The sequence below is a fragment of the Dendrobates tinctorius genome, unplaced genomic scaffold (assembly GCF_039654945.1).
Source record: "Dendrobates tinctorius isolate UK_male_01 unplaced genomic scaffold, ASM3965494v1 ptg000120l, whole genome shotgun sequence".
Classification (NCBI taxonomy): Eukaryota; Metazoa; Chordata; class Amphibia; order Anura; family Dendrobatidae; genus Dendrobates; species Dendrobates tinctorius.
Window position 1 is genome coordinate 35,815,739 of NW_027361788.1, and position 143,241 is coordinate 35,958,979.

A 143,241-nucleotide genomic window follows, 5' to 3' on the forward strand; every position below is an offset into this window, starting at 1 on the left:
ACACACAATTGAATGATATCATTATATGATATCTCAAAAAAGGGGTGACAGATTCCCTTTAAAGGCAAGGTCTCCCTCAATGGACCTCTTATAATCCCTGAATCCGTTTCTTCATTTCCATCCATGGTCTCTGTTAAGCTAGAAACTCCAGCGATTTGTTTTGATTTGGATGAGAACTCATCAGTAAGTGTTCAATCAATCTGCAGCGCCCCCCATAGGGGATTTAAATCAATGCGCTGTCTGTAATGTATGGACGAGCCAAGTTCTTCAGACCAAGATCTTGTCCCAAATCTGGCTAGTAGATGGTAGTCCTGCAGGTTTACCTTTTTTTTTAAGAATTATTGAGTCATCAATGTTCTTTTTTTTTTTCCAAAACTGGAAAATCTTTATATACATTGAATCTGTTTAAACAGGACCTGTCGCTTTCCCTAAATATGTGTATTCTCACCTGGTGTAAATTCCACTATTATTCTAAATCCGGCATTAATTTTCTTTTGTTCCTGCGCCTCTCCATTCCTGAGATATGACCCCTCTTCCCTGTATATAAATCTTGTTTTTATAGCCAACTGGGCGTGTTCCTCAAGCACTGAGAAGAATGAAGACCACACCCACTTGAATAAAATTACATATTTATAAACGGAAGAAGGGGCCATAGCTCATGAATGGAGAGCAGCAGGGACAAAAGAAAAACATGCTAGATTCAGGAGAACAGCAGCATTTACATCAGATAAGGCATAACATATTTATGGGAAGTGACAAGTCCTCTTTCATTCTTGTTTTAATTTTTTAACCAATTGTTACTTTTTACCAGTTCCTCTACTGTATCTCCACGACAACACTTATTTTTAGGGAGTTATAGAGTGGATCCAAATTACCATCCATATCAAAGTTAAGATAATACACACTATTTTGAATAGTGATCATAGGTACATAATGATATTGTTTGGTGTAGAAGTGTTGTCATGGGGACATTATGAAAGAGAAGTTTCAGAATTTGATCATTGCCTTCAAGATGCATTCTATAGGGTGTTGTATGACAACTCAGATATATCTAAAATTTCCTTCTTTGCTTTTGTTTAAGTAATATGCCTGGATTTCATTGCAGTATATGTGTCTAAATAATTAACTTTACTCACCTGTAATGCTCCTTTATGGTAACGTCTGTGTACATTGTAATAAACATTGGTATTTATAATATCCTGTGTTTCATTTCATTTCTTGAGTTTCTTCCATGGTTCTAAATGTCATTACTATTACAGGGTACACAAAATTGTGACGCTAGTCACTAATCATGGACAAGCCGTGAGGCAGGGTAGTCAAACGTTCCTTTGTCAGATACGAGGAGAGCACATCGTAAACTAAAGGGGGAAAGACAAAGCCATAGTCAGGTCATGGTCCAAGGTCAGAATTCCAGGAAGACAGCGGATCAGAGCAAAGGGGCTAGGCAAACGGATTGACAGAACGAGGTCCAAGGTCAGGCAGCAATAAATCAACAGAGCACAGGAATACAAGAAACACAAACACCACCGAGCAAATGCTACAGTTGGCAGAGATCTGGGCCTGACAGCTTAGATAAGTAGCTGGGTAATCACTCAGAACAGGGAACATCTGAAGGAAGCTCAACACCTCCCATTCTATTCTCAGATTAGACAGCTCATCACGCCCCTGCACTAGATTGGACATCTGAGCTGTCAATCAAAATATCTGAAACACACTGAGCGAAGGAATCGTGATAAAAATGACGTACATTGTAGAACTTATAGTTACAGGAGCTTTTTTTCATTTTTGTAATAAATAATTCTAAATCCCATTTATAAATTGATTTAAGCGATACTATGCCATCAGTCTTTAATCACCACTAGGGGGAGCTTCGCAGTGTACTGCATACTGGTTATACATTGAACCCAATAATAATCCAGTATGCAGTAAGCTCCCTCTCGTGGGGTTGGTGGCATGAAACATTTTTTTTTTTTTTTTTACATAAAAGGTAACTAAAATAGCAAATGTGGTGCCAATATTCTAAGGGCCCCGCTTCACTTAGCGACGCACCAGCGATCCCGACAACGATACAACCTGGAAAGGATCGCTGCTGCGTCGCTAAATGGTCGCTAGTAAGCTGCCAAACAGGCAGATCTCTTCAGCGACGCAGCAATGATCCGGCGATCCATGTAACGACCTCGCCGGTCGTTGGTACCTTGTCACACAGCAGCTTTTCAAACGATTCCCGCCTGCGTCCCTGAGTTCTCTGTTGTGAACAAGGTCGCTCATCAGCGTCAAACACAGCAATGTGCGCTGGCCAGTGGGACACCGACGACGAAAAAATGGCCAAGGACATTCCAGCATGATCAGCGATATCCAGCGGGGGGGGTTGGTCGCCGCTGTGCGTCACAAGTAGCTAGATTGCTGGCGAGATCACTGTTGCATCACAGAATCGGTGACGCTTCAGCGATCTCGCTATGTGAGAAGGGGGCTTAAAAGGGGACAAATATGAGCCTGGAAATTATAGGACAGTAAATGTAACCCTCCTGTGCTGAGGTGAGGAGATGGGAGGCTGCTGAGGTGAGGAGATGGGAGGCTGCTGAGGAGATGGGAGGCTGCTGAGGTGTGGAGATGGGAGGCTGCTGAGGTGAGGAGATGGGAGGCTGCTGAGGTGAGGAGATGGGAGGCTGCTGAGGAGAGGGATGGGAGGCTGCTCGGAGAGGAGATGGGAGGCTGCTGAGGAGAGGAAATGGGAGGCTGCTGAGGTGAGATGGGAGGCTGCTGAGGAGAGGAGATGGGAGGCTGCTGAGGAGAGGAGATGGGAGGCTGCTGAGGTGAGGAGATGGGAGGCTGCTGAGGTGAGGAGATGGGAGGCTGCTGAGGAGAGGAGATGGGAGGCTGCTGAGGTGAGGAGATGGGAGGCTGCTGAGGAGAAGAGATGGGAGGCTGCTGAGGTGTGGAGATGGGAGGCTGCTGAGGAGATGGGAGGCTGCTGAGGTGAGGAGATGGGAGGCTGCTGAGGTGTGGAGATGGGAGGCTGCTGAGGTGTGGAGATGGGAGGCTGCTGAGGTGAGGAGATGGGAGGCTGCTGAGGTGAGGAGACGGGAGGCTGCTGAGGTGAGGAGACGGGAGGCTGCTGAGGTGAGGAGATAGGAGGCTGTTGAGGTGTGGAGATGGGAGGCTGCTGAGGTGTGGAGATGGGAGGCTGCTGAGGAGAGATGGGAGGCTGCTGAGGTGAGGAGATGGGAGGCTGCTGAGGTGAGGAGATGGGAGGCTGCTGAGGTGAGGAGATGGGAGGCTGTTGAGGAGAGGTGATGGGAGGCTGCTGAGGTGAGGAGAAGGGAGGCTGCTGAGGTGTGGAGATGGGAGGCTGCTGAGGTGTGGAGATGGGAGGCTGCTGAGGTGAGGAGATGGGAGGCTGCTGAGAGGAGATGGGAGGCTGCTGAGCTGTGGAGATGGGAGGCTGCTGACGTGTGGAGATGGGAGGCTGCTGAAACGACCAAAAAAATTCATTCCACTTTTTTCAATTTCACCGCACTTTGAATTTTTTTCCCATTTTCCAGTACGCTATTTGGTAAAGCCAATCATGTCATTCAAAAGTACAACTCGTCCTGCAAAAAACAAGCCCTCACACGGCCATATTGATGGAAAAATAAAAAGTGGGTATATATGACTGGGAAACATCTTTGTTTGGGAAATTGTTCTGCGCTCGCACTGCGGTGCATGGACTGGGCGCCGGTCTCCTGGCCTGCATCCTCATACATGCTGTGAGGTTGCTGAGTTCTAGTCAGGAGACCCGCGGCCCATCCATGTACTGCGGTCCGAGCGCAGATCGATGTCCACCGACAGCTTCATACATGTACAGAAAACAATACAATAATCTACAATCAGAAATACAGATTATAAAAAAAAGTCACAATCTGGTTTCAATTATTTTTAAAAAAAGTATGTGACTCATTTCCTTAAAGAAAAAGAAAAATCTACCTAAACAGAGTATTGGGTATTTTAACAAAAGATTAATAAGTTATAGTAGAGTAGAGCTCATCCAAAAGAGTCTACCTTGTTGTGGTGGCGGCTTAAAATTCTTTTGGACAGAACAAAAGCTGCTGGCTATATGTATGATCTGGGAAATGTTAATGTGTGATTGGTGAGGACGTGGTGCGGAAGTGGAGTTTTTCCAAGAGTGGGCAAGTGGGACTCTGGAAGATTTGAGGGGTGGAGGCACGGCTGGGGTGGAGCCTGGACGGAGTCTCAAGGGGGCCCAAAAATTTTTACAGTATGGGGCCCTGAAATTCCTAATGGCAGCCCTGCCTGTGGGTAAAATTCATGAAGGTTTTGTAAGCAATGCTAACCTAGTAAGTATCTCAATAAGAATAGCCTCATGACCCTGTATCAACATCAGTTTATGAGGGATTGGTCCTGTCAAACAAATCTTATCAGTTCTATGAGGAGGTAGTGGACCAGGGAAACATAGTGAATGTTTTCTATATTGACTAAGGTGCCACAAAAAAGACTGGTAAATAAAATGAGAATGGGACTAGGGTAAAATATGGGTAACTGTATAACAGGGTTAACAACTGGCTCAATGATAGGAAACAAAGGGTGGTTATTAGTGTTGCATACTTCCATTGGGTCGTAGTAAGCAGTGGGGTACTACAGGGGTCAGCATTGGGCCCTTTTCTTTTTAACATATTTATTAATGACCTTATAGGGGGCATACAGAGTAGAAGAGGATAATTTAATATTACAGAGGGATTTATGTAAGCTGGAAGCTTGGGCTGAGAAATAGCAATTGAAGTTTAATGTAGATTAATGTAAGGACAGGCTTTTGGGTAGTGGAAATAAAATGTATAATTATGTACTAAATTGTAAAACACTGGGTAAAACTGTCACTGAAAAAGAATTGGGTGTATGGATGGACGGCAAACTCAACTTTAGTGACCAATGCAAGGCAGCTGCTGCCAAAGCTGATAAAATAATGGGATGCATTAAAAGAGACAGAGGTGCTCAGGATGAGAACATAATTTTGTCTCTATACAGGTCACTAGTGCGGCCAGACTAAAGGTACTGTATGCAATTATGGTCTCAGGTGTAAAAGAAGGACATAGCTGAGCTGGAGCGGGTGCAGAGAAGAGAAATTGAAGTTACTAAGTGAATGACAATACCAAGACAGGTTATTACACTTGGGGTTATTCAGTTTGGAAAAACGAAAGCTTCGGGGCAATCCTATTACAATGTACAAATACAGTATATCAGGGGACAGTACAGAGATCTTTCTAAGGTATCAGGTTCACTGTATCTCTGTTTCTAAAGAAGATTTAACGCTTCAGACCAGAAAAACGGCATTCAGACTACTGTAATTGCATACGAAGAAATTATACCGTACAGAATGAACCCAGAAATAATGCACATCATTGAGATAAAACACCACACAAAAGCAGTTTTTAGGAAATCTCCAAATAGTAATTTATTTCAATTCATTGTCTCAGTGAGTCCTGAAATATCCTACAACAAATTAACGAGTGTGCATTTTTTTTATTGTTGTGAAACATGAATTTCTGCAGTAATGTTGAAATAAATATATTGCGTAGAAAGAGACTAACCAAGCAAGCAATGACCTAAGAGCAAGAAAAATAATCAAAATGCTTTTGTTGCCTACGCACAATGGAAGCAGCCACTTTGTGGAATCTATGAGAGTGCTGCCTGTCTAGTCTCCAGCACCCTAGAGAATTATTGAAAGTGCAGCCTATATAGTCTCCCTCAGCTTACAGAAATTTTGAGAGTGCAGTCTACCTAGTCTTCAGCACCCTAGGGAATTATTGAAAGTGCAGCCTATGTAGTTTCCATCAGCATAAAGAAATATTGAGAGTGCAGCCTAACAAGTCTGCAGTAATCTAGGAATTTATTGAGCGTGGAGCCTATCTAGTATCCAGCAAGCTAGGGAATAAATGAGAGTGCAGTCTATGTAATCTCCAACAACTTAGGCTGCACTCTCAATATTTCTCTATCTAGACTCCAGCAACCTAGGGAATAACTGAGAGTGCAGTCTATGTAGCCTCCAGCAACTTAGAGAAATATTTAGAGTGCAGCCTATCTAGACTCCAGCAAGCTAAGGAACCAGAGTACAGTCTATGTAGCTTCCAGCAACTTAGAGAAATATTTAGAGTGCAGCCTATCTAGACTCCAGCAAGCTAAGGAACCAGAGTACAGTCTATGTAGCTTCCAGCAACTTAGAGAAATATTGAGAGTGCCGCCTATCTATTCTCCAGCAAGCTAAGGAACCAGAGTGCAGTCTATGTAGTCTCCAGAAATTTAGTGAAATATTGAGAGGGCAGCCTAGCTAGTTTCCAGAAACCTAGGAATTTATTGAGGGTGGAGCCTATCTACGGTAGTTTCCGGAAACAGAGAAAATAATTGAAAGTGCAGCCTTTCTAGTCTTGAGCAATCCGAATGACTCACAGATAAATCAGCCTATTTTCTGGAAGCCGTAACTATCATAAAGAGCCCAACCTACGTATTCTCCAGTCTATTCACCATCAACCAGACAATCCATGGAGAAACATTCTATTTATCATCATGAAAGGGAAACATTGAAAGTGCAGCCTATCCTCCAGCAATCAAAGAAATCATAGAGATAACCCCTATCTATTCTTCAGCAACCAGAGGGCCAATTTTGGCACCAGTGTATTTATTTTCCAGCAACTAAAGGAAATATTGAAATTGCAGCCTATCAATTCTCCAGCACCCAAAGAAATCCTAGGGATAGCAGCCTATCTATTCTCTAGCAATAAAAGTTCCATTGAGAGAATAGCCTATCTAGACTCCTACAGCCAGGTCTATCACTATTCTCCAGCAGTTAGCCTATAAGTTTCCTGAGAACCATAGGAAGAAGACAAATGCAGAACTCCCTAGGATGCGGTGACGTCAGTGAGCCAATTGGGCCACATTGAGGCTGCATTTTTATGCAGAATACCTAAGTCCAAAAAATATCCACCTCCAACGTGCCGAGGCAACAGATAGAATTTATATGTCACAGAGCTTTTCATAAATCTTCCACAAATGATTTTTCTGCAAAGTAGAAAATGCACAATCTACGTTCCTGAGCAAACAGTGAGACTGCGAATAAGTCACACACCCTGAACACGACCTCCACTGACATGAATGAAAGATGCATGAAAGACCATATCAGTTCCATTGTCTCATATGACTGTAGCAGAATACGACCCATTGGAAGGCGTTGACCATGATACTGTGAAGTTCTTCGGCAGTCCGGTGAATTATACATGGGTCTATCATCAGCTCGTTTCATTTTCCAACATATTCAATGTTTCTGGTACGTGTCGGACTGGTAAATGTAAGTAATCAAAATGTTGATGTCCCGCTCATGGTACTTAGTCACTAGAGAATTGGGATCCATATTTTTACACTTGCATCAAGCCCTATGCCATATTTTTTAAAAAAATGTCCAGACCCCATTCAACCCGACTGGTATCCCAGAAAGACTGTCTGCTAAATATGTATTTATTTTCCTTTTTTATTTTTCAAAAAATACCCTAAAAGTTTCCATATTATTGCTAAGGATGCCACTCCTGTGACTTAGCTGCTAAAAACCAGGAAGCGTCAGTACAAAGATGCTCTGGGCTGCTCGGAAGAACGATACGTCAACGTGGGTTAGCAAATTACAATTATGACCAGTTTCAATGTGATGGACCTTGGTCTTCTTATGACAACTGAATTGGGGCATCATCCATGAGCTATATAACTCACGGAGAAATACAGATGGGGTATACCATACTTTACTGCAAAAGACCTAAGATCAGAATCCATTCCAACCTGTGTTGTGGAATTTTCATACTATTGAGTATCTTTGAGGAATAAAAGGACTCCAGAAAAGTTGCACAGAGACAAAAAACAAGATTTTTTTCAAGCAAAAACAGTATTTTCTTTTCCAGAATAATCCCCAAAAGCTGTTTTGAAAAGTTTGGAAGAGTTTTTTTTTAACCTAAGTGTTCTTTGCAGCCTTTTGATTGGATAGTGCCTAGTTTGGAAAGGTTTCCTTCATAATTTGTGTCAAGGAAGTGATGTGCATTCTTTTTTTTCCACTAGACAATTTTGAAAACCTATTCAGTAAAAAGACAAAAGCTAAAAAAAAGCTCCCATATGAACAGTGTAGTGGATTTCCCATACAAATGAATTGGAAGAATGTTCCAAGAGTTTTTGAAGCAGTTTTTGAGGAGAATTTAGGAGAGCATTCACAAACACACAAACAAAAAAACAAACAAACAAAAGTTGCCTCTCCATCCTTTCAACTTTTTTTTATGAATGATTATTATACCACCGCATAGAAAAAAAACCCTCCAAGTTTTAAAGGGTTAGGGCTTTCACTTCCTGGACAGTGACTGACCATCTCATCATATGATCATGCAAGGACAGATCCAAAAAAGAAGCTTGAATCCTGGAATACATGGATCTTCATGTTGTCCTCAGCTAACTATGTGAGACCATAAAGAATGGGCAGCTCAGATTTAATACTACTCATTTAAAAACTTTTTGAAAGTAAATTTCAAAAAGTGTGGTCTGAATGTAGACAACCTCTGTATATTCAGAAGTTCACGCTAGGGTTTTTTGGTTGGTTTGTATTACCCTCCAATTAAAAATCTTGCTAAAAGAACAACATCCATCTGAGGGCCACTGCTTTTTTGGCACAAAAATACAAAACTAATGTGCATTTTTTTTACGAAAATCAGATGATATCTCACAAACACAATGATTACAGTTGGTGCTAATCGATTTCTAGGATCCGGTTCACCGGCCCCGTCAGTAATCTGTGTACGATGGAAGGGAGCGCTGTCAAATTGCCTCCTACCTCACGGCATCCGCGGCTCTTCTTTTGATTAGCCTCCTGGCGTGACATCAACATTGCGGCGGGACCTACATGTGACATAACGCCGGGTCGACTTAATCAAAAGAAGAGCCAAGGATGGCGTCCGGTAATAGGCAGTTCGAAGGACACCCAGCCACAGACTACTAACATGGTCAACGACCAGGGTCCTGCAAATCGATTCACAAAAACTCTAAAGCTACGTTAAGGCTACGTTCCCATGATGAGGTTTTGGTGAATTTCTGATATTGCAGATTTTCTGCACCTATTAAGTAAATTAGGTTACTTGCGGTTTTTCAGTGCGGGGTTTTTTTTTACATATATTATTAAGAAAGCATGTGTGTTTTTTCCGCACCTAAAACTCAGGGTACCCATAAGAGAAATTGACGTGTTGTGGGTTTGAAAAGTGCACCACAGGTCAGTTTTGAGTTAAAAAAGCACAGAGGTCATGAGATTTCTATGAATCCCATTCACTTTGTTGGAACTGTGAGATGCTGCTTTTTGATGCAGCTTAAATACGCAGTGTCAAAAACGCACCAAAAGTTCATCGTGGGCACACCGCCTAATAATGATCCTATAAAATGTGGTTAATCCCTACCAAAAATGGGCATTTTCCTCAAACTAATGGAAGAATTTTCATTTATCACTTGGAGAGGTGCCTAAATCAAGCTAGTCTGATTGCTGGAGTATAACTGAAAAATCTGAAAAATTACACCAAGAAAGTCAGAGCAGTGGAGGCTTCCAGCTAGCCATGAAACTGCACTTGCAAGGGGCATAATTGTACTTTAGTGAAGGTCCTTCTGGGTAGATGGAAAGTTGCACCTAGGCCGCTCTTAGCCTGCATCAATTTCCCCCTGACGCGCGTCAGCCGGTCTGGACCTTGTGTACTAGGGCTGTCTTGTATTATGGATGAAGCAGGTAATTCTGCTCTATAGCGTGTCCTGAAGTGTAACTAGAGATTACCGTGCAGGAAGCGATGACTGACCTACAATGACACTGATTCCGAATAGGAGGGTAATTTATTAAATCTGCCATCGTTGGGTGACAACTTATATGCTTCATATTACAGCCCCATTTCAATTAGTCTACAATCTTTGTCACGTTTGATGGCTGCAACACTAAAATAAAAGGCCTCAAACTGTTTAACAGTTAAACTGTCCTTGTTGCGACCAATCACAGCGCAGCTTTCATTTCTCCAGTGCAGTTTAAAGCGTAAAAGTTGAGCTCTGATTGGATGCTATAGGCAACAGGGACCGGTTAGACAGTGTTGATAAATTTAGTACACTGTGTAAATGTCATGGTTTATTCAGAATGCTGGGCAGGCGGTGTAGGGGTTAATTGGTAGAGCCTCCTTCTGGGTCTGGGGAGGGTTTTTATAGCTTCAGGTGAGGACCCTCCCCTGTCGTTTATACTCCTAGTTTGAGTGTGCCCGACCCTGCTCCGTTTGTGCTCTCGCCTGTCCTGGTACGATTGTTTGGTGTATGAACTGGTTTGGCCTCGGTTTACGTCTCTTGGATTCTGATTTTATACTTGTGTGTCCATCTCGTGTATGACCCCTGGCTTTGTCCTGACCTCCCTGTGATCGCCCCTCTGGTACTTCTGTCTCCATCCCGTGTGTGACCCTCTGCTACGCCTGACTATTCTCTGACTCACGATTCTGTACCTCGTTTGCCCGGACTGTGTATGACCTCCGTTTTGCCCGACTCTGAGCCTTCTACCATCTTTGAAAGCAGGATGCTAAGACCCGCCCCCTTGCTGTCACATGACCGTAGGTCCTGTGCCTGCTTGCTAAAGCTTCAGCGTTCAGGTCCTGTGCATCTGTACTTTCCGGCTATTCCTGTCTCCGGGGCCCCTACAGTACGGGTGAGTCCCTGCTCAGCGGAGCCTGCATGACGGCGCTGACAGGAGCCTGATAGTAAACCTGTCTGATGCCTACAGCAACCAATCAGAGCGCAGCCTTTATTTCATATTCTCCGCTTTAAAAAAAAAATAAGAAAGCTGTGCTCTGACTGGTTGCTATGGGCTGAAACTGCCCTTTTTATTCGTGAACTGAGGCAACCTCAATAGAGGCCACTCATCTCTCCGCGCTTTGGAGCCCCCTCTGCAACATCAATATGGGCTAACAGAGCAAGTTTTCTTGGCAAGACATCCCCTTTAAATTCCATTTTCAGCAGTGGAGATAGTGATTTTTGGTGGCAGGGACTCTTTTTTTATCATTTATGTTATTAAATTGGCAGATAGCAATAGTGAATATTAACCATGAAGATGGGCGTCATTATTAGTGCAGGTATTAATATCTATCCACCGATAACTGGTTATACAGCATTTGGGACCACCCTTGCTAACAAACAGCACAGACAGTATTGCATCTTGTTATTGCACAAGCTGTTCTACAGCAGCTGAGGCCACTTTTTTTTTTGCCACGAACTTGAAAAATTTCAAGACTGCTATTTTAACTTAGTGTATACCACAGACTCACAATCACAGACTCGCACCATACACAGTTCATAAAAAAATAAGCCCGCTATCCCTCGAGGATTCTGACGCCACCAATATCCTTATTACGGCAAGGATTTTTTAATTAGGTATATACAGAAAGTTCCTTCCTAGAAATTCGGCATTCGATAAGTCACCGTATTAAAGGATTTATTTGCTGTATATGTCGATTTTGGCAGATATATAGCCAAGCACAGATTATAAAAACATCCTGATGTAGAAATATCCTGTAAGTTGAGTTACGCGTAAGGGCTTCAGAAAATGTTTGCACCCTCTTTAGTTGCAAATATCCTATACCACTGATGTATTATTTCCAACCTAGCAAAAGGTAGAGTCTTACACCTTACAAAAATGTTCTCCTTTTCCCCTGCCCATTGCATACAGTAAATAACCAATTACCATTTCCACAAATGCGCAAAAACCATCCGTGAAAAAATGTATTTAACATCAATTCCCTTTTCCACATGTACAAAAAAGTACGACACACGGCATGTCAACAATTCTAGAGAACAAAAGGTGTTTCATTGAGAAAAAAATACTAATTAACTGCGGCCTGAACCGTTACTTGTACTGCCATTTTTGAATTTTTTTTGTTTGCCTAGACGCATTTTATATATTTTTTTTTCTGGTCTGATGCATATAAATACATTCATGGTTAAAAAACACTTAGTTGATAATTCTCAATTGGTCACGAGATAGAAGCACGAACTGGGACGATGTTGCACTGTGCGCTGTTTTGGGGGATTTTTTGCACAATATTAACCACTAGAGGGAGACAAAGTTTTCCCCAAAATTTTTAAAGGTCCGATTTCAGGATAAAAAAATAGAATAAAAAATAGACGCCAGTGATGATGACGTAAAGAAAAGTGGAACTGAGCAAAGCCAGACATGCCATGGGCAGAAAAGGTGGCAGTGTCTCACCAGAAAATGGCCCAGACATGCCGAGGATAGAAGAAGTGGTGGTCTCACTCTAGGTAATGGCGCTGACATGCTGAGGACAAAAAAGCCAAAGTGTTACACCAAATAATGACCCAGACATGCTGAGAACAGAAGAGGCGGCGGTGTAACACTTGGAAATGGCGCGCTGCCCTCATACATCCGTGCTGATACTGCGGCTTCGAGAAAATGCCTCCCTCATGGCGGACAGACGGTTGGGATTGAGCACCTGCAAATTACTCAGATTAACCGGCAGTTCGATTTCTTCCTGGCTGATCGTCTTGTAGGTGATGCGGTCGCCTCCATTTCGGATCTCGTCCGGTGGGTGCAGGAGGAAAGCCGGCGGCTCATTGTGTGAGCAGCCCTGGCACACGCTCCTGCAGTGCTGATGCTTCTTGTAGGGGGAAGCATAGATGGACGGGCCATTGGCTAATACTACATTTCGGTTGCAATGTACCGGTGGGAAACGAGAATGGACAGCAAAATCTGGTTCTTCCTCATCCTCTTCCGAGTCCTCCTTCTTGCAACAGTAATACTGAGAAAATCAAGCACAAAATAATGAATAACTTTACTAAACATGAGAAAGATTCTCATTTATTAAAGCGTCGTCTCATTTAGGACAACTTCTTGCACAATGCGTCAACCTGGATAGCCGTGTCTCTAACATCACAAGACATGGATGTAAAATACTAACAACCTACAAGGACACCATGAAATAAATATAATTTACACAAAAGCTTAGTCACTTTACAGATATATAATGTTACTTATCGTGTACTGATCCTGAGTTACATCCTGTATTATACCCCAGAGCTGCACTCACTATTCTGCTGGTGCAGTCACTGTGTACATACATTACTGATCCTGAGTTACATCCTGTATTATATCCCAGAGCTGCACTCACTATTCTGCTGGTGCAGTCACTGTGTACATATATTACATTACTGATCCTGAGTTACATCCTGTATTATACTCCAGAGCTGCACTCACTATTCTGCTGGTGCAGTCACTGTGTACATACATTACTGATCCTGTACTGATCCTGAGTTACCTCCTGTATTATACCCCAGAGCTGCACTCACTATTCTGCTGGTGCAGTCACTGTGTACATACATTACATTACTGATCCTGAGTTATATCCTGTATTATACCCCAGAGCTGCACTCACTATTCTGCTGGTGCAGTCACTGTGTACATACATTACATTACTGATCCTGTACTGATCCTGAGTTGCATCATGTATTATACCCCAGAGCTGCACTCACTATTCTGCTGGTGCAATCACTGTATACATACATTACATTACTGATCCTGTACTGATCCTGAGTTACATCATGTATTATACTCCAGAGCTGCACTCACTATTCTGCTGGTGCAGTCACTGTGTACATACATTACTGATCCTGTACTGATCCTGAGTTACCTCCTGTATTATACCCCAGAGCTGCACTCACTATTCTGCTGGTGCAGTCACTGTGTACATACATTACATTACTGATCCTGAGTTACATCCTGTATTATACTCCAGAGCTGCACTCACTATTCTGCTGGTGCAGTCACTGTGTACATACATTACACTACTGATCCTGTACTGATCCTGAGTTGCATCATGTATTATACCCCAGAGCTGCACTCACTATTCTGCTGATGCAGTCACTGTGAACATACATTACATTACTGATCCTGTACTGATCCTGAGTTACATCCTGTATTATACCCCAGAGCTGCACTCACTATTCTGCTGGTGCAGTCACTGTGTACATACATTACATTACTGATCCTGTACTGTTCCTGACTTACATTCTGTATTATACTCCAGAGCTGCCCTCACTATTCTGCTGGTGCAGTCACTATGTACATACATTACATTACTGATCCTGTACTGATCCTGAGTTGCATCATGTATTATACCCCAGAGCTGCACTCACTATTCTGCTGATGCAGTCACTGTGAACATACATTACATTACTTATCCTATACTGTTCCTGACTTACATCCTGTATTACACTCCAGAGCTGCACTCGCTATTCTACTGGTGCAGTCACTGTGTACATATATTACTGATCCTGAGTTACATCCTGTATTATACTCCAGAGCTGCACTCACTATTCTGCTGGTGCAGTCACTGTGTACATACATTACATTACTTATCCTATACTGTTCCCGACTTACATCCTGTATTACACTTCAGAGCTGCACTCGCTATTCTACTGGTGCAGTCACTGTGTACATATATTACTGATCCTGAGTTACATCCTGTATTATACTCCAGAGCTGCACTCACTAATCTGCTGGTGCAGTCACTGTGTACATACATTACATTACTGATCCTGTACTGTTCCTGACTTACATCCTGTATTATACTCCAGAGCTGCACTCACTATTCTGCTGGTGCAGTCACTGTGTACATACATTACATTACTTAAACTGTACTGATCCCAAGTTACATCCAATATCATCTTACCTGTAGCCGGCAGTAACAGAGAACGGCAATAATACAGAGAAGGATAACAGTCGCTAATATTCCACCGGTGATGACCACAGTCCCGGCTGTCATTCGACCGTCTCTCCATTAACCACCTAAGGGATAGATAAGCATTGTGAGTAGATCAAATGACACAAGAACCCACAGTGTCCTGACATAGCACTGATATCATGGTGACATGATATTCTTAACCAGATTTTTGTAATATAGAAAGAGACATAGAAAAAAATGTAAACATGTTGAAAACAGAAACTTGAGGGATTTTTTATATAATAAGTTCTCTATAAAAACAGACAATGATACTCAAAAAAAAGATACTAAAATGAATGATATTGTGAAGAATATTGGAGAATATTGGATATAATTTTGTGTCAATCATTTGTATCCTATTTGGCAGGGGATTCTAAAACCCACTTTCCATTTGCAGCTGTACCAGGACACGTAGCTCTGGAGGGGGTCAAGTCTCAAAAGGTTGTGAGTGACAGATCTCACACCCTGAGACAGCTAAGCTCAGAACAAAAGGCTCGCTTGCAAAATAGATACCATGCTGTCTAACTGCTTTGTTGTGTCAGCTATGTTTTCTTAAGAAAAATAAGGACTTATTGTAATCCTGATCACACACCAGTTACCTTTTCGAGAGCTCTAGAATGGACCAAATGCCTTCCAGAGTTTTGATCCGTTCTAGCACCACAGGGTGGGAAAATACGTAGAATGGCTAGTAGGAGCCAGGTAGCACAGCTGTGTTTGGTCTCAACGTGTAGCAGGGGTCCGGCTGGATCCGATTGGGCCCAACCACCTCCCTAAGACCGTCCATTAAGGAGTTATGACCCATCTTAGGTTTTGGAGTTTAGCTGCTGGAGGGAAGGGGAGGGGACTTAGGTTGAGCCCAGAGGGCAGGAAGGGAGTGACCCAAAGGGGATAAAGGCTATTCTAAGGCCATGTGGGCTCTCTCTGTTATGCTCGCGGTTCACTTTGAAGGTGGGGAAAACGTCGAGTAACGTGCTGTGAAGGACCTAAGAACCAACTGGCAGCCCATGCCCCTTGCGTCCCAGCACACACACGGTCGAACATCAACACTGTTTGACATGATCCATCTGCTTACATTTTTTGTACTACAACTATTTGTATTTGCATATCTGACTATTGTAAATGTATAACCATTGTGTATATAGTGTATTGTCTAATGTGCCCTTAAGGCGATTAAATATATAATTTAACCTTGGGCTGCTCTTTTATCTCAAGCCACGAATCCACATGTCAGTTTCTTGTTTTAGGTTTCCATGTTACCAGGGATGGACTCTGGCCCAATATAATCCCATTAATGAACCAGACTTGTATCAAGGAGCTGGTGGCAATCCTACAGGTTTGGCAGGGTTCAGTTTCACTAGTGCAAGTGAAAGGGGCCTCCTAGCCTGTCAAGAGTTGTGGGAGAGTGTGGTGCCACATCAGTGAGTGCGTGGGCCACATCCTCTCTTCCCTCCATATCCCTCCCTAGACCCGTGTGAACAGAGGGCATCTGTGTAAAACTGTAGCAAGCTGACCTTACGTGTCCACAGTAGTTGCGAAGCATCACGTTGGTAAAAGTGGGGAGACCGCATTACGTGATCATTCTGACTTACTAGTGACATCAGGCGGGGTGTTGGGGTGCGAATTCATCATTATACTCAAAAAAAAGTTAAGTAAAATAAATGATTTCTCACATATTCAAAGACAATTCAGAAGTTTCTATTATGCCGAGCCGTATTACAAGCTAGAAATGACCTTTGTATGATTATGCATTTGTGTTCCATCTGACTTATAGATTAAGGAGATTAATAACCATTCTTTAATCAGTTTTATGCAAATGTAAGAATTTGTGACCAAGGATCAATCAAGAATATGATCCCACTGATTAATGGTCTCCAGTAGATGTGAAGTCATTCCTGTAGAACGTCTCACCCTGCCAGGAAAGACACCTGGGACAAACATGCTCATTCCACAAGGGAAGAGAAACAAGTGGAATGTCACAGGTATACCGTGACAGAGAGGGGCCAGAAGACAGCAGTGTAAGATTTCACGTACTTCTAAACTGGTTAGAAGCACCTCACCTTCATATTAAATAATAAGGGTTTTTCCTTGCTAGCAGTTCAAGTGTTAATATGTTCAGTTGAGAGCTTCTAAAGCTTCCCTGCTTTGATGGTCTTAGCTGTTCAGTTTTATCCACTTCCCTCTGCTATATATTGCCTCTAGCATTCAGGGATTGACAATGTTAGTTCATACTGCCTGGTTCTGGAGTTGGAGGAATTGGTTGTTTGAGGAGGCATGACTGTTGCTTGTAGATTTGTCTCTGTGCACATCCGTAACCTCTCCTATTTTGATTCTCCTTCCTTTACGTCCCGGTGTTCCACTCTGTTGTTCGTGAATGTATAGTTGGATGATTGGTATTTTCATTTATCCCTGTCCGTCTTCCCTTGTTTGGGTAGAGTAAACAGATCAGGACTGATATAGCAGCACAGCAAGGCAAGTGGCCCCGGCATATTCACCATCAGAAGTAATATGTAGAGCAGGGATAGACTAGGTCCCCCCTAGCTTGAGGGATAGGGAAGGAGCCCCTATCCTGCTAAGGAGCCATGACAAGAAGGACCTCCTAACATATTTATGGAAGCTGTCATTCCAGAGGAAAAAGACCCCACACGCAAAAAACTCCAATGTCATAGATGTAGATCAAGGATTACAGACTTCAAGAGGGTCTACAAACAATCCAATAAATTGGATTTCTGATTCTTGAATTCCCTCTTTCTGTCCATCCTTCCATCTATCGCTAACAAGTCATTATGCCTTGGATAGAGTGGAAAAAATGCATTGGATCAATTTTAATTGTAGGAATGACCCAAGATGATTGTGACTGTGACAGAGTCAGCTTACGCTGAGTCGTTTTCTTTAGAGTGGACACTCTGGGTCGTGGCACCCACCCACCTAGGGCGAGCTAACCCTGTGAGGAACCACCCCCTATACAGGGAGTGTCAGGGGCAAGACCAAGGGGGTGAGCCACCACAACTGCTGGAACCAGACGGCCGGCTCAGGTAGACACTAAGTACAAGTGTCTGACGACAAAGGACGTGCAGGAAACAAGACAAGACGTGAATTCAAGGTATCTTCATTAAGGCAAACTCAGGGTTACATCAGGTGCAAGATGTGATAACAGGGAAAACACAACAAGGTGCGTGCAAGGGCACGCCAAGGTCCATGGCATGGCACGTGCCAGGTGGCACGCCTAGGTACAAGCAAGGCTCGAAGGCATCGGACTCCGGACAGCTGGCAACGATCGACAGGATCAGGGCATCAGGCTGCGGACATCAGCTCCGGACATCAGGCCGCAGTCGTCAGGCTTACGATCTCTGGCAGCGATATGCAGGTTCCGGGCATCCGGCAGGCAAACCAGGGTTCAGGCAAGGAGGCCCGACAGATCTCCAGACATGGTGTGTGTTAGGGAACACGTCAAGGTCCAAGGCAAGGTTCCAGGCAGGGTGCAAGCTAAGGTGCATGTGTAGGGGACATGCCAGGTTCAAAGTTTAAAGTACAAAACACAGTGCGTGTGTAGGGGACACGCCAGGGTTAAAAGTACAAGACATGGTGCGTGTGTAGGGACATGCCAGGGATCAAGATGCAAGGCAAGGTCCGGCGCGTGCCGAGCGACACGCCTGGGTCAGGGTACAAGGCATAGTTCTGCGCGTGCAGAGGGGCACGCCAGGGTCAGGTTCAAGTCAGGGGCCTGTGCGTGCTAGGAGACACGCCAGGGTTCAGGCTAAGGCAAGGGCCTGTGTGTGCAAGAGGGCACAACAGAGTACAGGCTAGGGCCTGTGCATGCAAGAGGGCACGACAGGGTATAGGCTAGGGGCTGTGCGTGCTAGAGGACACGACAGGGTACATGGCAAGACCTGCGCGTACTTTTACAGAAGCACGGGGAGGTATGCCAAGGAGCAGGCTATGGCCTGCGCATGCTAAGAGGGCACGCAATGCACAGTGCAGAGACAGCGTGGGTGCAAGGAAGCACAGAGAGCACGGCTGAGGCACTGGCTAGCTGGTCAGACTGTGGCACAGACAGACGGGCAAGACTGAGGTGAACCCAGCTGAGGCATAACAGGGCGACACAGCTGTCACTGGCCGATGAACACGGCTGAGGCACAAGCAGGCGGGCACGGCTGAGGCACAAACAGGAGGCTAGGGAAGGCCAGGCGCATGCAATGGGCACACCAATAAACAAGGCAAGGCAAGAAACAAGGCAAGGCAAGTCTAGGCAAAGTACAGAATAAGGAGCGGAACATAGACAGAAGCACAGCGGGGTCAGAGAGAGTAAAGGGCTAGCAGTGGAGCATAGGCCAAAGCCCAGAGCCAAGTCAAGGGAGAACCATGAGACTAGCCAGGAAATGTGCTAGAGAGCACCATAGGACAGAGTCTAGCAGCAGAGCGTACGCTAGAGCCCAGAGCCGGGTACAGAGACATAGAGCTAGCAGCGGAGTGTAGGCCGAAGCCCAGAGCCGGGTCAAGGCAGAGCCTTGAGACTAGACACGAAACATAGGACGAACAACAAGGCAAGGAAGAGCTTAGGCGAGACAAAGCGAAACAGGCTAAGGCAGAGAACAGAGGAAGTACTACAAGTCCAAGAATAGCTAAGGCGAGACATAGCAAAACAGGCTAAGGCAGAGAACAGAGGAAGTACTACAAGTCTAAGAACAACAAGGACAAACACGGCACGAGAAACAACACAAGACATGGCACGGGACAAAAGGCAGAATACAAGCACAGAGCATGTGCAGAGAAGCACTACAGGGCAACGTGCAGGGGCACAGAATACAGGGAGCGACCGAGCAGACCAAGCAGCCATGCTGGGAAGCAACACGATACTCAGGCCCCGACCATAGGAAGGGGCGGTCTGATATAGGGCATTAGCACCTGCACTTCCGGGTCAGGACCAGGAGAGGACTTCCGTTTCAGATCCTCCAGGATCATAGAGAGGATCACATGGTCGAGTCCTCCAAGACCATAGAGAGGACCACATGATAGAGTCCTCCAGGACCATAGAGAGGAACATAGGAAAGGTCACATGGTCAGGGTCTCCAGGACCATAGGGAGGATCGCTGCAGGCAGAGTAGAGACGGATGGTCACATAGCAACGTCGTGTAGCCATGAGGTAAAGCACACATGCGCACTAGCAATGGCAGGCAGCCATGAGATGAGGCGCGCGTGCATACTGCTCCAGGCATCTTGCAGCACAACAGCCACAAGGTGCGTGTGCACACAATTCCAGGGATCCTGCAACATAAGACATAACGAGCATAATAGTTCGGTGCGCGTGCACACTACTCCAGGTGTCATGTGGCATACCAGACATGGCGGGCATGACAGTTCGCTGCGCGTGCACACTGCTCCAGGGGTCATGCGGCGTAACAGACATAGCGGACATGACAGTGACCTTGAAAGTGAAATGATATTCCTATACAAATTGGTAGACCGCGATGACATGACATCTCTTGGCTTTCTCAACTGGAATATCATAAGTTAGAGACTCCATTTCATCAAGATATCACTAGATACATTTCATATATGAAGGCAAAGAAAAGCGTTACTTTCATCAGTCTTGATGACTAAAATGAAAAGACAACTACCGAGCAGCTTAGCCACTCTCATAATTAAAAGGTCACACTCATAGAGTCCTCCAAGGTAGTATCCAATTACCTTGGTCTTCTGGACCAAGACTACAGGAATTACACCATATTTTTCGGATTATAAGACGCACTTTTTCCCCCAAAATTTTGGGGGGAAAATGGGGCTGCGTCTTATAATGCAGATATACCTTACCGGCCGTGGTGCAGCAGGGTCCCAGGGTCGCTGCTGGGATGAGGGGGTGTTCGGATGTGCAGTGCGCCGCTGTGGGTGTCTCCGATGCTGCGGCGGGTGTTTTCGGTGCTGCAGCATCTCTCGAGATCTTGACGCCAAGATCTCCATCTGCGCCCCCCGGCAACTATTTTCCCAGAGTCCACTGCATAGGAAACCATGGAACTGCAGGGGCTCTGGCCTTCCACAAAAAAACGGCAGTGTTCCCGCAGCACCGGACACACCCGCCGCAGCATTGGACAACACCGCACATCCGAATACCCCCTCATCCAAAATGCAGCCTGCAGCAACGCAACACTCTTGCCTCCTCCAGCAGCGACCCTTGGATCCCGCTTCACCGCAGCCACCACCCCGGGTAAGCAATAAGACACATGGATTAAAAGAAGCACCACCATTTTATTAAAAAGGTTTTTTCCTATTATTCTCCTCAAAATTTGGGGTGCGTCTTATAATCTGGAGCGTCTTATAATCCGCAAAATACAGTAACTGGCTATGTTCACAAGTTTCGCTTTTGCTGCATTTTTTTCTGCAGACAAAACCTAATCTCTTGGCAGCAAAAAAGATGCTTACAAAAAGCAGGTTTTGCTGTTTTTTTTTTTGCCATGTTTTCAGGATCCCAAAGTTCAGGTTTGCTTCCACCACAGAAGCATGAACACAGGTCAACAATGCAAGACATATGTGAAACCATAACCATTTTTGGAAAAAGGGCAATTTGATCAAATTATTTAGTGGAAAAAGATGTCTGAAAACATAGTGACTGTTCTAAACAAAAAAGTTAACATGAATTTATGAAGAAAAAAAAACACAATTACAAATGTAACAGTGGGGGGAGGTGAATTGGTCAGGAATAGTTTACCTAAGACATTGGTAGAGCATTGTTTGTAACCAACCTGTATCTGTAACAACCAAACAGGGCTGTCATATAAAAAGACGTTCAATCTTAGATAATCAAAATGTAATTTTTATTAATGAGTATATGTAAAACCAAGAAGAAGTGAAAATATTTTGTCCGCCACAGGCACTGTTCAACCTTGGTTGGCCAATGCTTACTTCTTACACATCACTAATTTAATTAAACTCTCAACTGCCATGCTAATGTGAGGAGACCATGACATTATAGTTTAAACTTGGGAAAATCACAAAAATAAATGGGTTTCACATCCTGCTGTACAAGCTTTTTTCACCAATCATGCAGCAAAACCTGATACCTGCGCTTTTATACTGCGTTTTTGCACTCACTCTATGGGTGAAAAAAACACTAAAAGAAGTGACATGCTGCAGTTTTAAAAAAATGCAGCAGTTTTACAAATCAGTCAGGAAAATAAACAACAATGTGTATGCAGGAGTTATCTGAAATCTCATAGACTTTGCTAGTACTGTAAAATGCAGCTTAAAATTTGAAAAAAAAGAAAAGAAAAAGAAATTGGAGCAAAACGCAATATGTGAGCATAGCCCAAAAGACATTAGCTGGCTAGTTTTTGACACCTACGGTTGTTAGGAGTTCTGTCCATCAATGTACCAGCCAAACTGGCTCACTAGACTGGCAGAGTATTCTCCAGTGGCCCTAAACTTTTCAACAAGGACCTTTGGAAGATCATTGTGCTGGAACAGCAGAAGATTACTACTTGAAGGTGAGAACAGAGCTAATCACTTGAATCTACTTCTTACGCGTTTACAAATAAGATGGTAGGTGCCACCATGGAGTAACCTCTTGTGGTGGGCCCAAGGAACCCCAGTTCGACACTGGAACAACTCATGAAATAATAGCGTGTACTGTGCTCCAACATGCATCCAAAGACTTCATAAGATAACTTCAGACTTATAGATAATTTCACTGAACTTTGTTACTTTGTTACTTACCTTCTATGACGGTTACTGATTGGGTGGATCAAGGAAATGCTGTAGATATAGTATATCTTGACTTCAGCAAAGCATTTGACAAAGTCTCTCATACAATCCTTATTGAAAAAATGACTAAGTATGGAATGGACAAGGCAACTGTTAGGTGGATTCATAACTGGCTTAGTGATCAGACCAAAGAGTGGTCGTAAATGGCTGCACATCCAGTTGGAAGAATGTCTCAAGTGGGGTACCACAGGGCTCTGTCCTGGGCCCTGTATTGTTCAATATCTTTATCAACGATTTAGATGAAGGAATTGAGGGTAAACTGATTAAATTTGCTGATGACACAAAGCTAGGAGGGATAGCTAATACTAGAGAAGAGAGAGAGAGGATTCAAAAAGATATAAATAAACTGGAGAAGTGGGCAGCAACTAACAGAATGGTTTTTAACAGGGAGAAATGCAAAGTACTACATCTGGGCAATAAAAATGAAAAGAGCATATATAGAATGGGAGGAATAGGGCTAAGTGACAGCACATGTGAAAAAGACTTGGGTATACTAATAGATCACAGACTGAATATGAGTCAACAGTGTGATGCAGCAGCAAAAAAGGCAAATGCAATTCTAGGATGTATTAACAGAAGCATACAGTCTAGATCACGTGAAGTCATTATTTCCCTCTACTCCTCTTTGGTCAGACCTCATCTGGAATATTGTGTCCAGTTTTGGGCACCACATTTTAAAAAAGACATCAACAAACTGGAGCAAGTTCAGAAAAGAGCGACCAGAATGGTGACTGGTCTGCAAACCCTGTCTTAGGCCTCTTTCACACTTCAGTTTTTTGCATCAGTTATAATCCGCCAAAAAGGCGGACAAGCGGATCCGTTCTCAACTGATGTGAACGGATGGCACAGGATCCGTTTTCAGACGGATCCTGAAAATGAAGAAATTTAAAGGAATCGCTGGCTGGGAAGAGGAGAGAGAGAGAGAGAGAGAGAGAGAGAGAGAGAGAGAGAGAGAATTTTTTTTTTTGTCCGGCACCCAGAAAGAAATTCGGGTTAAATCAGTGTTTGCAGGATCCGCCAGAGAAAAAAACGTTACAAGCTCCGTTTTGAAATTTTTGAGGATGGTGACGGACAGCAACTTTTGGCGGATCCTCACAAAAAACGGATGCAACGGACAGCAATCCGTCACAATCCGCCATTAATGCAAGTCAATGGGAAAAAAACGGATCCTCAAAAAAATTTTGAGGATCCGTTTTTTTTCAAAACCTGGCGGATTGTGACTGATTGTAAAAAACGGAAGTGTGAAAGAGGCCTTATGAGGAAAGGTTGCAGGATTTGGGAATGTTTAGTTTGCAAAAGAGAAGACTGAGAGGAGACTTAATAGCTGTCTACAGATACTTAAAGGGCTGTCACATTGTAGAAGGATCAACTTTATTCTCATTTGCACAAGGAAAGACTAGAAGCAATGGGATGAAACTGAATGGGAGGAGACACAGATTAGATATTAGAAAAAACTTTTTGACAGTTAGAGTGATCAATGAGTGGAACAGGCTGCCACGAGAAGTGGTGAGTTCTTCTTCAATGGAAGTCTTCAAACAGAGGCTGGACAGACATCTGACTGGGATGATTTAGCGAATCCTGCTTTGAGCAGGGGGTTGGACCAGATGGCCCAGGAGGTCCCTTCCAACTCTACGATTCTATGATTCTATGATTCTATACTTTAAAAATAAATGTAGCAAAAATTTGCAAACAAGTTTTTTTTAAAAAAAAATTATAAAGTATAAGAACTTGGCTAATTGAAAGGCAAATCCTTGCATAAAATATCTAATCTTAAGATTGTCTTAAGCTTAAAACAAGACATCATATCATCTGCCAGAAGAACAAGCCCCCGGGGGAGGTAACTGGATAATTCTCCTCCTGATGAATGCTTTCCTGAGCTTCTACTGGCTTCATCCATGCGTGATATATAGACCCTCCTGCGTCATGGTGGTCCAAACCTGTTTACTTCTCTCTTTAAGTCTCAGCTACTACCTGCCAGAGCTGCGTTCAGCTTGTAATATTGGCATAATGTGCGGAGGGAAAGACAAGATGAACCAAGCAGAACTTGGCAAACGTAAGGGAAGGTCCACATCTGCTATTATGGGAGTAGACAATGGTCCCTGTGTGCAGCCTGACGTCCGCAGACCATCTATAATTTCTGAACGCTATTTTTAATATCGGGTTTCTGTCTCTAAAATAAAAAATAAATGAGAGACTCCGGTTTTCAGCAGTTTTTTCAGCTTGGGGCAGTCAAGAAATGTGACTCACAGTCCACTGCAAGTAATTCTAAATAACTTCCAGATTGCAGGTAATTACAGAAAACCTCCCACGAGGGTAGAATGTCCTCTATCGTGTCCTAAGAGTCCCTCGAGTACCTCTCTCCACTATGCAACATCTCCGAACAGCTCATTTGTTCATGAAGGCTTGACTTTTTATTTATTGCTGATAATCTTGTGGGTCTAGTGGGTCTGTTACACACCTTGAAGAACCAAAAGATCTGGCTACACATCTTGAAGAAATAGTGGGTCATTACACATCTTGAAGGGCTAGTAAATTTTGTACACAACTTAAATAGATTGTGGATCTCTCATACACCTTGAAGGGATGAAGGGCCAGTCGGTTACATACCATTAAAGGATAATGGGTCTGTTACAAACATTGAAAAGCCAGTCGGTCAGTTACATACCTTGAATAGCCAATGAATCTATTACACAACTAGAAGGGACAGTGAGTCAGTTATAGTCCTTGAAGGGCCAATGGGTCTTTGGATCTGTTACAAATCTTGAAGGGCCAGTGTGTTTATTACACTCTGTGCCCGATTTGAGTGTTGGATTCTATAAAGCTGAGTGTTGGATTCTATAAAGCAGTCACAGGTGCAGCTTACGGACGAATATGGTGACACTTTCTCCTCTGCTGATCTTACTCCCATGTGGTCTTCTGCCACGGCCCTGCTGGTATGACTTGCTCTGACCATATGATCGTGCCAGTTTGCCAAGGCAACTGGTGATTGAAGATGACAGCGGACCTGGCCACCTATGTAAATAAGGAGCTGCCATGCAGTCCTTGAATTATTTCTATTGCGCTTTACTTCTGAATCTGGTTCCCATTTCCCCTTTGTTTCTGACTATACTCCTGCCAAATTCTTTGGATTGTCTACCCACTATCTGTTGTTCTAATCCTTGTTCTGAATTCTGGAATGTTCCTGGTCTATTCTTTGGTCTGTTGCATTTCTAAGCACCTCTCCGGTCACAATTCTTCACTCTTTCCAACTAAGCCACTGTGCCATCAGTGTCACTACCTCCAATTTGTGACTATCCCGGGAGCCATGTACTGAGATTCTTCATGAACCAAAGAAAATACCTCCTTGTAGGGTTTAAGGGTGGAAACAAGGGTATTAATTAAACACTTGGCAAAAAAAAAGAAGGTTAAAGCCCCTCATGTAACACGCTGGCACAACCGAGAAAAAGTCCTGGATGAATTAAACCTGGGCCACTTTGGAGCTGCAGTTGCTGAACTCGAAGTCGCGACTGTTGGAAAGTATGTCTCGGACTTTTCCCCACAGTTTATCAGCAAAGATCTTGCAGTTTGGAGAATCAACACCTACGTTATATATAAGGTAACCAAATTGGTCTCCTCAAAAGCATGGCGGTCCTGAGTGGTCACAGGTTGCAGGATCGGTTGTTAGGCAAATCATAGTTTTCATTGGAACATCCCAAAATTGTTAACTCTAAAAATGTATGCAGATCAAGAGTATGGCACAAAGTCTTATAGCTCTCATGGCATTGTTAAACCTTAAAGTCCCGTTACATTTAGCGATGCACCAGCTATCCTGACAACGATACGACCCGGTCAGGATCGCTGGTGTATCGCTAAGTGGTCGCTAGTGAGCTGCCAAACAGGCAGATCTCACCAGCGATGCAGCAGCGGTCGGTGGTCATCACTTACCTGTCACACGCAGCGAGGGTGACGTCTTCCGCCCACGTCCATGGAGTCTCTCGTCGGCGCCAGCAGGAAGCCGACGACGAGAAATGGACCATCCCGTTCTCGCGCGATCAGCGATATCCAGCGGGGAGCCGGGTCGGAGGTAAGTGTCACATGTAGTACGAGATCGCTAGCGATATCACTGTTGCATCACAAAATCAGTGACGCTTTAGCGATATCGCTAGCGATCTCGCTATGTGTGAAGGGGGCTTTAGACACTTTTACCATTTTAATCTTCGAATGATACTCAAAGCACTCAATGGGTGCGTGGTTCAAGAGGTATAAGATATACCAATCATGACCAGGCCCGGTACCTCAACAGCAATATAAATGCCCTGCTGTTCACCGGGACTCTGATCTGAAGATGCCGTACAAGTTAAATAGTTACATCATTGCCCTGAATATTGTAGATTTGGTCGTTCTCTCTTTCGAAAAGTACAATGACCCCAACCTCAGGACCAGCTATTTTAAATCATCTCCATCTTCAATCATGGCTTAAGGGAACTAAAAGTATTTTATGTATCAAGGACATAATCTGGAGATGACCTCGAGAAGGGATTTGAGCATGTTGTATGTCCAGCATGAGAAGACATGTAGTGACAACCAGGCAGCTGACTATGCAACATCTCCAAACAGCTCATCCTTCCCTGGAGCCCTGACTTTTTTATACTGCTGATAAACTCGTTTTGTCATATGCAGCAGTGAGAGGGTGACATATCCACCTACTGGGACCAGCTGGAGTGACCTAACATTGATACTACCAGTCAACCTAATGCAATGTGACAGAATTGCTGCAGGGAAGCCTGTTCCTGGTAATCTAAATGCTGTTGAAGCCTTTCTATGTTCCCCTGTGACATCATACCCCCTGTTCTGCACAACATTCTGGTTTAAAGAAGCTTCACCTCTATGCTTACTTTAAATTAAACAGAACACAAACTTAAATGATGCTAGAGAAGTAGCAAGAGAAAAGACGTCATGTAGCCACTGCCAAGCAGAAAATTCAGCAATATCGCCAAACAACTAATCCTTCCCTGGAACCATGACTTTTTATACTGCTGATGAACTTGTTTTGTGAAATGCAAAAGTGAGGGTGACATACCAGCTGGAGTAACCTAATATTGATACCACTCGTCAGCCTGATGAAAAGTAACTAGAGATGGGCGGACCCCTGGATGTTCGGGTCCAGCGGGTTTGGCTATTTAGTTACAAAAAGTTCGGGTTCGGGTACCAAAACAGTACCCAAATCCCATTCACTTGAATGGGGGGCCCGAACATCCAGTGTTTGCCACGCTGTCACGTACATGACAAGACTGCAAGCACCGGTTCTTATCGGCGGTAAAATCATCACAGCCGGTCAGACAGCCGCAATTCACATGCTGTAAAAAGATAGCATGAGCTCGCAGCTGTGATCGGAGGAATAAAGTTTATCTCTGGTCACTGGTGTCAGTTGATAGGACTACTGCTCCCATCAGCCGACCCCTGCTGCCGCTAATAACAGTGAGAGCAGGAGTGGCTGATGGGAGTATTCATCAGCTGGCACCTGCGTTGTAAATACATAAATAATAAAAAAAAAGAAAACAGTGTGGGTTCCCCTGTATGTTTGATAACCAGCCAGGCAAAACCCACAACTGGGAACTGCAACCCTTACCGGTCAGCTTCAGTAAGGCTGGTTATCAAGAATAGAGGGTTCCCCATGCCGTATTTTTTAATTATTTACGGTAAATAAATAATTTAAAAAAAAATGGAGTTGGGACCCCCATTTTTGGCAACCAGCCAAGCTAAAGCAGCAGACAGATCTAGTATTCTCAGGCTGCTAAGGGGCCATGGATATTGCCCCACCAGCCTAAAAATAGCCTGCAGCTTCCCAGAAAAGGCATATCTTCAGATGCGCCCATTCTGGCGCCTTGCCTGGCTCTTCCCACTTGCACTGTAGCGGTGGTAAGTGGGGTTCATATTTGTGGGGTTGTAGTCATCTTTGTATTGTCAGGTGACGGATTTGTAATGGAGAGGCGTCTATAAGACATCTATTCATTACTAATCCTATAGTTGTATTGTAAATAAACAACAGCCAGAATAAAGTCTTTTTTTTTTAAATGTGAGTGATGAATATTACCATCAGCCGCTCCTGCTCTTGCTGTTATTAGTGGCAGCAGGCGTCGCCTGATGGGAGTAGTAGTCTCATCAGCTGACGCCAGTGACTGCAGGTAAACTTTAGGCTGTGTGCACACGCTGCGGATTCTGCTGCGGATCCGCAGCGGATTTGGCCCTGCGGATCCACAGCAGTTTCTGCTGCGGTGTACAACAGTACCATTATTCCCTATGGGAATTAAAAACCGCTGTGCAGATGCTGCGGAATTTTCCAAGTGGATTTTGCTGCGGTTTCAAATCCGCAGAAAGAATTGCATGTCAATCCTTTTTGCGGATTCCGCAGCGGTTTACCATCTCCTCTATTGTGGAGATGATAAACCGCAGGACAAAACTGCAGGCCAATCCGCAGATAAACCGCAAGTATTTTGACCTGCGGATTTTGCAGAATCCGCAGCAGAATCCGCAGCGTGTGCACACAGCCTTATACCTCTGATCACAGTTGTGGGCTCATGCTGTCTTCTTACAGCTCGGAATCACGGCTGTCTGACCGGCGGGGATGATTTTACCACCAATCAGAAGCGGTGTTTGCTGCACTGTCATGTACATGACAGCATGACAAACACCCAGTGTTCTGGGGGCCGAACCCGAACAGTAACAGACTTCCTGGTGAACTCCGTGTTTCGGGTCTGTGCTTGAACAGTAGGTGTTCAGTACGGACGTCGATCTTTACTCTTCGGGTTCGCCCATCTCTAGGAGTGACAGCAGTGCTGTTAGAAAGCCTTCTACTCCTAACTGAAAAGCTGTAGGAGCTGTCTTTTTAGGCTCTCCCATGACATCATATCTCCTGTTCTGCACAATATCATTCTGGTGTAAAGAGGATAGATCTCTCCGCTTACTCTAAATTAACCGGGACACATGCTCCTATGGTGGAGCACCAGAGATGACATGTCATGTATCAACTACCAAGCAGATGACTCTGCAACTCCTCCGAAAATCTCACCCTTCACTGGAGCCTTGATGTCTTATACCGCTGATGAACTCATTTTTTCAGATGTAGCAGTGAGAGGGCGACATAGCTACCTGTCAACATCAGCTGGGACAAGCTAATATTGATACCACCCATCACCCTAATACAAAGTGACAGCATTGCTGTAAGGAAGCCTGTTTCCTGTGATCTATAAACTGTAGGAGCTTTTTTAGGCTTCCTTGTGACATGATAACCCCTGTTCTGCCCAATAATCATTCTGGTGGAAAGAGGCTATGTCTCTGCGCTTCCTCTAAATGACCCGGAACCCAGATGATGCTAGTAGAGTATGAGAAGTCATGTCATGTAGCAACTACATAGCAGTCAACCCTGCAACATCTCCAAACAGCTCATCCTTTCCCAGAGCCCTCACTTCTTATGCTGCTGATAAACTCATTTTACCAGATGCAGCTTTGGGAGGGCGACATATTCAACTGCTAGGATCAGTTGTGGTGACCTTATACTGATGCAACGATATCACCCATCATCCAAATGCAGAGTGACAGCGGCGCTGCGGGGAAGCTTGTTCCTAGTAATCCGAGTAAGAGGGGTTATAAGTGACAATAAAAAATGACAACACTTTCCAAAAACAGCTCCACTTCCGCCTATAGGTTGTGTCTGGCATTGCAGCTCAGCCATATTCACTTGAACATGATGAACTAAGGGGGTGTTTCTTTAAAAAAAAAAAAAAACAAAAGCCAAACCTTTTCTCTAATTTTGTACCCATTTTAAAGAGCTGGTGCATAGATGAATATGGCACATGTTTGATCAATTGTTCCTTTAAATTCTTCCTGCTGATAATACACTATGGAAATAAAAGAAAAAATATTCAAAATAAATGAATGATCTCATTTAATTTTTATTATGTCTTTCTAGTAATATCTGTCTCCGGCTCCAATGTAAATGTAATCAGCATTTAATTTGAATAATTGCCTTTTTCTGTGCAAAAAAACCCAAACAGATCACTGCTGCCCTCTGGTGTCCTAAAGTGACAATGCATGTCCACATTTGATGTGCTCAGCAGAGGTACCAACAGTCCTGCAGCTTTACTGCCTCTGTAAGTGCAGACCACGGAGCAGCCTGTGCTGGATCCCGTTAAGTGCTAGTGAGTGTAGCCAGGTTTGTTACTTATTAATATACCAAGCCACCAGTAAACTTTACACTTTGTCCAGACAACCCCTTTAAGTATAAAATGCTTCCATTACTCTGTACAAACGACACAAGGGAAACAGGGTTCATTTTTCATGGCCAAACCTGTAGCTGGTAAAATGCTACCTAACAATAATATTATTCACAGTGCCCCCATTACAGTAATATCACCCACAGTGCCCCATTACAGTAATATCACCCACAGTGCCTCCATTACAGTAATATCTGCCACAGTACCCCATTACAGTAATATCACCCACAGTGCCCCATTACAGTAATATAACCCACAGTGCCCCATTACAGTAATATCACCCACAGTGCCCCATTACAGTAATATCACCAACAGTGCCCCCATTACAGTAATATTTGCCACAGTGCCCCATTACAGTAATATCAGCCACAGTGCCCCATTACAGTAATATCACCCACAGTGCCCCATTACAGTAATATCTGCCACAGTACCCCATTACAGTAATATCAGCCACAGTGCTCCATTACAGTAATATCAGCCACAGTGCCCCATTACAGTAATATCAGCCACAGTGCCCCATTACAGTAATATCAGCCACAGTGCCCCATTACAGTAATATCACCCACAGTGCCCCCATTACAGTAATATCTGCCACAGTGCCCCATTACAGTAATATCAGCCACAGTGCCCCATTACAGTAATATCACCCACAGTGCCCCCATTACAGTAATATCAGCCACAGTGCCCCATTACAGTAATACCAGCCACAGTGCCCCCATTACAGTAATATTTGCCACAGTGCCCCATTACAGTAATATCAGCCACAGTGCCCCATTACAGTAATATCACCCACAGTGCCCCATTACAGTAATATCTGCCACAGTACCCCATTACAGTAATATCAGCCACAGTGCTCCATTACAGTAATATCAGCCACAGTGCCCCATTACAGTAATATCAGCCACAGTGCGCCATTACAGTAATATCAGCCACAGTGCCCCATTACAGTAATATCAGCCACAGTGCCCCATTACAGTAATATCACCCACAGTGCCCCCATTACAGTAATATTTGCCACAGTGCCCCATTACAGTAATATCAGCCACAGTGCCCCATTACAGTAATATCACCCACAGTGCCCCCATTACAGTAATATCAGCCACAGTGCCCCATTACAGTAATATCTGCCACAGTACCCCATTACAGTAATATCAGCCACAGTGCCCCATTACAGCAATATCAGCCACAGTGCCCCATTACAGTAATATCAGCCACAGTGCCCCATTACAGTAATATAACCCACAGTGCCCCATTACAGTAATATCAGCCACAGTGCCCCATTACAGTAATATCACCCACAGTGCCCCATTACAGTAATATCACCCACAGTGCCCCATTACAGTAATATCTGCCACAGTGCCCCATTACAGTAATATCAGCCACAGTGCCCCATTACAGTAATATAACCCACAGTGCCCCATTACAGTAATATCAGCCACAGTGCCCCATTACAGTAATATCTGCCACAGTGCCCCATTACAGTAATATCAGCCACAGTGCCCCATTACAGTAATATAACCCACAGTGCCCCATTACAGTAATATCAGCCACAGTGCCCCATTACAGTAATATCTGCCACAGTGCCCCATTACAGTAATATCACCCACAGTGCCCCATCACAGTAATACCAGCCACAGTGCCCCATTACAGTAGTATCTCCCACAGTGCCCCATTACAGTAATATCACCCACAATGCCCCATTACAGTAATATCAGCCACAGTGCCCCATTACAGTAGTATCACCCACAGTGCCCCATTGCAGTAATATCACCCACAGTGCCCCATTACAGTAATATCACCCACAGTGCCCCCATTACAGTAATATCTGCCACAGTGCCCCATTACAGTAATATCTGCCAAAGTGCCCCATTACAGTAATATCTGCCACAGTGCCCCATTACAGTAATATCAGCCACAGTGCCCCATTACAGTAATATCAGCCACAGTGCCCCATTACAGTAATATAACCCACAGTGCCCCATTACAGTAATATCACCCACAGTGCCCCATTACAGTAATATCACCCACAGTGCCCCATTACAGTAATATCTGCCACAGTGCCCCATTACAGTAATATCAGCCACAGTGCCCCATTACAGTAATATAACCCACAGTGCCCCATTACAGTAATATCAGCCACAGTGCCCCATTACAGTAATATCTGCCACAGTGGCCGATAACAGTAATATCACCCACTGTGCCCCATCACAGTAATACCAGCCACAGTGCCCCATTACAGTAGTATCACCCACAGTGCCCCATTACAGTAATATCACCCACAGTGCCCCATTACAGTAATATCACCCACAGTGCCCCATTACAGTAATATCAGCCACAGTGCCCCCATTACAGTAGTATCACCCACAGTGCCCCATTGCAGTAATATCACCCACAGTGCCCCATTACAGTAATATCACCCACAGTGCCCCATTACAGTAATATCTGCCACAGTGCCCATAACAGTAATATCAGCCACAGTGCCCCATGACAGTACTATCACCCACAGTGCCCCATTACAGTAATGTCAGCCACAGTGCCCCCATTACAGTAGTATCACCCACAGTGCCCCATTATAGTAATATCACCCACAGTGCCCCATTACAGTAATATCACCCACAGTGCCCCATTACAGTAATATCTGCCACAGTGCCCATAACAGTAATATCAGCCACAGTGCCCCATTACAGTAGTATCACCCACAGTGCCCCATTACAGTAATATCACCCACAGTGCCCCCATTACAGTAGTATCACCCACAGTGCCCCATTATAGTAATATCACCCACAGTGCCCCATTACAGTAATATCACCCACAGTGCCCCCATTACAGTAATATCACCCACAGTGCCCCATTATAGTAATATCACCCACAGTGCCCCATTACAGTAATACCAGCCACAGTGCCCCATTACAGTAATATCACCCACATTGCCCCATTACAGTAATACCAGCCACAGTGCCCCATTACAGTAATATCATCCACAGTGCTCCCATTACAGTAATATCACCCACAGTGCCCCATTACATTAGTATCATCCAGTGCCCCATTACAAAAATATCAGCCACAGTGCCCCCATTACAGTAATATCACCCACAGTGCCCCCCATTACAGTAATATCACCCACAGTACCCCCATTACAGTAATACCAGCCACAGTGCCCCATTACAGTAATACCAGCCACAGTTCCCCATTACAGTAATACCAGCCACAGTGCCCCCATTACAGTAATACCAGCCACAGTGCCCCATTACAGTAATATCATCCACAGTGCCCCCATTACAGTAATATCACCCACAGCGCCCATTACAGTAATATCACCTAAAGTGCCCCATTACAGTAATATCAGCCACAGTGCCCCCATTACAGTAATACCAGTCACAGTGCCCCATTACAGTAATACCAGCCACAGTGCCCCATTACAGTAATATCAGCCAGTGTCCCATTACAGTAATATCATCTACAGTACCCCAATACAATATCAGCCAAAGTGCCCCAATACAGTAAAACCAGTCACAGTGCGCCAATACAGACTCGCACGAGTCTCTCGCATCAACACCCGGTGCTACCGCCAGCACTCAGGACCGAAACTGCGGCTGAATAGAAATATATGCAGCCGCAGCTCCGGTCCGAGTGCCGGGTGTTGATGCGAGAGACTCGTGTGTGTTTCTCGCACCACACACGGTAGTGTGATACCGGCCTTACAGTAATATCAGCCACAGTGTCCACATGACAGTAATATCAGCCACAGTGCTTCCTGTTGTGAGTTCATTCTCTGGTTCACCAGTTGTGAGTTCTCCTTCCAGACTCCCTCTGGTGGTAACAGGAGGTAGTGAGGCTGATTTGATCGGTGGAGATCTGCCACCTGAGAATGAGGATGACGATTGGACCTCAGGAGTCTCAGATTGGATTTAAGACAGCCGACGCCCTATTCAGTTGCTGGTGATTCCTTCTGGCTTGTCAGCTCTTGGTTTTCAGCTCTGTTCCAGTCATCTAAAGCTAAGTTTTTCTGCTAATGTTCACACTTGATTTTGTTGGTCTATTCAGTTTTTTGTGTGGTCAGCCAGCCCCGGCTGGGGGCTGTGCTGAATTTCCACTCTTATTTATCAGTATTTTGCCAATTTGCTTTTTGTCCCTTACTAGTTTGGTCTCTTTTTGCTCTGTCTCAGAATATTTCAGAGTGCTGATATAGTGGGAGAAGTCTAGTGACTTCATGGTTAATTTTGCTATCAGAAGTGTAGGACATTATTTGTGTAGGGTTTTTTTTGCAGGTTGCAGACAGTGTCTTTCCTTTCCTTTCTAGTTAGTTTGGGCCCCATCGTTTGCTCAGCCTATTTTCCTGCCTGTGTTTGTGCCTTCATCTTGTTTCACCGTCAATACATGTGTGGGGGCTATCTATTCCTTTGAGGTCTGCTCTGGGGCAGTTAGTTTTCCCCTTTTCATCCTTCAGGCTTATTTAGTCCTCCGGCTGTGACGAAGAGTCTAGGAACATCGTAGGTACGCTCAACGGCTGCTGCTAGTTGTGTGGTAGGATCAGGGATCTGCAGTCTGCATAGTTACCAACCTCTCTGGTTTTCTGTGACTTAGCTTGTTTTGCTTTTTTCTCCTCGGTGACCCAATCATAACAGCTTCCATTACAGTAATATCATCCACAGTGCAAGACAGCGCTTACTGAGTGTGATGGGGGACACTCGCTTGGCCACGGGATTCAGTCACACAGGACCGATTTCTCCATTAAACAGTCCATGCAGTTTATTATCCACTGTAACATATAGTACATAATACACGACTTCCTTCCTTCATTAGACAGACACTACACACGCCAGTCCTCCTCTGACTAGTTCCCGGGGTGTCCATACGTCGTATCAATGTCTCTACTCGGACAGCATTACATGACATTAGTTCACAGTCTCTAATCATGCTGGACTTCACTTCATCTAGTTACCATGGGTGACCGCACAGTTCATAGAAACCCCTTTTATCTGGAGTTACCTTCCTAGAGCTCCTGCTCCACACACTGACCTCCTGTCAGTCCTGGTTCCCAGGGAAGCTACCGAACTGGGATCACCATCCTGTACAATGCCTTTCTCACCAGACCACATGACAGTTCCAGACCCTCATGGTAGATCCCTAATGCAGTGCCGTCACCGACTCTGCCAGTCCATGGTCTCACCCATTGCTCTTCAGGAAGTCCATCCCCTCCTGGGACCTTCCATCACATAGACCTTTCAAGACCTCAGAACACAGACCATTGAGTTCCATACACTCTGACCATGTGACCCAAACCATGGTCACACTATGTAGTTGTAGCCACCCCCACACGTGGGTGGTGTGTGTGTGGTTAGACAGTCACGCCCAGCTCTCCAAATAACCCTGTAAGCCCCCCTAGTAAATAAATGCAATAACTTGTGGAACTACAAGTCCCAGAGCAACAACATTTCGGGCTTACGGTGCAGACTTCCTCTGCAACACATACCTGCCATTTACAATAATGCTGGTCACTGTCTCACCATCACAGCAACGCCTCAATACGTTTCCTGAGGCGCACATACAGCCCCCCTAGATGTAACAGGGTTCACTGCCTCACAACAGTGACCCCATTACAGTAATATCATCCACAGTGCCTCATTATAGCAATATTAGCCACAGTTCCCCATTACAGTAATATCATCTACAGTGCCCCCATTACAATAATTCCAGCCACAGTGATCACATTACAGTAATATCAGCCACAGTGACCCATTACAGTAATTCCACCACAGAGCCCCCAATACAGTAATATCAGCCACAGTGCCCATTTGAGTATTATTGGCCACAATGCTCATATTAGAGTAATACTGGCAACAGTGCCCCCATAACTGTGATAGCTGCCGTAATCCCTGTATAACAATGCACTTACAGTGCCCCATTAAAGTAACAGCAGACACATTTGTCACAGCACCTCCATAACAAAAACAGCAGCCACAGTGCGTCGATAATGATCATAGCAACTGACTTAATTACAAATATAGCAGCTACAGAATCCCCATAGCAAAAACTAAAACAATGCCCCACTACAACAATAGCATCCTCATCAAAACGGTAGTAAATACTTGTGCCACAATTAAAAAAATAAAAACCACAATACTCCTATAAAAATATTACCAGCCCAAACAACTCAATACAGTAATAGTAACCACAGTACCCCCACAAGAATATAACAGTGCCTCTATCACGATAACAGCAGTCACAGTGCCACTATAATAATTACACTAGTCACAGTACCACCATAATAGTAACAGCAGTCATAGTGCCTCCACAATAGTAACACTAGTTACAGTGCCACCATAATAGTGACTGTAGTCACAGTGCCACCATAATAGTAACAGTAGTCACAGTGCCACCATAATAGTAACAGCAGTCATATTGCCTCCACAATAGTAACACTAGTCACAGTGCCACCATAATAGTGACTGTAGTCACAGTCCCACCATAATAGTGACTGTAGTCACAGTGCCACCATAATAGTAACAGCAGTCACAGTGCCACCATAATAGCTACAGCAGTCACAGTGCCACCATAATAGTAACAGCAGTCACAGTGCCACCATAATAGTAACAGTGGTCACAGTGCCAACATAACAGTAACAGTAGTCACAGTGCCACTATAATAGTAACAGCAGTCACAGTGCCACCATAATAGTAACAGCAGTCACAGTACCACCATAATAGTAACAGTAGTCACAGTACCACCATAATAGTAACAGTAGTCACAGTGCCACCATAATAGTAACAGTAGTCACAGTGCCACCATAATAGTAACAGCAGTCACAGTGCCACCATAATAGTAACAGTAGTCACAGTGCCACCATAATAGTAACTGTAGTCACAGTGTCACCATAATAGTAACAGCAGTTACAGTGCCACCATAATAGTAACAGTAGTCACAGTGCCACCATAATAGTAACAGCAGTCACAGTGCCACCATAATAGTTACAGCAGTCACAGTGCCACCATAATAGTAACAGCAGTCACAGTGCCACCATAATAGTAACAGCAGTCACAGTGCCACCATAATAGTAACAGCAGTCACAGTGCCACCATAATAGTAACAGCAGTCACAGTACCACCATAATAGTAACAGTAGTCACAGTACCACCATAATAGTAACAGTAGTCACAGTGCCACCATAATAGTAACAGTAGTCACAGTGCCACCATAATAGTAACTGTAGTCACAGTGTCACCATAATAGTAACAGCAGTTACAGTGCCACCATAATAGTAACAGTAGTCACAGTGCCACCATAATAGTAACAGCAGTCACAGTGCCACCATAATAGTTACAGCAGTCACAGTGCCACCATAATAGTAACAGCAGTCACAGTGCCACCATAATAGTAACAGCAGTCACAGTGCCACCATAATAGTAACAGCAGTCACAGTGCCACCATAATAGTAACAGCAGTCACAGTACCACCATAATAGTAACAGCAGTCACAGTACCACCATAATAGTAACAGTAGTCACAGTACCACCATAATAGTAACAGTAGTCACAGTGCCACCATAATAGTAACAGTAGTCACAGTGCCACCATAATAGTAACAGCAGTCACAGTACCACCATAATAGTAACAGTAGTCACAGTACCACCATAATAGTAACAGTAGTCACAGTGCCACCATAATAGTAACAGTAGTCACAGTGCCACCATAATAGTAACTGTAGTCACAGTGTCACCATAATAGTAACAGCAGTTACAGTGCCACCATAATAGTAACAGTAGTCACAGTGCCACCATAATAGTAACAGCAGTCACAGTGCCACCATAATAGTTACAGCAGTCACAGTGCCACCATAATAGTAACAGCAGTCACAGTGCCACCATAATAGTAACAGCAGTCACAGTGCCACCATAATAGTAACAGCAGTCACAGTGCCACCATAATAGTAACAGCAGTCACAGTACCACCATAATAGTAACAGTAGTCACAGTACCACCATAATAGTAACAGTAGTCACAGTGCCACCATAATAGTAACAGTAGTCACAGTGCCACCATAATAGTAACAGCAGTCACAGTGCCACCATAATAGTAACAGTAGTCACAGTGCCACCATAATAGTAACTGTAGTCACAGTGCCACCATAATAGTAACAGCAGTTACAGTGCCACCATAATAGTAACAGTAGTCACAGTGCCACCATAATAGTAACAGCAGTCACAGTGCCACCATAATAGTTACAGCAGTCACAGTGCCACCATAATAGTAACAGCAGTCACAGTGCCACCATAATAGTAACAGCAGTCACAGTGCCACCATAATAGTAACAGCAGTCACAGTGCCACCATAATAGTAACAGCAGTCACAGTGCCACCATAATAGTAACAGCAGTCACAGTGCCACCATAATAGTAACAGTAGTCACAGTGCCACCATAATAGTAACAGCAGTCACAGTGCCACCATAATAGTTACAGCAGTCACAGTGCCACCATAATAGTAACAGCAGTCACAGTGCCACCATAATAGTAACAGCAGTCACAGTGCCACCATAATAGTAACAGCAGTCACAGTGCCACCATAATAGTAACAGCAGTCACAGTGTCACCATAATAGTAACAGTAGTCACAGTGCCACCATAATAGTAACAGCAGTCACAGTGCCACCATAATAGTAACAGCAGTCACAGTGCCACCATAATATTAACAGTAGTCACAGTGCCACCATAATAGTAACAGCAGTCACAGTGCCACCATAATAGTAACAGTGGTCACAGTGCCAACATAATAGTAACAGCAGTCACAGTGCCACCATAATAGTAACAGCAGTCACAGTGCCACCATAATAGCTACAGCAGTCACAGTGCCACCATAATAGTAACAGCAGTCACAGTGCCACCATAATAGTAACAGTGGTCACAGTGCCAACATAACAGTAACAGTAGTCACAGTGCCACTATAATAGTAACAGCAGTCACAGTGCCACCATAATAGTAACAGCAGTCACAGTACCACCATAATAGTAACAGTAGTCACAGTACCACCATAATAGTAACAGTAGTCACAGTGCCACCATAATAGTAACAGTAGTCACAGTGCCACCATAATAGTAACAGCAGTCACAGTGCCACCATAATAGTAACAGTAGTCACAGTGCCACCATAATAGTAACTGTAGTCACAGTGTCACCATAATAGTAACAGCAGTTACAGTGCCACCATAATAGTAACAGTAGTCACAGTGCCACCATAATAGTAACAGCAGTCACAGTGCCACCATAATAGTTACAGCAGTCACAGTGCCACCATAATAGTAACAGCAGTCACAGTGCCACCATAATAGTAACAGCAGTCACAGTGCCACCATAATAGTAACAGCAGTCACAGTGCCACCATAATAGTAACAGCAGTCACAGTACCACCATAATAGTAACAGTAGTCACAGTACCACCATAATAGTAACAGTAGTCACAGTGCCACCATAATAGTAACAGTAGTCACAGTGCCACCATAATAGTAACTGTAGTCACAGTGTCACCATAATAGTAACAGCAGTTACAGTGCCACCATAATAGTAACAGTAGTCACAGTGCCACCATAATAGTAACAGCAGTCACAGTGCCACCATAATAGTTACAGCAGTCACAGTGCCACCATAATAGTAACAGCAGTCACAGTGCCACCATAATAGTAACAGCAGTCACAGTGCCACCATAATAGTAACAGCAGTCACAGTGCCACCATAATAGTAACAGCAGTCACAGTACCACCATAATAGTAACAGCAGTCACAGTACCACCATAATAGTAACAGTAGTCACAGTACCACCATAATAGTAACAGTAGTCACAGTGCCACCATAATAGTAACAGTAGTCACAGTGCCACCATAATAGTAACAGCAGTCACAGTACCACCATAATAGTAACAGTAGTCACAGTACCACCATAATAGTAACAGTAGTCACAGTGCCACCATAATAGTAACAGTAGTCACAGTGCCACCATAATAGTAACTGTAGTCACAGTGTCACCATAATAGTAACAGCAGTTACAGTGCCACCATAATAGTAACAGTAGTCACAGTGCCACCATAATAGTAACAGCAGTCACAGTGCCACCATAATAGTTACAGCAGTCACAGTGCCACCATAATAGTAACAGCAGTCACAGTGCCACCATAATAGTAACAGCAGTCACAGTGCCACCATAATAGTAACAGCAGTCACAGTGCCACCATAATAGTAACAGCAGTCACAGTACCACCATAATAGTAACAGTAGTCACAGTACCACCATAATAGTAACAGTAGTCACAGTGCCACCATAATAGTAACAGTAGTCACAGTGCCACCATAATAGTAACAGCAGTCACAGTGCCACCATAATAGTAACAGTAGTCACAGTGCCACCATAATAGTAACTGTAGTCACAGTGCCACCATAATAGTAACAGCAGTTACAGTGCCACCATAATAGTAACAGTAGTCACAGTGCCACCATAATAGTAACAGCAGTCACAGTGCCACCATAATAGTTACAGCAGTCACAGTGCCACCATAATAGTAACAGCAGTCACAGTGCCACCATAATAGTAACAGCAGTCACAGTGCCACCATAATAGTAACAGCAGTCACAGTGCCACCATAATAGTAACAGCAGTCACAGTGCCACCATAATAGTAACAGTAGTCACAGTGCCACCATAATAGTAACAGCAGTCACAGTGCCACCATAATAGTTACAGCAGTCACAGTGCCACCATAATAGTAACAGCAGTCACAGTGCCACCATAATAGTAACAGCAGTCACAGTGCCACCATAATAGTAACAGCAGTCACAGTGCCACCATAATAGTAACAGCAGTCACAGTGTCACCATAATAGTAACAGTAGTCACAGTGCCACCATAATAGTAACAGCAGTCACAGTGCCACCATAATAGTAACAGCAGTCACAGTGCCACCATAATATTAACAGTAGTCACAGTGCCACCATAATAGTAACAGTAGTCACAGTGCCACCATAATAGTAACAGTAGTCACAATGCCACAGTGTAACCAAGACACCAGTGTCACCATATTAATAACAATAGTCACAGTGCCTCCATAATAGTAACCGTAGCCACAGAGTCACCATTACAGTAATAATTACATATGGTCTGCAATCCCGAAGACGGCTCCATCCTATAGAGAGAACTGTGTTGTGTATGGCAGAACATTTGGAGAAGATGCAGCTGAATTCTTAATTCTTCCCCCTGGATCCTAAACAGTTTAAAAGCTTTATTACAAGCGGAGTGGGTTCCTGGGAGAGAACTTCACACCCTCCTCCCTGCGCCATCCTATAACCTGAGCACATCCTGGCTCCCGCTCGCCATAATCCACCATGCATCAGCGCGCAGTTTCTCCATTCTCTGCACTGTAATTCAATTCTAAGAGCCCATATATCAGCTCCCCTAGGCTACCTGCAATGCTAACGCTGCGCTGACCTGAAACACACACATCCATAGCATCTCTCCAACACTCGCTCCCACAGATTTCTTCATCACATCTGTAGGTACAGATAAATGACTTTACCTCAGCACTCTTCGACATCTGAATTATCAAAATCCTTCTACATGTGCCTTATTTTGTTAGATTGCATGGGGCGGGGCACTCCTCCTATATGTAGCATGTCTATGGATTACATGGAGGGACACATACAGTATTTTAAGGGCCTTTACTGCTACATATCACCTTTAGAGGGAAAAAAAAGAATCACGTAATGAAAACTCCCCTTATGTTAAATGGGTTGTCTATAAGGGTACATCCTAAACCAACCATTACCTTACAGTCGAGAAAACAGCACCACTCTCGTTGATAGTCTGTGAGTGGTATTACAACTTCACAAAAAGAGATAAGATAAAATGGCGATATTTTTTTTCGCACACAGCACCATTTGTTTTGCATGGTAATGCAGCTCAGTCCTAATCATAGGAATTAGTCTGAGCTGCAATACCAGGCACTGCCAATAAATAAGAGTGGCATTGTTTCTCACAAAAAAACAAACACTTTTTAAAAAAAAATTCTGGATAGACCCTTTATAACAGAAACATTGTGTTACTTCCTAGATGTCATAGTCACAGATAAAGCTCTCCCGTGTCTCCTGCCCTGACCCACTTTCACCGTGCTTCCATATGGTTTCTACATATTACATAATAATGTGGCCCCAGGACCTTCCGCTTTATTCATTTCCTCTGCGTCTTAGAAAAATCTTGCCTGCAATTATGTCATAAAATGTAACGTTTAGAAGCTGCAATGTTTCATCATTTCCATTTGTATGATTATCCCAGAAAAAGCAACCTCAAACTATCAGACATATATTCACCTTCTCTTCGATTATGTCCCAATGTTCTCCTCTGGTTCCTGCAGCTTTCAAACCTCTGGGAGCCGCAGCAGCCAACACGGGGCCAAAAACTAGACGGATTGCAAACTACAGGGACTAAGGGCCCCGTCACACATTGCGACGCAACAGCGATACCGACAACGATATCAACTTGTCAGGATCGCTGGTGAGCTGTCAGACAGCTTCACCAGCGATCAGCACCAGCGACGCCGAGCGGGCGCGTCGCTGTGTACGTTAGTTACCAGCGCGCTGATGCAGGGAGCTGGTAACTAAGGTACACATCGGGCTTCTAAGCGTCACGTGTCACTTAGAAACCCGATGTGTACCTTGGTTACCAGCTCCCTGCATCAGCACGCTGGTAACTAAGATACACATCGGGTTTCTAAGCACGGCGCGCTGCTTAGAAACCCGACGTTTACCTTGGTTACCAGCGCGCTGATCGCTGGTCGTTGCTCTCCCGCCTGCCACACGCAGCGATGACCAACGACCCAAAAAAAGTCCTGACCTTTCAGGAACGATCAGCGATAACCGGCAGGGGGGCCGGTCGCTGATAGCTGTCACACAGAGATCTCGCTAGTGAGATCGCTGTTGCGTCACAAAACTTGTGACTCAGCAGCGATCTCACTAGCGAGATCACTATGTGTGACGGGGGTTTAAGACAGACAAGGATCTGCATAATCTGGTCAGGGTTCTGAATCTGTTTAGGGGGTCTGGTTAGGGTTCTGTAACTGTTTAGTGGTTCTAATCTGGAGTTTCTATTCAGGGGGTTAAGGTCCGTATTACTTTGGTGTGGTTGATCTGGGGTCTGTATGTGTGGGTTTATTATTGGTTCAGGGTTTGTGTTAGTTTACGGGGTCTGGCCTATGGCTGTAAGATAAAGACATGACTCAGACAAATGGATGGGGACAGAGTGTCAACAGTCTAACGCCTACCATGTGCCTTTTATAACAGTGGTCTCTTCTTGTGTGGCAGAGGAGATTTTGGGCTCCTTTAGGCATCAGGACGCAGGGCCGACTGCTACGTCTGTGTCCACAAGAGTGTGTTTTTATGTGGCCAGTGGGGGAATCTCTGCTCCCCTGTGGGTTGGGCTCAGTGGTCATAGCATTTCACATCCCATTATAGTGCGGCTCTATGGAGCAGAGCAGGTGTCAGACGGCAGATGTTCTCCAGCCAAGCCGTGCAGATTTAAAAAGATTATCACTAGTAACGACACGGCTAAAATCAGGGATTAGATTAGATTTTTCTCTGACAATCGGCAGCTGTTCCATAAAGACATGGCCATAGACCAACACTAACATCTTAATCCAATCAGTTGATGAGGTGCAGCATCCTGGAGATGGAAGATATCATCACAGTACACTCTGTTCTGATGCAGAAAGGAAGGAAAGGGGCTACGCACATCCACCATTGCGCCCCTTCAAGCCCCTTGTTCCCGTGGGCTGGCTTCCTTTTACCCTAATTTGCCAACGTTACCTCATACAATGCCACAATACCTTTTGAAGTGTTGGATATTGATTTATGGGGAAGCTACTGCCAAAAGGTGGCACTAGAGAGTAAATGTACTTTCTTCTTAAGGAGAGATTATTTGCATACTTTTGTTCCCAAGGAGCATTGTGTGGTGTATAAGACTCTCAGCTGGCAGTCTTCACATACAGAAACATTACGCCCGTTTCTCTGTTGCAATACCAGTCACAATCCATAGACATTAGCGGCGCTCTTTCTTATCCACTTCTTGTGGAGAACATAAAGTACAACCCTCGTGATGTCATAAATACAAACTCAATATTTAGTTATATTACACATTATGAAAGGACTATTGTTTCTTCTCCTATTACCCCCTTTCCCTAGTTAGTATATTGTGCAGTAAAAACACATGTGTAAACCTATCATCCAGTGTACATGGGTCGCGAAGGGGTCACGTCCCCCTGGACGACCTGGAGTTAGACGGTCATGTCGTGTAACGAATCGCAGGTGTTCTTTAGAGATAGAGTGATTTGTGTCTCATATTAAATTGATTTAGTTTCCTCTGGTGCTAAAGAGGTTAATGACCCTCTTTATGCTGGTCAGAAACACACAGCTCCATTTCAGCTGCTTCTGATCTGGTCATTACCTCTTCCTTTAAAAACTGGCCAAACCTTCTTGTCCCTGCTGAAAAAGATTTGCCTTCTTGTGCTGTGTGCTAAAGCTAAGTGGTTGAAGTAGAGTAGTTGTAGTAGTGATCTGTAGTTTTCTCTAGTACGTGTGTGTTTATCTCCTGGTCCCTGTTCCCATTTAGTTTATTCCCCCCTGTCCCTATCCTCCTCCCTGTTGTTGGTTAATGCTTTTGCATGATAAGAGGTTTTCTGTTATCCCTGTTTTGTCTTTGTGTCTTGTTTACCTTACATTTCTGTCCCATGCCTCAGGGGTGGTGGAGGGGAGAGGCCAGGGTTTAACAGGAGCATATTAAGGTTGGAGACTCGGGCTTCTCTACCTTCAAGAGTATCCACGAGACAGGGTTAGTTAGGGTCCCAGTTCCAGGGACAGTTTGAGGACTCCCTTCCTTACCGGAGACAGTCACAATGCGACAACATGCAACTATATATACATGTTAAAATATATAGGGTTAACTTGCGCTAAAGTGTTCACAGGTTATATGCAAAATATCCAGCTAAAACAAGTACAATGACCCCATGAGAGGGCGAATTACCTTGAATAAACTTTAGTTGGCAAGGGAGGAATTATACCGAGGAAGAGAATCTTCAGGAGTGAATCCAAGGAAAAAGGTCCTTTCCACTGATAATTAGTCGCTCTGAGATAACAGTTGTCTCTGTTGCAAACAAGGGGGTCTAATCTCCCTGCACGCCGCTGTCCCGACCGGAAACTAGCGTGCGGCTGGAGATATGAAGCGCCGACCTATGCAGCTTACAGATGGTGCATAAGGGGCAAGCCTGCAAGGTCCAAAAACACTGCAGGACCTTGCGTGATGTCACAGTCACGTGATGTGTCACGTGACAGGCAGAGAATAGCTAAGGAGCGCTGTGAGAGCCAAAAACAGGCAGAAATCCTACGCGTTACGGAATTCTCGGATTCCTTCTTCAGGGATGGCTCCTGAGAGTGAAAGTGCCCCTTATATAGCCAACAGAGACATATCATCACACATTAAAAGCGAACAATTCAATCTCACTATTGAGACCATTTGGAATCAGAGTGTCTAATTCAAAAATCCATTTACTTTCGGTCCTGGACATTTGATGAATTAAATTTCCCTTCCTCCAACTCCTTTTATCTACTTGAATGCCGGTAATTATAGTGTTCTTTATAGAACCCCCATGATGTATCAAATAATGATTAGAGAGGGGATGACCTGTAAATTTTTTGCAGATATTACGTAGGTGTTCACTAATCCAGACATTTAATGGATGTATTGTTCGTCCTATATATAATTTGCCGCAGGGACACGTGATGCCATATATCACACCCTTCGTGTCACACGTAATAAAATCATGAATTTGAATCTCTGTAGATTTATTCATGATTGTAAATTGTTTCCTACTGCCTAATTTCCTACAAGGTGCACATTTTCTGCAAGGAAAGAAACCCTTTAACTGCTGTTGTGACTGAAAGTTATCCCCTGTCATTGGTCTGGAGATGGAGGGGGCTATTAAATTCCCCAAGTTATTTGCCCTTCTAAAAACAAATCTTGGGCGTGCTGGCAAAACCGTACCAATAACCTTGTCATTCCTCAGAATTCTCCAGTATCTATTCACAATCTTTTTGAGGATTTGACTATTAGAATTATACTGAGTCACAATGGGAACTTCCTCCATAATAGAATTTTCCTTATTTTTTATTTTATGTCTGAGGAGTTGTCCCCGTGGTAAATTCCCAATACATTCTCTAGTTTCTCGCAAAGATTGGATATCGTACCCTTTTTGACCAAATTTATTAATAAGGGTATCAGCCTCAGTAATATAGTCTTGTGGCCTGGAACAATTTCTGTGAGCCCGTACAAATTGGCTCTTCAGAATGTTCAGAAGCCAACTTGGAAGGTGACAACTTTCTAGTGAAATATAATTGTTCGAGTCAGTAGGTTTATAGAATAATTTTATATGAATGGAGTCATCCTCAATGAAAATCCTCAAGTCCAAAAAATTAATTTCCGTAGGACTAGTAGTCGCATTGAATTTTAAAAAATAACAATTTCTATTTAATTCATTAATAAAATCCATAAGAAGAATTTAAATACAATCTATCTGGTAAAGAACGACTAGCTATAAGACGTCTTCAGGAGAATCATGCTATTACAATAAGACTAGCAGATAAGGGTGGTAGTATAGTAATTTTGAATACCTCTGATTATGAAAAAGAGTCCCTAAGGATACTGTCGGACTCACGCACTTACAAACTGTTGGAAAGTGATCCATCAGAGAAGTATCTTGCAGACATGTAACATTTAATTAAGCGGGGCCTCGATAAAGGCTATATAAATAAAGAGGAATTTGATTTCATTAACACCACTTATCCTAGGATACCATATTTTTACTATATTCCAAAGGTCCATAAGTTTTTAATTAATCCACCTGGCAGACCAATAATATCGGCTATTGGAGGCTTAACAGCCAATCTTTCTAAATTTGTGGACTGCCATCTACAGAAGTTAGTCCCTGCATTACCGGCGTATTTGAAAGATAGTACTCACGTGTTACGTATTTTAGAACCCATAGAATGGAAGGACCATTTTATTTTAGGGACTCTCAATATAACTTCTCTTTATACGGTCATTGAGCATGAAAAGGGATGTAAATCTGCGGAATTTTTTATGTCAAGAGACAATATTTTACCTAGTGACCAAATCACTTTTATTATTGATTGTATTGATTTTATACTCACTCATAATTATTTTCGGTATGGAGCGAACAACTACTCCCAGCAGTGGGGGACTGTAATGGGTACCAGGTTCGCGCCCAGTTATGCAAATTTGTATGTTGGCATGTGGGAACATGAAACCATCTTCCCTGATGGCAATCTGCGCGCGAATCTGGTCCTATGGCACCGCTTCATAGACGAAGTTGTTTTTATTTGGTCTGGGGGCCCCACCCTTCTTATGGATTTTATTAATGAATTAAATAAAAATTGTTATTTTTTAAAATTCAATGCGACTACTAGTCCTATGGAAATTAATTTTTTGGACTTGAGGATTTTCATTGAGGATGACTCCATTCATGCAAAATTATTCCATAAACCTACTGACTCGAACAATTATATTTCAGTAGAAAGTTGTCACCTTCCGAGTTGGCTTCTGAACATTCTGAAGAGCCAATTTGTACGGGCTCACAGAAATTGTTCCAGGCCACAAGACTATATTACTGAGGCTGATACCCTTATTAATAAATTTGGTCAAAAAGGTTATGATATCCAATCTTTGCGAGAAACTAGAGAATGTATTGGGAATATACCACGGGGACAACTCCTCAGACATAAAATAAAAAATAAGGAAAATTCTATTATGGAGGAAGTTCCCATTGTGACTCAGTATAATTCTAATAGTCAAATCCTCAAAAAGATTGTGAATAGATACTGGAGAATTCTGAGGAATGACAAGGTTATTGGTACGGTTTTGCCAGCACGCCCAAGATTTGTTTTTAGAAGGGCAAATAACTTGGGGAATTTAATAGCCCCCTCCATCTCCAGACCAATGACAGGGGATAACTTTCAGTCACAGCAGCAGTTATAGGGTTTTTTTCCTTGCAGAAAATGTGCACCTTGTAGGAAATTAGGCAGTAGGAAACAATTTACATTCATGAATAAATCTACAGAGATTCAAATTCATGATTTTATTACGTGTGACACGAAGGGTGTGATATATGGCATCACGTGTCCCTGCGGCAAATTATACATAGGACGAACAATACGTCCATTAAATGTCTGGATTAGTGAACACCTACGTAATATCTGCAAAAAATTTATAGGTCATCCCCTCTCTAATCATTATTTGATACATCATGGGGGTTCTATAAAGAACACTATAATTACCGGCATTCAAGTAGATAAAAGGAGTTGGAGGAAGGGAAATTTTATTCATCACATGTCCAGGACCAAAAGTAAATGGATTTTTGAATTAGACACTCTGATTCCAAATGGTCTCAATAGTGAGATTGAATTGTTCGCTTTTAATGTGTGATGATATGTCTCTGTTGGCTATATAAGGGGCACTTTCACTCTCAGGAGCCATCCCTGAAGAAGGAATCCGAGAATTCCGTAACGCGTAGGATTTCTGCCTGTTTTTGGCTCTCACAGCGCTCCTTAGCTATTCTCTGCCTGTCACGTGACACATCACGTGACTGTGACGTCACGCAAGGTCCTGCAGTGTTTTTGGACCTTGCAGGCTTGCCCCTTATGCAGCGTCTGTAAGCTGCATTGGTCGGCGCTTCATATCTCCAGCCGCACGCTAGTTTCCGTCCGGGACAGCGGCGTGCAGGGAGATTAGACCCCCTTGTTTGCAACAGAGACAACTGTTATCTCAGAGCGACTGATTAACAGTGGAAAGGACCTTTTTCCTTGGATTCACTCCTGAAGATTCTCTTCCTCGGTATAATTCCTCCCTTGCCAACTAAAGTTTATTCAAGGTAATTCGCCCTCTCATGGGGTCATTGTACTTGTTTTAGCTGGATATTTTGCATATAACCTGTGTACACTTTAGCGCAAGTTAACCCTATATATTTTTATTTTATATGTTTCTGGACAAATTGAGTCGTTTTTTGTCCTATTACTTGCTGCTGTGCACTCTAAGGTCTTGCGCTTAGCGCCGTTAGGTATTTTATATTTATTGTTTTTATATATACATGTTATCTGTTATACAGTGAACTACCTCTCCATACTACACAGACATGTTTTGAAGTCCCACGTACTCATACAGTTGAGCAGACAGGAATGTTGTAGCACGTTGCATGTAGCAGTATTTTATTAGTTTCACTCCATGTGATTTACTAGTCAACAACCAGCACAGTTGGTCTTACGTCCACCAAGGTTTGAACTCATCATAGACCCTAGGCAGTAATTCGGCTGCACCTCACATGCCTCAATTGAATTGTTGACAGTGCTTTATCTGGTGGTAAGTTTCTCCACCTTTTTAACATGAGGTGAACAGTTATCTCCACCAAGATTAGGATCCTGCTCCTCACGTCCTTCAGTTAAAATGTTGACAGTGCTTTATCTTGGAATATAATTTCTCCATTCTCTCAATCTGCGGTTAGCAGATATCTCCAAAATGCTGCACAGTAAAGGCCCCTTTACATTTAGCGATGCACCAGCGATCCCAACCACGATACGACCCGGTCAGGATCGCTGGTGCATCGCTAAATGGTCGCTAGTGAGCTGCCACACAGGCAAGTCTCACCAGCGATGTAGCGATGCTCGGCGGTCGTACTTACCTTTCAGATGAAGCGATGACCGCCGTCTTCCGCCCGCGTCCATAGCTCGCTCGTCGGCGCCAGCAGGAAGCCGACAACGAGAAATGGACGTGGACGATGTCGCGCGATCAGCGATAGCCAGCGGGAGAGCTGGTCGGAGGTAAGTATCACATGTAGCGATATCGCTAGCGATATCGCTGCTGTGTCACAAAATCGGTGACGCTTTAGCGATATCGCTATGTGTAAAGCCCCCTTTAGTCTTAGGTGCACCAAAACTAGGACCCAAGATGAATCCTAGATGATCAACCAGCTTCACTTTATGTCCCTGTATTGAATTGTTGGCAGTTCTTTATCTTGAAGTTGGGTTCCTCCACCTTCTCTATGTGAGGTCAGAGGCTATCTCTACCAAGATTAGGACCCATCCTGGAACTCTAGACAATCATACATCTGCACCTTATTTCCCTCACTTGAATCCTTAACAGTGCTTCATATTGGAGTGGGTTCCTCCACCCTCTCAATGTGAGGTCATCAGATATCTCTAACACACAGCACAATTGGTATTATATCCACCAAGATTAGGACCCATCATGGACTCTACACAGTCAACCAGCTGCATCTCATGTCCCTCACTTGAATTGTAGGTAGTGCTTTATCTGGGGATAGTTTCCCCCATCCTCTCAATGTGAGGTCAGCAGATATCTCCAACACAAAGCATAGTTGGTCCACCAAGATTGTGATCCATCATGGATCCTAGACAGTCAACTGGCTGCTCATCAGTTGAATTTTTGGTAGTGCTTGCGGTTAAGTCCCTCCACCTTTTCAGTGTGAGGTCAGAAGATATCTCCATTGGTGACCATTTTCTGTAAGAAACAAAATCAATTCCTTGCATATCCTCATGCATTGTGTGGATTTTTATCTCCTCATCTTCCATTCAAATCACGGAGGAAGGAAAAACAATATTTCAGGACCTTCACGGGGTGTCTCTTTCCATCTATTAGCGATGCTACTTCCATTTCTTAAGCGGTGAGACTCAGCTTCTTCCATTTAACTTAGTCAATGAGACACCGATTACAAGACAGAGATGTGGCCGCACAGATGGGACACCCCACTGGGCAACTTTATCATAACAATCTCTAAGATCTTTCTTTGCTGATGTATTCTGTCCCATAGAGTCAAGAGTAAAAAACTGAAGGAGATAGAATGGAGAAGCTTCACCCTTAAGAAAAGACAGATTTTCCTCCTTCCAAATGTCATTGGAGGTCAAGACAAGGGAGGGAGGGGACCTATCATCTGCCAATATCCTAGTATTGGATATAGGTGGCGTTGTAATCCTGGAAATCACCTAATGACGCAATAAGTAGCTCACATTGACCTGTGAAAGTTGATCTGGTTTAGGAATAGTCACTAGAAAGATGAGGGCAGACAGCCAAAGAAGGATCTTTTTTTAGCCAGAGTACAAAAAAAGCAAAAGGGAATTTGAGAATCCCGAGTGGAGAGCAGGAAATGGCTTCAAGGCCGGATGGATGGATTTCCATATGCTCACCCATCTCAAACAAGCGACACTTGTGTGATGGGAAAGCCCAATATTTAAATATGGCTTTTTTTTTAGACATAGCAATAGAACAGGCAAAAATATGACTATTATTATTTGAAGATGGCAAATTAGTTTTCTATCAACCAAAATAGGAGATTAAGCATGTGCCACTTGTGTGCGCTTCCCCCTTCTGTGTGTATGCCAATGATCCCCTGCCATAAGTTGCAGGCAGAGTATCTTGCCATAAGCAGAACCAAATCAGACTGGAGGCTCAGCACTGAACAGGAGCAAGCAATAAAAGCAACTGCACCATAAGTACTGGACCTGGCGGGTATAGAGCAGCGGTCCAGCAGGTGGAGAGGTAAGGCTCCCAATCTGATGCTACAAAGCTGAGACTAAAACCTGTCCTATCCGTCCGACCTTCTGAAAAATAACAGTCAGAGGGTCTGAAGGGAGTTGCCACATCTCAAGATAAGTAGGCATCAATACGTGCTGTGATCGAACAACATCTGGAAGCTGCATATGTTCTGTCCCCGCATAAGGCGACTGAAGATGTGGCTGGTGAATAGGGGCTGGGAGAGATACCTACCTTCGTTTCCTTAATGCAGGGCAGACCAGGACCAAGTTGCTCCAGTGTCCGGAGAGATGATATACACCAGGGATTGTGAAGTCCAGACTTGTTTATTTGGAAATCTGGACATACAGCATATGATTGGTAATTATTATTATTTATTTTTATAGCACCATTGATTCCATGGTGCTGTACATGTGAAGGGGTTACATACAAATTACATATATCACTCACAGTAAACAAACTAACAATGACAGACTGATACAGAGTGGAGAGAGGACCCTGCCCTTTCAGGCTTACATGCTACAGGATGGTGGGGAAGGAGACAGTAGGTTGGTGGGTTGGTAATGCAGTACTTCTCCAGAAATGCAGGTGTAACAACCAAGGTGGTACAGCAACGAAGTGTGGTCGAAAAACTGATGCCTTTCACAGCTCAGTACAGGCGTATCTCTCCCGGGTGAAAGTGAAAATAAGAATGGCTGCAAGCAGGAAGAGAAGGAGTGACTGACCCGGAAGTGGAAGGCATGTACTAGAATTAGCTGCAGGCTGCCATACAGAAAAAAGACAGCAGGTGGCAGCAGATCAAATGCAAGACTTATACAAAGAATGGTAATATAATGCCATCTATGAAACCATATAATCATAACTTTGGATGGAACAGCACACTCCCCGTCTGAAATTCCGTAAGGGATTTCACTATATTAATTTTTTTTTTGCTTAAGTACAGTTCAATAACCTAGAAAAGAAAACACAAATATGCATGCAATGATAACTTCAAAACAAGGTAAGTTCCTAAAACCATCCAAAAGGAAACCCATCTTCGGATCGGAGAAGCCGCACTAGGCCAAACTATCTCCGACCCAACGGTAATCCAATGGATGAAGTACTAGGGCAGTGTTCTGTTCATGGTTCATCCTACCGGAATGTCCTCAATTGGTAGTATCAATACGAGCTCATGGATTGGCCTCTGAAATGTCTTAAGCTCGCATTTCCTAAGGACCTTCAGCTACACCTTCCGGACCTTACCGTCTTGACTAGGGAAAGTTTTTTTAATGATTCCCATACGCCAGTAGATCCTTTGGGCTTATTGTTCTTTCATTAGCACCACGCCTCTTTCTTTAAAGTTCGGTTTACTCTGTCGCCATTTCCTTCTTCCTTGGAGAATCACGAGATACTTTCTCCACCGGTTCCAGAAGTAATCAGCGAGGTACTGCAGACGTTTCCACTGTTTCTGGTAGGTGTTTGCGTGAGTAAATTCTCCACTGACTGCTAGCGGGTTCCCGGTCTTTTGGGTGAGAAGAGTACCTGGCGTAAGAATGGTCGGCATTTTGGGATCCATTGACACTGGGACAAGTGGTCTTGAGTTATGGCGGAAACTTCAGCTAGAAGAGTAACCAAGGTCTCATGCGTAAGCCTTGAAGAGTTTACGTCCATAAACATAGAGTTCAGGACGTTGCGTGAGATCCCGATCATCCTTTCCCAGGAACCTCCCTTGTGAGAACTATGCGGAGGATTGAAGATCCAGGTGCAACCTCTTTCTGCGAGTTGATCCTGAATTGTCTTGATGTCAATATTCAGCTCTCGACATGCACCGATGAAGTTGCTTCCACGGTCGGACCTCAACTGTTTCACCGGTCCTCTGATCGCTAGAAACCGCCGGAGAGCATTGATCAGGCTGGATGTGTCCATAGACTCTATTACCTCTATGTGGACGGCACGGACACTCATGCAAGTGAATAGTACAGCCCATCGTTTGCTGTTGGCGTGGCCACCTCGAGTTCTGCGTGCAGATACCATCCACGGCCCAAATACATCTAGGCCAACATAGGTGAAAGGCAGTTCAGCACTCAGTTTGACAGAGGGCAGGTCGGCCATTTGTTGATATACCTGTTTTCCTCTGGTTTTCTAACATTGCACACAGCAATGTAGTAATCCCGCTACGCGTCTTTTCATACCTATGATCCAAAGCCCTGCAGACCGTAACTTACCTTCTGTGATCTGCCTGCCTTGGTGTTCGGTCCTTTCATGAAAGTGCCAGATCAGTAGATCAGTGATATGATGTTTACTGGGAATGATGCAAGGATGTTGCTCTGAAGCCACAATCTTGGCTTGATTTAAACGACCACCGACTCTCAGCAAACCGAAGCTGTCCATTACTGGATTCAAATGAGCAATGGGGCTTTTCAGAGGGATCTGCTGTTTGTGGTATAAGCATTCCCATTCAGTACTGAATACGCTCTGCTGGACAAAACGTATTATAAGGGACTCACAGTGAGAAATGTCCTCGGCAGAGAGTGGTTTATGGCAGACATGCCAGTCGTGACAGTCTATGTCTCCACGTGAGTTGAGATAAGATCTCGCAGTGTGGACTAACCTTGCTATAGTCTTGTCAAGTTTCATCCAATTGGAGAAGCGTTCGAAGGTTGGCAACCGAGGCTGGAGGTTGGTTTAGTGTTCGTCGTCAGAGCACTGACCTTGGAGTGGACTTCTGGATCGCCATCCGGATGCTGGATGCTGAAGACTTCCTGGACGCATTCACTTCCCTTCTGTTCCAACAGAAACTTAGGACTTGAAAGCCAAGAAGAGTTAGCAAAGGACCTTATAGACATAGGTCTAGTGGCATGGTCAGCTGGATTAAGTTCAGATGGGATATAGTGCCATTGTTCAGGCTTGGAAGACCTCCTTATTCTCTCGATGCGGTTACTGACATACACGTAGAAACGCTTTGTTTGGTTGTAGATGTAACCTAAGACAACCTTACTGTCACTGTAGTATTGTACGTCGTCTATGTTGGTGTCCAGCTCATGCGGTATAAAGTCTGCGAGTTCTACTGCAAGCACGGTCGCACAGAGTTCAAGCCTGGAAATAGTGTGGTCAGGCTTGGGAGCCAACTTAGCCTTGCCGAAAATGAACCCAACGTGATCTTGATTGTCGGGTCCCGTCACTTTCAGAAAGGCAACAGCTGCAATGGCTTCTGTCAATGCATTTGAGAACACATGGAGTTCCTTCCTAGTGCTAGCAGCAAGTGAGGTTCTGGTGTAGCATTTTGGTATATGGATTTCACCCAAGGCACACAGACTGTTTCCAGGTTTCCCATTTTGGTTCCTTTTCAGTAGGGAGTGGAGCATCCCAGTCCTTGACGGTTTGGGAAAGATGTCTCAGAAGGGATTTACCTTGTATGGTAATTGGTGCTACGAACCCCAGTGGGTCGTATAAGCTATTCACCACTGACAGGACACCACGTTTAGTGAATAGTGTGTCTGCACAGTTGATTTGGAAACTGAAGGTGTCGACTGACAGGTTCCACCTCAAACCTAAGCTTCTCTGCACAGGCGGACAGTCTGCTCCCAGGTCTATGTCCTTGAATCCTGGTGCATGGTCACTTGACTCAAAGGCTCTCATGACAGCCAGGCTGTTTGAAGCAATTTTGTGCAATCTAAGCTTAGCATACCCTGGGTCCTCTTGAGTAGATCGATCGCCGCTTCTTTTGTGGGTAGAGATTTTAGTCCATCATCTACATAGAAGTCTTTCTCTACAAAGCCTCTGGCATCTGTTCCATATTCAATCTCTCCTTCTTGAGCGGTTCTCCGCAGGCCATAGGTTGCCACTGCGGGGGAAGGGCTGTTCCCGAATACGTGTATCCTCATGCGATACTCCACCATCTCTTTGCTGGGGTAATTGTCCTTGTACCATAGGAACCTGAGGAAATTCCTATGGTCCTCTCTGACTATGAAACAGTGGAACATCTGTTCAATGTTGGCAGTGATGGCAATGGGCTCTTTCCGGAACCTCATGAACACTCCTACTAGGTTGTTTGTAAGATTAGGACCGGTGAGTAGGACATCGTTGAGAGATATGCCTTGACGTTTGGCGCTTGAATCAAAGACAACTCTAATTTGCTTAATTTGCTTAGGTTTCCGTGGGTGATATACTCCGAATGAGGGTAGGAACCACCACTCCTCGTTTTCCTTTAAGGGAAGAGCTGGCTCCGCATGGTTATTCCGGAATATCTTGCTCATGAAGGTCACAATGTGTTCTTTCATCTCCGGTTTGTTGCTAAGTGTGCGCTGGAGAGAGTTGAATCTGGACAAGGCTTTTTTAAGATTGTTCGGGAGTCTTACCCTGGTAGCTCGGAATGGTAGGGGAAGAACTCAGTTATTAGTCTCGTCCTTAAGGAACTCATTGTCCATTATCCTGACAAATTCTTTGTCTTTCATTGACGGGGCTACCTTGTTGTTATCCTTAGTTGTATGAAACACTGATCTTCCCAAGTCATCTGCATAAGGAGAAGGAATGACATCAGGCAGCTGTACGGGATCTGGAGGCTTCTCTTTCACCTCATAGTGATGAGGGCATGGTTTGCAGAAAGTAGCTCGTCCATCTCTGCGTACGTATGTCTTAAAGGAATCTACATTTGTTCGGTCCAAGCACACATTTCCTATGATTACCCACCCCAAGTCGAGTCTCTGTGCGTAGGGGGCATAGTCAGGACCATTGCACTCTTGGTGGACCTTATGTATCCTTAAATTATCTCTGCCGAGCAGAAGTGGGATTTCAGCATCTGTGTCCATAGGTGGGATAACGCTGACTAGGTGCCTTAGGTGTGGTTGGTGGAACACAGCTTCCGGGGTAGGAATCTCATTCCTTTGGCTGGGTATTTGATCGCATTCGATTAACATAGGTAGGGGTATTTCTATGCCTCCGTTGACAGGAGAAGCAATGAAACCTTGTGCCCTCCTGCCGTTAGTCTCTATGCGACCTGAGCAAGTATTCAGAGTATAGGGAGTTGCTGGTTCCTTGATTCCAAAGGCTTCAAAGAACTTAGGTCCAGCTAGGAATCGATTGCTCTGATCGTCAATGATGGTATACATTTTTACTGCCTTCTCTGGTTGCCCTTCTGGATAAACTCTGATTAGGCATATCCTGGCACAGCATTTATCACTTTGGCTCTCCCCACATACCTCTGAGCATGAGCAGGAGACAGCCATGGTAGACTTGGCGTTATTCTGTGGCTCCCCGCCATGGCTTGTAGCCGGACGAGAGGTAACTGCGACTGCTGGATCGCTAGTGGCTGAGGTTGGATGCAAAGCTGATGGGTGTTTGTCACCATGACACTCTTCACACTTAAGGGCCTGTCACACTAAGCGATATCGCTAGCAATATCGCTATAACATCACATGTTTTGTGACGTTATAGCGATATTACTAGCGACATCGCTATGTCTGATACTTACCTCGGACCCGCTCCCACGCTGGTTATCGCTGATCGCACGAGAACGTCCTGGACCGTTTCTCGTCAGCTTCCTGCTGGGCTTCCTGTGGAGAGACGAGCGTGGACGCGGGCGGGAGGACGTCAGGATCGCCTAGTGTGACAGGTAAGTAGCAACTCTCGTCCTCTGCTATGTTGCTGGTGAGATCTGCCTGTGTGGCAGCTCACTAGCGACCACTTAGTGATGCACCAGCGATCCTGACCGCATCATATCGCTGGTCGGGATCGCTGGTACATCGCTAAGTGTGACAGTACCTTTAATGATAGATTTGCAGTCCTTGGCCATGTGTTCTAATGAGGCGCAGCACTTGAAACATACCCCAAGTTCGCTGAGGATTTTCTTGCGCTCCTGCATGGTTTTGGACCTGAAGCCTCTACATTTGTTCAACGAGTGTGGTTTCTTGTGAATGGGACACTCACGATTGAAAGATTTATCCCTCGACGGAATAGTGTACTGTTTATCGGCAGTTACTGCAGGTGGTGGCAGGTTAGTCTTTCTGACGCTTACACTATTTCTCAAGTCCTTGCGTCTATGTGTGACGCTTTCATACTGTCATGGTTAGGACATGGTTAATGTCCTGTTCTCACAAGGTTAACTTTTGCTAGCCTCTCCTTGGATCTGGGAGGGGTATTTATACTCACTCCAGACTAGCATTCTCTGTCAGCTATATTGTTATTCTGGCTGTGTGTCTGACTGACCCCCCTGGTGTGCGTGTACTGCATTGCTTGTTTGATTCCCATGTATGACCCGGCCTGTCACCTCACTCTGAACTCCGTCTCACGTTTAAGGTACTATTGTCTTCTCTGGTTCTGAACTCCTGGCTTGTCTATTGTTACTCCGCTACTGTTTGCCCCTATTGTACCGTCTATTGCCCGTTCTGGTTTTCTGATCTATTGCTACGTCCTGACTATCCGCTCTGTCTAACCCTTTGGTACTGTCCTGCTATCTCGTGCATTGACCCCGGCTTGATCTGGTTTCCGCCCCTGTCTATGACCCTTGGTAACTTGTCCTGTAGTTACCCTTCTAGGAGTTTCCCTGCAGCTCCTAGCTCTGTGGAGCTTAGGCCACGCCCCCAGCAGTCACATGCTTCAGGTCCTGATAGTTTGAAGCACGCATTGTCACTGCTGCTGCCCTGCTCCACAGGTATCTTTGAGCACTGTTTTTGTATTCAGGACATGCGCACTGGCTCAGTGAGCGAGTGTAGTGCGGTGTTCCTGACATTATAGCTGACCGTTTCAGTTCCTTTTTTTTTTTCTCTGAAGGGAAAAAAAAAAAAGTGTGTTATCCTCATGGATCCCATACAAGCTTTGGCTGATCAGGTCAAGCACCTGACCCAAATGTTCCATAAACTCAATGTGGAACAGCGCACGATCGCCCATACCCAGCAACAGTTGGTGGTTACTGTGCAGGGGGCTGTCGATGCAGGGGCTTCTAGTTCTGGGGGTAGAGATGTGTCATTAGCGTTCCCCGAATCTCCGGTCAAATTGCCAGACCCTTTCTCAGGGGATAAAAAGGAGTTCATGTCTTTCAGAGAAGGATGCAAGCTTTTTTTTCTCTAAGGCCCTGCTCCTCCGGGGATGAGTTCCAGAGGGTGGGGATCATCATTTCCCTACTTCGGGGGGCTCCACAGGCATGGGCTTTCTCTCTCTCTTCCTCTGCTCCTGAACGTATGTCTGTGAATTTGTTCTTTGAGGCTCTGGGACACATTTATGATGAGCCTGACAGAGTGCGACTGGCAGAGGATATGGTGATGAGTGTGACACAGGGGAGGCACTCTGCTGAATGGTTCTGCTCAGAGTTTAGACGTTGGACGTCCGAAGTATCCTGGAACGACGACGCCCTGAGAGGGTTGTTTCGCAGGGGCCTGTCTGACCGTCTGCAGGACGCTTTGGCATTACATCCGCCTCCTGATACCCTGGAGGACGCCATGATGCAGCCGGTCCGTATGGACCGGAGACTCCGTGCTAGGGGAATGATGCAACAAGAGTCTCCCTTGTACCCCAAATTGTGTGACACTGCACCTGCATCTGAGCCCATGGAGGTTGGCTCAGTCTCGGTTAAGGAGAAAGAGAGAAGGCACCATAGAGACAACCTGCTATGCTTTTACTGTGGAGCCTCTGGACATTGGAAAAGGAATTGCTCCTCCTGTCATTCTTCAGAGAAACCATCAGAGAAATGACTGAGTCTGGGCAACAATCGAGGAGGTTGTCCAGACTCCCAGGTACATTTTTTCTCACGTATAAAAATGGTGCTCCAGGTTGAATTGGAACTTGCTGGCGGTCCTGTTATGACCACCGCCTTTGTCGACTGTGGTTCCTCCATTAATCTGATTGATGCCCAAGTTGTGACTCTTAATAAGATAGGGACAGTCAGGTTAAAAGACCCTGTTAAAATTGTGGCTGTGGATTCATCCCCTCCTACGCGGGATGGAATTTGTTTTATGTCTGAAGTTTTTTCTATGAAAGTGGGTTCCACTCATGTGGAAAATTTAAGTTGTTTCATTATGAATAATCTGCCTGCAGGACTGGTATTGGGAATGCCCTGGTTGCAACGCCACAATCCTCTTATTGATTGGGTGAAGGGGGAGATCACCCGATGGGGATGTAATGATAAGGGTCTGTGTTGTAACCCGGTTCCTTTTGTCAATCCGATAAAATCTGTATCTGTGTCATCTGTCAGTCTGGAGGGTATTCCGGAGTACCTGAGAGACTTTAAAGATGTGTTTTCCGAAAGTGAGGCTGAGGTGCTCCCACCACATAGACCATATGATTGTGCTATCGATTTAGTACCTGGAGCCAAATTACCCAAGGCTCGTTTGTTTAATTTGTCCGGGCCTGAGCGCCAAGCTATGAAAGAGTACATTAAAGAAAACCTTCGCAAGGGGCATATTCGGCCCTCAGTCTCACCCGTGGCAGCGGGGTTTTTCTTTGTAAAGAAAAAAGATGGTGGGTTGCGACCGTGCCTCGACTTTCGAGAACTGAACTAAATTACTGTTAAGAACACGTACCCTCTCCCGTTGATTCCTGATCTATGCAATCAACTCACGGGAGCCAAATGGCTTTCTAAGCTCGATCTATAAGGCGCTTATAACCTTATAAGGATCTGGGAGGGGGACAACTGGAAAACAGCGTTCCTGACAACTGAGGGGCTGTTTGAAAACCTGGTTGTTCCCTTCGGCCTCACTAACGCTCCTGCGGTTTTTCAGAACTTTAGTAATGTTGTTTTTTCTGACTTGATTGGACGTTACGTAGTCATTTACGTGGATGACATCTTGATTTACTCTGAGGACAGTCAGTCACACTTGCACCATCTGCGTACAGTTCTTATGAGACTCCGGGAGAACCATTTGTATACTAAGCTGGAGAAGTGCTCATTTTTTATGCAAGAACTATCTTTTCTGGGTGTAATTGTATCCGGGGAGGGATTCCGCATGGATCCAGGGAAGGTTCAGGCCATTACAGATTGGGTGCAGCCTCATGACCTGAAGGGGTTGCAGCGATTTCTGGGCTTTGCTAATTATTATAGGAAGTTCATTAAAGGGTTCTCGCAGGTAGTGAAACCCTTGACGGACCTCACTCTTAAAGGGGCCGATGTAAAAAATTGGTCCGTGGCTGCAAAAAATTCCTTCCTGGCATTAAAGAAGTGTTTTACTACAGCTCCTGTGTTGGTACAACCCGATTCGTCAAGACCTTTTATCGTCGAGGTCGACGCTTCGGAGGTGGGGGTGGGGGCAGTATTGTCACAGGGCCCCTCTACCCTGACAAACCTCAAACCCTGTGCCTTTTTCTCTAAGAAGTTCTCTTCGGCCGAGAGAAACTATGATGTCGGTAACAGGGAATTGTTAGCAGTTAAATTGGCCTTCGAAGAATGGAGGCATTTTTTGGAGGGGGCCGCTCAACCCATTACGGTCATCACTGATCAAAAAAACCTGGCCTATATCGAGTCTGCTAAGAGACTGACCCCCAGACAGGCTCGGTGGGCATTTTTTTTTTTTCTCGATTTCATTTTACCATCACGTTCCGACCAGGGTCTAAAAATGTAAAGGCGGATGCCTTATCCCGAAGTTTTGATTCTGTGTCCCCTCCAGAACCTCCTTCCTCCATTCTTCAACTGGGAGTGGTTGTAGCCGAAATCTCCTCTGAGTTACAGAGAGAGATTCTGGAAGCACAAGCACAAGCTCCCAGGAATAAACCCCCAGGTAAATTGTTTGTACCCGAACAATTCCGTCCCACACTCCTTCAAGAATTTCATGATTCTGTGTTGAGTGCACACCCTGGTATTGCAGCTACCCGGGGGGCAGTAGCTAGGGGTTTTTGGTGGCCCTCTATGGGTACTGATATAAAAAGGTTTGTGAATACTTGTGGGGTGTGCGCGCACTCTAAAAGCTCTCAGGTCCGGCCGGCCGGGGAATTGGTGCCTTTGCCAATTCCGGAAAAACCATGGACACACCTGTCCATGAACTTTATCACTAATCTTCCACCTTCCAAGGGCAACTCAGTGGTATGGATAATGGTTGATAGATTTTCTAAGCAAGCCCACTTTGTGCCATTACCTGCATTACCATCTGCTGAAACCTTGGCCCGCTTGTTTATACAGCACATTGTTCGACTGCATGGAGTGCCTGTGAACGTGGTGTCGGACAGGGGTGTGCAATTTGTGGCCAGGTTTCGGAGAGTGTTTTGTATGAAGTTGGGGGTCACGTTGTCATTCTCCTCTGCCTGAATGCACCAACCAGTCATTGGAGCAGATTCTGAGATGCCTGGCCTCCTCCAGACAGGAAGACTGGTGTGAGGTATTACCGATGGCAGAATTTGCATTCAACTGTCGGATTAATCAGTCTACCGGAAAGTCTCCCTTTCAGGTCAATTATGGGTTTGTTCCGCATTTTGGGGAATTTTCCTGTATGGATTCGGATTGCCCTGGTGCCGAGGGGATGGTACAACAATTAAAAACCCTCTGGAAGGAGGTGCAGGGGAACATCTCCAAAGCCCAGAAGAAGTTCAAACATTTTGCAGACAGGAGGAGGGGGGTGGTTCCTGCGTTGACAGTGGGGGAAAAAGTCTGGTTGTCCACCCATAACATCAAACTTAAAATACCCTCTATGAAGTTGGGCCCCAAATTTATTGACCCATACAAGATTGTAGAGGTGATCAACCCGGTGACATACAGTTTACAGTTGCCCACCTCCTTCAAAATCTCTAACGTCTTCCACAGGTCCCTATTAAAACCTGTGGGGACAGTTAGAGAAGATCCCTCATCTGTGGCTCCACCAGTGTTGGTAGAGGGTCAACTGGAGTACGAGGTAGGGCGCATCGTTGATTCGCGGTGGGTGCGCCGGAGACTTCAGTACCTTATCCATTGGAAGGGATATTCCGTTGAGGATCGGTCGTGGGTTCCGGCCAGTTCGGTGCATGCTGATCGACTGGTGCGGGCTTTTCATGCCAGATACCCTGAGAAACCTGGGGGTCCAATGGCCCCCCATTAAGAGGGGGGTACTGTCATGGTTAGGACATGGTTAATGTCCTGTTCTCACAGGGTTAACTTTTGCCAGCCTCTCTTTGGATCTGGGAGGGGTATTTATACTCACTCCAGACTAGCATTCTCTGTCAGCTATACTGTTATTCTGGCTGTGTGTCTGACCGACCCCCTGGTGTGCGTGTACTGCACTGCTTGTTTGATTCCCGTGTATGACCCGGCCTGTCCCCTCACTCTGAACTCCGTCTCACGTTTAAGGTACTATTGTCTTCTCTGGTTCTGACCTCCTGGTTTGGCTATTGTTACTCCGCTACCGTTTGCCCCTATTGTACCGTCTATTGCCCGTTCTGGTTTTCTGATCTATTGCTACGTCCTGATTATCCGCTCTGTCTAACCCTTTGGTACTGTCCTGCTATCTCGTGCATTGACCCTGGCTTGATCTGGTTTCCGCCCCTGTCTATGCCCCTTGGTAACTTGTCCTGTAGTTACCCTTCTAGGAGTTTCCCTGCCGCTCCTAGCTCTGTGGAGCTTAGGCCACGCCTCCAGCAGTCACATGCTTCAGGTCCTGATAGTTTGAAGAACGCATTGTCACCGCTGCTGCCCTGCTCCACAGGTATCTTTGAGCACTGTTTTTGTACTCAGGACATGCGCACTGGCTCAGTGAGCGAGTGTAGTGCCGTGTTCCTGACACATACCTTGATGAGGGTGTTGCTGGAGCTGCTGTGTTAGACTCCAGGAAGTCTAGGCTAGGGTCGCTCCTCATTTGGGCCTGTTCGTCGACAAACTTGCAGAACTGAATGAACGAAGGAAAGGTGACATCATGTGACCTTTTGTACTTGGAGACGCACACTGCCCACTTCTCGTGCAGACTAAGTGGCAGCTTTGAGACAATTGGGTTCACCCCATGGGCCGTGTCCAGGTAGCACAATCCAGACAGATGAGGGATTCTTTTTGCAAGTTCCAGCTCCATAAGATCACTTAAGTCCAGAAGCTTGCGCTTCCTTAAGGTTGATCCTTGGAACTGTAATGATCCAGGACAGGGTTTCGCTTTGGCCCGTCCTGGTCAGACTAGGGGTTAGTTGTTCTGAAAAATGTCTTGTTACTGTGTCTGTGTCGTCCGTGGGTCTGGAAGGTATTCCGGAGTGCCTGAAAGCCTATACGGAAAGAGGCTGAGGTTTTACCGCCACACCGCCCATTTGATTGTGCCATTGACCTAGTTCCAGATGCTAAATTGCCCAAAGCCCGCTTGTATAACCTTCCGGGTCCAGAACGGGCTGCGATGAAGGCATATATTTCCGAGAGTCTCCGTAAGGGACACATTCGTCCTTCTGTTTCTCCCGTGGCGGCGGGGTTCTTTTTTGTAAAGAAAAAAAGACGGTGGTTTACGCCCATGCCTCGATTTTCGTGAGTTAAATACGATAACTGTGAGGAATAAGTATCCCCTTCCACTTATTCCTGATTTATACAACCAGTTAAACCCCTCACAGACATGACTCAAAAGGGGGCCGATATCAAGAATTGGTCAACCGCAGCGGTAGTGGCATTTCAGTTTTTGAAAAAATGTTTAATGTCTGCCCCGGTTCTTATTCAACCGGACCCGTCTGAACCATTTATTGTTGAGGTAGATGCCTCAGAGGTGGGGGTGGGGGCGGTATTGTCCCAGGGACCCGCCACTTTGACCAATTTAAGACCTTGCGCCTATTTCTCAAAGAAATTCTCCCCTGCGGAGAGAAACTATGATGTGGGGAATGAAGAACTTCTGGCCGTAAAGTAGGCCTTTGAAGAATGGAGGCGTCGTGTTTTGGCGGCGATGACGGATGCGTCGTGTTTTGGCGGCCGCGACGCACACAAAAACGTTACATGTAACATTTTTTGGTGCGTCGTGTACGCCATTTTCGACCGCGCATGTGCGGCCGAAACTACGCCCCCTCCTCCCCGGACATTGCAATGGGGCAGCGGATGCGTGGAAAAACTGCATCCGCTGCCCCCGTTGGGCAAAACTTTCACAACGTGCGACGCGACGTCGCCCCGACGCAGGGCTACGTGCGTCGCCCGACGCTAGTGTGAAAGTAGCCTTAGCCAGTGGATAAACTTTTTGTGCCAGCTCAGTTTTGTCTTAAGGTCCTCCGGGAGTTCCATGACTCTGGGTGGACATCCAGGGATCTCGGCCACCCGGAAGGCCATTGCTAGAGTATTCTGGTGGTCTTCTTTAGCCTCTGATGTTGGGGAATATGTGTTTGCATGTGATGTTTGTGCCCGTGCAAAAAACCCCCATAACCGGCCGGCCGGGGAATTGGTTCCACTGCCAATTCCTGAGAGACCATGGACCAACCTTCCCCCCTCCAAGGGTAATACCGTCGTCTGGGTTGTGGTGGACAGGTTTAGTAAGCAGGCACATTTTGTACCTTTGGCATCTCTAACTAATGCGGAAACATTGTCCAGATTGTTTGTTGAGCATGTGGTGCAGTTGCATGGGGTACCCTTGAATGTGGTGTCTGATAGGGGAGTGCAATTTGTTTCCAGATTTTGGAGAGCTTTTTGTAAGAGGTTAAGTAGTGGTCTGTCCTTTTCATCTGCTTACCATCCAGAGACTAATGGGCAGACCGAGCGGACCAATCAGTCTCTGGAGCAAATTCTGCATTGCTTGACCTCAGCCCGACAGGATGACTGGTGTTCTGTGTTACCGTTGGCCGAGTTTGCATTTATCAACCGCATTAACCGGTCTACGGGTACATCTCCCTTTTTCTGCAATTATGGGTTTCATCCTCATTTTGGAGAATTTTCCCGTTTGAATTCTGGGTGTCCTGGGGCGGATGAGACGATCCAGCGGTTGTGGGAGGTATGGCGGGAGGTCCAGAGTAACATTACGAAGGCCCAGGACAAATTTAAATTTTTTGCGGACAAAAAACGATCCGCGGGATCGGTGTTTCAGATTGGGGATAAGGTATGGTTGTACACCAAGAATATAAGGCTCAAGGTCCCCTCTGCTAAGCTTGGACCCAAGTTTATAGGTCCCTATGAAATTACCGAAGCAGTTAACCCGGCGGCTTTTCAGTTGCGCCTCCCGCCATCTCTGCGGATCCCAAATGTTTTCCATAAGGCCCTTTTGAAACCTGTGAGGGCCGGTGGGGAGGGATCATCAGCTTCCCCGCCACCGGTTTTGGTAGACGGGCAGTCGGAGTACGAGGTGGAACGAATTGTCGACTCCAGGTTGGTCCGTCGTGCCCATCAATATCTGGTACATTGGAAATTCTACGGTCCTGAAGAACGCTCGTGGGTTCCTGCTCGATCGGTTCATGCGGATCGGTTGGTCCGAGCCTTTCACGCCAAGTACCCTGAGAGACCTGGGGGTCCGGTGGCCCCCCATTGAGAGGAGGGTACTGTCATGATCCAGGACGGGGTTTCGCTTTGGCCCATCCTGGTCAGACTGGGGGTTAATTGTTCTGCCTCTCTCTGGCAGAGGGCGGCTATTTAATGTTCACTGGACTTAGGTCCGGTGTCAGTTATACTCCTGCCCTCGGCTGAGTTAGTTGACCTCTTGTATACGTGTGGCTTGTGCCTGATATCTTGTTGCTTGTTTGGTTGTGATCCGGTTCTGTCCCTGTTACGAGTTCTGCCTGCCCCTCTTATACCGCACCGCTCTCTCGTGTATGACTCTCTGCTTGTGACTCGACTGCTCTCCGCTCGTCCCTTTGGTACCGCACCACCCTCTTGTGTATGACCTTTGGCTTTGTCTGACCTCCCGTCTGTTTACCCCTCCTGTACCTCGTTGCCCGTACTGTGTATGACCTCCGCTTTGCCCGACTGAGTTTTCTACCTTCTCTGAAAGCAGGATGCTAAGCCCCGCCCCTTGCAGTCACATGACCGTAGGTCCTGTGCCGGCTTGCTAAACTTCAGTGTTCAGGTCCTGTGCATCTGTACTTTCTGGCTGTTCTTGTCCCCAGGGGTCCCTACAGTGCGGGTGAGTCCCTGCTCAGCGGAGGCTGTACACCAGCGCTGTCAGGATCCTGATAGGAACGTTCTGCAGTCTCTTGAATAGCAACTTTTCTATGGCCAGCGCTGCCATAGGTTCTTTTGAGTCTCAGCCAGGCAGCAGCAAGACCTGCTTCAGCTTGTCCCACATAGACGGTCCGAAGACTCTTTATACGGTTTGTGGAGTCGGGACCCAACCATTTTACCATGAGGTCGAGCTCCTGGTCTGCGGATAGGTTGAGGTCAGCAATGGTGGCCTTGAAGGTTGCTTTCCAGGCTCTGTAGTTCTCTGCACAGTTGTCAAACCTTGAGATGCTGGTGCAAATTAGATCTTTGCTCACCATACACCTGGCAAACTCGGACATGTCTGATCCTTCACTCCTTGTTACCGTGTTGGCTTGTGTTGCCTCTCGGGCGTATAAGCTGTGTGGCGTGGAAGGGTGAATTGTTCCCGGGTAGAATGATGTTGCTGCAGGGTTGAGCTGTGGTTTAACCTCTGGAGATTTCGATGACTGCGGCTTGAACTGTGGAGATGGACTGGAGTGCGTCTTGTGGTCTTGTGATGATTGCTGCTCCTCAGGGGACACATTATGGCATTGGTCTTGGGTCTCTGCAGATGCTGTGGGTAACACTGGCACCGTAAGTTGGGCTGACTTGGACATTGCCACATTGTTGGGTTGAACGTCGCTGGAAAAGGTGTGTGCTGCAGATATCTGTTTCTGCACATAATCACTGGTACGGACAGCAAGGTCCTCTTCTTCCAGTGGTGGTAGGCAAATCGGGTCGAAGTTTTGCTTCATTGCTTGCTCGAGTATTTTTACTTCAGCTAATGCGATTTTTTTTCCTCCATTTCTGTTTGAAGAATCTTTGCAAGAGCCTCTGCTTCTGTTTGTAGGATCTTTGCATGGGCCTCTGTTTCTGCTTTCGCTTTCTTGGCTTCTGCCTCTGCTTTCTTGCTTTCTGCCTCTGCTTTCTTGGCTTCTGCCTCTGCTTTCTTGTTTTCTGCCTCTGCTTTCTTGTTTTCTGCCTCTGCTTTCTTGGCTTCTGCCTTCTTGGTTTCTGAATCTGCTTCCTTTTCTGTGTAGGAGCGTCTTAGTTTGGATCGCTCTGCGTTTAAACGGGCCTCTAGGATTCTGTCGCTGAGGGTTGAAGTCCTTGAGCAGGATGATTTGTATGACCGAGAAGAGTGCCTGGATGAGCCTGACCTGTGGGATCTTGATTCTTGCAGATGATCAATACAGAGCTATGCCTTATCTTTGGCATCTTGCACAGCGGCGTCCCTTTCTCTTTCTGTGGAATCCACTTTGCTTAACTCTGAGGCTTCATCAATATTAGAGTCTTTTAGGAAGGCAAAGTACCTTGCGGACAGTCTCTTGTATTTTCCGTGGGCCGTGTCTAGCCGTTTTATAGTGTCCTGTAGACTCGCTGCATCATTTTTGTGGCGTTGGATGCTTGACATGAGGGAGGTGACTCGTTCCCATAGGTCGTCCAGGTTGTCATTGAACTCATCCTTCGTATTGTGATAGTTTTCGACAGCCTTTATGGTTGGTTTAACAGAGCGTTTTGGTCGTGAGTCTTGGTCAGTTTGTGAAGCTGGCCGTTTCCCCCTCTTCATAATGGACAGTATTGATTTAAGGTGAACTGTCTCTTTAAGATACTGAACTTTTGAATTGGGGGCTGGAAATCGCAGTGCAGCTTAGTTAAGACGTCCTGATAAGATTCCCAAGCTGTTTTTAGAGAATTGTGGGGTTTTGCAGTCCGTCAATCTGCAGCAGTGTGGTATAATATACAGAGAGTCTCTATGCACAATGTGGTCTGGGATGATGCTGCAGAGTTTCTTAGCAGAGCAAGGCTGCAGTATGTGAGCAGGCAGATGGGTTAGGATATAAGGGTGATTTTGGCCGGGCTTCAAGGCAGTTTTGCGACTGTTCTGTCCCCGCATAAGGCGAATGAAGATTTGGCTGGTGAATAGGGGCTGGGAGAGGTCCTACCTTCGTTTACTTAATGCAGAGCAGACAGGACCATGTTGCTCCAGCGTCCGGAGAGATGATATACACCAGGGATTGTGAAGTCCAGACTTGTTTATTTGGAAATCTGGACATACAGCATATGATTGGTAATGTAGTACTTCTCCAGAAATGCAGGTGTAACAACCAAGGTGGTACAGCAATGAAGTGTGGTAAAAAAACTGATGCCTTTCACAGCTCGGTACAGGCGTGTCTCTCCCAGGTGAAAGTGAAAATAAGAATGGCTGCAAGCAGGAAGAGAAGGAGTGATCTGACCCGGAAGTGGAAGGCATGTATTAGAATTAATTAGCTGCAGGCTGCCATACAGAAAAAGGATAGCAGGTGGCAGCAGACCAAATGCAAGACTTATACAAAGAATGGTAATATAATACAATCTATGAAACCATATAATCATACCTTTAGACGGAACAGCACAGCATACACAACAATAAAAGCTACCAGAAAGCCCTTGGCCTTTAAAGGTTTGGCTTAAATGAGGTGCCAATGGACTTTATAAAGAGTTACTGGATTGATCCTGGAAGGAATCAATGGGCTCTTGCTATCATCTTTCCATTCCAGGTCTGGTTACTAATTCTTCACAATGGATGGACATTACATGAACATGGATGTAGTAGTGAGCACTGTATCATCCAGGATGATCTGACAATCTCTGCCATTCGCTGAACACCCGTCCTGGTAGAGCCCTATGCCCTCGCTACTCTGAACCCCATATTACAACGGTCCTGTCAGTTGCTCATATCAGATCAGTAATGCTTCCGGCTGCTGGAAGGGTTGGCCCCTTGTGCACAAAGACATGGGAGTTACAAATCATATTTAAAGGAGAAGCCAGTGCTCCAGCGAGACTGACTATGTTTTATGGCTTCATTATCTCTCCTGCTGTGTTATCAGTCCCATCCTCTAGACCAGTGGTCTCCAACCTTTCTAACCTTGAGAGCCACATCCAGCTCTGAGAGAGCGTCTCGAGCCATGTTCAGCTTTGAGAGATGGTTGCAAGCCACATCTGGCTCCCACACTCCCTCACATTAGTGGAAACCAAAGCCCCTATTATGGGTATAATGACAGCCAAAGCTTTTCCACAGAAGCAGTATACCAAAATCCAAGGGATCCCACAATCCCCCCTTCAGTATTCTCCCATCAAGCACTCCCACCACACTGTCGTATCCAGCTTCAAGCACCTCCTCTGACCGGAAGTATCATCCTGTCTCTAGCACACCATCTTTAAAGGGAACCTGTCACCCCCCCAGGCGTTTTTAAGTAAAAGAGCCACCTTGTGCAGCACTAATGCTACATTCTGTCAAGGTGGCTCTTTTACTTAGCGTCCCTTCAACCGCAGAAATAATCGCTTTTAAAATTGTTAAAAAATACCTGAATTTTGACAAGGGGGCAGGTCTTGCCCCCTCTGACAGACGCCTCGCATCCATCAGTCATTTCGTATTTGGCGCCGCCTCCTCAGTGTTCTTTTGAAATGCAGTTAGCGCTGCCCGACTTGCCTGTGCTCTCAGATCACATCCTGGCCTTCATATCGCACGGCCAGAGATCCCGCCCCGCAGTCGCTTATGATTTATTTACACTGCGGGGCTGGGAATCTTGGGCATGAGAGCCGCAGAGAACTACTGCGCATGCCCAAGATTCCCAGCTAGCTTTTGCTGCATGGCTAGCAGGATAGGTGTTAGTGGCTATTTGAGTAGTCGGTTGGTGCATTTATCTGTGACAGTTGTTTGGTTTTGTGAGTGTGATAATTCCCTTTGTTTTACTTTGTTTTAACCCCATCTTCTACTCCCTGATGCATCCCTATGTTATATGTGAGTGTATATTTGTATGTTTGGTATTTTCCGTTACCCCTGTTCGTGTTATCTTGTTAGTCTAGTTGGTGTACTATGGTGCACTACTATTCCCCTCTTCTCTGGGTGGGGGAAGGGTACAGACTAAGGGCAGATTAAGGAAATAAAGCAAGGTAAGTGATCCCGGCATCTTCACCTTCAGAAGTAACCCGGAGAACAGGGTGAACTAGGGCGCCCCTAGCATTAGGGTCAGGGAAGGAGCTCCTGCTCCTGGGTCACATGACAACAGAGATATATTGCTGAATAGCAGAATCTCTTTATTTTTGTGGCACCCCCTTTTCTCGTTACCCACCCAAAAAAATACTAATAAGACCCATCACTTGGTAAGTTCTCTACTCAAAGGTCCATGAAGGTTTTTGGTACATGGTAACATGAAGTATCCCTCAGGGCTGCAAAGCAAAATATGGAACATCACTGGAGAAAAAAAATAATTAGAGCACGGAAATGTAATTACGGAGGAGAGTAATATTTTCACTCGCTTTGCTGCAGATGTTATCAGACATCCGAGCTCTTGATTATGTCTAATTCCTCCCAAATGGTCTGGATTCAAAGCACAAAGCGTTCGCCTGAGCAGACACACAACAGATACAAGAGGAGAAAAAGGTGCTGGTTGTCAGGTGGCTCAGCCATGAAAACTTCCATGGATTTCAGAAGATCAAGTCCCAAGATCTTCAGGTCTTTATGAACAATAATCCACCACTGGACAGAATTAGTCCAGGTCTTTGAGATAAAAGCAAAGACACTGAAGCATGAAACAGTTGAGCTATGAACTGTAGCAAGTATACCTTTAACGAGAAAGTCTACATTACAACTTCTGTTCTGCCGTCCTAGTTGGTTGGGTTGCGTCACCTCAATCTCAAGATTAAAGGTTTAAAGATTCAAATTATGAGTTAAGAAAAGTGAGATCGATAGTCACATTAAGGTTTAACAGTGAACAAATGAACAGTCAGTGTTTGAAGTTTATGCGTTTTGAAGCTGGAGAAAAGGGCAAAAGTAAAAATCTGACTTTAATAATGGCCAAATTCTGATAGCTGGATGACTGGAGCATCTAAAAAACAGTAGGTCTTGTGGGGAGTTCCAGGTCTACGACGGGTCTTGTGGGGTGTTACCAGTATAGGGCAGGTCTTGTTGGGTGTTGCCATTACATGGCAGGTCTTATGGAGTGCTCCCAGTTTAAAGGGAATCTGTCACCCCTTTTTTGAGATATCCTATAATGATATCATTCAATTGTGTGTCACATAAGGATTCTCTTAGTACTTTTGCTTCCCCCTGACCCCGCACCGTTCATGCATAAATACCTTTTTAATATCGGTTCAGATGTATGTAAACTGCCGCTGTCCGGTCCGCTGGGCGGGGCTTATTCACCTGCTCCCCCCCTCCCTGTCTTGCTGTACGAATTTCTTCTTGTGTAGAGCAAGACAGGGAGGGGGGGAGCAGTTGAATAAGCCCCGCCCATCGGACCGGACAGTGGCAGTTTACATACATCTGAACCGATATAAAAAAGATATTTATGCATGAAAGGTGCGGGGTCAGGGGGAAGCAAAAGTACTAAGAGAATCATTATGTGACACACAATTGAGTGATATCATTATATGATATCTCAAAAAAGGGTGACAGATTCCCTTTAAGGCAGTTCTAGTGGAGTGTTCCCGGTATATGGCAGATCTTACAGAGTGTTCCTAATATAAGCAAGGTCTTATTGAATGTTCCGAGGATATATCCGGGCTTGTGCGGTATTCCTGGTGTATAGCAGTTCTTATGGAGTATTCTTTGTATACGCCTAGTTTTGTGGGGTCTTACTGGTGATTAGCGGTATTAATGTTATGGCTGAAAAATGTATACTCTTATTCACATACCAAATCGTGCTCACACTAGAGGTAACCATGCTAAACAGATGATGATCCTTTTTTGCCAATCTGTCACAATTTACAAGAAAAAAACAAATTTATTACAAAGCAATAGAATATTTGTGTCCACGGAGAAAGGTTGTGATGTTTTTCGTAATGATGTTCCCTGGAGGTCCATTTACACCTTACTCTGACACTTGAGTCACTTTTCTATTGAACTATATTACAACGTCTGTTTTCATCTGCCAATACAATAACTAGTCAGTCTTTTTTGATCCGTTTAACATTAAAGGGTGGCGTATTGTACACATTCAAAGCTGGAAAATGCACTTTATTGGTGTTCTGTTAAGACAGAGAGTTCATCTTGGACAGACGGGTGATAACAGAGCCACAGTCTATTAATTTACTAGGAAGACATGACATCACTAAGAAAATAATCATATTCATGAGGATGCAGCCTATCACTTCAGTAGTGACATCACTGACATATCACACAGCCTCAGTTCACTTGGATCTGATTACATCACCGAGATGTTATGTCTTATAGGATGCAGTCTATCACTTGGATCTTTTGACATCTCCGAGACAGATCATATCCATGAAGATGCAGTCTATCATCTGGATCCATTGACATCTCCGAGACAGTTCATATCCATGAAGATGTAGTATATTACCTGGATCCAGTGACAGCTCTGAGACACGTCATATCCATGAAGATGTAGTCTCTCACCTGGATCCAGTGACAGCTCTGAGACACGTCATATCCATGAAGATGTAGTCTCTCACCTGGATCCAGTGACAGCTCTGAGACACGTCATATCCATGAAGATGTAGTCTGTCAATTGGATCCAGTGACATCTCCCAGACAGATCATATCCATGAAGATGCAGTCTACCACCTAGATCCAGTGACATCTCCGAGACATGTCATATCCATGAAGATGCAGTCTACCACATGGATCCAGTGACAGTTCCAAATCACGTCATATCCATGAGAATGCAGTCTACCAAGTGGATCCAGTGACAGTTCCAAGACACGTCATATCCATGAGGATGCAGTCTATCACCTGGATTCAGTGACATCTCCAAGACATCTCATATCCATGAAGATGCAGTCTACCACATAGATCCATTGACATCTCCGAGATACGTCATATCCAAGATGAATGCAGTTTACCACCTGAATATGGTGACATCACAGAGACATACACATGTGGCCAAAATTGTTGGTACCCCTCGTTTAATGACAGAAAAACCCACAATGGTGACAGAAATAACTTGAATCTGACAAAAGTAATAATAAATCAAAAACATGTTTGTCTATAATTTTCTTTCTAATCTCCTGAGACAACTCTTTCCTTCGCTTCCTCTGGTCCATGTTGAGTGTGATACACATCATGTCACCAAACAGCACAGTAAGTATCTGTAGCCCTCTATGCAGGCCACTCACTGATTCCAAGATTGTAGACACCTGTGATGCTAATTAGTGGATACGCCTTGATTTAACATGTCCCTTTTGTCACATTATTTTCATGGGTACCATCATTTCTGTCCAGGCCTATTTCATGAGTTTTATTTTTTTTTTTAATTCTGTGGAAGCATGGTCGAAAAGCAATGTCTGACTTTCATTTGTTCATTTTCATAGATTTTTGATTTATTATTACTTTTGTCAGATTCAAGTTATTTGTCACCATTGTGGGTTTTTCTGTCATTAAGGCTGGTTCCACATTAGCGTATCGGGGCTCTGCTGAGGGCTGCATATTTCCTCCCTGAAGCTCCGCCCACTTCCACACTTCTTCCGTTTAGGTCCTCCTACTTCTGCATGCGTTCTGCGTACCTATCTTTAACGCTGGGTACGCAGGACATGCGGATGTATGCGGATGCGTCATTTTGACGCACCCGCCACCTGCGCAAAACGCAACTTGTTGTGTTCCCGTGCGGTCGGCGGGTGCACCAAAACAACGCATCCGCATACATCCGCATGTCCTGCGTACATAATGTTAAAGATAACATGCAAGATAACATGCAGGATGCATGCAGAAGTAAGCTGAGTTGTAATAATAATGGACTGCTCTGTTGCGTTCCTACACCTGAAGACAACAATCACACTATGCGTGTCATGCAGTTTTACATGTAAGGTGAATAGTGATGTGCGTCTTATGTAATGTGTTATGGTAATGTACAGCATGTAAGTAAGGCAAAGTGTTAATGTATAATGTGAGTAGTGCATAGTGCAGGGTAAGCACAGAATTAAATTAGGAATAAGATAAGTACTGTTTATATAGTAAGTGGTTTAGCAAAGGTATAGGACATAGGATAAGAACAATAGATTTAATCTATAGAACATAGCCTAGGGGGTGGGAACTAGTGTTAATAAAAGGTGGACACTTCCTGATAGTGGAGAAGATAAAGAAATGCAGTGACCTGTCCAAGTTCAAGTCCAGTGGGTTCTAAGGTCAGCATGCATCGACCATTCGAGGTAGTGGGAAGCCATCCTGGAATCCTAAGCGGACTCTCCAGTAGCGCCCGGAGCAGAAGGTCTGACACAGGGGCTGCCAGGCACATCATGTCCTTTGGTGTACAAGGGAAGGTAGACAGAGGCGCACCAAGACTGAAAGTAAAGAAGGGGCAGGAATAGGCACAGCTCGTATGGAAGCCCCACATGACTGCACTGGGGACGTGAAGGTTTTTTTTTATATTTTGTTTTAAAATCAGGTGGGCAGGATAGGATTGGTGGTTCAGGGATAGGGGAGGAGAATTGGGGGTGGGACGATATATAGGGTCAGGAATAGTGCGGGAACCCTTCACGTCGGCTGGAAGACAGCAGAAGATGACCCACCCACCCTCCCGCTTTTTTAATCACATGGGGTTGGTCGAGGTTGAGCTGGGAGCATGGTGCAGGTATCTTAGGCGTGGTTCAAAATGGAGGTTACTTCGTCACAGTGGCAGAGTTGGCGGGGTTCTTGGAGTTGATGCTGAATCAGCGAAAAGGAATTGGAAGTTAAAATTCGGGACAGTTAAAATTGTTTCGGTGGATCTGGCTTTTGGTTACGATTCTGGACGGGGTTTTTACCCGGGAGCTTTTGATGGTTAGCCTTCCCGGAATGGGAGGTTTGGTGCCCTCAAGCTGGTGGTTTACGGCTGAGGGTAATGTGGAGTTTTAGTTCTTGTGTTTTTTGCCAAATATTTAGCCAGATTTTTTTGGCTCCAAGGACCCTCCCCTCATGTCGTATAAGATTGTGTATTTAATATTTATTGTAAATGTTTATGTTATTTGTTAATAAACTGGCCACTGAGGCCAAAATTATCCAAAGAAGATAATGTGTAGTGTTTTTATTTTAATAAGGCGGGTGTTTTTCCCAGTATGGGAGTTGTGTATGGGGGTACAGGATGACGAAAAAACCCCAGATTGGCTATACGCGGTCATGGATTCCGGGTGCACTGCCAAACGTGAAGGGAGATCCCTGGGGCTAACAGAGCCAGTGGACAAGGGGATGCTCAAGGAGGAACAAATGGTAGGGCTGAAGATGTGCTGTGCTAAGAAAGTAAGGAATATGAATTACTGTGCCCTATCCCACGTGTTACCACTTGATGAACTTGGACTGAGTAGCAAACGTTTGAGTGTTGCAATGAACTTGGTGTTCTCTGAATTGTGTGCGGCGGCTTCTAAGGATGGAGGCCTGGAGACAGCGAAGACCTGTGGCCTACAATGGAGTGTGATGCACCTCACACCCTACAGCACACTGGGACACTGTTTTTCTGCAAAGTGCCAGAGTGTAACCGGACAGCAACTCATCATGACTACTGCTCTCACGCCCTTTACAGAGTCACGCCATATTTATAAGGATGCAGCCTATTACCTGGATCCAGTGACATCACCGAGCCGTGTCATATCTATGAGAATGCAGTCTACCAACTGAATCCAGTGACATCACTGAAACATATCATGTCTATGAGGATACAATCTACCACCTTGTTCCGGTGACTTCGCCGAAACACATCATATCTATGAGGATGCAGTGACATCACAGAGACATGTCATATCTATGAGGATGCAGTGCAGTCTACCACATGGATCCGGTGATATCACAGAAAAACATCATATCTATGAGGATGCAGTCTACCCCTGAATCTGGTGACCTGGATCGGGTGATATCACCGAGACATGTCATATCTAAGATGATGCAGATTACCACCTGGATCCGGTGACATCACCGAGACATGTCATCTAGGAGGATACAGTCTATCACCTTGATCTGGTGACATCACAGAGACACATCATACCTATGAGGATGCAGTCTACCACCTGGATCCATTGACATCACTGAGACATGTCATATCTATGAGGATGCAGTCTGTCACCTGGATCCGGTGACAGCACCGAGAAATGTCATATCTGCAACATCACTGAACGACAATCACATAAACATCTCACCGTTACCATTCTTGCTGCTGAACACACACAGAATCTACAGAAGAATGCCCTGCAGATCTGGTTCCAACTTATTTTTTGAATTTCTTACAAAAAAGTATAAAAGGGAGCATAAAAAAAATAAGGATTTGGTTTTAAGCAAATAATATAAAAAAGAATTCATATGAAAGACGTCAGCTTTCATAAAGGCATTGACAAAACAAAATTTTATTTTAGTCTGGATCGCAAGGATCTGCCGTTGGTGTCATCAGAGTGTTATGGGATGTGACATAGAGAAGATACCTCAACTAAAAGTAAAGTACCGTATATACTCATGTATAAGCGGAATTTTTCAGCACATTTTTTTGTGCTGAAAACGCCCCCCCTCAGCTAATACACGAGTCAATTGTCCCAGAGGGCCATCGGGGGATGCAGAGCGGTGGGTCACAGAATGTAGAAGCCGGCGGCTGAGGCTGTAACTGTGCCCGCTGCTAAAGAGAAATTGATATTCATTTCTCTTATAGCGCGCACAGTGACACCTGCAGCCACCAGATTCCAGAATACATCCTACTCGCCTTCCTGCGCACCCTTGCTGCATCTCTTTGGTTCCGGCACCAGCTATCATGTGGCCCTGCTCATTAAGGTAATGAATATGCACGCCTCTCCACTCCTATAGGCGTGGAGTGAATATTCATTACCTTAATGAGCGGGGTCACGTGATCGCTTAGCAGGAAGAGCTGCAGGCGCCGGAACGAGATGCATCGAGGGCGAACAGGAAGGTGAGTAGGGTGTTTGTTTTATTTAATAGGAAACATGAAGACAAGGATAGGGGATAAGGAGCCATGCATACAAGGACAGCAAAGGGGGAGCCATGCACACAAGGACAGGGACCGGGGAGCCATGCATACAAGGATAGGAGATAAGGAGCCATGCATACAAGGACATGGACAGGGGAGCCATGATACCAGAACAGCAATAGGGGAGCCATGCCTACAAGGATAGGGGATAAGGAGCCATCCATACAAGAACAGCGATGGGGGAGCCATGAATACAAGGATAGGGGATAAGGGGCCATGTATACAAGAACAGCGATGGGGGAGCCATGCATACAAGGATAGGGGATAAGGATCCATGCAAACAAGGACAGGGAAGGGGGAGCCATGCTACCAGGACAGTGAAGGGGGAGCCATGCATACAAGGACAGGGACGGGGGAGCCATGCTTACCACGACAAGGATGAGGGGATAATGCATACCCGGCTTATACTCCAGTCAATAAGCTTACCCAGCTTTCCGTGGCAAAATTAGGTGCCTCAGCTTATACTAGGGTCATCTTATACTCGAGTCTCTAAGGTAGCTTTCCAGAAAAAAAAAATATTCATTTGTTATATTTTTCACATGGACAAAGATGGCAGAACAAGACACAGGAATTCCCATAAAGTGAACATTTCTGTCCTTCTTCACCCTTTGGGCTGTGAACTAGGCATGACACAATCTTATTTCTTTAAAACAAACTTGCCAACTCTCCTGAAAAATCAGAGAGGCACCTGTTGTCACGGTTCCACCCCTCAGGGTGTCTGGGATGCAGTTACTGACAGCTCAGCCATCCAATCCGGTACAGGGGCGTGCTGAAGCTGTCAGTACTTTAACAGCATGACCATCCAATCTTGTACAGGGGCGTGCTGAGTGTGTTGACTGACAGATCAACTAGCCAATCTGTGACTGAGAGGTGTCGCAGTCTCCAGGTGCTCCCGGGTAATTGCAATGCCTACTTAACTGAGCAGCTTCTCTCAGATCACTGCCAGAAGTACATTCATCTTTTGAGGTTTGTGCTTTGTGCTCCCTGTGCCTTGAGTACTATGTGCTTGATATGTTGCTCGACCTTGTACTTTGTTCTGACTATCCACCTGTTTAACCTCTTCAGCTCTGATCCGTTATCTTCCTGGTACTCTGACCTCCGAACATTACCTGACTACGCTTTTGTCTCTTCCTTCTGTTTATGACATACCCTCCTGGCTTCTGACCTTGGAATCCTTGAACACTCTGACTCATGGCTTGAGAAGTGAATAGAGTCACACCTGTGAAAGGAGAAACCTCTGAAGAGTTGGCAGAAGCCTTCCAGAATCTCACAGAAAGCAGCCATTTGCATTGGCAATCGTTAGCACCATTGTCTTGTCACCTGTGTACTAGTCGTATGCATTCATTTAGGGAAACCCCAGGGATTCAAGTTGGACAAGTGAAGATTAGAAAGTAGAAGCAAGAAGGCAAGAACAGCAATTACAATAGGGCCTCACTTTCACTGAATTTGACATTTCTTACACATTTTTTCAGGGTATGTGCACACGTTGCGGATTTTGATGCGTTTCCGCAGCGTTTTTGGAAGCGCGGAATTGCCTCAAATCCGCAATGCAGAGTTCACACAATGTTAATGAATGGGAAACGCAAAAACGCTGTGCACATGCTGCGGAAAATTCCGCGCAGAATGGCAGCGTTTTATTTTCCGCAGCATGTCAATTATTTTTGTGGATCCGCAACTGCAGTTTCCATTCTGGCACATAAAAATTATCTCTCTCTCCCTTGTGCTACTGAAAGAGAGAGAAAGTTCACAAACCAAAAATGCACTAAAATCCGCATCAATTCCGCAGGAAAACCGCAAGCGTTTTACCCTGCGTTTTCTGCCATGAGATGCGGATTCTCTGCAGAAAATTCTGTAGGCTAATCCGCAACGTGTGCACATACCCTCAAAATACCAGCTTATAGAACACCACCATACAGTTCCATAAATAATGCTGCCATATAGTTCCCATAGAATAGCGTAATTCAAATCACAAATATTACCATCATAATACATGATGATTATAATTTGCTCCTAAGATTCTCATCCTTAGTTGGTCTAGTAGTAAACAGGACCTAGGGCAATTGCCCATTTGGCCACCACATAAAACCAGACGTCAAGTTGACCACATCCCACCACTTGATTCAATCTCTGACAGGATTGTATTTCATTGTGTATGGCACTGAACCAAGAAAGAAGACTTATAATGCTGGTACCATTATTGTAAGCAGGGTATTAAGACACAGAGAACAACAAATGTCTACTATCAGCAAAAAGTGTATTGGCCATATTTCCGCAATCCCTTTTTGTTCTCGAAGGTCCGAAAGGTAAATTATCAGAGGACAGAGGATAAGAGTGGTCTAACGAACCATTTTTGGTTAGCAGTTGTGGTTTTGGCTTGCGTTAGAGTAAATAGTAAGCAAAAAAGACAAATGGGGCGGTAGACAGGAATGGATGCGAAATGCATCTTATTCTGCATCTTAAGTTATTGGAGAAGAAATAAAAAGTGTAAGATAAGATGGATGAGGTATGCAGCCTCGGGATGAATGTCTCTTCCAAAAACTCTTTTAAGCAATATGGCATTTTGTGCTGATTCCACAGATGGAAAAAACTGAAGGGTTTGTACTAAGTCACTGCCAGGAAAACCAACTTAGAGGATGACGACCTCTACTGAACTACTTATTGATGCCTTAGCAATATTCATATCCAATAGTACAGATATACTGTAATATTTTCTGTATATATTAAGAATTCAGCATCATCTTTTTGGGGTAGTCAATAGGGGCAATAATCGAGTTGAAATTCAACACTGGCTACACACATAAAAAGGTGGAATATATAATCTATGTGTTATATATTGATTATTCTATTGGCTTTGAAAAAAATACTGTTTATTGCCTAGGAAAAAATATTTTACTAACTGGAAACCATCATCAAGCAGTCTAGCCAATTAATAGACCAAAAACAGCATTTTTGCTTGACTAAACCAGTCACCTAGGCAATCATCTACCCACTAATGCCCATTGACATGTCAACTAGAGGTCAAAATCTATGATACTCTCGTGGGCACTGAGCCCGCTTTTATTGGAGGTATACAGATGGCATATTTCCAAGCCTTTCCTAGAGTTGGGAAAAGAGGTCTTATATTAAGTCAGACATCAATAGTAGAGACGAACAAAAATATTTGCAGTACTCTTGTCGGGTGTCCACTTTGGTACTCCACAGCAGCTTGACCACGGCAAGACGCACCTAGGATGCTGGCATTTGAATGGAATTCACACTGCCCTGTTCCGGCTGTCATGGAGCACTGAAGTGGATGCCCCACCAGTGTAGTGCCAATCTGTTTGCTCATCTCTAAACCATTCCTTTACGAACTTGTAATGACAAAATAGAATAAGACTTTCCAGAAGAAAGGAAATGAAATAGGTCCTCCACCAACAAGGGGAACAAACAGGTCTCCACCTCCCACCATATTTCATGGACATCAGATGAAGCTATCCAAGCAAGAGGAGGTTCTGAATGATAAAGGCTCCTGGGGAGTTCTAGAGAGAAACAAGCGAATGTGTGGCCCCAGTGATACAGATTATGTGAATTCTAGATCCAGTGTCGCCACCATAATTGGGCCCTTTCGCTAAGAATCCTAAACGACCAACCTGAAGCCAATAGCTTAAACATCATTAAGAGGAGTCACTTAGGATCTGCAGGCATCTCCCAAGTGTATAATTTTCTGTGAGATGTCCTAGCGGCAGATATACTGCACACCCAATGCTTTCTCTCTAAGCGATTTATCTCTTTCTGCCACTAGATCAGCTGTAAATTTTTCTCACTGGGAAAATAACTTTGGGTTATTTAGTGTATTTTGCCTACCCAGCATCCAGCATTGAGGTTTTATCTTTACAGAACACAGGATCAATAGTGAGAGAGGACTCTCAACCAAATCTCCTGTGACTCACTGTGGAGGTCCTGGAGTTGATTAGGGGGTAATTGGGGGCCATGTACACCTATCAGACATGACAATAAAACAGGTGTAAGGAATAACATTGGTCACTTGCTTACAATGGCAGCTCTCCATGTGTGATATATATGTGTGTATATATATATATATACACACGTGTATATATATATCGTATATACTCGTATAAGCTAACCCAAGTATAAGCCAAGGCACCTAATTTTGTCACGGAAAACTAGGTAAGCTTATTGACTCGAGTATAAGCCGGGTATGTATTATCACTCATCCCTGTCCTGGTATGTATGGCTTTCCCCGTCGCTGTCCTGCTATGCGTGGATCCCCCTGTCCCGTCGTTGTATGTATGGCTCTCCAGGTCCCATGGTTGTATGCATGGCTCCCCCGGTATATCATTGTATGCATGGCTCCCCCAGTCCCGTGTTGTATGCATGGTTCCCACAGGCCCGTCGTTGTATACATTGCCCACCCCCTCCTTTCCTGGTATGCATGCTTCCCAAAAAAAAAAAAAAAAGCCATCCTACTCACCCTCCTCCAGCGTGCCATCGCAGGCACAGCACCTTGCTTCCTGTGCTGAGCGATCACGTGGCTCCACTCATTAAGGTAATGAATAAGCACTCCACGCCTATGGGAGTGGAGACGCGTGCATATTCATTACCTTAATGAGTGGTGCCTCATGATCACTCAGCACCGGAAGAGCTGCCGGCGCCGGGAACAACAGAAAAGCAGTGACGGCGCGAGGAGGGTGAGTATGATGTCTTCTGGAAGCCACTGGCTGCAGCTGTCACTGCTATAAGAGAAATGAATATTCATTTCTCTTTAGCAGCGGCACAGTTACAACCGCAGCTGCTAGCTCCTGCCGCTGCTCTGCAGCTCCCCCACCGCCATTCTGGGCAATAACTCGTGTATAAGCTGAGGGTTATGGCTGCTCTCTGTGTTGTAACCCAGAGTCTTTTCTTTAGTACATGTTAGCATTAAGATGTCATTTGGTGCCCTGGGTCCGGGTTGCGGGTAGCTATGAGATGGGCGGGTCTGGCTACCCACATACCTTGCACCTGGGTGTGGTTACAGCCCACATAATGGAGGCTGTTGTTTGGAACATGGTCTGTGTGCAGAATGGGAGACGTCTTCCTGTGTATGTGGCTCCAGACCGAGCCTGAGTGCTGGACATTACCCCAGCCTGTGCGCCCACAGGCCTTAGGGAGCAGAATCTTGCCAGGACCTGCGTGAGGTCAGGGTTATGTAACCTGGCCATGTGAGCTAGAGGTCTGTGCTATGGACACTGAATGCTTTGTTTTTACCTGCTCTAAAGGCTGTTTTCCTTTTTTGTTGGTGCATCCGGGTTTATGAAGCAAATAAACCGATATGGACTTTGAAAGGAACGTGCATCTTGGCTTCCTCCTGTCGCAGCTGAGTGAGTACAATCCCTATAATATATATATACATAGATAGATAGATAGATAGATAATAGATAGATAGATACAGTGGGGAAAATAAGTATTTGATACACTGCCAATTTTGCAAGTTTTCCCACCTACAAAGAATGGAGAGCTGTAATTTTTATCGTAGGTACACTTCAACTGTGAGAGACAGAATCTTAATAAAAAATCCAGAAAATCACATTGTATGATTTTTAAATAATTCATGGGCATTTTATTGCGTGAAATAAGTATTTGACACAATAGAAAAACAGAACTTAATATTTAGTACAGAAACCTTTACTTCCAATTACAGAGGTTAGTCATTTCCTGTTGTTCTTGACCAAGTTTGCACACACTGGAGCAGGGATTTTGGCCCACTCCTCCATACAGATCTTCTCCAGAGTATTCAGGTTTCGGGGCTGTTGCTGAATAACACTAAGTTTCAGCTCTCTCCAAAGATTTTCTATTGGGTTCAGGTCTGGAGGCTGGCTAGGCCACTCCAGGACCCTGAAATGTTTCTTACAAAGCCTTTCCTAGTTCCCCTGGCTATGTGTTTTGGGTCATTTTCAAGCTGAAAGACACAGCCACAACCCATCTTCAATGCTCTTACTGAGGGAAGGAGGTTGTTGTCCAAAATCTTGCGATACATGACCTAATCCATCCTCCCTTCAATACAGCGCAGTCTTCATGTCCCCTTTGCAGAAAAGCACCCCAAAGTATGATGCTTTCCCCACCATGCTTCACAGTTGGGATGGTGTCCTTGGGGTTGTACTCATCCTTCTTCTTCCTCCAAACACAGCAAGTTCTATTTTGGTCTCATCTGACCATATGAACTTCTCCCTTGTCTCCTCTGGATAATCCAGTTGGTCATTGGCAAACTTCAAATGGGCCTGGACATGGGCTGGCATGAGCAGGGGGGCCTTATGTGCCTGCCGGATTTTGATCCATGATGGCACAGTGTGTTACTAACAGTAATATTTGAGACTGTGCTTCCAGCTCTCTTCAGGTCATTGACCAGGTTTCCCATTTAGTTTTGGGCTGATTCTTGACCTTTCTCAGAATTATCCTTACCCCTCAAGGATATCTTGCATGGAGCCCCAGATAAAGGAAGTTTGACAGTCATCTTGTGTTTCTTCCATTTTCTAATAACTGCACTAAGTTGTTGACGTCTCATCAAGCTGCTTGTCTATTGTCCTGTAGTCCATCCCAGTCTTGTGCAGGTCTAAAATTTTGTCCCTGTTGTCCTTAGACAACTCTTTGGTCTTGGCCATGGTGGAAGTTTGGATTGTGATTGAGTGTGAGGACAGGTGTCTTTTAAACAGGTAACGAGGTCAAACAGGTGCAATTAATCCAGGTAATGAGTGTAGGGTATGAGGGCTTCTTAAAGGAAAACTAACAGGTCTGTGAGAGCCAGAAGTCTTGCTGGTTAGTAGGTGAAAAATACTTATTTAATTCAATAAAATACAATTTAATTACGTAAAAATCATGCAATGTGATTTTCTGTTTTTTTTATTGTTAGATTTTGTCTCTCACAGGTGAGGTGTACCTACGATAAAAATTCCAGACCTCTTCTTTCTTTGTAGGTGGAAAAACTTGCAAAATTGGCAGTGTATCAAATACTTATCTTCCCCACTGTACATATAGCAACGACGAAACAATAAATTTTGGATGCTAATGTGCTGGAAGCAGGAAAAATGGGTAAATGTATTTAAGGCCATGAGCAATTTTCATAATGACCAAATTGTGACTACCAGACGATTGGGTCAGAATAGGTCCTGTGGGATGTCCCCGTATACAACAGGTCATGTGCAGAGTTCCTTATATACAGCAGGGCTTGTAGTGTATGAACTGTGGAGAGGATCATGGGCGCCCAAGGCTCCCTATGATATTAAGACAACATGCAGAACGTTGTAGCTATGATAGAAAGGTGTCAGAACACACAGAGCATCATAGGCAGATTAGGCAGAGCGCCCATGCTAACCCTAGTCCAGTGCCTTTAATATGCACATAACATAAGTACTGGGCCATGGAGTAATGGAAGAAGAGCATGGTCTTGTCTGATGATTGATATTTTACATTATGTGGATGGCTGGGTGCATCACTTACCTGGCATTAGGATGTACTATGGGATGAAGACAACAGAGTGATTGGGCAATGTGCTGCTGGGAAACCTTGGCTCCAGGCATTCATGAAAACTGATCTCAGCGTTATATTACTATATTTCTCAAAAATAAAAGTATGGACATAAGCCTGCCTGACTGCACCAAGAAAAAAGCAGCCATGTAGGTTACATTCCAAAAATTGGCCAAAGGTGGAAAATCCCTTTAAAGTATGCAAAAAAAATGACTGGTACATGACATCTATTCACCCTCCAGGTTCCCCATACATTAGTCTACATGACAAAGCCATTCCTATCGTACTAGTCACAAGGACAGTGGAGAATACATTTTATTTTATATCAATGAAATGTCTCATCTGAAATTAAATAACTCCTGTTGCTGCGTTTAGCATCAGGCAGATCCTATAATTCCTCTCGACAGTGACAACACATAACTCACAGAACAACAGACTATGCAAAACAATATGTAAGAAATGACAAGTTCGGAAACATAGACGATTGTTCACGCAGTGCGGCACCACAAGAGGAGAATGTTTCAATCTCTTATCCTGACTATGACATATGCATTTGCTTTTCTAAACGCAATTAGGCAGGACCTTGGCCTTTGCAATAAAATGCATGGCCGCCGTGTCTACGCCACATTGACAGATTGTTAGTAATCATACCACTGTGTCTGCTGGACACTATATGCCCTCCCCACCTCACACAAATGTTCTGATAATTCATTATCATCAGCTTTGCAATAATAGGATGAGTATAGGCAAGCCCGGACGCCTGCCCCAAAGGGGCTACAGGGAGGGCGCACATGACTAAGGAGGGATGCTAGGCCTGAGGGTTAGTGAAGGGTAAGGTGTAGTGCTTTTGTGTTTGTGGGGAAGGTGTGGGTTGGAGCTATGGGGCTTATGGTGCAATGTGAGTTGGCAGGGAGTGGTCAGTAGTGCTTTGTGCTTGTGGGGAAGGTGTGGGTTGGAGCTATGGGGCTTATTGTGCAATGTGAGTTGGCAGGGAGTGGTCAGTAGTGGGATGGATATATAGGGCAGAACTGTGGGGGGATGGTCATTCCTTACCTTGCAGACGTCCGGAATCGTCAGCTCCTCACATCTGGGACTTCAGCTTGAATCTTTGGATCCAGAAGATGGAATACCTCGTGGCACAGATGAAGAGGATGATGGAGCAGCGCGGCCAGCAGTGGATGAAGGAACAGCTGCAGCGATGGTCTGGTGATGGCGACGGCGGAGAAGATGGGCCCCTCTGCCTCCGAAGCGGCAGCGACGATCACGGCCTCCTGAGCACCTCAGCCCGGAGTTAAGTTTGCAGCGGAGGATGAGCCCCATTAGCAGACCTGTTGCAGAAGACATCGCGGGGCCGGAGCCAGAAGTCGAGAAGCAGGCAGCAAGGTAACGGGGCGGTGAGTGACGTGGCCGGCCTCCCCTCCATTTCGGATCGCGGCACACAGTGGTGACGCGCACGTCGCGGCCACGTCACCCGGCGTGGTCACCTGACCCGGCGCGGTCATCGGCATCGGTGGACGGCGGTGACGTGACGCGGCAAGGAGCCCAGTGGCGAGGTGGTGTGTGACTTCACCGGCCTCATTTCCTTTCTCGCGGCGCTGGGGGGAAGCGGGCGGTGGCTCGGTCATGTGGCCACCCTTCAGCTGCCAGGGGCCACAGGTCATGTGGTCCGGCGTCGCATTCCCCCGGCGTTGGGTGCCAGATTCAGGAGGTGTTGCCTGCGGCTGGAGCGCCAACCCCCCCCGTTTGAGGCTCCGAGCCGGTGACTTTTTGCCATGCGTTCCCGGACGGACAGTCGGTCTGGGCGCTGGCGCTGCGGCCCAGGAGGGCTGCAGTCGGCGTAGATCCATGGAGAAGATCGCAGTTGCGGTGCTCGACGCGGAGGACACGTGACGGCTGTTCCGTGGGGTTCCGCGGAGTCAGCCTAGTAAGTAAGGCTCACTTAAACCTTTATTAATGTCTAGATTATATTGGTTGGGAAGGGTGTTGCTACGTATGGTTTCGGGTGTTTGTCTGGGGGTTCGGAAAGATGCGCGGCTGGTCCATGTGGACAGCGTTCGAATCTGTGAGGGAATGGTTGCTTTGTGGTCCAGGAGGCTGTTTTGTGCACTTCATGAGTGTTGGGAGGTATTTTTTAATTTCATGCTAGTTTGCTTTTATGATAGTGGGTATATCTATAGGTGACGACATCATTTTATTTTGGTTAGTATAATTGTGCTTGCATTCTCTGGGTGTTTGTGTATGACTGGTGGTGATTCCATGGCGGTTTGTGAGTAATTCAGGTGGTGATACGGATATTGGCAGAGCGGTGGTGGATAGCCATATCCATGCCAGTTTTATGGTTTATTGTTATAGGCATGGGGTCTTTGGGCTGGAGGATTATCGCCGCGCCAAGTATTTGATAAGGGTTTGATGGTAGTTCACTGATGTGGTGAGCTGTTTTATCACCGCGCCTAGTATTTGATAAGGGTTGATGTTAGTTCACTGATGTGGTGAGCAGTTTTATCGCCGCGCCTAGTATTTGATAAGGGTTGATGTTAGTTCATTGATGTGGTGAGCAGTTTTATCGCCGCGCCTAGTATTTGATAAGGGTTTGATGGTAGTTCACTGATGTGGTGAGCAGTTTTATCGCCGCGCCTAGTATTTGATAAGGGCTTGATGGTAGTTCACTGATGTGGTGAGCAGTTTTATCGCCGCGCCTAGCATTTGATAAGGGTTGGATGGCAGTTCACTGACATGGTGATCTGTTTGGGTAGTGCATCGGGCGGCTTAATCTTTCACGTTACAGTGGGGTGTGTTCTATTGCTGGTCAGAGGTGAGGGGGTAGGTGGTCGAGTTTTCATTAGGGTGTGTTTTATTTATATGCCGGGTTCGGTTCTCCAATAGGGGCTTTGAGTGTACTAAGGGTTTTCATGTTCACTAGGGGCATTTTGTTTTGTTGTGGCAGACGTTCTGGTGAGGTCGAGATGCTTGGGATGACAGATCTTTCGGGAACCTGCCTTTCTGGCAGCAATTGATGACATTTCCCCCGGGGGGCTTGGAGTTGACCTTTTACCGGATTTGTTTTCCTGGTTAATTTCTGGGGGGTACGTAGATATGGCGTGGAGCTGGGGTTATGGTTGGTCAATGTCCGGTTGTTGAGGTCCGTGGTTTGGTTTCTGTGTGGTAGTCGGGGATTATCTGGTATTAGGGATGGTGCAGTGCTTATTTTCTGTTCATGGTCCAACCTGGGACTACTATCTGGTATTAGGGAAGGTGGTGTGCTTATTTCTGTTCATGGTCCAACCCTTGACTACTTTGGGTTTCTTCATGCTCAGGGCGTTGTTGCGGTTATCATGTGTTTGGATAAGTCAAAGTATTTGATTCACCTGGGGCCCTATGTCTAAGTCAGGTTAGGTTAACGAGTACATTGTGTCAGGTCGGGGGTCGTTATTAGGTTCCCGTGTATATCGCGCTGCTGTTTTGGGGGGTTGATTTTGGTTATTGAATACGTGGGGCTACGATCCACTGGGGTTTTTTTGCATGATCTGCAGTCATATGGCGTTCTTACGGTAATTTGCTGGTCGTGGCTGCCCTGGGGCAGTTTTAACAACTTTTGTACGTAAGGACTGGTGGGTTCTCACTGCGGTTCTTTAGGGTTGCCGATTGAGCTTTTGGCAGACTGTATCGGGTGGTATTTGATACAGCCGTTGATTGCAGCTACGTAGTTTATTATACAGAGTGGATAGTTTTTCGTTACGATGGGCTATGAGGTTTATTGTGGGTGCAGCTGGTCCTGCTTTGCCTTCTGGGTATACAGCTCTCCTTAGAGTCTTTTCTTTTTGGGTGCCCCCGGACGGGGGGGGCCAGGGTGAAGTGTTGCGCAAAGATGATGCAACATTTGAGTTGGGTAACCCAGCGTGTGCTTTACTGGTCTCGGGGGTCCTGGTTGGTGAACGGTTTGTTTATCCAGCGGGTGTTGTTCCATTTGTCAGGAATTCTGTATAGAGCATGAGGCAGGACATGTTGTTTCGATGGCCGTGTGAATGGTCTCCCGCGTGGGTGTAGCCCGTCCGGCAATGCATGGCTATGTCATTTATTCCGTTATGCGCACTTGTGAGGACCGGCTGGTATTATGGGGACACGGTTGTGGTGCAGCGCTGCTGCGGGGGAGGTGTACTTTAGGTAGTGGGTGAGCAGGTTGCAGCTATAACATTACTTTCATTAATGTCGGGCTGGTGGTACGCTGTGGCAGGGGAAGCTAGTGCGATGTGCATTGACTTTTAATGATTCTAAGGACCTGGTAATCGTCTGGGGCTGTGCTCCGTTTGGGGGTGCTTTTTGCGGTGCTTTAAGGCTGAGTGGTGGACAAGCATCAGGCACCGGTGAGTGCAATGTTTTGACGGATGGCCCGGGTTTATGGTGTCTGGGGTTTTCGGGAGACGTGATGTGTGTCTGATTTTTCCTGGACTTCAGGTGGTGTGGAGTCGCTTTTCTTTCTTTTGTGAGTAGTGTCGAATCCGCAGTTCAGCGGGGAATGGGTGCGGAGTACATCTCACTTTTGGTAAGAGGGTGGCAACAATAGTGTTGTGATTCTGGGTTCGAAGTGCACGGGTGATGCACACAATTAATTCGTTCCGGGTCGTGGTGATTACGGGGTGGATTGGTTTATGTTTTCTAGTTGGGTGGATATTTTAAGATAGATGCTATCACGCAGGGTTGACGGGACCAACAGCGTTTTGGTACTGCACGTGTGTGGTGGAGACTTGGTCGCTGGGGCGTCAAGGAGTTTGATCTGAGACATCGGGCCTGAATGCTCCTGCCTGGGAGCCATGCTCATGTTGTTGTTCATGACTATATAGTGGGGCACGTTTTTCAAGAATCTGTCGGAGGTTGGGGAACCAGTGTAGGTTCTGTTGTTACGTCTATAATGGTTGGCTTTGATTATTATCAGGTGGAGTGCAATTTTCTGCCTGGGAGCCGTGCTCATGTTGGTGTCCATAGTGGCTCCTGTTTGGAATGACTACATAGTGGGTTTTACTGGACACATTTTCAAGAATCTATCGGAGGTTTGGGGAACCAATGTAGGTTCTTTTGTTCACGGCAATAATGGTTGGCTTTGATTAATTATTAGGTGAAGTATAATTTTCGGAGGCGCCTGCAATGTTGCGGTCTCAACGAGGCAGAGGCGGCGGCTCAGGTTGGGGACCGGTCGCGCAGGCGGTGCATAGGATTGGACGATGCGGTTGGCTAGTTGCAGGTCTTGGGTGTGGCTGACCTTGTTGTACTGGTATTTTGGTGTAGGTTGGCATTGTGAGGTCTAATGGGGATCAGTTTTGATCGATTGGTCTTGGTACAGAAACATTGGTTACTCGAGCCGCAGAGTCGGCTCGGGTTGGGTTTTTGGTGGTGGTACTCGCACGTACAAGGTGTCATACGTGCTCGCGGTGGCGGAAAGGAGGGGGGTATTTGAAGTCGGTGGATTGCACAAAGAGCGGGGGGGTGAACCCAGTGCAGGAGCGGGTTACCCCTGGTGGTGCAATGGTATACTTGGTTAAGGTGGGTCCCAGCTGTGCTGGGTCACAGCGGGACATGTTAACGTGGGACCCTGCTGTGCTCGGTCACAGCGGGGCATGTTAACGTGGGTCCCTGCTGGGCTGGGTCCCAGCAGGACATTGGTTGGGCAACACTCGGCTGGGTGTCCTCGAGCCGGTGTGGTGCGGCTGAGGGCACGTGGTGGAGCTGGTGTTGCAATCATGTACAATGGGTTTTGCAACTCGGCTGGGTGTCCTCGAGCCGGTGTGGTGCGGCTGAGGGCACGTGGTGGAGCTGGTGTTGCAATCATGTACAATGGACTCTTCATTTACCCCCCCCCTCCTTTTGCTGGTGGTTATGTTTATGGAATATTTCTGCGTTTATGGATAAAATGTTATTGCTTGTTTGGTGTTAATAAACGGGGCTGCTGTGGCCTTTTACATCCAATGTCACGCAGTCGTGTCTTATTTAAGTTAAGAAGGGGTAAGTGTGGGTTTTGGGAGGGGTCATTACAGTGAAGCCGTCAGTCAGACTTTCCTAAGTCAAGGCAAGCCCGGACGCCTGCCCCAAAGGGGCTACAGGGAGGGCGCACATGACTAAGGAGGGATGCTAGGCCTGAGGGTTAGTGAAGGGTAAGGTGTAGTGCTTTTGTGTTTGTGGGGAAGGTGTGGGTTGGAGCTATGGGGCTTATGGTGCAATGTGAGTTGGCAGGGAGTGGTCAGTAGTGCTTTGTGCTTGTGGGGAAGGTGTGGGTTGGAGCTATGGGGCTTATTGTGCAATGTGAGTTGGCAGGGAGTGGTCAGTAGTGGGATGGATATATAGGGCAGAACTGTGGGGGGATGGTCATTCCTTACCTTGCAGACGTCCGGAATCGTCCCGCCCTCCCGCCCTAATTTTAGGATCTTCTGGAGATCGACATGGTGAAGAGAAGAAGAGGTTTGACGTTGTCGCAGCAGTCGGCGGAAAGGAGGGGGGTATTTGAAGTCGGTGGATTGCACAAAGAGCGGGGGGGTGAACCCAGTGCAGGAGCGGGTTACCCCTGGTGGTGCAATGGTATACTTGGTTAAGGTGGATCCCAGCTGTGCTGGGTCACAGCGGGACATGTTAACGTGGGACCCTGCTGTGCTTGGTCACAGCGGGGCATGTTAACGTGGGTCCCTGCTGGGCTGGGTCCTGAGGGCACGTGGTGGAGCTGGTGTTGCAATCATGTACAATGGACTCTTCATTTACCCCCCCCCTCCTTTTGCTGGTGGTTATGTTTATGGAATATTTCTACGTTTATGGATAAAATGTTATTGCTTGTTTGGTGTTAATAAACGGGGCTGCTGTGGCCTTTTACATCCAATGTCACGCAGTCGTGTCTTATTTAAGTTAAGAAGGGGTAAGTGTGGGTTTTGGGAGGGGTCATTACAGTGAAGCCGTCAGTCAGACTTTCCTAAGTCAAGCAACAATTTCTCTAATCTCCAAATAATACTTACCGTAAGTGATGTTTCCTATAAAGTGCTATCAGTTATAATCAGAGACTAATACTGTGGTGATCCGATAGTGGTTGAATACAGTTTTTCAATGAAAAACCATCTGAGCCACGTGGGAAGATTGAATATCTCAGCAGAACTTTAAAGTTTTCTTTACGAGCTTTAGAATCGGAGGTACTGCCATGGGCACCTTAACCAGCTCAGTTAATATTTAAGGAGGGTGAACAATCTGTCCCTCTTTCACTGAACATGATGTATCTCTTTACAGTAATATTTTTAATGTCCAAATATATGCACAAAGGTGTACTTTCCAGGATGCTGCCCTATGCTCTTGTGCACCTTGGTTGCCCATCTCCTTTTGACATCTGTATGTAATCTCACCTTAGGATGATTAGAGGTGGGAAGGTGTGTGATCGAATATACTCCGACTCTTTATTTACTCCTTATTCTCTTCTCTCTAGTCACTTCTGTCGGATCTCCAAAAACAGATGGGCACACTTGTTGTGTGTATGCCATTAATGTAAATGTTTCACTTCTCCCACCTCTCCTTCAGTCTACCGTATGGTAAGATGGGACTCATAAACGCTGTGCCAAGATGGGACAAGTGGACAAACAATTATTCATGGATCTAGGTAACATGAACAGCAAATTATGTTTCGTTTAAAGCTCTCCACACACTTTAGATAGCCATCGGCTGAACCACAGTTTGGCTAATAATTCAAAAGGTATCTATGTCCCATGATTCTCTAATAGACAGGATCGTTCGCTCTTCCATAAGCTCTTGTGCTCTCTATGAAAGAGCCACTGTCAGACATCTCTGACACTGGCTCATCTATGGCAGAATAAAAGGATCAACAGTCCAAAATTGGACAAGCCGAATCCTTATCTCATCTAACATGGGACCATATACACATTAGACTGTCATAAACCATAACTACCATCAGTAAATGGTAGTTTTATGGTGTTTTCCTGTCATACTTTCTGATATGGTTACTGGTCTGTGTATTATCATGGCATTTTGTGCATATTCCCTTGTTTATTTTATGTATTGAGTAAATAATAAATTTTGAAGAAATTTTATTATCATGCTTTTTGCCTCTTTTTCTGCCATTTACTAATGGTAATTATGGTTTATGAATAACTTTTGAGGTGGTTTTTATACATCTTGGACATTTTTTTGATATGTATAAAACATTAGAGTGTCAGTAGAACCATGAGTCCACTGTGCATGGGGCGCTTAAGGATGCAGAGCTAGCATGAAGGATAGTCATATGGGCAGACAGAACATCATGCCGCTACCGGACATGCCACATTACGCTGGTCTTGTGACCTCCTAAGCAAATTTGCAAAAAGAACCTCTTGTAGGAACGTTGCTCTATTTCTATCCTCAGTTTACTGGATAATTTGGATGTCTCATAACCGATATTGCCGGCATACTAAGAGAAAGTGCACTTTGCTGTTTATGGAAGCAAGTTTAGAAAGCAGCGCATGTACAGTCACTTATTCATTCACATTAACCAGGGCATCAATTGGAACTAGAGATCGGTGAAGGTCCTGATGGTAGGACCTGTATTTAGAAGGCATTCATGGCGTATTGCGAGATTAACAGTATAAACACCTCTAGATGGAGCATGGTCCTTTAAATTAAACAGGAACGTGTGTGATTGACAGGTTGGTCTAATGCTAGCCAATAAATCTGTTTGATCATCGAATAAACAAACCTTTGCATTTTTTTTTCAATCTTGCTAAGTGGAGCGTCCATCCTGGCCCCGTATTATAAGCACCGGCTGTGTAGATGGCTATCTGGCCATGGCCTCCTAAATGTTCCTAATGAAATAATGAGTGTTTTGACTCTGATAACAGAATCCTTCCGTCTCCTTCGGGAGTTTTCCTTGCTGGTTGAAGGAAAAAAAATAATAAAAAGCCGCCCGTGGCCTAGGAAACTGGACACCGAAGCTCCTGTCTGATCAATTATGCTGACCATAATTTAACGTACGCAATGCTTGTACCATGGGGAGAGCATGCTACATCCACAGAATATATTACAGGTTCACTGCGCTGAGACGTCTTGATGTAGGAACTACAGACATGGAATGTTTATCATTGCGCGCCTGCAGTTACTCCCTTTATCCCCTTTGCTTTGGAGTTTGCATGACATAGTTGGCACCAATTTTGTCCATTTTTCGCTTTGTCTCGGCTTTTTTATCTTAGCCCTTTATAAGGACACCGCACTGAAGGGAACCTACAAATGGATAAAGATGGTGGTCGACATTAAACTGCACCATCATAAAACGTGCAGACTTTAATTGGGGATAAGGCGCTGCCTGACACATGTGGGGCCGCTTATCAGCCAGGATAGCAATGGCTTGGGCACATAAAAACCTAGCCTCAAACAGCATCTCTCAACTGTAATAGGTGGTATAGCAAGATGCCACATAAGAGCCCAACTGGCCTGTAGATACTCAAGGTATATCCACACATCTAGTGTGACCACCCTCCCTCCGTTCCCTTCCAGGTGGGGCATAGTTTTCAGGGACATTTTAGTCCAAACCAAGTCACAACAGAAATTCCCATTAGTTGGGGGGGTTATGTAAAATCTTGACCCTTTTTGACTTGTGACACCGCAAATTTGCTGGACTGTTTCCAAAATATTAGAAAGGGAAAATTTGAAACATGGCATGTGTGTTGGGATGGGGACTTCTGGTTCTTATATCTGAACAGTTATGGTATGTCATGAGGATGTCAGTGGTATATGTCAAATCGTGTTGGCTTCAATGCAAAACTTTCAATAGAGCCCCCAAATATCTTATAGGCCAAAGTGACCATTTGGGCCCCAAGACAGGCTGTCTCCAAAGCCACCATGACTGCAACCCCTGCACTTTCATCACTGTATATGGGCTTGAAGTTGTGACTGGGCCCCATGGTCCAAGAGTCCCTTGCCACATTAGGTACCACAATCCATACAAGATCCTGATGCTGGCCTGGTGACCCTTTTGTGCTGGGGCTGGGGGCTTACGTGCTGGGCCATGAAGACCTTCGAGAAACCAGAAGTGATGAGAGATAAGTAAAGGCGTGAGATCTGGGTAAAGGCAAATTCACTGCACACACTGAGCTCTGGCATGGGCTACTGGATGGTGCCATCTGTCCACTATATGGCTCGCATTATTCTCTATGGGCTCAATCCTACAAAAAGTCCCTTTACATGGAGAGTGCCACACAATGCAGCACTCTCCGTGTCACTGCACATTTGCCTGATGTGCTTATCCCAGTTGTCTGCAGATGATAGCAGCAATATTCCTATGGCAGCTGAAGATTGCTGGATGACCACCACGTGCTGGCTACACCTCCGCCTTGCTGCAGAATGAATCATGGATCTAATTGCATCGGCAGACATGTGCCACTGAATATGTATTAGGCCGCATTGTTTACATTGTGTTCACTGACGCTCTCGCTAGCAAGCATAATCTTCCGGCAGGAATATAGTCAGGGACACTCTGTGCTGAAAAGGTCAATATCGCCGTGGCTAGCTTTGGAGCACTGGGTGTACTTGGGGCTGAGCTACAATACCAGACACAGCCACTGGACATTGGTGGCGCTGTTTATGGAAGAAAGCAGCCATGTTTTTCTATCTGCAGATGTATAGGAATATTGCAGCTCAGCACCAGTGCAATACCAGACACATCCATGGTGGCCCCGAATCAGAAGTAGAAATGTGGCCCCCTGGCCTGTGCTGTTAATATAAGTGTATTGAGCATTAATCTTTATGCATTTTGTGATGAGCAGCAGTGGGACGTGGGTAGAAATAAGAATAAATGCTGTGTCATGTGGGGCAGTGATTAAAGCTCTTTTCTGGACCCCCGGGGGCACATGCAAGGCTTGAAGAGCTAACAGCCCCATCAGAGCAGAAACACACAGACACAGATCAGCAGAGACAGTGCAGTCATTTAAGGCTCGTACGTGTGCACTCACCAGTAAAGAGAAGATAGATATGTAGGCTGGGTGCACATAACACTGGCGCGCCGCGATGCATCACATTTTTTTCTTCTTTTTTTTTTACATATGAGATTGGATCTTTTCTCCTTTGAATCTAAATCCTAATTTTTGGATTGTAACTAGAATTCTGATTTATTCTATCACTTTATATGACTTTGTCTGGCATCATGTGTGACTTGCATCAAGCAGCGCAAGTGGTATGCCCATACCAGTTCCAGTCCTATGTCAGATCCAGGACCACCATATCATTTCATTTACAAGACCCCTACAGTATAAGTCACAAGACTCCTATACAAGAATAACCAGAGGACACCCCTACAAAGTCAACCAAAAGCCCACCAATAAGTTTTAGCAACATTACCCCTATACAATACCAGTCATAAGACCGCAATACAGAGTTAGCCACAGAATCCCATACAAACTCATCCAAAAGCCCCCATACTTTTATTATAGCCACAGGACCCCAATATAATGTCAGCCACAGGACCTCTATAGAATACCAGCCGAAAGACCCCAATACAAAGTTAGCCACAAGACCCTCATACAGTGTTAGCCACAGGACCACTATATAAATACCACCTGCAGTACCCAAGTTTTTATTTCAGGCATAAGACCCCTACATAGTGTCAGCCACATGACCCCAAAATAGGAATTGCAGCCACAGAACCCCCATACATTGATAGTCCCAGGCCCCGTATACTGTACCAGCCACAGAGGTTGCGGACACAGACAGAAGAGCCCCCTGTACATGAACACTATATGGGCCCTTAACAGTCTAATAGCTCCCCATAATGCACAATCCCACCTGCTTTACAGGTGAATGCGGCACCCTTACCTTTTAGGCCACTGTGCGGCTGCCCAGCTTGCACCAATGGAATGTCCGTCCCTGAGACACAGGACCCCCAAATAATGTCAGCCACAGGACCCTTATACAATATCAGTTGCAAGACCCCATATACAGTAGTATCGTTGTAGGACCCCATACTATGGCAAATACAAAAATGGTATAAATAGCATCCCCATAGTCTGTCACTAAAGCCACAAATGGTATCAGCCACAGACCCCTAAGCTCTGTCAGCCATAGTATCCACATAGCGTCAGTCTCAAGACCCCCAAACACTCAGTCAAAGCATCCTCAATTAATGTTTTTTTTTTCCCACATAGCCCCCACTACAGTAACAGCTACAAAACTATCAAATGGTGTCAATCATAGGACCTCCATATGGTTTCAGCCATAGAAAACCTCAAACACTCAGTTTAAGGACCCCATTGATTGACTATTACAGAAATCCCATACTGTATCAGATACAGACTCGCCATACAGTGCTGGAGCTCTGAGAACACTGGGGTGCAGTCTATAGAACCAATATTAATCAGCACATTATAGCGGGTGTCTATAGGACCATTATTACTCAGCACATTATAGCGACAGTCTATAGGACCATTATTACTCCACACATTATGGCAGCAGTTTATAGGCCTATTATTACTAAGTTCAGTATAGCGGCAGTCTGTAGCCCGATTGTTACTCAGCACATAATGGTGGCAGTCTATATGACCTTTATTACTAAGTTCAGTATAGCTGCAGTCTATAGCTTGTTATTGTTACTCGGCACATTATGGCGGCATTATATAGGACTATTATTTCTATGTATATTGAGCCTGCGGCCTCTAAGGCCATCACTCTCTCTTAAACCCCTTTCTAACAGAAGACGCGGATGTCAGAATGGTGTTAAAAGACCTCGGCTTATACACCGGGAACAATAGACTAGCAGAGCGGTGATGGATTACGCCAATCTCTCATTCTGCCATCCGTCCCAGCGCACAATCATCCCTCAGCTCAAAAACAGAAATCAAACTAACGTGTGGCTTTCGAGCAGATTATTGCCATCTTATTTTTCTCCTTATATAAAGTTTCAGCCTTTGATGACGGCTTAAATCAAAATATTACTCTGATCCGCGCTCAGATCATGAAAGGCAGCGCCACTTATGTTGATGTATATGGAATGTGTGCCAAGCGGTGCCCACGAAAGGCACTTAAATCCGGAGAGGATATATTCAGAAAGCAGAAAATACGGTAACAAAGAAACACTCAAGAAAGGTCTATTCATCTCTGCCAGAAAGACGTCTTCCATCTAAACCTTCCGTACATAAGAGAAGTCATTGTCAGCACTGGAAAAGGGCACAAAGTGGCATTTTAAGGGATATCAACCCTGGTCCTGGAAATCGGCCTGGCAGGTGGAGCACCAAAAACAGATTGTTTGTGTCATATGCTCCACCCCTGCAATCAGGGTCACTTTTTTATGGAGTGTTCCTTTAAATGCGAGTCTACTAAAGTAGATTCTACTTTATATAAACCCTGTGCCTCCATAGGGGCCCATACACCTTAGATAGTTGTCATTAGAACCCTCGATGGACCCACAGCTATTCCTCCCAAGCCTATCACACACATGCACACTCATCTCATTGAGCATGCATGTATTTTTAATAGGAAATTACAGACTTCTCTGTGACCAACTCTGTGACCAAACAGGCAGCTTCACCAGCGATCAGGACCAGCGACATGCGGGTAACAAGCGACGCACGTCGCTTAGTTACCCGCAGTGTATCTTAGTTACCAGCGTGTACCTTGGTTACCATCTCCTGCTCGCTGGTCGCTGGTCTCCCGCCTGTCACACGCAGTGATGCGTGCTGACCAGCGGGAGACCAGCGACCCCAAAAATGTCCAGACCTTTCAACAGCGATCAGCGATACCCGGCAGGGGGGCCGGTCGCTGATCGCTGACACACACAGCGATCTCGCTGGTGAGATCGCTGTTGCGTCACAAAACTTGAGACTCAGCAGCGATCTCGCTAACGAGATCGCTATGTGTGACGGGGGCTTTAGGGGTCAGACTTGTGAGAAACTTGGACGAGTCTCGCATCTTAATACTTGCCACTGCCGCTGGCACTCGGGAGTGAAGCATGTGGCTGCATGTATTTCTATGCGGCTGAACGCTCCTATCTGAGTGCCAGCAGCAGTGCCGGGTATTGACGTGCGAGACACGTCCGAGTTTCTTGCATGTGAGTATGAGCTCTTAAAGGGAATCTGTCACCCTTTTTTTGGCCTTTCAGCTGCCGGCATAGACATCGGGGGCTTATCTACAGCATTCTATAATGCTGTAGATAAGCCTCCGATGTAACCTGAAAGATAAGAAAAACACGTTATATTATACTCACCGAGGTGGGCGGTCCGGTCCGATGGGTGTCGCCATCCCGATCGGCGCCTCCCTTCTTCATGCGATGACATCCTCTTCTCCCGTCCTGTAATGGCTACGGCGTAAGCGCGCTGCTCTGCCCTGTTGAGGGCAGAGCAGAGTCCTGCAGTGCGCAGGCGTCGGGAGAGGTCTGGCGCCTGCGCACTGCAGAATTCTGCTCTGCCCTCAACAGGGCGGGAGAAGAGGACGTCATCGCATGAAGAAGGGAGGTGTCGGACCGGACCGCAACACCCGACATGAAATGACACATGGTTTACATACAGTAAACCATTTCATTTCATGTTTCTTTATATGTCCCTGACTAATAATTAGATGAGAGTTTGTGTGCAAAATTTGGGAGGTGTAGGTGTTATTTTAAGGTGTTAATTCGTCGTAAAACAATGCGTGGGCTCCCGCTGTAATTTGTCAACCAGAGAGGTTAAGCAGGTGAGTGAGGGCAGATTTTAATAGCCATGAGAGGGACCATTGTTTTTGGCCCCCCGGCTACAAAAAATCTGCCCCCAGACACCCCAGAAATGGCGCACCTATAAGATGTGCCAATTCTGGCACTTATCCTCTCTATTCCCATTGCCCTGTAGCGGTGGCAAATGGGTTAATATAACAAAGGGTTAATGTCACCATTCGATTGTAAGGTGACATTAAGCCGATTAATAATGTAGAGGTGTCAATAAGACACCAATCCATTATTAACCCTATACTAAGAAAGGGTTAAAACCACACACAGACATTAATTAAAAAGTCATTTAATGAAATAAATACACCAGGCTTTTGACAAATTTTTATTAGTCTGGTAATCCCAAAAAAACCATGACCTTCAAAAAAAAATAACAAAAAATCACCAATATCCTTACCTCTCCGCCGTTCAGTCATGTCCCACGCTGCAATCCATCAGAAGGGGTTAAATAGTTTACAATGAGGACTGGTGCTAATGCGACCAGCCGCACTGTAAACTACTACTAAATGAATTGATTCAGCTCTGCGCAGCCTCAATGGCTGCCTGTAGGTGATCTAATTACCGTGGGAAAGTTTCTGACTTTTTTCCCACAGTCATTAGTTCATTCACAGATCAGCCGGGGACTCCCCGCAGCCTCAGTGACGTCAGTTACAGGTGTGAGTTATTTGAATATCTGGAGAGGTGGCAGTTTTCCCCCAGGAATCTGATGCGCCTTAGACACCCCACACACATACTTGCTCAAGCAGGCTCTGAGGATCCTCAAATACGTGGGCCTACACCTCACCCCCTTCCTCCCCCTACCCAACCTTTCCTACAGCAGCCACATATGTCTGGCTCTAGCCAACCTCACCAATATGGCCACTTGTTGCCACCCAGTGTTGGAGGCTGGTCCCAACCCGGTTGGGGACGACATGGCTATTTTGGTGGGTATGAGACACAGGCCTACCAGCCCCAACAAGAGGCCCCTCTCCAGTATCCAGGGGTGGATTAAGGGTAGCCAGGGCCCGGGGCAGTTCAGACTCTGTGGGCCCCCCTCGTCACGTGACGGGGGTCACGAATCGTAGAGCCACACTCTACATAGAGAATAATGGAGCCTCCAGCACCGACCTCCACCCGCAGAGCCGCACTCCACATAGAGAATAATGGGGCCTCCAGCACTGACCTCCACCCCCAGAGCCGCACTCCACATAGAGAATAATGGAGCCTCCAGCACCGACCTCCACCCGCAGAGCCCCACTCCACATAGAGAATAATGGGGCCTCCAGCACCGACCTCCACCCGCAGAGCCGCACTCCACATAGAGAATAATGGGGCCTCCAGCACCTACCTCCACCCGCAGAGCCACACTCTACATAGAGAATAATGGGGCCTCCAGCACCTACCTCCACCCGCAGAGCCGCACTCCACATAGAGGATAATGGGGCCTCCAGCACCGACCTCCACCCGCAGAGCCGCACTCCACATACATGGCTGCTCTCAGTGCTCTGTGCTGTGCGCACAGGACCTGTGATGAGGTCACAGGAGGGGAGGAGACAGGGGTCACATGATCGGGGGCCCTGACACCTTACCTCCTGTGATCTCATCACAAGCCTTTGCACGCTACCAGCAGCATCAGCGTTCACGCTACTTGTAGATGCTGCTGGTAGCAGAGCACATAATGCCGCCCCCACGGTCACTCACTTTTAGGTGGGGAGAAGATGGAATGCCATTGCAGCAGCCAGCAGGAATGTGGTGGGGGCCCCCTTAGAAGCTCTTGTGGTGGGGGCCCCGGGGCTGAAGCCCCGCCTGCCCTGCCTATAATCCGGCCCTGCGCGGTGGCGGATTATAATGGGGCAATTTACTGGCCTGGGCTGTGGGCCCCTTAACCCCACTGGGCCCGGGGCAACTGCCCAAATTGACCTCATTATAATCCGCCACTGCCAGTATCACTCTGGCCAGTACCAAGCACAATCCCAGGAGGTAGTACACTACCCACATCATGGGCAACAGTATGCCCCCACACAGGGCGATGGCCAAGTTAGGCAAAGTAGCCAGCAGCAAACACAGGCTGGTCTTCCGCCTTCTCCTCCCCCGACCTACCAAAATTTATAATGTTGCCATTTTGGTATTGGCTAATGTTTTTGTGGTTGTTTTGTTTGTCAGAAAATGTTATTTGTTCCCAATTTTCACATCTGCACAAAGGCCAATTTGGCCCATTGCAACATTAATCTTATGGCAATAATGTTTTTCTAAAAAAAAACAAATAAGGCAAAAGTAAACAATTGTCTACTACATTTTACGTCTCTGTCTCAATTCTAAAAAAAAAGGTGTCAGCATACTAACATAGGCTTACCAATGCAATTAAACAGTCATACAATCATAAGGGGTTTAAATATATATATTTAGACACACATAAACCAAAAAATTATAACATAGACACAGCATGCTCTTGCCAAGAAGTTTCACCCTCAGGTGACATAAAGTAATTTGTGAAAATATCACGCACTTTGAGCCCAGAAAGCGGTCTACGTTGAGGGTTGATAGGTGGTCTCGCCCTACGCACATTGTCCGACCCACGCACAACACCAGCAGAGGAGGAACAATCATGTCTCCTGGTGAAGTTATGAAGAACGACACATGCTTTAATTACTTCATTTACATTTTGTTCACTCAGCTGAATGGCAGACTGGAGTACCCGCCATTTGGCACAAAGAATGCCAAAGGAACACTCCACCAGTCGCCGAGCACGTGATCTGCGCCGGTAGTCCAGGTTGCGCCGGGGATATGGCCTCATGATATTGCGCGTTAACTGAAACGCCTCATCTGCCACAAGGACATAAGGGACTGATTCTTGAGTGGAGCCTGGTAGCTGGCGTGGTGGTGGTAGAGTCAACTGGTTGGTGCGTAGCCGCCGACCCATAATGGAAGTATTGAAGACTCGAGAGTCTCCCGTCCTTCCAAAGGCCCCAATGTCGACAATTATAAACTTGTATTGAGGGTCGACCAGAGCCAACAATACAACAGAAAAGTATTGTTTATAATTGAAGAATTGTGAGCCAGAATTTGGTGGCTTACGCACCCGGATATGTTTGCCATCAAGGGCCCCAATACAATTAGTAAACTGGCAGTCCTCCTCAAAGTCCCTTGATATCCTCAACCAGTCTTCCATCCTGGGCTCGGGCATGATGAGTTGATGTAGTCTTGTCCATATTTGACTACATGTCGACCTGACTATGCCAGAAATGGTAGATCTTCCAATGAGGAACTCATGGTGGAGGGCGGCATAAGACAGGCCAGTGGACAGGAAGCTGAAGAACAACAGAAATGGAACATTTTAGAATGCACAAATTAACAAAAGACCAGGTACATATATACCAAACTTGTTAGTGATTCAGATCTACTAACACACATATATTTGGTCGCACAATGACTAAGTGATATTCAGTACATATTACACATAACATTCTGGTCAGTAAGTTTAAACATATCTGGAATAAGATGAGGGCATTAAACTTAGTCCTAAAAGCAAAAAATACATACTTTGGGCAACACATCATGAACATAGAGAATGTGGTTGTGTAGTACATACCGTAATGTGAGTAGAAGTCGCTCCTCTGCAGATATAGCTTTGCGCATCCTTGTGTCCTGAAAGGTTATCCCAGTGCGCACTGTCTCAAAGAGTAGATCAAATGTTGCAAGGCTCATGCGACAGTTTTGGTAAAATTTTTCCGGATGCTCCCGCAGAGAATAGAGGTGGTGAAAATTACCTCTTGTGAGTCGTTGCCTCAAAAGTGGATGGACCCACATGCGTCTCCTCCTCCGCGGATCCACTATCACTGGTTATGGTTGACCAAAGCGGCGAGACAAAAGCCAGTTGAAGAGAACCTGCTCAGTTGTGTTGAAAGTCAGACTGTCTGCCATGTTGCACATACAACACCAACACACCTAGTGAAGGCAAGGTTAAAAATGGACAGAATGGAGGCAGCCACCTGTTCCTGAGGCAATAAATAGGGTGCAGGCTAATGATTTAAATAGTTTGCAGGCCTCAAAACCGTTAAATGTCCATTTTGCAAGCCTGCGAGAAAATCTTGCCATACGGATTACATACGGATGCTCACATGCGCAAAATACGCGACCACACCTTGCTTACGGATGACATTTGGAGCACTATTTAGGGGTCATTCATCCGTATTACGCATGTAAAATACGGACCGTATTTTGCGTCGGTTAGTGTGACCCCGGCCTTAGGGGGGACATTTCTAGGATTAGGGTGAAATTTCTAGATTAAGGATGAGATTTCTAAGATTAGGGTTAAATTTCTAGGATTAAGATGAGATTTCCAGAGTTAGGCCACATGTACACATTCAGTATTTGGTGAGTTTTTTACCCCAGTATTTGTAAGCCAAAACCAGGAGTGGGTGAAAAATGCAGAAGTGGTGCAAATGTTTCTATTATGCTTTCCCTCTGACCGTTCCACTCCTAGTTTTGGCTCACAAATACTGGGGTAAAAAACTCACCAAATACTCAATGTGTGCACATGGCCTTAGGGCGAGATTTCCAGGGTTAGGGCTCATACCCATATGTGAGAAAAAAAACAGTCTGATTTCCGGACCGAAAAAACGGACTAGGGCTATGCGAGTGTCATGTGAGTGTCATGCGAGTGTAATGCGATTTCTGTGCAATTTTTCCACGGAACATCCGTATAACATGCGTATGCAATGCAATTTTAACATGAGGTTTTACAGCAGTTCTCTGTATGTAAAAGCTCATGTTAAAAATCGCACTGTAATACACAACTGTACACATAGTTTTAAAACCAAATAATCTTCAAAACATAATTCATTTGTTGGCTTCTGTAAAATCATTGCTGAAGCCGACAGGATAGGAGACATGGTTTGGTTTACATACAGTAAATCCATGCAGAACAGTTAGACTTATAGATGCCAGTGACTAATACTGTTAGTAGTATGTGTGTGTAAAATTTGGGACATGTATGTATCTAATAAAAGAATGATTTCACAGAAAAAAATGGCGTAGGCTCCCGAGCAATTTTCTGTGCCAGAGAGGGAAAGCCAGTGACTGAGGGCAGATATTAATAGCCTAGAAAGGGACCATGGTTATTACCCCCCCCTGGCTAAAAACATCTGCCCCCCAGCCACCCCAGAAAAGGCACATCTGTAAGATGTGTCAATTCCGACACTTTGCCTCTCTATTCCCACTGCCCTGCAGTGGTGGCATAAGGGGTAATAAGGGGTTAATGTCACCTTTGTATTGTAAGGTGACATTACACCTGGCTTAGTAATGGAGAGGTGTCAATAAGACACCTATCCATTACTAATCCTAACGTTTGTAAAGGGTTAAATAAACTCACACACAGGCAGAAAAAAGTATATAATGAAATAAAACAATAAACACAGTTTTCCATCTTTATTGTTCTCCTAATCCATGTGACGCCCTCGATCTCCTGTAAAAAAAAATAAAAAATAAAAAAAACAACAATATACCATACCTGTCCGGCGTTTTGTGTCTCACGCAGTAATTCATATCTGGGGGAGAATCAGTTTGCAACCGGGAGCGGTGCTAATGCTACCGCCCCGCCTGTAAACCACTGATGAATGAATGAGAAGCATCTCACAGCACTCGGCCCAGTGTTAATCTATGGGGAAGCTAACATCAGCCTTTATTTTCTCAGCCGTATTTAGCGTGCATGTAAAATCGCAGCATGCGATTGTCACCGAAACTCGTCCGAGACTTTCCAATAAGCCTATGGGCGCGAGAAAGAAAATCACCCAGCACTCGGACCATGGGAGTGCTGTACGATTTTTACGCACCAGTGTCTTTTGAAAAGCAGGCAATTCATGTGCTGCATGCAGTAAAATCACAGACAGGTTAGGATAGAATAGATAGAATATATATATATATATATACACACACACACACACACACACACACACTTAGAATACATACAGTTGTACTCAAAAATTTACATACCCTGGCAGAATTTTTGCTTTTTTGGCCTTTTTTCAGAGAATATGAATGATAACACCAAAACTTTTTCTCCACTCAAGGTTAGTGGTTGGGTGAAGCCCCATTTCTTAATACCATGTATTGCCCCCTCTAACATCTATGACAGCTTGAAGTCTATTGTGGTAGTTGTGGATGAGGTTCTTTATTTTCTCAGAGGGTAAAGCTGCTCACTCTTCTTGGCAAAAAGCCTCCAGTTCCTGTAAATTCCTGGGCTGTCTAGCATAAACTGTGCATTTGAGATCTCCCCAGAGTGGCTCATTGATATTGAGGTCAGGAGACTGAGATGGCCACTCCAGAACTTTCACTTTGTTCTGCTGTAGCCAATGACAGGTCGACTTGGCCTTGTGTTTTTGATCATTGTCATGTTCAAACGTCCATGTACGCCCCATGCGCAGCTTCTGGGCTGATGATTGCAAATTTGACTCCAGTATTTGCTGATAACGTGCTGCATTCATCTTTTCTTTAACTTTGACCAAGTTTCCTGTGCCCTTGTAGCTCACACATCCCAAAACTTCAGCAATCCACCTCCGTGCTTTACAGTAGGAATGGTGTTCCTTTCATCATCAGCATTGTTGACCTCTCTCCAAATGTATCATTTATGTTTGTGGCCAAAAAGTTCAATTTTGGTCTCATCACTCCAAATTACCTTATTCAAGAAGTTTTGAGGCTTGTCTCTGTACTCTTTTGCGTATTGTACGCGGGACACTTTGTGGCATTTGCCCAGTAATGGCTTTCTTCTGGCAACTATACCATGCAGCCCATTTTCCTTCAAGTGCTTCCTTATTGTGCATCTTGAAACAGCCACACAGCTAGTTATCAGAGAGTCCAGTATTTCAGCTGGATGTTATTTGTGGGTTTTTCTTTGCATCTCGAACAATTTCCCTGGCAGTTGTGGACGAAATTTTTGTTGGCGTACCTGACCGTGGTTTTGTTTTAACAGAGCCCCTGATTTTCCACTTGTTAATCACAGTTTGAGCGCTGCTGACTGGCATTATCAATACCTTGGATATCATTTTGTATCCCTTTCTTTTTTATACAGTTCAACTACCTTTTCCCATAGATCCATTGAAAATTCTGTTGCTTTCCCCATGACTCACAATCCAGAAATGTCAGTGGCTTCATGAAAGATGCAAGAGTCTGTCTGGATCCCAGAAACTTACTCAGCTTTTATGCACACACACTGATTACAATCAAACAGGTCACAGGTGAGGATGTTACCTTTGGTAGCCATTCAAACATTTGTGTCAACTTCTGTGCATGTTATCAGGCCAAAATCACCAGGGTATGCGAGTTTTTGATCAGGGTCATTTGGATGTTTTGGGTTGTCATTATGATTTAAAAAGAAAAAACATAGTAGATTGACAATAAATGACTCTACCCAACCACTAACCATGAGTGGAGAAAAAAAATTGGTGTTATCAGTCATATTCTCTGAAAAAAGGCTAAGAAAGCAAAAATTCTGCTGGGGTATGTAAACTTTTGAGCACAACTGTAGAGGTCAGTGACATATATATATATATATATTAGATAGGAAGAAAATTTTCCAACGACGTTCGCATTGATGTCAGAAAGGTGATGTGAGTTCATTGACTATGAACTCCCAGGACCTGTCTGACGGCACCGCGAGCAGGAGAACTTTCTCACGCTCATTGTGCCCTCAGACAGGGAATAGGAGTTCACAGAGAGACACTGATCACTTGCTGCCCAGTGTCTCTGCTGGATGACAGGCTGTATGGTCACATCATGCATCCTGCCATCTAGATATAGCAGTGCTAGACTTGTTGTGGGAAAAATGAATTATCATCATCTCTGCGGAAAGGTGAAGAATATTGTTGTCTTTTTATTTTTAACTCTTTTGCAGATGACAAGTGAGTCGGTGGAATGGGCGAGGTCATACGTATGGTTTCATTAAGATTTATTAAAGGAGTCTGTATCATTCTTTCAATTAAAGGACTTTATTCTGAGTGTCTGTGTTTTCATACAATGTCACTATGGGGTTAGTAAGGCCTGTTTCACACAACAGTTTTTTTGGTCAGTCAAAATCCGCTAAAATGGCGGATAACGGATCCGTTCCTGTACTGACCACAACGTTTGGCACCGGACCGTTATTTTAACGGATCCGTCACAGGAAGAATTTTAAAGGAACCGCTGCCTGGGGAAGGAGAGAGAGAGAGGCGCCTTTTCTGTGGCGGCGGAGAGCTGATGTTTTTAGCCTGGGGGAGCAGTATCCATGGTTCCTTCCTAGGCTATTAATATCAGCCCGCAACTGTCTGCATAGCCTTTGCTGGTTATTAATTATAAGGCGAACTTACATAATTTTTTTAGAGTCCCCCATTTTAAAAGCCAGTGAAGGCTAAGTATACAGCAGTGAGCTGATATTAATAGCCTGGGAAGCTCCATGGGTATTACCCCCTTCCCAGTCTCCAAAGATCTGCCCCCAGCTGTCGGCTTTCCCTCTGTTGGTTCCAAAAATTGCGTGGGAGCTCACGCCATTTTTTTCTGAAAAATCTTTTAATTAAATACATGTGCAGTAAGCTGTACACACACTGCACTAATTGTATTTGTCACTGACATCTACCTATTCTATTTGTATTTACTGTATGTAATCCATTTCTTCTATCCTGTCGGCTCCTGCTGTGATTTTACACTACGCGGCTGCTGAGTTGCCAGCTTTTCTTCTATCTGTGTAATATACACACACATATTATATATATATATATATATATATATATGTGTGTGTGACACACACATCTATATACAGTATCTATCTATCCCATATCTATCTATCTATGTGTGTTTTGACAAATATTTCCTTTGAAAACAATGTGTAAATGACAGAGACGTGCTCTATGTAAAAGCTCATGTTAAAATTGCATTGCAGTCTGATAGCAATTGCACTGCATTCGGATGTAAATTGGATGCTAGGTGTAAAAAAAAAAAAAAAAAAAAAAAAAAGTGCCAAATTTGACTACTGTATCAGCTGAAGCAGATAAATGTAAAAAAAAAAAAAACTGCAGTCAAATTCTTGTAAAAAAAAAAAAAAAAGTGAGTATCTCCAGATAGATTTTTTTTTTACATTATTTTTTCTGGTTGAAAAATGTACAGTATGTAAAAAAACTGCATCTTTTGTGTCATTTTTACAAGTTTTTCGTGTATAGAGATTTTTTTCTGCTTCAGCTGAATCAGCAGACAAACTTTGGAGCAGTTTTTCTAGTAAAACATTGCAATACTTGACCCTTTACTTCATTTTCCAAGTGAAAAAAAAAAAACAGCAAGGCGTTTTCCCTTTTAAATCATTAGGAAGTGCATTCAAAGAGTATTTGACACGGCTTCGCATGTGGATTTTGGAGTAGAAAACGCTCTACACCTCTTCAAATAATTTTAGAATCAGCTTCTTACTGATTTAAATGGGGAAAACTCCTATTGTGCTGTTTTTTTTCTTCAAGTGGAAAAGTAAGCAACATGTTAATTCTTTCTGCTAAAAAAAAATATAAATTTGGTCTAATTGGTCAATTAAACTATATACTAAAAAAATACACGCCAAAAAAAGGACCAAAGTACTGTACTTGTTTTTTTCGCTAAGCTGTTTTTGCTAGAGAATTTTCAGTTAAAAAATAAACATAAAAAATTCAGTGTGAACATTTCCAAAGGGTGAAATCCACATAGAAAATGCAATTTCTCAGCAGATAACGCAGAGATTTTTTACGCAGCATGTGTTTCCGCCCCATGTGAACATACCCTAAAAATGCAAATCTATGGGATATCCTGGAACACAGCGTGATACCTTTTTGAGATGACCAATGGCGGTCATGGAACCCAACACCGCCAAAAAAAATCTGGTCTGGATAGTGGGGTGGTCTTCTCATAGAGGTAGTCTGGTGCAGTTGCTTCATGGAATTATTACCTGTTCAGCACAAAATATTCAGTGATGTAGAGTTTTATGTTTTTCTTTTAAATGGTTTTGGATGTCGTACTATATAGAAAATGCAATTTTTCCACATCCGTGCCGATATGTAATGACATCCAGCTTCCATCTAGCAGTTTACTACGCCGTAGCCTGAATGTCAGGAATAATTAACAGGGCAGCCATATATCACTGTCACTAATTTTCCCTTTTTATTACTGAATGTAATTATTTTCCGTCAGTCTCCGGCTCCCCTCGCTCTGCATAAGCAAAAGGGTACGTGAGATTTAAGGGCTAATTACTTTCATCCAGAGACCTGCTTCTTTTCAGTTACAAGAATTTTTCTCCTCCTGATCCTCTGCTTGGATCTTAAGGAGTTATTATAGACAGGGTATGAGTACAAGTCACGTAACAAAACGAACATTTATTTTATGGAATATTACATTTTTGCTATTTTTGACCTAGAAACCAGCAAGGGGGCATACCCTCAAAGACTGAGCAATAGGATCCATCCCGGAGAGAAGATTATCAAGCTGATATTGGTCACTTTCTTCCCTCTGATGCTTAGGCTATGTGCACACGCTGCGGATTGCTCTGCGGATTTGTATCAGGTAAAATGACCTGCGGTTTTACCTGCGGATTGGTGTGCGGTTTTCCCCTGCGGTTTGTCACCTCTACAATGGAGGAGATGGTAAACCGCAGCAGAATCCGCAGAAAACAAGTGACATGTCATTTCTTTCTGCGGATTCAAAACCGCAGCTAAAAATCCCCAGCATGTGCACAGCAGATTGTAAATCACATAGACTTACATGGTACTGTACACTGTCTGCAGAACTGCTGCAGATCCGCAGCAGCCAAAACCGCAGCGTGTGCACATAGCCTTAGAGAGGGTGGAAAAGATAAGAAATTCTTCAAATCAAAGGCAAGAACTCTTAAAGGGGACCGGTCACTTGCCATAAATATGTATTTTTCTTAAATGGTGTAAATGCCGCTGTTCTCCTGAATCTGGCGTTGTTTTCCTTTTGTTCCTACGCCTCTCCATTCCTGAGAAAGGCCCTTCTTTTCCCGGTAGTCCATTTAACTAAGTGGGCGTGGTCCTCAATTACTTTTGTGGACTGTTTCTTGAGGATGACACCCATTTGGCTAACAAGACTAGATTTATATATAGGGAAGAAGGAGCCATATCTCAGGAATGGTGAGGAACAAGAACAAAAGAAAAACAACGCCGGATTCAGGAGAACAGCAGCATTTACACCAGGTTAAAGAAAAGTTACATATTTCTGAAGACGGACAGGTACTTATTGACCGGCCAAGACATATTAAAAGGTTTTTTAGTATTCACGCTTATTAGCCATTTATTAATCATGCCTGGAGCTGGAAAACATGGATGATCAAAATGGTCCCCAATACAACTCCCACAGGGTTAGCGGCTACGGTTTCTTCAGAAATCCCCAACGATCACATGATGTCATCAGCAGAACCTTATGCTACGTAATGATTTTCCCTACAGCGGCCACTACAGGGGAGATGTAGGATTACATGCCGACCTGTGAAATGTCGATCTGGATCTGCCAGAGCGGGAGCTTCTTTTTGTGGCTCTCTCACTAGGGGCTCATTCATGTGTACCGCATGCCGTCATTGTGTGCCGCAGAGTAAACACAGACAGCACATGAAGCCATAATAGCCGGAGTCCCAGTGAATATATATAAAAATGTGTTCATGACTCACAAATTTTGCATCCTAATTGAGCATCCTGGCACCATTTCATAACATAATATTATACTCTCTTAAAGGGGATGTCTGTTAAAAAAAAAAAAACAAAAAAAAACACATTAGCCGGAATGGAGCGTCTCTCTCTCTCTCTTTAAGAAGACCCATTAAATCCATAAATGACACAAGACAACCCCGTTATTTCAATGTGCATTACCTCATTTGTCCACCGGGGGCGTTGCAAGAAAAAGGAACACTTATTTCCAGTTTCCTTTACACATTATATCTTATCACTGGAGACCACGTGATCAGCTTATTATGAATGTACCCTTCTTATAAAAAGGACAACTTCTTTAAGACCTTCATGACTCCACATGTTCTTTTTATTGAAGGGGGCAAAAAGGAATTCTGAGAGGGAACGCCTTTCACGAAGATGGCTGATAGCTGTGATATAATGGCCACTAGTTTGCCTGTGATCTGTATACGGAAAGATGCAGGGAAGACACAAATAATGCATTCCTTGCATTGCTAAGCCCAAAGTACAAAAATAATTAGAACTGGGTGCAAGTGCAGGTTACGAAGTCTAATCGATTAAAGCCCCCCATACACATTACTTAGTCTCTACGGAGCTATCATTTTGTCACAGGTTCCCTGAGGCTTCATTGGAAAGCATAGTCCCTCTGTCTGACCTATGGCTGCCTGGGGACAGAGAATTACCGTAAGAAGGACTGTTGTTTGCTGCACATGGTGTTTCAATACAATGTCCTGAGGGCCATCTCCAATGAAAGTCCTTTTCATGTCCTACAACATCCCAGACCTGGGACTGTATGATTCTCCTCCATTCTGCAATAAAACATCAAATTATACCGTCCTATAATATCCAAAACTACCGCTATACTATTTTTTATATATAATATTATACTGTTATAATCCCCACTGTTTTAATTATTTAAAAAAAAAAAAAAAAAATTATATATATATATATATATATATATATATATATATATATACACACAGATGTGGAAATAAGTATTTGATACACTGCCAATTTTGCAACTTTTCCCATCTGCAAAGAATGGAGGGTCTGTAATTTTTATCGTAGGTATACTTCAACTGTGAGAGACAGAATCTAAAGATAAAAAAAAAAAAACAAAACACAAAATCTCATTGTATGATTTTTACATAATTAAATTGCATTTTATTGCATGAAATAAGTATCTAATCACCTACCGACCAGCAAGAATTCTGTCTCTCACAGACCTGTTAGTTTTTCTTTCAGAAGCCTCCTACTCTGCACTCATTACCTGTGTTAATTGCTCCTGTTTGAACTCTTTACTTGTATAAAAGACACATGTCCACACAATCACAGTCCAACCTCTCCATCATGGCCAAGACCAAAGAGCTGTCTAAGGACAACATGGACAAAATTGTAGACCTGCACAAGGCTGGGATGGGCTACAGGACAATAGGCAAGGACCATGGTGAGAAGGCAACAACTGTTGGCACAATTATTAGAAAATGGAAGAATCACAACATAACTGTCAATCTTCCACGGTCTGGGGCTCCATGCAAGGTCTCGCCTTGTGGAGTAAGGTTGATTCTGAGAAAGGTCAGGAATCAGCCCAGTACATGGAAGGACCTAGTCAATGACCTGAAGAGAGCTGGGACCACAGTCTCAAACATTACCGTTAGTTACACACTACGCGGTCATGGATTAAAATCCTGCAGGGCACGCAAGGTTCCCCTGCTCACACCAGCACATGACAAGGCCCATTTGAAGTTCACCAATGACCATCTGGATGATCCAGAGGAGGCAGGGGAGAAGGCTATGTGGTTAGATGAGAACAAAATAGAACTTTTTGGTGTCAACTCCACTCGCTGTGTTTGGAGGAAGAAGGATGAGTACAACCCCAAGAATACCGTCCCAACTGTGAAGCATGGTGGGGGAAACATCAAACTTTGGGGTGTTTTTCTGCAAAGGGGACAGTACGACTGCACTGTATTAAAGGGAGGATGGATGAGGGTCATGTATCGCAAGATTTTAGCCAACAAACTCTTTCCCTCAGTAAGAGCATTGAAGATGGGCCATGCCTGGGTCTTCCAGCATTATAATGACCCAAAACACACAGCTGGGGCAACTAATGAGTGGCTCCATAAGAAGCACTTCAGGGTCCTGGAGTGGCCTAGTAAGTCTCCAGACCTGAAACCAATATAAAATCTTTGGAGGGAGCTGAAACTCAATGTTGTCCAGCGACAGCCCCGAAACCTGAAAGACCTGGAGTTCTGTATGGAGGAGTGGGCAAAAATCCCTGCTGCAGTATGTGCAACCTTGGTCAAGAACTACAGGAAAGATCTGACCTCTGTGATTGAAAACAAAGTTTTCTGAACGAAATATTAAGTTCTGTTTTTCTATTGTATCAAATACTTATTTCATGCAATAAAATGCAAATTAATTATGTAAGAATCATACGACGTGATTTTCTGTTTTTAAATTTTACATTCTGCCCTCTTAGGTGAAGTGTACCTACGATAAAAATTCCAGACCTCTCCATTCTTTGTAGGTGGGAAAACTTGTAAAATCGGAAGTATATCAATTACTTATTTTATTTCCTATTTCCCCACTATATATAAAGCCTAATTAAATGGCGACATTTACTTGTCAGGTCACAGAGTGAAAAACGTAACCTTAATCCCCCACATCCTATCTGATTCCTGGAAGCAGAATAATTCATGGGGGGCGTAAATAATCTGAAGCGATGCATTTTATGGCAGTATGTGCTGACCTTTGCAGATATACATGATACCGCTGCTCGGTTACTATTTGTGATTTAATGGATTCACCGTCAAATAAGGAGAAGACGTAAGCGCCGGACAGAACAAAACGAGATAATGCATTGCCAAGCTACTAAATAAAACATATATATATCACACTGTTAAAAGAAAAAAAATGAAAAATATAATATATATAGACACACATATATATGTATCATGTATCTGTGTATATTTATAGGCAAAACAAAATAAAAAAGTAACAAAAAAATCAAAATGTATAAATATAATAAAATAATAACAATAATAATAATAAATATCATAATAATTTCTATGTTTCCTTAAACTGTCGCCAAAATGCTTGACTTAATAGCCAAGATGATGCCAAAAACGCCACTAATCAGACCATTCATTTGAATGTTTGACACAGACCATTAATTCCCTGCAAAGTAGACCGGACCATTTAGTTGAAGCTCATGACGAGAGGTTTGAAGGACACTTCAATGCAATCCAAATACTAACAGACCCACTCACATACAATACTACTGATGCGGTATGACATTCCACAGTCAACATAGGTTTTATTATATATATATATATATATATATATATATATATATATATATATATATATATAAAAAAGTAGTAGTCAAATGTTGTATTTATTAATAATTTTTAACAACTATTGTATTTATTATTCATATTGATAGACAGTTATTTTAATAGATTTCTTTTATTTAGAAATAATTGAAAAATTTTAAAAAAAAATCCACTCTAGCGCAGGAAGAATATATTTTTTTTTAATTATAGTTATGTTCTATCAAGATTACCATGATTTCTATATTTTAAGTATATTAGCAGTGGTATAATTATTATTATTTATTGTGACTCATTATTTGTTGTCACTATCATTGTTATTAACAGTAAACAATCGTTATTATTTACACTAATTGATTATTTTTTATGTGTTTATTATGATTTATCATTAATACTAATCGGTTTGTTATTACCATTATTATTGTTCTTTAATAGGAAAGGGACAAGGATATATCAGACTATTACAGGGAAATACAGTGGATCATTCATGAAAGAGTTAAATCCAGTCTAGTAATTATACCATGGAGCATATGAGTGACCTATCACCCCATAATGTTTCAGAGATAATAATGAAGTTTTATTTTTCCCCTCCAGAGGGAATTTAACGGAAAGGAGGTCATCAAGGTGAAATTCTATTAAGGAGGCTGGGTGATAGGGAATTCATTCTGGAAGCAGAATCTGTGTATATTATACATACATTATACCCAGCGCAGTCCATCAGTCTGCAATAAATGGAGACCGCAACTCTAAATTATGGGGTCACTTTCTACAGTAGATTTTCCAATTAAAGGTGACCACTACATGAGAGAGCTCCTCACCTTTAAACAGTGGAAGACCCTTGGCTGTTATGTGAGGTCCAGCATCCAGACCATGAGGCTGAAATGTGGCGTGGCGTCCTTGGTTTTTTAGTAGGCAGACCTCACTGGAAGAAAGTCCTAGAAATACTAAGCGTTGGAGCTAATGTTTTGGCAGAGGAGTAGCTCAGACTTGAGAGGCAGGGTCCATTCTGGTGACAGGTGCATGGAAGAAAGTGTGAAGACTTCTTTACAAGGATTGGTGTCCAGATCTCAGCAAATTGTGCAATAGAGTGATGAGTTCCTTGGATCAGCTGTGAGAGGACCAGAGTGATTGGGTCATGTCTTCTTGTTGGGCCTAAAGTCAATGCAATGATGGTAGATATACACAAATTACAAGTTTTGACAAGTCCATGACTGGTTGGGGTGGACTGTTGAGTTTCCAACTTTTATAATTACTTGGGGTAATGAAGCAATACCCTATAAGTAGATGGTTGTCTTGGTCTACCAGTACGAAGATGTTGCATTGGTCTACAACTATGTAGATGGTAGCCTTAATCTACCACTACACATAAGGTTGCCCTTGGTCTACCTCTCTGCAGATAGTTGTCTTGGTTCTAACACTATGTAGATGGTCACCTTAATCTGCCACAATGTATATGGTTATCTTGGTCTACCACTACAAAGATCGTTGTTTTAGTCTGCCACTTTGCAGATGGTTGTATTGGTGTTCTACTACGAGGATGGTTTCCTTGGTCTACCACTATGTAGATGATGACGCTGGTCTACCACTACGTAGATGATTTTCTTTGTCTGTTAATATGTAGATGGTTGCCTTGGTCTACCACTACATAGATGGTTGCCTTGGTCTACCACTACATAGATGGTTGCCTTGGTCTACCACTACATAGATGGTTGCCTTGGTCTACCACTACATAGATGGTTGCCTTGGTCTACCACTACATAGATGGTTGCCTTGGTCTACCACTACATAGATGGTTGCCTTGGTCTACCACTACATAGATGGTTTCCTTGGTTTACCACTACATAGATGGTTTCCTTGGTTTACCACTAGATAGATGGTTGCCTTGGTCTACCAATAAGTAGATGGTTGCCTTGATCTACCAGTATGTATATGGTCGCCCTGGTCTACCTCTATATGCAAGTACTGAGAAGCTATAAGGGTGTTCTGAAGGGATACCAGATCCTTGGAATAATTATGTGAGTGAGGTCTTGAAGGCTCTGATGTCTTTGATAAGTCCTAAAGTGATGGTATTCTTCATTGAAAACTGGGGGGGTCCTGTTAGATTTGGAGGTTTTGCCTTGCCTACACTTGCCAAACCACTTTGATGTCCTAGGTTGATGACTTGTCTTCTCCACTATTTTAGGGCTGTCTTCAGTGCAGAACTTGGGTCAGTGTCCACTTGCTGTAAAGTACTGAGGTCCTTTGCTCTTTGCAAAAAAAAAGTATTTGGGAGATATTGTGGTCTCAGAGATGGAGTAATGAAATGAACTCTTGTCTTGGAGTGATCTTCAGTTTTCAGGAAGGGGATGGGGTCTGTAGCAAAGTGCAAAGCTTCTGTTGCCCTGCATGCATTGATGTTCTGGAGTGATGTCCTGTCCTTAGAGTAATGTGTTGTGTCTTGTGATGGTCTGATGTCTTCAAAGGGGTCTTGTGGTGGTACCTTGTCTACAGAGATATATTGGGGGTCCTCCTTCCGTCCGCAGCGGGGGGGTTAGTCTTTGCTGGCACTGATGCTAGCTCCGGGATGCTGCTGCTTCTCTCGCTGCTGGTGCTGCTGCAAATGTTATTGTCGGGTCGCGCGCTCATCCAGTTCCGCGGGCGCGCACGAGAGATCACGGGAAAGAGGACGCGCCGAGCACAGGGAGAGACGAGCGGTGACGATTACTGCTGATTACTGGCAGCTGACGTCATAGGGCTCTGCTCGGGGTGAGCAAAGGACGGGCATGACGCAAAGTCACCGCTCTTGTGAATGCATGTTTCATATATATCAGTGCATGCATGGAAAGGAGATAGTCACCTTCTCACTCCTATTATGTTGCTGCAAAAGAATACAGGAATAGAAAGGGATAAAGGAGCATAAAACTGAACTTTTTTTTCAGAAGTACACACCAAAAATAGGGGCATGAGGGTAACTTCCCCTCCACCAGCCTTTGCCTACTGGAGAGACCATCTTGGGTTGGACCGACTACCTACAGCCCACCAGAAGACATGAGACTGAGATGTCAGCATGCAGAAATGAGGAATGTCCCCTTTAACTGCATCATAAACTCTGCTGGATCCCATGGACCCTATTGTGGCTGCGGTCCATCATCACTTATAATGCCTGGTGTGACAAGGCGCAGCCCCCGTAGACCCCCAGCTGCACAGCAGAACACGAGCTAGCCAGCAGTCATTGTGGTGCAGAAGGCAGCGGGGCTGCTTATCCATGGAGGCGCAGAGTACCGTCCATGCAACCCCAGACTTGCCCTATAGATGTGACTGGTGCGATTGAAGGGGGGAACAGGGCCGGTTGCTGTGGGCCGGAACTGAGTTTTCTTTCCCTGAAACTCCTCTTCTAAACAGGAGTCAGACATGAGTGTGATGTGCTGTGGGATTCTTTCTGTACTCACTTGTAGTTCGCGAGCCCTTGTTACCTCCATGGGACCGGATTCAGCTGCACACATGACAGGAGACCTTAGGTCAGCAGGTTTAATTTTACTGTACAATTCGATTACATACGGTGTGACAGACTCCCCTCCGGATAATGTTCCCTTTCTCCAGTGTACTATCGGTCCTTCACTCCATTCTGACCTGTCCCCACCTCAACAGCTGTTGGTAGCAGGGACCTAACATCTGGCATAACAGCTTTCCTGAGACCCACCATCTTTTCTTTTCACTGGGACCCGACTAGCATCTTCCTCACAGGAGGAACAGAGACATGGCACCCAGTTCCTTTTTTGGGCCCTAGACCCGAGACTGCCCTGGGATCTGTACAAGACTTAAGATGTGTCCTCATATTGTCTGGAGACTTGGTACTGACAGGACCCCTTTGCTGCTGCTGTATCACTTTCTTGGAACCTGTCAAACACTGTCACTGTCGAGCACTTCCTCTGTCTGAGCTCTCCTCCACTAGCACCTGACTCTCAATTTAAGGCCGGGGTCACACTTGCAAGAAACTTGCATGAATCTCACGTCTCAATACTCCGTACTGCTGGAAATGTCCACTTACTATGTTTTCTTTTTCCAGGCCTCCCAGGTGTCAGGGGATCGAGGTAGTCCCACCTCCATGGCTGGTTCGGATGCTTCTGTCTTCACTGGTCGTTCTCCAGTTGACTGGTCCCAGAAACCAAGACCTATGCCGAAACGTTGCCGGCCAAACAGATGTTGGTACCAATACCGGCCACAGAGGACACTTCGGCGCCAAGGTGTTGATTTTCCTCAGCCCGAACAGGGGGGTAGGTACCAGCACTTTCCTTTTTCTGCGCCTTGGATGTTTCCGGTCCTCTGAACATGGGCTGGAAAGGTAGATGCCATCGCTGGTGGTGATGACATCTCTCAAAATCTGCCTCCTCCCGTTTTGCTATCTCTTTACAGGAGGCTGGCCGTGTGATGCCCACGGCTTACCAGCCCTTCCTGCACCATTCCTTGCAAAACTATATTTTTCCCCAATATACAGGCTGCGGAGACGATAGGACAACATCTACTGCCGCTCCATTGCCCGGTTTACACTGACTTCGTCTCCGGTTCCCTTTTCTTTTATGAAACCGTCCAGAGGGGCCGTATAAGTGTGACTGGTGCAAATCCAGACATGACCTATAGATGGGACTGGTGCAATTATAAAATGTTCCATATAAATGTGACTGGTGCAAATCTAGACATGCCCCATAGGTGGGACTGTTGCAATTCCAAACTTGCCCCATAGATGGAACTGGAGCAAATCCAGACATGCCCTATAGATGGGACTGGTGCAATTATAAAATGTTCCATATAAATGTGACTGGTGCAAATCTAGACATGCCCCATAGGTGGGACTGTTGCAATTCCAAACTTGCCCCATAGATGGAACTGGAGCAAATCCAGACATGCCCTATAGATGGGACTGGTGCAATTATAAAATGTTCCATATAAATGTGACTGGTGCAAATCTAGACATGCCCCATAGGTGGGACTGTTGAAATTCCAAACTTGCCCCATAGATGGAACTGGAGAAAATCCAGACATGCCCTATAGGTTTGAAGGGTGCAATTCCAGACGTTCCCTACAGATAAGAGTGGTGCTGTTCTAGACATGCCTGTTATGCTCTATATGTGTGACTGGTGCAAATCCAGACATGCTGGTGTGTGCACACGTTGTGGATTCTGCTGCAGATTTTTCCGCGCAGATTCTGCAGAATCCGCAGGTCAAATGACCTGCGGTTTATCTGCGGATTAGCCTGCGGTTTTCCCCTTCAGTTTGACACCTGTCATGGAGCAGGTTCCAAACCGCTGCCGAATCTGCACAAAGAATTGACATGCTGCGGATTTAAATCCGCGCGGAAATTCCGCAACATGTGCACTGTGTTTTTTTTATTTACATACACTAAAAGGGTACTGTACAACGCAGCAGAAACTCCTGCGGCTCCGCAGGGCCAAATCCGCTGGGGATCCTCAGCAGAATTTGCAACGTGTGCACACACCCTTAGTGGGACTGGTGCAGCTCTATAGGTGTGACTGGTGCAATCCCAGACATGCTCTATAAGTGTGGCTGGTGCAATTCCAGACATGCCCTATAGGGGTGACTGGTGCAATTCTGGACTTGCTCTATAGGTGTGACTGGTGCAATCCCAGACATGCTCTATAAGTGTGGCTGGTGCAATTCCAGACATGCCCTATAGGGGTGACTGGTGCAATTCTGGACTTGCTCTATAGGTGTGACTGGTGCAATTCCAGGCATGCGACTGGTGCATTTGCAGACATGCCCTATAGGGGTGACTGGTGCAATTCCAGACTTGCTCTATAGGTGGGAATGGTGCAATTCCAGACTTGCTCTATAGGTGGGACTGGTGCAATTCCAGACTTGCTCTATAGGTGGGACTGGTGCAATTCCAGACTTGCTCTATAGGTATGAGTGGTGCAATTCCAGACTTGCACTATAGGTATGAGTGGTGCAATTCCAGACTTGCACTATAGGTATGAGTGGTGCAATTCCAGACTTGCACTATAGGTGGGACTGGTGCAATTCCAGACATGCTCTATGGGTATGAGTGGTGCAATTCCAGACTTGCTCTATAAGTATGAGTGGTGCAATTCCAGACTTGCACTATAGGTGGGACTGGTGCAATTCCAGACATGCTCTATGGGTATGAGTGGTGCAATTCCAGACTTGCACTATAGGTATGAGTGGTGCAATTCCAGACTTGCACTATAGGTATGAGTGGTGCAATTCCAGACTTGCACTATAGGTGGGACTGGTGCAATTCCAGACATGCTCTATGGGTATGAGTGGTGCAATTCCAGACTTGCTCTATAGGCATGAGTGGTGCAATTCCAGACTTGCACTATAGGTGGGACTGGTGCAATTCCAGACATGCTCTATGGGTATGAGTGGTGCAATTCCAGACTTGCTCTATAGGTATGAGTGGTGCAATTCCAGACTTGCACTATAGGTATGAGTGGTGCAATTCCAGACTTACACTATAGGTATGAGTGGTGCAATTCCAGACTTGCACTATAGGTATGAGTGGTGCAATTCCAGACATGCCCTATAGGGGTGACTGGTGCAATTCCAGACTTGCTCTATAGGTGGGACTGGTGCAATTCCAGACATGCTCTATAGGTGTGACTGGTGCAATCCCAGACATGCTCTATAAGTGTGGCTGGTGCAATTCCAGACATGCCCTATAGGTGTGACTGGTGCAGTTCCAGACATGCCCTATAGGGGTGACTGGTGCAATACAAGACATGCCCTATAGGGGTGACTGGTGCAATTCTGGACTTGCTCTATCTATAGGTGTGACTGGTGCAATTCCAGGCATGCGACTGGTGCATTTGCAGACATGCCCTATAGGGGTGACTGGTGCAATTCCAGACTTGCTCTATAGGTGGGACTGGTGCAATTCCAGACTTGCTCTATAGGTATGAGTGGTGCAATTCCAGACTTGCACTATAGGTATGAGTGGTGCAATTCCAGACTTGCACTATAGGTATGAGTGGTGCAATTCCAGACTTGCACTATAGGTATGAGTGGTGCAATTCCAGACATGCTCTATGGGTATGAGTGGTGCAATTCCAGACTTGCTCTATAGGTATGAGTGGTGCAATTCCAGACTTGCTCTATAGGTATGAGTGGTGCAATTCCAGACATGCTCTATAGGTATGAGTGGTGCAATTCCAGACATGCTCTATAGGTATGAGTGGTGCAATTCCAGACATGCTCTATAGGTATGAGTGGTGCAATTCCAGACTTGCACTATAGGTATGAGTGGTGCAATTCCAGACTTGCTCTATAGGTGGGACTGGTGCAATTCCAGACTTGCTCTGTACAACGCAGCAGAAACTCCTGCGGCTCCGCATGGCCAAATCCGCTGGGGATCCTCAGCAGAATTCGCAACGTGTGCACACACCCTTAGTGGGACTGGTGCAGCTCTATAGGTGTGGCTGGTGCAATTCCAGACATGCCCTATAGGGGTGACTGGTGCAATACCAGGCATGCGACTGGTGCATTTGCAGACATGCCCTATAGGGGTGACTGGTGCAATTCCAGACTTGCTCTATAGGTGGGACTGGTGCAATTCCAGACATGCTCTATAGGTGGGACTGGTGCAATTTCAGACATGCTCTATAGGTATGAAGGTATGAGTGGTGCAATTCCAGACTTGCTCTATAAGTGTGGCTGGTGCAATTCCAGACATGCCCTATAGGTGTGACTGGTGCAGTTCCAGACATGCCCTATAGGGGTGACTGGTGCAATACAAGACATGCCCTATAGGGGTGACTGGTGCAATTCTGGACTTGCTCTATAGGTGTGACTGGTGCAATTCCAGGCATGCGACTGGTGCATTTGCAGACATGCTCTATGGGTGTGAGTGGTGCAATTCCAGACATGCTCTATAGGTATGAGTGGTGCAATTCCAGACATGCTCTATAGGTATGAGTGGTGCAATTCCAGACATGCTCTATGGGTATGAGTGGTGCAATTCCAGACTTGCTCTATAAGTATGAGTGGTGCAATTCCAGACTTGCTCTATAAGTATGAGTGGTGCAATTCCAGACTTGCTCTATAGGTGGGACTGGTGCAATTCCAGACTTGCTCTGTACAACGAAGCAGAAACTCCTGCGGCTCCGCATGGCCAAATCCGCTGGGGATCCTCAGCAGAATTCGCAACGTGTGCACACACCCTTAGTGGGACTGGTGCAGCTCTATAGGTGTGACTGGTGCAATCCCAGACATGCTCTATAAGTGTGGCTGGTGCAATTCCAGACATGCCCTATAGGTGTGACTGGTGCAGTTCCAGACATGCCCTATAGGGGTGACTGGTGCAATACAAGACATGCCCTATAGGGGTGACTGGTGCAATTCTGGAGTTGCTCTATAGGTGTGACTGGTGCAATTCCAGGCATGCGACTGGTGCATTTGCAGACATGCCCTATAGGGGTGACTGGTGCAATTCCAGACTTGCTCTATAGGTATGAGTGGTGCAATTCCAGACTTGCACTATAGGTATGAGTGGTGCAATTCCAGACTTGCACTATAGGTATGAGTGGTGCAATTCCAGACTTGCACTATAGGTATGAGTGGTGCAATTCCAGACTTGCACTATAGGTATGAGTGGTGCAATTCCAGACTTGCACTATAGGTGGGACTGGTGCAATTCCAGACATGCTCTATGGGTATGAGTGGTGCAATTCCAGACTTGCACTATAGGTGGGACTGGTGCAATTCCAGACATGCTCTATGGGTATGAGTGGTGCAATTCCAGACTTGCTCTATAAGTATGAGTGGGGCAATTCCAGACTTGCTCTATAAGTATGAGTGGTGCAATTCCAGACTTGCTCTATAGGTGGGACTGGTGCAATTCCAGACTTGCTCTGTACAACGCAGCAGAAACTCCTGCGGCTCCGCATGGCCAAATCCGCTGGGGATCCTCAGCAGAATTCGCAACGTGTGCACACACCCTTAGTGGGACTGGTGCAGCTCTATAGGTGTGACTGGTGCAATCCCAGACATGCTCTATAAGTGTGGCTGGTGCAATTCCAGACATGCCCTATAGGTGTGACTGGTGCAGTTCCAGACATGCCCTATAGGGGTGACTGGTGCAATACAAGACATGCCCTATAGGGGTGACTGGTGCAATTCTGGACTTGCTCTATCTATAGGTGTGACTGGTGCAATTCCAGGCATGCGACTGGTGCATTTGCAGACATGCCCTATAGGGGTGACTGGTGCAATTCCAGACTTGCTCTATAGGTGGGACTGGTGCAATTCCAGACTTGCTCTATAGGTATGAGTGGTGCAATTCCAGACTTGCACTATAGGTATGAGTGGTGCAATTCCAGACTTGCACTATAGGTATGAGTGGTGCAATTCCAGACTTGCACTATAGGTATGAGTGGTGCAATTCCAGACATGCTCTATGGGTGGGACTGGTGCAATTCCAGACATGCTCTATGGGTATGAGTGGTGCAATTCCAGACATGCTCTATAGGTATGAGTGGTGCAATTCCAGACATGCTCTATAGGTATGAGTGGTGCAATTCCAGACATGCTCTATAGGTATGAGTGGTGCAATTCCAGACTTGCACTATAGGTATGAGTGGTGCAATTCCAGACTTGCTCTATAGGTGGGACTGGTGCAATTCCAGACTTGCTCTGTACAACGCAGCAGAAACTCCTGCGGCTCCGCATGGCCAAATCCGCTGGGGATCCTCAGCAGAATTCGCAACGTGTGCACACACCCTTAGTGGGACTGGTGCAGCTCTATAGGTGTGGCTGGTGCAATTCCAGACATGCCCTATAGGGGTGACTGGTGCAATACCAGGCATGCGACTGGTGCATTTGCAGACATGCCCTATAGGGGTGACTGGTGCAATTCCAGACTTGCTCTATAGGTGGGACTGGTGCAATTCTAGACATGCTCTATAGGTGGGACTGGTGCAATTTCAGACATGCTCTATAGGTATGAGTGGTGCAATTCCAGACTTGCTCTATAAGTGTGGCTGGTGCAATTCCAGACATGCCCTATAGGTGTGACTGGTGCAGTTCCAGACATGCCCTATAGGGGTGACTGGTGCAATACAAGACATGCCCTATAGGGGTGACTGGTGCAATTCTGGACTTGCTCTATAGGTGTGACTGGTGCAATTCCAGGCATGCGACTGGTGCATTTGCAGACATGCTCTATGGGTGTGAGTGGTGCAATTCCAGACATGCTCTATAGGTATGAGTGGTGCAATTCCAGACATGCTCTATAGGTATGAGTGGTGCAATTCCAGACATGCTCTATGGGTATGAGTGGTGCAATTCCAGACTTGCTCTATAAGTATGAGTGGTGCAATTCCAGACTTGCTCTATAAGTATGAGTGGTGCAATTCCAGACTTGCTCTATAGGTGGGACTGGTGCAATTCCAGACTTGCTCTGTACAACGAAGCAGAAACTCCTGCGGCTCCGCATGGCCAAATCCGCTGGGGATCCTCAGCAGAATTCGCAACGTGTGCACACACCCTTAGTGGGACTGGTGCAGCTCTATAGGTGTGACTGGTGCAATCCCAGACATGCTCTATAAGTGTGGCTGGTGCAATTCCAGACATGCCCTATAGGTGTGACTGGTGCAGTTCCAGACATGCCCTATAGGGGTGACTGGTGCAATACAAGACATGCCCTATAGGGGTGACTGGTGCAATTCTGGAGTTGCTCTATAGGTGTGACTGGTGCAATTCCAGGCATGCGACTGGTGCATTTGCAGACATGCCCTATAGGGGTGACTGGTGCAATTCCAGACTTGCTCTATAGGTATGAGTGGTGCAATTCCAGACTTGCACTATAGGTATGAGTGGTGCAATTCCAGACTTGCACTATAGGTATGAGTGGTGCAATTCCAGACTTGCACTATAGGTATGAGTGGTGCAATTCCAGACTTGCACTATAGGTATGAGTGGTGCAATTCCAGACTTGCACTATAGGTATGAGTGGTGCAATTCCAGACTTGCACTATAGGTTTGAGTGGTGCAATTCCAGACTTGCTCTATAGGTATGAGTGGTGCAATTCCAGACTTGCTCTATAGGTATGAGTGGTGCAATTCCAGACTTGCTCTATAGGTGGGACTGGTGCAATTCCAGACTTGCTCTGTACAACGCAGCAGAAACTCCTGCGGCTCCGCATGGCCAAATCCGCTGGGGATCCTCAGCAGAATTCGCAACGTGTGCACACACCCTTAGTGGGACTGGTGCAGCTCTATAGGTGTGACTGGTGCAATCCCAGACATGCTCTATAAGTGTGGCTGGTGCAATTCCAGACATGCCCTATAGGGGTGACTGGTGCAATTCCAGGCATGCGACTGGTGCATTTGCAGACATGCCCTATAGGGGTGACTGGTGCAATTCCAGACTTGCTCTATAGGTGGGACTGGTGCAATTCCAGACTTGCACTATAGGTATGAGTGGTGCAATTCCAGACATGCTCTATAGGTGGGACTGGTGCAATTTCAGACATGCTCTATAGGTGGGACTGGTGCAATTTCAGACATGCTCTATAGGTGGGACTGGTGCAATTTCAGACATGCTCTATAGGTGGGACTGGTGCAATTTCAGACATGCTCTATAGGTGGGACTGGTGCAATTTCAGACATGCTCTATAGGTGGGACTGGTGCAATTTCAGACATGCTCTATAGGTGGGACTGGTGCAATTTCAGACATGCTCTATAGGTATGAGTGGTGCAATTCCAGACTTGCTCTATAAGTGTGGCTGGTGCAATTCCAGACATGCCCTATAGGTGTGACTGGTGCAGTTCCAGACATGCCCTATAGGGGTGACTGGTGCAATACAAGACATGCCCTATAGGGGTGACTGGTGCAATTCTGGACTTGCTCTATAGGTGTGACTGGTGCAATTCCAGGCATGCGACTGGTGCATTTGCAGACATGCCCTAAAGGGGTGACTGGTGCAATTCCAGACTTGCTCTATAGGTGGGACTGGTGCAAATCCAGACATGGTCTATAGGTATGAGTGGTGCAATTCCAGACATGCTCTATAGGTATTAGTGGTGCAATTCCAGACTTGCTCTTGTCATGTCGGACACTGTTCACACCAGGGTGTCCGGCAGACAGCGGTAATACCCTATTCCACTACAGTATGCTCAGGGACTTTGTTGGGTATTCTGTTCCAGTCGGGATAGGGTTAACCAGGTTGTCATGCTGGCTGAGGGCTGGGCCACGCCCTTGGTCTTTAAATAGTCCGTCCTGACTATGGGCGTCGCCGACTATGGTATGCCTAGGTTACTTTAGGCTAAAACCCCGGGACCCCTGCAGTGTCCCTCAGACTAGGGAAAACACTGTCTGTCCCTCAACCCAGGGTTTACACTGAAGGTGTGCCTGCCTAGGCCTCCACCCTGTCCCTGTCTCCTGTCCAGCCCTAAGCTGAACCCACCACCCTCCACCCAGTGATGGGACCAGACACCCGACCCCACAAATACGTATGGACAGGGGTAAAAGAAACACCACACCGTTAATACACAAGGGAATACAATAATGTGCAAGGGCAACCTAATATATATAACAGATAGGAGAAAGAACAACAGAGATATACTGCACCAGATATCAGACGCTCCAAAACCACCACTGCTGACCGGTATTGCTAGCACTAGGCAAAAGCTATAGTCGGCGACGCCCATAGTCAGGACGGACTATTTAAAGACCAAGGGCGTGGCCCAGCCCTCAGCCAGCATGACAACCTGGTTAAGGCTACTTTCACACATCAGGTTTTCGGCGTCAGGCGCGATCCGGCGTCGTGCCGGAATGCCGGATCCGGCAAATGTTTTGTAAAACCTGAAGTGCCAGATCCGTTTTTCTGCCGGATCCGTCTTGTTCTTGACAGACAAAACCGGATCCGTCTCATCCGGTTCATCCGTTTTTCTATCCGTTTTTCTATCCGTTTTTCGACGGATTACGCCGGATCCGGTTTTTAAAATTGACCCTTGTGGCCTTCCGAACGGGATTGGCTACTGGAAAACTAGATATAGCATGTTCCTACAGCCCTTCTTTGACATGTTGTAGAGAAGAAAGTGCAGGTTGGAGAGAAGAGCAAGTTACTGGCGAAGATGGATGTTGTCATTGGAAATATTACCACTAGAAGTTCTGTGACGGTTTCAGGGACAATTTTCCACTATACTTTATGTCACCTCAAGGCAGAGTACACTGGGATGACAGAGTGTGAAAGATTTGTGCCCTAAACTTGTGTACCTTCTGGACCAACAGTATATACCTTTGCCAACCAAAGTTGGCTATCTTGTCATGGTCTTACTATTTTTACCTTTAGGCCACAGGTGTGTACCTGGTTGTGTTTTATGCAAAGTATTTCACCTTTTAACAAAAGTTGTGTACATTGGTAGGAAATCACCAACAATAAACACAACTTTTTAGGTGAAATACTTTGCTTCAAACACAACCAGGAACACAACTGTGGCAAAAAGCTAAAATTTACCCACAGTTATATACCTGGTTTTGAATACCTTTTTACCTTTGAAATACCCTGTATTTAACCTTTTTTTAAAACATAGTTCGCCGCAGAAAGAAATGACAGACAACCATTGTGAAACGATAATTTAACTTTTATTTAAATTTTTTTTTTTTTTGTAAAATGTTTTTAAAGTGCAAAAAACTTTTTTAATAAAGGTTTTAAACCCAATGGGCATTTTTATTACAAAAAACACACATTACAAATCTGTGTACTGTGGGGTGGAAATACTGCTGGAGGGGCTGCGGGACACTTCGACACTGGGTGTGTGGAGAGAGGACTGGGATCGTGGTGGGGAAGGAACAGTTAGAGGTGAAGGTGTGGAAAAAGCTACAGAATGGGTGGACATGTGGGAGGCAGAAGAGGTGGTGGGCGGTGGAGTGGAGGGTTGGGCAGGGACTGTAGGAGCAGATGATGTTGATGGAAAGTTGTATGGGGAAGGAGTTTGGTACGGGGAAGGAGTTTGGTACGGGGAAGGAGTTTGGTACGGGGCAGGTTGCTGGAAGTGGGGAGATGTCTGGTACTTGGGAGGTTGCTGGTACTGGTGAGGTTGCTGGTATGTAATAGGAGGGGGAGGATGGAAAGTGGCTGGAGGGGGTGCAGATGTAATAGGAGGGGGAGGATGGAAAGTGGCTGGAGGGGGTGCAGATGTAATAGGAGGGGGAGGATGGAAAGTGGCTGGAGGGGGTGCAGGTGGAGGAACTACAGTGGTGGGAGGTGGAGGTTGGGAGGTAACCTGCTGTAGAGCACCGTGGCACGAATGCATTACATGCATCTGCTGGGTAGGAGATAGTGTTGCCATGCGCTCCACAACAGACCTGAAAAAGGTGTGGTTTGGCGAAGATCTTGCTTCTGAATGCATGGTTTGCAGAAGTGTCTTCACCTCCAGAATGCTGGAGTTGATCTGCTGAAAGCCTGCGGAGATTTGCTCCGACAAGACTTTGAGACAGTTCTGGAAAGATGCATTCAGATGCAAGAACTCTTGCGCATAACTCTTTTCCTGACCCCTCTGCCGCTGCCGCCCAGTACCCGCAGGTGTACTAGAGGTGGCAGGGGCAGAAGGGTGGGGTAAAGGGAAAGCGATCTCCTCACCAGCAGCTTCATGTAATGTAGGCGGCCACGATGCTCCTGTGCTGGTGGATGGGACAGATGGGTCGAATGTGTGGGAAGGCTGGGAAGGTGCAGATGTACCGGGGCGGTCGAAGTGCCCCTCGGTGCCGGTCTCCTCAGGGATCGCCTCAGAAGGGTCCAATCGTGCAGGCTCCCGAGTGCTGCTCACCGTGCTGTGTAATAAAGAGAAAAAAAAACAATTAAAATACTGACATGGTATGGCCCTGGCTGAAAAAAAAAAGTTACATCTAACATTTTTTTCACATGTGGTGTGTAATATTTACCTTCTGGTGAGCATTGTTTCCCGGAGGAACGACAGGGCTTGTGCGTACTTGTACTTGCTCCTGCGTCCTCCAGATCCACTCAGGGCCCGCATCTCTTTATTGAACTCCTTCTTGAAACGATCCCTCACAGACCGCCACCGATTCACAATTCTGTTCCCTGAAACGAGAAAGGAGTGGTTAGTATACAACATCAGTGTTTCACAAACTCCAGTCCTGATGGTCCCCAGGGGTCATGTTTTCAGGATTTCCATAGTAAATAGAAATCCTGAACACATGATCCGTGGGGACCACGAGGACTGGAGTTCGGGAAACACTGGTTTACATCAAGCAACCGGTACTGTATATACTTACGCTCTTTAATCTGGGCCCGAACATCGAGGTCCTCCCAGCGGCCCACAAGGAGCGAACAGATTTCCTCCCAGAGTCGTCGGGTAACGATCAGGTCAGCGTGGCGGCGGTCAGCCATATTCCAGAGCGGCTCCCTTTCTCTGACGAGATCGATGAGGCGGTCCACATCAATCCCTCCATCCTCACCGTCAGAGTCGGGAGCACGCTGTGAAGGCTGTTAAAGAAAAAGACAAAAATAACATAATTAGCCACCACAAAAGAAATGAAATAAAAAGTGCAAAAAAACAAAGCAAAAATATTTATACTTACACGCTGGTGACCGCCGCGTTGCTGTCGCCGACGACCCTGGGAGGCACTGCGAGGACCTCTTGGTCGAGCACCAGATTGGGAAGACTAGTGAAGAAAACAAAAAATGTTATGTCTTTGGATGTAGGCATTTGTTTGCTGTGTGTGGTCTGCAGAACATTGTTTTCTATGTGTTGTGTGTAGTGTGATGTTGTGTTTCTGCGTTTGATGCAAAAAACTTACCAATTGTGAGCCCACTCCAGGTGTCTGTCCACCCCTTCCTTCTTCTTCTGGGAGCTCCTCTTCATCTTGTGATTCCTGTTTTGAAATAAAAGTCAATGAATAGACATATATTACAGAGATGATGGATTTTGGAAATAAAAACTTACCGTCAAACGCTGACGATGCGAGGGAGGGCTCCCAGAAGAAGATGTGCTGTCCTGTTGATGGCCAGACTCCATGGCTGTGGGTATTGCTGCTGCTGTTGCTGCTGCCAGTGATGCCATTTCTGCTGCTGCTGCTGCTGCTGCTGCATCTCTTTGGCGGCTGTTGAATAAAGAGAAACAAAGGGCCAATGAATATCTTGATATTCCATGGCCCTAGTTTGGAGGAATGGGGGATTTGATAATTACCGTCTCTCATCTGCTGCTGGACTCCCCTCCTCAGCATGTTCCATTTGCTGCTCCATTTGGGGTGGTGCTGATGGTGCTGCTGCTGCAGATGTCTGCTGCCTTCTCCTGCTCCTGGTTCTTGGCTTGGGTGGCATGTTGGGTGTGGCTGAGGGTCCCATTGTCTTGCTTTTAGCTTTTATATATCTCCTGTGGGCAGAGCTACTGAGCATGCTCAGACCAAAAAACCGGATCCGGCCGCCGGATCCGGCGCATTGCGGCGCTCATAGGCTTTCATTGTGTGAAAAAGCCGGACGCGCCGGATCCGGCGTGTCCGGCTTTTTCGCCGGAGACAAAAAACGTTACAGTAGACGTTTTTTCCAGACGCCGGATCGCGACACATTGCCGGATCCGGCGAAAACCGGATGAAACGCATGGCCATCCGGCGCGATCCGGCGCAAATGCAAGTCAATGGGGGGGAAACCGGATCCGGCATTGCATTTCGCCGGATCCGGTTTCTGTCAAAAGCGCCGGATCGCGCCTGACGGCGAAAACCTGATGTGTGAAAGAGGCCTAACCCTATCCCGACTGGAACAGAATACCCAACAAAGTCCCTGAGCATACTGTAGTGGAATAGGGTATTACCGCTGTCTGCCGGACACCCTGGTGTGAACAGTGTCCGACATGACAGCTTTATAGGTATGAGTGGTGCAATTCCAGACTTGCTCTATAGGTGGGACTGGTGCAATTCCAGACATGCTCTATAGGTATGAGTGGTGCAATTTCAGACATTTTCTATAGGTATGAGTGGTGCTATTCCAGACTTGCTCTATAGGTATAAGTGGTGAAATTCCAGACTTGCACTATAGGTTGGACTGGTGCAATTCCAGACTTGCTCTATAGGTATGAGTGGTGCAATTTCAGACATTTTCTATAGGTATGAGTGGTGCAATTCCACACTTGCTCTATAGGTATGAGTGGTGCAATTTCAGACATTTTCTATAGGTATGAGTGGTGCAATTCCACACTTGCTCTATAGGTATGAGTGGTGCTATTCCAGACTTGCTCTATAGGTATAAGTGGTGAAATTTCAGACATGCTCTATAGGTATGAGTGGTGCAATTTCAGACTTGCTCTATAGGTATAAGTGGTGAAATTTCAGACTTGCTCTATAGGTGGGACTGGTGCAATTCCAGACTTGCTCTATAGGTATGAGTGGTGCAATTTCAGACATTTTCTATAGGTATGAGTGGTGCAATTCCACACTTGCTCTATAGGTATGAGTGGTGCTATTCCAGACTTGCTCTATAGGTATGAGTGGTGCTATTCCAGACTTGCTCTATAGGTATGAGTGGTGCTATTTCAGACTTGCTCTATAGGTTGGACTGGTGCAATTCCAGACTTGCTCTATAGGTATGAGTGGTGCAATTTCAGACATTTTCTATAGGTATGAGTGGTGCAATTCCACACTTGCTCTATAGGTATGAGTGGTGCAATTCCAGACTTGCTCTATAGGTATGAGTGGTGCTATTCCAGACTTGCTCTATAGGTATGAATGGTGCAATTCCAGACTTGCTCTATAGGTATGAATGGTGCAATTCCAGACTTGCTCTATAGGTATGAGTGGTGCAATTCCAGACTTGCTCTATAGGTATGAGTGGTGCAATTCCAGACTTGCTCTATAGGTTGGACTGGTGCAATTCCAGACTTGCTCTATAGGTATGAGTGGTGCAATTTCAGACATTTTCTATAGGTATGAGTGGTGCAATTCCACACTTGCTCTATAGGTATGAGTGGTGCAATTCCAGACATGCTCTATAGGTATGAATGGTGCAATTCCAGACTTGCTCTATAGGTATGAGTGGTGCAATTTCAGACATGCTCTATAGGTATGAGTGGTGCAATTCCAGACTTGCTCTATAGGTATGAGTGGTGCAATTCCAGACTTGCTCTATAGGTGGGACTGGTGCAATTCCAGACTTGCTCTATAGGTGGGACTGGTGCAATTCCAGACTTGCTCTATAGGTATGAGTGGTGCAATTTCAGACATTTTCTATAGGTATGAGTGGTGCAATTCCACACTTGCTCTATAGGTATGAGTGGTGCTATTCCAGACTTGCTCTATAGGTATGAGTGGTGCTATTCCAGATTTGCTCTATAGGTATGAGTGGTGCAATTTCAGACTTGCTCTATAGGTTGGACTGGTGCAATTCCAGACATGCTCTATAGGTATGAGTGGTGCAATTTCAGACTTGCTCTATAGGTTGGACTGGTGCAATTCCAGACTTGCTCTATAGGTATGAGTGGTGCAATTTCAGACATTTTCTATAGGTATGAGTGGTGCAATTCCACACTTGCTCTATAGGTATGAGTGGTGCAATTCCAGACATGCTCTATAGGTATGAATGGTGCAATTCCAGACTTGCTCTATAGGTATGAGTGGTGCAATTCCAGACTTGCTCTATAGGTATGAGTGGTGCAATTCCAGACATGCTCTATAGGTATGAATGGTGCAATTCCAGACTTGCTCTATAGGTATATGAGTGGTGCAATTCCAGACTTGCTCTATAGGTATGAGTGGTGCAATTCCAGACTTGCTCTATAGGTTGGACTGGTGCAATTCCAGACTTGCTCTATAGGTATGAGTGGTGCAATTCCAGACATGCTCTATAGGTATGAATGGTGCAATTCCAGACTTGCTCTATAGGTATGAGTGGTGCAATTTCAGACATGCTCTATAGGTATGAGTGGTGCAATTCCAGACTTGCTCTATAGGTATGAGTGGTGCAATTCCAGACTTGCTCTATAGGTGGGACTGGTGCAATTCCAGACTTGCTCTATAGGTGGGACTGGTGCAATTCCAGACTTGCTCTATAGGTATGAGTGGTGCAATTCCAGACTTGCTCTATAGGTATGAGTGGTGCAATTCCAGACTTGCTCTATAGGTATGAGTGGTGCAATTTCAGACATTTTCTATAGGTATGAGTGGTGCAATTCCACACTTGCTCTATAGGTATGAGTGGTGCTATTCCAGACTTGCTCTATAGGTATGAGTGGTGCAATTTCAGAATTGCTCTATAGGTGGGACTGGTGCAATTCCAGACTTGCTCTATAGGTATGAGTGGTGCAATTTCAGACATTTTCTATAGGTATGAGTGGTGCAATTCCACACTTGCTCTATAGGTATGAGTGGTGCTATTCCAGACTTGCTCTATAGGTATGAGTGGTGCTATTCCAGACTTGCTCTATAGGTATGAGTGGTGCAATTTCAGACTTGCTCTATAGGTTGGACTGGTGCAATTCCAGACATGCTCTATAGCAGGGTTCCCCAACTCCAGTCCTCAAGGACCACCAACAGGTCATGTTTTCAGGATTTCCCTTGTATTGCACAGGTGAAGCAATTATCACCTGAGCAATACTAAGGAAATCTTGAAAGCATGACCTGTTGGTGGGCCTTGAGGACTGGAGTTGGGGAACCCTGCTCTATAGGTATGAGTGGTGCAATTTCAGACATTTTCTATAGGTATGAGTGGTGCAATTCCACACTTGCTCTATAGGTATGAGTGGTGCAATTCCAGACATGCTCTATAGGTATGAATGGTGCAATTCCAGACTTGCTCTATAGGTATGAGTGGTGCAATTTCAGACTTGCTCTATAGGTATGAGTGGTGCAATTCCAGACTTGCTCTATAGGTTGGACTGGTGCAATTCCAGACTTGCTCTATAGGTATGAGTGGTGCAATTTCAGACATTTTCTATAGGTATGAGTGGTGCAATTCCACACTTGCTCTATAGGTATGAGTGGTGCAATTCCAGACATGCTCTATAGGTATGAATGGTGCAATTCCAGACTTGCTCTATAGGTATGAGTGGTGCAATTCCAGACTTGCTCTATAGGTATGAGTGGTGCAATTTCAGACATGCTCTATAGGTATGAGTGGTACAATTCCAGACTTGCTCTATAGGTATGAGTGGTGCAATTCCAGACTTGCTCTATAGGTGGGACTGGTGCAATTCCAGACTTGCTCTATAGGTGGGACTGGTGCAATTCCAGACTTGCTCTATAGGTATGAGTGGTGCAATTCCAGACTTGCTCTATAGGTATGAGTGGTGCAATTCCAGACTTGCTCTATAGGTGGGACTGGTGCAATTCCAGACTTGCTCTATAGGTGGGACTGGTGCAATTCCAGACTTGCTCTATAGGTTGCACTGGTGCAATTCCAGACATGCTCTATAGGTGGGACTGGTGCAATTCCAGACATGCTCTATAGGTATGAGTGGTGCAATTCCAGACTTGCTCTATAGGTGGGACTGGTGCAATTCCAGACTTGCTCTATAGGTGGTATTGGTGCAATTCAAAGACTTGCCATATAGGTGTGACTGATGCAATTCCTGACTTGCTCTATAGGTGAGACTGGTGCAGTTCCAGACATGCTCTATAGGTCGGACTGGTGCAATTCCAGATTTGCTCTATAGGTATGAGTGGTGCAATTTCAGACATGCTCTATAGGTATGAGTGGTGCAATTCCACACTTGCTCTATAGGTGGGACTGGTGCAATTCCAGACATGCTCTATAGGTATGAGTGGTGCAATTCCAGACTTGCTCTATAGGTGGGACTGGTGCAATTCCAGACTTGCTCTATAGGTGGTACTGGTGCAATTCAAAGACTTGCCCTATAGGTGTGACTGGTGCAGTTCCAGACATGCTCTATAGGTATCAGTGGTGCAATTTCAGACATGCTCTATAGGTATGAGTGGTGCAATTCCACACTTGCACTATAAGTATGAGTGGTGCAATTCCACACTTGCTCTATAAGTATGAGTGGTTCAATTCCAGACATGCTCTGTAGGTATGAGTGGTGCAATTCCAGACATGCTCTATAGGTATGAGTGGTGCAATTCCAGACTTGCTCTGTAGGTATGAGTGGTGCAATTCCAAACTTGCTCTATAGGTATGAGTGGTGCAATTTCAGACATGCTCTATAGGTATGAGTGGTGCAATTTCAGACATGCTCTATAGGTATGAGTGGTGCAATTCCAGACTTGCTCTATAGGTTTGAGTAGTGCAATTTCAGACATGCTCTTTAGGTATGAGTGGTGCAATTCCAGACATGCTCTATAGGTATGAGTGGTGGAATTCCAGACTTGCTTTATAGGTGGGACTGGTGCAATTCCAGACTTGCTCTATAGGTATGAGTGGTGGAATTCCAGACTTGCTTTATAGGTGGGACTGGTGCAATTCCAGACTTGCTCTATAGGTTGGACTGGTGCAATTCCAGACATGCTCTATAGGTGGGACTGGTGTAATTCAAAGACTTGCCCTATAGGTGGAACTGGTTCAGTTCCAAGACTTGCCCTATAGGTGGGACTGGTGCAATTCCAAGACTTGCCTTGTAGGTGGGACTCATGGCATTTCTGTTATACCCTATCGGTGGGACTTTAACAATGCCTCGAATGCCCTATAGATGAGACTGGTGCAATTCCAGACAAGCCCTATTGGTGGTGCTGGCTATGGCAGGGACTAGCCTCCCTGAGACCCTCAGTGGCACAAAAGGACAGGAGATAACCAGCAGTCCTTCTGGTACCACTTTGTTTTTGTGAGGTCCCTGTCGCAGTGTGAGGACCGCTGACTTTGTTATGCCGCAGTTGTCTGTACCACAGCAGAAGTAGGGGCACCCCTCATAAATCAGTCCTTTATTATTATTATTATTATTATTATTATTATTATTATTATAGCGCCATTTATTCCATGGCGCTTTACATGTGAGGAGGGGTATACATAATACATGGGGTCCGCAGGATGCCTTGCCCTACGGCTGGAGCTCATGACTGTGATTTCTTTTCACCCCTTATCTTCTTCTTGGCAACCCAATGCACCCCGAACCTTGATTATATTTTAGTTCTGGATTTTTCCTTTAAGTCTACGTCTCAATGAGACCTAAGGTATTTCTATGATTTTACGTTTCACACCCGCACTGGTAATGAGCAGAACATTCAGGGGATACGTATAAAATGAATTATGTAAGCTCAATAATTAAAGCTGTCAAATCAGCCATTAAACGCTACAGAAGCAGACAATTAGGAAGGATATATCAATAATTTACTGTTGTGCCACGCACCGTCGCAGGGTGGGAGTCTCAACGTGACTTTTATAAATCTCCTCTAATTAATAGTTCACGTCTTTTGTAATTTAGTCATTTGAAGCTGAGCTGTAATACCGGTCACAACCCGTGAACAGGAGCGGCGCTCTTTCTAGAAGTAGGCCGGTAATCAGTGGCCCCCACACACATTGGACTAACATCGGCAAAATCCGTCAATATCAGAAGGATCCGCTGACAGTGTAATGTGTGTGGTGACCCCTAACTTTCACCCGACAGATAATATGGGGGTTAGAAAGATTAGCACATCGCATTTATGATGGCTGTTCCTTTTTTTTACTCTGGTAGATAAGCTGCTTGCAGAGGAGTCTGGAGGACAGATGAGTCTTGAGGGAGAAGAACAGAGTAGTCTAAAATGAAGAGAGGACAGAGGAGTCTGAGGAGGAGAGGCATCTGGAGGGAGGTGGACAGATGAGTCTGGAGGGAGGAGGAAAGAGGAGTCTAGAGGAGGACAGAGAAGTCTAGAGGAGAGAAGATAGAGGAGTCTGGAGGAGGACAGAGGAGTCTGGAGAAGAGAAGATAGAGGAGTCTGGAGGAGGACAGAGGAGTCTGGAGGAGAGAACATAGAGGAGTCTGGAGGAGGACAGAGCCATCTGGAGAGAGGAGAACAGATGAGTCTGGAGGAAGACTGAGGTGTCTGGAGGAGAGAACATAGAGGAGTCTGGAGGAGGACAGAGCCATCTGGAGGGAGGAGAACAGATGAGTCTGGAGGAGGACTGAGGTGTCTGGAGGAGAGAACATAGAGGAGTCTGGAGGAGGACAGAGCCATCTGGAGGGAGGAGAACAGATGAGTCTGGAGGAGGACTGAGGTGTCTGGAGGAGGGAAAATAAAGGAGTCTGGAGGAGGACAGAGGCATCTGGAGGGAGGAGACAGATGAGTCTGGAGGGAGGAGGAAAGAGGAGTTTGGACGGAGGAGTCAGGAGGAGCACAGATTTCAAAAACTGACCGTCACATCCAAGCATAAGCATAGTGTGAGCAGGTGCTTAACCTAGAGTCACCAACATTCATACACATTCAAACAAAAAAGGAAGCACACTGCAGCACCATAACATGCAAACATGAAATATGAAAAATGAATAGCATTACTGCATTAGAAGTATGAAAAATTGAGAACGTTTAGTGCATAAAATGGCCGATTTTATGTGTACCTGGAAGCCACGGTAAGGCGTTTCTCGTTTTCCAGGACCCTATCTATGCCAATCCTCACTAATGGGGCCTTTACACATAGCGATATCGCTAGCGATATCGCTAAAGCATCACCGATTTTGTGACGCACTAGCGACATCGCTATGTGTGATACTTACCTCTGACCGGCTCCCCTGCTGTCTGTCGCTGATCACGCGAGATTGCGCAGCTCCATTTCTCGTCGGGCGCTTCCTGCTGGCGCCGACGAGTGACACGTGGACGCGAGCGGAAGGTCGTCAGGATCGCCGCGTCTGAAAGGTAAGTAACGACCGCTGCTGCGTCGCTACATCGCTGTGAGATCTGCCTGTTTGGCAGCTCACTAGAGACCATTTAGCGATGCACCAGCGATCCTGACCGGGTCGTATCGTTGTCGGATCGCTGGTGCATCGCTAAATGCAAAGGGGCCTTAAGACTGAAGTCTCCATCTGAATGGGGACCTATGCAAATCCTCTGTTTAGACTGAAGTGCCACTACCCCTCCACAGAGATATAGACTTCAGTCTAAACAGAGGATTTGCATAGGTGGGGGAACTGACAGATATCTATTGTGTATAGGGGCTTAACAGAGGACCCTCTGATATTCTGGTGTATCAGCCTAACCCTTAATTTCTGCCCTAGAAAATCCAACCCCATTTACTTATATGGCTAAAGGGAAGGCATGATGACTTTAAGGCTATGTGCCCACGTTAGCGTTTTTAAACGCTCAGGAAACGGGTCTCCTTCCCAGAAAACACACGTTTTTTTCAGCGCATTTTTTGCGCAAAAAACGCGCGTTTTTCATGCGTTTTTTTCCGCGCGTCTTCTGGACTATAGGAAATAGCCAAAAACGCGGACCTAAGCGGAAATTAATGAACATGCTGTGTTTTTTACCGCTAAGCGTTTCCCTTAGCGGTAAAAAACGCATCCACTGGCACAAAAAGGCCAAAATGCATTAAAATGAATGGGATGCTTCTTTTAAGCGTTTTTGATGCGGTTTGACCCCGAAAAACGCATCAAAAACGCTTAAAAAACGCAACGTGGGCACACAGCCTAAAGGCTATGTGCCCACGTAGCGTTTAAATCCGGACACTGAAAACCGGATTCCTTCCCAGAAATCGCGCATTTTTTCTGCGCGATTTTATCGCGATTATGTTCGCGATTTTCGCGTGCGATATTCAAGCACTGTCCAAGCGATTTGAAGCATTGCTTGGAATGTGATTGACAGGTTGGTCACACTCGTCAAACATAGTGTTTGACAAGTGTGACCAGGTTTTTACTATTGAGGCCGCCTATGCGGCATCAATAGTAAAAGAAAGAATGTAGAAAATAATTAAAAAATAAAAAATCGGGGTATATTTACCTTCCGACATCCCGCGCTGCATTCCCGGGCCACAGCGTTCCCAGTAATGGCTTGCGAGACCAGTGATAACGTTAGTCTCGCGTTGCTATAGCGATCTCATGAGACTGCTAGAGTCACGCGAGACTACGTCATCACTGGACCTTGGCGCAAGGCATTACTGGGAACGCTTAGGCCGGGAATGCAGCGCGGGACGTCGGAAGGTAAATATACCCCGATTTTTTATTTTTTATTCTTTTTTTTTACAGGGGTATGGTACCCAGGGCCTGGAGGACAGTCTCCTCTCCTCCACACCGTGGGTACCAACCGCACATGAGACGCTTAACTTCCCGCATGGTGGGCATAGCCACATGCGGGAAGTAAGCGATTTTCATGCATTCCTATGGGTGCGGAATCGCGGCAATTCTTTGCGATTCCGCACAAAAGAATGAGCATGCTGCGATTTTTTCCGCGATGCGATTCCGCCGCGGAAAAAAACGCAGCATTAGCACAGCATGTGCGGAATGCCATAGGAATGCATGGGGCGTGTTCTGTACACGATTTTTAAACGTTTTCGCTGCGTTTTCAAGCCGAAAATCATGGCAAAAACGCTTAAAAATCGCATCGTGGGCACACAGCCTAAAGAGTTTACAATCTCATAAAGTGATGACACATTGTTAGGATATGACATTACCATTCATTTATTTCCCTCTATGACAATCCCTTTGAATAACAATTAATGCTCCACCTGTATGTACATGTCACATATTTTCTCATACCAACACTTAATCTCTGCTCCTTTTCCGTCTCGTCCTTGTATTTCCAATATTCCCTGATTGTCTGGCGGCTGTGTGTGATGATGCCTCACGCGGCGCAGTAATAATATTGTAAATTATACGTGGATGCTATTTTCTCCTTGCAGCAATAAGGCGACAGCTACAGTAATGACTCTTCCTCCAGAGAGCACAGGACAGGTGTGCGTAGGAGAGGACGGTAAAATGGCTCAATACCCATCTCCTGCTCCGCTCTAGATTCCCCCAGGGACCATCATTTGCTCGTATCAATCTGCACAGCTCCAGCGACACACTGCTCTCTATCCATGTGTGTTTCCAACAATCTTCTCGGCTGGATTAGAGGTGACTGACCTTATTTTCCTCCATAACAGTGTATCAGAACTTTCCATACCTTGAATTGCACCATAATTCGCCAATGCATCAGAACTGCAGTTTTATAAGAATTCTTAAAGGGGAGTTCCACTTTCAGCATGTAGCCAGGTAACCTCCTGTTTTCTTTTATGACCAGGACTTGATCAAGGGTGTATGTGGGGGGTGCTATGGGACTGGAGGCTTAGTCCTTGCTGATTGCATCACTTAAAGGGCACATGACACGTTACATGTCCAATTTGTGAGCACCGTGGTATGGAGCGGAAGGAGAGCTGAGCGAGTTGATGTATAGGTTTATGGAAAAAGATTCAGTAGAACTTGTAATTCATTCATTTAAATCCCTGCTCTTTTTTTCAGAGTCCAGTGGGTGGTCCTATGGATGAAAGACCGCCTACTGGACTCCTAAGCATAGAAAATAAAACGTTTTAAATTAATGAATTATGAGATCAACTGCATCTTTTCCCATAAACTAATATATCAATCCGCTCAGCTCCTCCTGCTCTATACCACGGTGATCACAGATCAGACTTTATGCACAACATGACATAAACCCAGTGGGTTTGTCATTTCCATCTGGTTAGTTTTTCCCCAACCACGGGGCAGCGGCAGCCATCTATCTAAACCAGGGGTCCTCAAACTACGGCCCGCGGGCCACATGCGGCCTGCCGAGGACTTTTATCTGGCCCCATGGGCCCAGCCAACATTGAACTTCACTGCAGTTCAATGCTGGCGGGCCCTGTAATCGTGGGCAGAACAACGAGGCGCCGAGGAAAGGCGTTTCGCAGCCCTCCATATGCTATATACGAGTACACACAGACGACGTGATTGTCGTCACACCGCCTGCGCCGCCTGATGACGTCACGCTTCCTGTGCCTATGCCAGAAGAAGACAGAGACGAGCGGGCGCCTCTTCAGAGCAGCAGGGGACATAGGTGAGTACTGTTTTTTGTTGTTGTTGTTGTTTTGGTTTTTAACGCCGGGTCCTATTGGGGACATTTACCTGCCTATTGGGGACCTGTGCTGCCTATTGGGGGCATTTACCTGCCTATTGGGGACATTTACCTGCCTATTGGGGACCTGTGCTGCCTATTGGGGGCATTTACCTGCCTATTGGGGACATTTACCTGCCTATTGGAGACATTTAACAGCCTATTGGGGACATTTACCTGCCTATTGGAGACCTATGCTGCCTATTGGAGACCTATGCTGCCTATCTAGGAGCCTATGCTGTCTATTGGAGACCTATGCTGCCTATTGAGAACCTATGCTGCCTACTGGGGACATTTACCTGCCTATTGGGGACCAATGCTGCCTATTTAGGACCCTATGCTGCCTATTGGGGACTATGCTGCCGATTGAGGACCTATGCTGCCTGATGAGTACCTATGCTGCCTATTGGGGACGTGTACCTGCCTATTGGGGACCTATGCTGCCTATTGGGGACATTTACCTGCCTATTGGGGACCTGTGCTGCCTATTGGGGACATTTACCTGCCTATTGGGGACATTTACCTGCCTGTTGGGGACATTTACCTGCCTATTGGAGACCTATGCTGCCTATTTAGGAGCCTATGCTGCCTATTGGGGACATTTACCTGCCTATTGGGGACCAATGCTGCCTATTTAGGACCCTATGCTGCCTATTGGGAACTATGCTGCCGATTGAGGACCTATGCTGCCTGATGAGTATCTATGCTGCCTATTGGGGACATGTACCTGCCTATTGGGGACCTATGCTGCCTATTGGGGACATT

General features: G+C 45.2%; 1 protein-coding gene across 1 annotated transcript; it reads right to left on the bottom strand.

Moving 5' to 3' along the window:
* Positions 1-5,420: 5,420 nt before the first annotated feature.
* On the bottom strand, positions 5,421-118,173 carry FAM163B (family with sequence similarity 163 member B). The gene is made up of 3 exons (XM_073541153.1): positions 116,344-118,173; positions 14,757-14,872; positions 5,421-12,827 (listed from the first exon to the last, which is right to left on the bottom strand). The coding sequence occupies exons 2-3, from the start codon at positions 14,847-14,849 to the stop codon at positions 12,447-12,449; spliced, it is 474 nt and encodes a 157-aa protein (XP_073397254.1). The 5' UTR covers positions 14,850-14,872; positions 116,344-118,173; the 3' UTR covers positions 5,421-12,446.
* Positions 118,174-143,241: the final 25,068 nt, after the last annotated feature.

Bases quoted from the DNA above. Each gene is read 5' to 3' on its own strand.
- FAM163B (XM_073541153.1), bottom strand. From the start codon at position 14,849: ATGACAGCCGGGACTGTGGTCATCACCGGTGGAATATTAGCGACTGTT. The intron at 12,828-14,756 runs GTAAGATGATAT...TGATTTTCTCAG, and splicing joins TCTGTTACTGCCGGCTACAG to TATTACTGTTGCAAGAAGGA.